Source organism: Clinocottus analis, unplaced genomic scaffold, assembly GCF_023055335.1.
Source record: "Clinocottus analis isolate CAN_PGR_092001 unplaced genomic scaffold, fCliAna1.0.p SCAF_13, whole genome shotgun sequence".
In the NCBI taxonomy this organism is placed as follows: Eukaryota; Metazoa; Chordata; class Actinopteri; order Perciformes; family Cottidae; genus Clinocottus; species Clinocottus analis.
Genome location: NW_027175854.1, coordinates 5,810,034 through 5,923,810, shown reverse-complemented (window position 1 = coordinate 5,923,810; position 113,777 = coordinate 5,810,034). Strand labels below are relative to the sequence as shown.

At 42.8% G+C, this 113,777-nt stretch overlaps 2 protein-coding genes across 5 annotated transcripts in view; both read right to left on the bottom strand.

Moving 5' to 3' along the window:
• Window positions 1–9,240, bottom strand: part of ulk1b (unc-51 like autophagy activating kinase 1) — a 20,543-nt gene extending 11,303 nt beyond the window's left edge. For 2 of the 3 annotated variants that reach the window (XM_068573882.1, XM_068573883.1), the window contains exons 1-8: window positions 8,559–9,240; window positions 7,692–7,784; window positions 7,258–7,299; window positions 4,909–4,941; window positions 3,707–3,743; window positions 2,188–2,361; window positions 946–1,019; window positions 616–717 (exon numbers count right to left, since the gene is read on the bottom strand). In XM_068573882.1, coding sequence (XP_068429983.1) covers window positions 616–717; window positions 946–1,019; window positions 2,188–2,361; window positions 3,707–3,743; window positions 4,909–4,941; window positions 7,258–7,299; window positions 7,692–7,784; window positions 8,559–8,648 — 645 coding nt within the window. In that variant the 5' untranslated portion in view covers window positions 8,649–9,240. Of the gene's footprint in view, window positions 1–615; window positions 718–945; window positions 1,020–2,187; window positions 2,362–3,706; window positions 3,744–4,908; window positions 4,942–5,674; window positions 5,783–7,257; window positions 7,300–7,691; window positions 7,785–8,558 lie in introns of those variants that run through there. The other variant, XM_068573884.1, reaches the window with a different exon arrangement.
• A 6,723-nt stretch (window positions 9,241–15,963) lies between these two features.
• On the bottom strand, window positions 15,964–79,329 carry mmp17a (matrix metallopeptidase 17a). 2 transcript variants are annotated; one of them, XM_068574794.1, is made up of 10 exons: window positions 78,894–79,329; window positions 43,683–43,815; window positions 42,536–42,671; window positions 32,169–32,455; window positions 26,808–26,984; window positions 26,251–26,353; window positions 24,498–24,580; window positions 23,759–23,911; window positions 23,306–23,563; window positions 15,964–17,860 (listed from the first exon to the last, which is right to left on the bottom strand). In XM_068574794.1, exons 1-10 carry the CDS (start codon window positions 78,999–79,001, stop codon window positions 17,535–17,537), a joined length of 1,764 nt encoding a protein of 587 aa, XP_068430895.1. In that variant the 5' UTR covers window positions 79,002–79,329; the 3' UTR covers window positions 15,964–17,534. The 2 variants fall into 2 exon arrangements, with proteins under 2 accessions (XP_068430895.1, XP_068430896.1); XM_068574795.1 differs by lacking the exon at window positions 15,964–17,860 and adding an exon at window positions 21,803–21,938.
• Between the last annotated feature and the right edge of the window lie 34,448 nt (window positions 79,330–113,777).

The window sequence follows — 113,777 nt, the reverse complement described above, 5'->3', positions numbered from 1 at the left end:
ATGAGGCAAAGAGTGAAGCTACTGTGGTAAGTTTCAGAAACGCCGCCCGGGCCAGATTCGATGAGGTAGTTTTGAAAGAAGTTATGTGTTTCATCTTTTTACAGCGTCATTCAAGTTAGCCGTGGGAAACTGTTTATCGTGATCTTCCTCATCTTTCACATGATCTGGAGAAAAGAGACAGTCTGTTTGAATACGTTCAACAAACAGACTAAAGTGATGTTTCCACACAAAAAAAAACATAATAACAGGATCATTCAGCAAAGTGTTGTGTAAATGCACTTCATTTTGTCACTATTTATTAAACTACTACATGTGTTTTCCATCTTTTCAATCCCATTATCTTGTGCAAAATGACAAACAAACTAATGTTGCATATAGTTCACACTCTTAACTTTGCCATCACCGATATTATGCAAAGATTCTTTTTGTTTTTTACTTTTCAGTTTTCTGTGCACATGTATTATTTCTTAAAAGCCAGCGATAACTGTAAATTGTTCGCTTATGTCTTCGGTCAATGGAGTTTCAATGCTGGCTCATCCCTAAATCACATTGCAGGCACGAGTGAAGCAGTTCATACTTCAAAAGTAAAACATGCATGTAAAGAAACGTGTTTACCTGAAAAGGAGCCTTTCCAATCAGGCACTGAAACACTATGGTTCCTATGCTCCACAAGTCGGCCTTGGCATCATAGCTTTGGGACATAATGACTTCAGGCGCCTGGTGAGGAAACAATAGAGTGAGATTGTGACACTTTGACGAACAATTAATGAGACCATGAAGTTAGCGTCGCCCACGCCGTAGTGAACATTAGAGACGGTGTTCAGCAAACACTGTCAAACTAAAAGAACTTGCTCCTCGCTTGGCTTTTTCCACGCGAGGCCAATACGAAGAGAAGCGTCAGAGGCAAGAGCCATCGTCAGGTGTGGGCGAACAAAGAACGCTTACCATGTACATCGGGGACCCACAGAGCGTCGCCGCCATCATGTTGCTCTGGAGGTACCTGGCAAAGCCAAAGTCCGCTGTGGACAGAAAGTGTGCAGAATGTTGACACTCAAACTGATGAAATCAGGAGAAAAAATAGGAAGGAACTCCCAGACGAAAACTGCAGATGGTTGCAGAAAAGACAAATCAATAGTGCTCGAAAGAATTACATTGTTTTGTCTCCTGCACGTTCCCAACTAAACAGCATCTATTTTGAAAACCTATAAATCTTAATAGCGGTAATGGTTGAGAGGCAGCTTCACTGTGATTACAGGTATGATTACAACGCAGTATTATTCCACTGGAGTTCACCCCCCCCAGGGAGTTATTGTTTGATAAAACAAATCAACACGCACCAACGTTATCCGAACAACAGCGCACATATACTTTATATTATATATATATATATATATAAACACACATATTAAAATACAAATAATCTCTGTGTAGCTCATTATATTACTCAGATGATTGGATACGAAAAACAAAAAAAACTATGATACCTCGAGCACACAGCCTTTTGAGTGAGTTAACATGTGTCAGTAATCCCTCGAGCAGCGCGGATGTGCTCGTGTGTCAGTACCTGCATCTGCGGAGGTGCAATGGGTGCGATCAGTCTGTTTGTTAGTGTGACTGTGACACTTTCCCCAGAGTGGTGAGGATAATAACATTCTGCAGTGGCTGGGAGCCTCACTCTTTCACTCCCCACAAGGCAATCAATTCTCTCCCGAGGAACGAGAATTAATAGGCTTAAGGATTAGCAGAGTTTCCAAACAGCTGAGCAACACAAACTGGCTCTCAGTGCTCGGTCGTGACACTTTCCAGAACAGTGATCACTTGTTGTTAAACCAACTTCATTGTTTACTGGCAAATGAGCCAAACTGGAGACCGACGAGATGCATACTCAATGTCTCTCTTACTCTCTTGGTATTTTTTTTTTTCCCCCCCAACAGTGTGAGGAAATGTGAAATTATGTGAATAATCTAATCAATTTACTCAAATCAGTTTAAACTTCATCCTTATTAGGTTATATTATCTAAAATAAAACTTGTTTTTGCTCTCTTTATTTCCGATTCTATCTCTGTAAAATGTTTCCCTGTATTAAACACCAAGTTCTGCCACATTTTAAAATCCCCTCCATATTACAAATCTGAAGAAGTTGACACGTGCACGTGCCTTCGCAGGCTCTCACACCATCGAACCTACCGATCTTGATGCAGGTGTTGGTGGAGTGCGACTTGCGTCCCGGTGGGTAGGAGAGCAGAATGTTCTGGGGCTTGAGGTCCCTGTGGATTATGCCTTTGCCCTGCAAGACCCTCATGGCCCCTGCAATCTGCTGCAGGAAAACCCGGATGGTGTCCTCACTCAGCGTGCCTTTGGCTGCAGAGAGACAGGGTTCATTTCGTTTAATATTGGACGTACAACGTGGTTTATTGATGAATTACTGATGTAGGAAACAATGGCGGGGGTATAATAGATTGGGACTGAATAACCCTCTGACATAGATGTTCTAATTTATGCATATCAGAGTTTTTTCAAAACAACATTTTGAAGTCAGATCATGTGACACAGAAAGATGATCTAATTTGACCTGGCAAAATCTGATAGATTTATTTTTCCTGTCCCACCCCCGTCTGCTCCCCGTCTCATTCTTCCCTCCAATCATTTCCCTCACCTCACGGTGGCACAACATGGTTCTATGCGAGAGTCCCTCCCCTGTCTTGGATTTCTCTCTGGGTCCACCTCCCTACCTTTTAAAGCCAGGAAAAGTGTGGTTCATCGCCCCCCCAAAGTGAGCAGTGAATCCATTTATTTGTTTTAACCAGGCAGAAAAGGACTACTACTGGAATAGGTCCTCTATTTACACTATGGGTACCTGGCAGACCAAGATAGCAGCTCGAGCTATAATTAGTCTGCAAACTGCTCGATGTCTTATGTCTCATGCTGCTCACGCTGACAGATCAAGACCCGCCTCCGACGAGTTGAGTGCACTTGCTGTTAAGAGCCCAGCAATTTATGAGATGGGCCGAACCTGAGCAGAATTCTAAACGTTACTTTAACGGCCAGTTTGTGAGCGTAGTACTGAGGTGATGTACTGTATGTATGTAATATGTGTCTCTAATACTCAACATGGCTTCGTTACACTGCATGTTGAACTCTATTTTAAGCCTTAGGGCCTCCAAAAGTTGCTGAAGCACCAAATCGGTCTTCAGGGCCGCAGAAAGGAAGGCAGCTTCCTGCGGGCAAATCGGAAACTTTGTGTTGTACCCTGAATGGCAGCTTTGTGGCGTAAATTTCACTGATAAGTTGTCCACTTTTATTTGCACTCGTTCAATGTTCTTGGGAGACTTTACAGAGTTGAACAATGATTCTTTCTCTTCTTCTAGTCACAGTCTTAACCGGCAGTTCCTTTCCGAAGACCATCATTCTTGGACTCACAGAACATTTACAAGATTTTATTAGAGTTTATTTTGTGATTTAAATGTCTCTATTGGTGGCTTTAGCAATTTAAATTGATAAAAAAAAATCATACTGTTGGAAATTTTTAGTGTTATGATTTATGATCTTGGCTTTTAGACCTAAAGAGAGGCGTTCAGGGACATGCAAGGACTCTCCCTTTCTTGTCACCAGGCAACAAACATGACATTTCAACATGAGTTCAATCATTGTTTGTTTTCTACTGAGAAGCATCTGGAGCTTTTAGGAGATGATTTGTCGCACTTACAGTGTAAATAGTCAGCTAGGTCGCCCCCATTGCAGTACTGGGATTAGAAAGAGAGGCAGGGAGAGGGAGGAAGAGGGGAGGGGGGTGAAAGAAGGAAGAAGGAGAGATGAAAAGGAATCACATTAGGACACAGGTAAAACAGAGGCTGATGTGTAACCATAGTGAATGAGTCTCTGATATCAACCTGTCTGAAGGGACTAGAAAGCAAAAGGAGATCAGAGCAATGATTAGCTGAAGAGTGATGTGTTTACAAATGTAAAACCATGCGCTCATCAATGTGAATGAATCCAGGAAGAGACAAGGCGTTCTTATGAAAGGTGGCTCTGAAAGGCTGCCTCACTCATTTCCTTTTCTAAGACACAGAGATAAGCATGAACAAATTAAGATGACACATATACATATATATATATATATATATATATATAGACACAACATATAACAAAATGTCACAAAGTGTGATGTTTCATTGCTGTTGTATTACTTTGTTGACCCCAGAAGACATTGGAAGCTTCAGGGGGTGCACATGTATAAATAAAAATAAATATATATACTATATATTTTTTTCTTTGTCATATTCTGACCATTTTTACATTTCCCTGCAGTTCCCAGTATTCATCGTGAATGTGAACACTGGACACATTTTCAGATCCGGTGCCTCTGGCGAGCAACGTCGCTTTGTTGAAGTTGTTTCCGAGCGAGCTTTTCTGCATGGATGGCAAATGTGTTCACGCGATATTGTGCGCATGTGTGCGACGCACATTAACAGAACAACCAGGCTGTAAAAAAAAAAAAAACAACTCAACACAAATAGCATTTGACATGCACTCTAAAAAAAAAAATACTGAAATGGCCAATTATGGTGTCTGGGGTTCCAGCGTGACAGACCCTGCCATGCCCTGCAGGAATAATAAATGAGTACGAAGCGCTTGTCATGTTGAACATTACCGAATATATTTAAAGCCTTCGTCCAGAGGTCAAAGTATATTAAGTGAAATCGGAAGATCCACTAACGGTGTACTACCTGTGGATCAAGAGAAAACAGTAGGAAGCCACTCGCAGCTTTTTTAACCAGTGGCCATGTGCCCCTCTTGATGCCTGAGGACACAGCTAATTATAGCACAGGCCTCGTCAGCGCTGCCTGCAAAGGCTGAGACAACAATACAGCGCTCAGCACACAGAGCCAAACATCACAGCAAGCTTACCTCCATTACCAGGTACACTGAGCTGGCAGTTTCCTAAAGAGGGAAGAGATAAGAGAGGGGGGGGGCAAGGGGAGGAGGGAGGGGGTTAAACAAACATATGTCAGTGACAGACAAAGAAGAGGAACAGGTGGCACTTGTGCACAGCCATTCTGTTTGAGCAAACTAAGTTAGGGATTGGAGAAATATACGATTGTCAAAAAAGGTTGCAAAGATATTGAGGGCTGACTGCGTATAGAAGAAAAAAAATAAATAATAGCTGTCTTGATGAAGAAAGATACAAGATAGAAGAAAAAAAGAGCAAATTAAGGCATTACTTCATGAAGTATTCTACATAAACACACTAATTTAGTCAAACTGGTTCTAACTCAAAATCCAGTGCAACTGCTGTGCTCTGCTCTGCTCTGTTAAGACCGAGCCAAAAACATTTAGTGAATCAGATGGCTGGCTCTGCTGTTAAACACATTTAACAACAGTGGGTGAAACTTGAGCTAGTGAGTCGAGAACTCACAAGCTCCCACTACAACGCCAACAAACAAGGAATAGAAATGAATTTACTAACTTGGGTGAGTTTTTTCTATTGCACATTTGGGGGCGATAAAACTTTTTGAACATAAATGTTTCCTCTGCTGTCTCGTCTTTTAGCCTCTCTGAACCCGTTCAGAGGCACAAGTTGTGAAAAATAAAACACAGTGCTGCCTGCTTTTTTGTAAAAAAAAAAAGCCTTCTTATCACATGGCAACAGATGACTGCGGACTTTCACTCTGACCTCATCTCGGTATCTTGTTGAATCTACCAGTCAGAGGCCAGGCTGGTTTCTATAGTTCCGCTGAGTCAGGCCTTTTGAAATTGGTTGTCTTTGGCTTCATTGAAGCTGGACGGCAACCAACCAGGCAGCCAGTCAGTCACAGAGACAACCATCTGGTTTCCACCGGCTGTCTCTCTGACAGAAGTGCGCTACTGCAGCACCAAACTTCAGCTTGATAGATGGCTTGGCGCCACATTGAAGGGCGATCTTCATCTCCTGCTGTGACGCGCTATAAAAACACTGAGACAACCAGGTCACTTTTGTCCCGGCAACTTTTCACTGTAATGTTAAATACAACATTACATTAGGTCGGCAATTAAGGAGTACTCACATTATTGCTGAATCTGCCAATACTAATAATATTCCGTGCAATAATTTGCACAAAAAAAAGCAGCAAATTTGCGACGCTGGAAGAAGAGAATATTTGTATTTTCACTCTTGCTTGAAATCTGTGTGACTGTCACACCGGTGTTTGCCTGCAATTCTCAGATAATGTCCAACGATTATTTGTGAACTCTCTTACTAATCTTTAAATCCTTTTGGATAAGACAAATCAATGAGGCGTGCACTATTTGTATAACCCAGAATGAATACGCAGTTGTCATGATGAGATTTTACATGGGGTGAAAAAATAAAAGGAACTGCATCCAAACTAAGCGCACAGGGATGCCACAGTCACCATCAGTCGATTAATGAGAGGCAGTAATGAAACAGGACGGAAGTCAACAAACGCTAACAACATTCCACGACACACGTCGCTGTGCAAAAATGTGCTCTCGTCAGATGGTGCGATAAGAATAATTGGAACGTGAGATGCTTTTTAACCAGATGGTGCGTTCTCAAAAGAAACACACAGCGAGTTAGGATGTGTATTTGTGTCGGGGGGGCAGTGGGTCGGGCCGTCTATATCCGTCTGGCAGGTGTTGCCACAGTGAGCTCCTGACTGGTTTGTCGGCTTCAGGCGAGATCATTGTCGCTTGATGTGGCACCGAGCTAAGAGGTTACAATACGAGCATCTGCACATGTATACATGCATACAGGAAACACCTCGTCGACACCCGCGGGGGAGGGGAGGTGTCAACATTTCTCTTGGAATGAGTAGAGATACAGACGCCATACAATTCACGCGAAGCCTCCTTCATCAAGGAGCTCCAGCAGGAACTGGAGGCAGAATGTTAATGTGAGAGAAGACGGCGCTCGCAAAAAGGCAGACGTGTTTTTAGCTGAAACATGGGAGAGCGGCGGAAAAGCGTGCCTGGACAAGATCAAACAGAAGTTGTTGTTGTTGTTTTTGACAAATTTTAGAACTTAGCAAAGCCTCATTTAACAAGTAGGGGAAAACAAGACTATTCAAGCTGCATGCGAACAAAGTAGGTCATCTGGAACACACGCACCCAGCCACCCATCTGCACCCATCTGCTCTATTTTGTGAGATGTACGGAGGTGTGATGATTATGTATGCACAGACGCACTGACGGTCGCTCAAATCAGCCCGATCACATGACCTGGACCCAGTTGCCAGTCGTGAAAGTGGGATTACATACCTGAAAGTCCAGCAATGCAACAATGTTCTCATGTTTCAGCTCCTGCAGACATGACAGAGGAAAATCAATATTTGGATGCTGTACGCTGAATTGTATGATGTTTGTCATTCTTTCACGGTGACATCCCCATGTTTAACGAGACGATCAATGTTACCATAATAACCAGTACTCGTATGTCACTCTGACATGTGGCACCTTTCCAGCTAAAGTTACTGAAGAGTTCACGACAGCCAAATGACCAAATAAACACTTGATAAGACTTTGACATATCAACGTGACACGTGATGGGAAAACAGCAGAGCAATTCAGGGGACAGAACGTTGAAATGAAAATAAATACGGTGTTTGTTTAATGCAGCACATTGAGTAACCTATTAACTGGAAACCAGTCAAGTACTCTTGGGGATAGAACACGTTTGAGAACTTCTGACTTACCTTGAGTATTTTAATCTCTTTCCCCAGCAGCGTCTGGGATTTGGCCAAGTTCTTCTTGTTGATGCACTTTACCGCTACCTCCCAGTCGTGCTTCTAGAAGGATATACATGCAAATTAAGTAAGTTGGTTAAATGTCCTAAATGTGTCTCTGCACAATTAAAAATCACAAACTCTATACAGGTGTAATACTTGGCTATTCAAGGGGTCACACTCATGGTCTACTCTACATGCATAGTAGACTATGAATCATGTTGGTTCCTTGTCCGATTTTCTGACTTTATAGCATATTTAAAATGTATTGTATTGCATTTACATTGTAAGATGTGTTTATAATGCCATTATCCTCTACAAAACTGTCCATTGACTAACAAAGCAACAAAGATGCCACAGGCCTACATTTACCCTTAGTATCCGTCTGCCTTAACAGGAGTGATGCTATTGGAGCTTTTAGTACAGGTATTGGGCATGTTACAACTTGTTCATTAATGATCTCACTATGGTTTCTCATGGAAACAGGTCTGCAAATTCAGATTTAACAGGATTATGGACTAAAAAAAATAAAATAAAAGGTCCCCACCAATTAACAATCCATGCATTAAGAAAAGGTCGCATAGGCCTACAGTACAACATGTTATCTATTAACTGTGTTGTTTTAATAAGGAACACACTAGTCGTGCTCCCAGGCCTCTTAAGGCCGTACTATGACAACAAATACGCCAGATGGCTAACAAACTGCGACTCACTTGCAACTAAACCATTCAAGCGAGCTGTCATCCGCATCGCTTTTGCGATAGCATTTTTATTTGTATGCATTTATATATTTTTTAAAGTAAAAAAAAGGGAATAGCAGACAAGGAAAGTGCTCACCTCTCGGTGTCTGCCTTTGAAGACGACAGCGAATGCGCCATGTCCTATCAGGTCCTTCCGACTGAACTCAAATTTGCCCACCGTCTCCATATTGTGCCAAACGTCGGGGTCGGATGCTACTTGGAGACGGACAGATGAGCAGGAGGCCTCGGGTCACCCTTCTCGGTCGCGATGGTTCCTTCCTCCTCTGTCAAGTCGGGGCAGCAGCGGCAGCAGCAGCGGCAGCAGCAGCAGCAGCAGGGACGTGCACCCCCTCTCTCACTGGCCGTGAGCTGCCTTCCTGACGACTGACTGTCTTCTTCTCTCATGTTCGCACGCACACGTTTTGGAGTTCAACTCCTAACGAAGCTCCACGGGGATTCCCATCGCGCACAACGCAGCCGACACGAAGTTAGCGAACTTAACAGACGAGGAGGCTCGAGCGAGTTGTTGTTGTTGCGGCTCTCTGACGTGCCACCTTAAAAAAAAAAAAAAAAAACAGCAGCAGCAGCTTGCTGCGTTGTGTTTGTATACAGGGGGGATCCTCGCTCCCGTCGGCTAACGCGCGCGCACGACGGACTTAAAACCAGGCAACAGCGTCCAGTGACCGGAAGCCGCTGTTAGTCGTTTCGTTTATATGTCTTGCAATTCTCGCTAGACTCGCCGAAAAGTCGTAGCATCGATGGTCCCAACAAAGCAGACGGCGTCCTACCCTCTGCAGCACAGCGCATGCGCAGGGCGACTACAGCTGGAGGATTTGACGTCACGTCCAGGGTCCTCGGTCTTCAAATGAAAGCGTTTTGACATCTGCGCTGGCTCCACTAGTGAAAACTGGTCTTGTCTCTTCATAGTAAATATTAAGTACGACATATATTCGGGAGAAACAAGATGGCAATGCCCTCAAGTGTGTCAAAAGTGTGTGAAAATATCATAAAGAAATGTAAGATAAAATATTCCTGTATTAGTCCCGCAGTAGGGAAGTTGACTGCGGTCAGGCCAGCCTCCACTTCGAAAAACACAGTCGGGCCAGACGGCACGTTTTTTTTTTGGGACTCGTTTGTACCGGGCATTACGGTAAGAACTGACTTCACAATAAGAGCACGCTTTCGGTGAAGACAATTTCAAAATAAAAACCATGTGAAAGGAAATCATCCCTAGTTATCAACTAATTCCACTTCATATTAATAGTAGACCACCTCAAGATGCCATTGATTACAAAGATGCCATTGATTACAAAATAAAAAATGTAAACAAGTAATATAAATAAACAGTAATAAGAATCCACAATAGGAATATTGTATATCCAGACAGAAGACAATGTATTTTTATTGCACCAGTTGAATCGATCGAAATGTTGCAGTGACGCTACAATTTCTACTGTTGGGCAAATGAGGAAACAAAACCTTTGTTTTTAAAAAGGTTTCAAGTATGTGGAATTTGCCCTCCAGAATTAATGGAATCAATGACTGCTTTTATAACAGGGGATGATTTACTCTGTATTCCCTGGATTAATGTTGTAATTGGTGACCGCCCAGTTTTTTTTAAATTTGACTCTCCACTAGGAGAAAAGGACTATCACCATCATAATGATTGTGATTATGATCTTCGTGATAATCATCAGTCATCATCACGGGCTGCCGAGGGGCCGTGTTCAGCACCAGGTGAACATTAGCTTAATTTGTCACCAATGTGTCAACTCGTAATTGTTGTGTAGAACACATAAGAGCAGAGAGGAAAGGGTTGGAAGAGCATTAAAAAAACTGGATAAAGTGAGTTATTAAAAAAATATTCTATTAGCCCACTAAAGATAAACCGGAAACACAATGGAAACTAAACAGAAATAGAAATTAATATTATCGGCAAATAAAATGTGGACCTGGCTTTGATGGTCATGAATGGAAAACTAGAATGAGAGCATGCATACTAATCTCATGTACAATAATAATAATAATTTGCATACAGACAAAAAAACAAAAAAACAGCAAGCGGCTCCAAACATCCAAATCCTTTCCTTATTTTGTTGCTGTTGATTACAAGAGAGGTGATTAGAGTGGAGACAGGCAAAGCCACCAACTGTCAAGCAGTGGAGGGTCAGGTTAAAAAGTGTTTATTTGATGGGAAGCACCACAGCTCAACCCCAAATTAAGACCTGATATTGTGGTGCTCTGGTTCTATTAATGAGACCTATTAAGTGAAACAACTGCTCCGTAATCGCAGAGTGTGACTGCTCGTCTTCATGTAACTGAAGCTACATGTGGCTGTGTGGCTGTGTATCAGGGCACAGTGATGCTGCAGTGACACACTAATTGAGATTGACCCCCCCGATCCTCTCTTCTTCTTGAATCTCCAGACTATTTCCAGCAGGTATATGAAGAAGTGTCTGATTGGGTATATTGGTGATTGCATACTGATTTGAATTAGGCTAATTGGGTATCTATATCTGTAATGCCGCTACAAACAGAATCAAAAGAAGATGGTAACACTTATGTTACAATATATTCAATCTGTTTAAGTGTCCAGCCCTATGGAAACTGCGTAATGACCATTTAATTTAGTATGAATTCCTCTGAGCAGGCAAGGAGGAGGAAGAGGAGGAGGAGGAGGAGGAGGCTGTGGGAGAGCCCCAAATTGAACGGGTCTCTCGGGTAAGGCTAAATCCAATAGATGGTATTTTTTTTTAAGTTTGGTAAAATGAGTGGATGCATAACTGACTAACACAGCCGCCTTCATTCTCATGTTTTGTCACGTCTTCCCCACAGTTAAGTGCAGTTGATAAATGTGTTCATATTACACATTACGATCAAAGCGAAAAAGACTGATATGAATTCCTGACACAAAATTCCAGCATGAGTTTCTCAGAGTTCATTCGAGCCGGTTAATCCTTCCAGGACGTAGTAGATAAGCGTTTAAAACTCTTTCTGTATATGTAAGTACCAGATGGGGGCGGTAGAGGACTGTAAAGACGTAAAGAGTGCTTATTGATTATGTTGACCATCCTTTTCACTGGACACAACCGGTTGGAAAATGTCATGGAAACAAGTCATTATGTCATTATATGATGTTTTACCGTTTATTTTACCTACGTCTTTGGATCATCATGTGTCCTTAGACATGAAAACAATCTATACAATATTCACTTGGGCAACATCGTGAAATCAGCGACGCCATCCCAAATGAAAGATTACCCTGAAAAGCATCGTCTGCAGTCGTCAATAAACAGCTTTCGAGAAGTCAAGTTGTTGTGGGAACGTTGCAAGCGCATTGTTAAATATATAATATTGAAAGGAAGAAGGAGGCTTTTTAGAAACGAGAGATCACCTTGTAACATCGACTCCAACCGGCAATCTGGTATCCGAGGGCCAGTGCATTCAAGCTGATATCAAGTGAGATGACAGCCAGTCAGTGTGTAACACTGCAGCAGTATTGTCCAACAATACTGCTGCATGCTATCATGAATTACTTATCATGGCTTTCCCCAAGCCAAGAATCCTGCTCCATTCAGAGGGCTGAGCGGGCCGACACAATGATGCTCTGCTGACAACATGCAGTTACAGTTGATGCTGGGATGAGTTCACATACAGAACAAATGCCAAGTGAGTTTCTCTTTTACTCTTCAGCATTTCACTGCGCCAGAAGCTTTTGGCTAAACGGGGCAAGTGCATTTTGCTGAAAGATGTTTGAAAATATATATATTTTAGATCTGTTCCATGTCTCACGCTGAGTGTTGCTTCTTCCTGTCCCGCGTTAAGTCGCTGCTGTTGACAGGTGATGCAAAGGCCTTCAACAGGTGTTCACTGTACAGTACGAATAGCCAGCAGCGTCCTGATATATGTGCACACTGTACACTGGATGCAAAAGTCTGGACAATTTAAATATAAATGGGATATCATGGCACACAATAAATTACACCTTGCCTTCAACCTCTCTTTGCATAATTAGAACGACAGTCACACACACTAACGCCCATGTGTCCACACTTTACACACTTTTTTCTCATACTCACACACACAAGAATCACGTCCATGCAAGGGCATAATGCCATATTTCATCAGGGCGCTCTGTGTTGTGCATTTTATCCATGTTTAACCATATTAATGATGACTCGAGGAGAGCTTCGCATATGGAAAGTACATAAGCTTACTGACGCATACAAAGTTGCAATGTTATCGTTTGCTTTATTAATTGTATTATTTCCCTCACAAAAGCCCAGACGACAATCTTTCACTATATGAATTCCACATAATTATTCATCTTTAATGTTGCACATTTTGCAGTACACCAATACATTGCCTATCTGGAATGACATGAATGAAGGGTGCAGTGTGTGTGTGTGTGTGTGTGTGTGTGTGTGTGCCTTTCCACTTAGCTAATATCAAGCGTTGTGGCACCGTGCCCTGCTCATCTGTTCAGCCTAACGTCGAGCCTCAGACCCCGCGGTGAAGAAGTTTCGCCGCTGAATGGTGGCCAACCTTTTCTTCACGCAGATGGATAGCTGCGAGTCTTGCCATGAAGGTCGGCGCTTTTTCAAACCCATCTCCGCTCTGCAATGAACTTCCGAGACTTGATCAGCATAATGGTTTTGTCTGCATGCTGCATTGCTATGCTCAAGCGTGTCATCCACGCCAATAGGTCATGCCAGATAATTAAACTGGGAAGCAGAGGGAAATCCAATACACTCCATTACAACTGAGGGCGCATGGGACACAGGGGAGACTTTGGTATTCATAGACTGCATATCAAGCTTTTCGAAAGCTTTAAGTAGCTTCCCCTGAAAACACAAGGCGGTGAAAGCATCGGTGTTGACTGACGGCGGGGTCACATTACAGACCAGCATCACTCTGATGAATGCTTGGACAACTGACGATTCTTCCCGATTGTATAGAAGTCTATGAGAAAATGACTCCACTTCTCACTTCATGTATTTCCTCAGTAAACATTGTAGACTTGAGTTAATTGGTGCAATCGGTCGTTTCAAGACTTTTTCAATACGGCATGATGTTCATTGAGTAAATGATGGTCCCGTTTAGAGTGAAATAGACCATAAGAGGCAGGGTATGCTTTAGAACGGGGCTACCTTGTGATTGACAGGTCGCTACCCCAGCGATGTTATACACTAGCAGAAGTTCGTGAAGCCTCAAGTCCCGATAGCAAATAGTAAACTCTAAGCTCACAAAGTTACATCCTTTCAGACATTTTATCAGATTTTGAGCCGACAGCTGTTATAATCTCAAACTGTGGCAACTCTCTCCATGCTTGCACACACCTCCAAAGTGTTGACATGCAAAGCGGCACATCTTTGTTTGTTTTGAAGGATTTAATGAGTCACGTTGGACTTGCGACCTGTTGGTTTATAAATGAAAACAGTGGGCTTTAGAAAGTCATACGTCGGTGTTTTATCTCTTTGGGATCAAAGGGCTCTGATTTAATTTACAGTCATCACCTGATAAAATGTTGGTTTATTTACCGGGGGAAGGCCAGACTGAAGGCCAGACTGAAGGCCAGACTGAAGGCCAGACTGGGAAGCTGATGGAGTCTCATCTCCATCAGCTGCCCAATATCTTTCTTCTTTCAAATTCTGTTTCTTTTAATCAAAAATAGAATATCTAGTTTACACACATTCTTTCTTTTTTATTTATGCTTTGAGCATCACAACGACCATATGACCACAGCGACCGGGTTCACCCTTCCTTCCTGCCGAATCAGCCCGCTTGGGTGGGCAAGTGTTTGAATGAAGGAGGTTTCTCTTTGGGGTTTGATCAAGCGTCAGGATGTGACAAGTTAGGATGCAAACGTGTTGACATAATCAGTTTAGTTTGTCTTTAGTTTGTTTATTATTGTGTCTGTATTTACATCTAAAACCTAAGCCTCAGCTGTATCAGTGGTTTCATTCCAGGTTCCACTCAGATGTTTATTGCATAACATGATTAAGTCTCATTTTTTATATTTCTTTTTAAATATACCACAAAAAAAAAATCCTAGAATATATTTTATATGTGTGTGTGCGTGCGTGTGTCAAAATGTGATCAGTTGGGACTTTGCTCTAGGCCCTAAAACCTGGAACAGTCACAGTTCATGGCATTCGTCAGCAAAATCTTAATTTTAAGTTTGCAAACCTGCCTGGCTGGAAATATTTCCCACAGTTGTCAGAGAGCAGCGCCAATACAGACCAAGACCGGCTGTGATGTGTTAATTAAATTCAGGGAACGTGGTGCGGCTGATAAAAAAATACAATGATTATTAAAAAAGGCCCAAACTTTAAATTCAACAATTGTATATATATATTAAAAAAAATACAATTTAATATACTTTCCCCACTTCCCAGATCAAACACCCATTAATAAACACCTGCATAGTGTTTTTTAAAAAAAAATTCCAACAATAGGGTTTGCAACGCGAGGACAAACTGCTGAAAAGTGACCCCGCCGCGCAGGATTCGCCCCCAGGGTGCAGGAGCTCTCCCGGTGGCCGCTGAGCCACACCAGTTAATTAACACCACTCGAGTGTGTCAAGAGGAGGGAAGAAAAATGGCTGCTCTTAGTGGTGTCACAGCTCGGCCTGCAAGGCGTGAGAAAAGGGAGATGCGGAGGGGGGGGGGATAACAATGGATTCATTTGAAAACCGCCATGGTAATAAATTACGAGAATTTGAACAAGTATATTGAAAGGCACAACAGGAGTAGAACCTATTACGGACGAAACACAAATGTGTCTGTGCATGTAATCTCAGGATGCGGACTGGAAAATGCAATTTTGAACAGAATAACAAACAATCAAGCCGGAGGGTCATTACAGCAGAAATAATGGTAGATGCTTTTTAAACTTAATTCTACCTCTAAAAACGGATTGATGCTCAGCTGCATGCATTCGGGTCGAAGTCATCCGTTGCCTCTTGGTGAAGCTAATTGCTTTAATTCTAAATTTGTGTACCTGATATGGGGTTCATTGTGGCATGCAATGTTGCCCAGCACTTATCTTAGTTGTTTAGCCCCTACAGCTCACTTTATCTAACCAAGCAGTATCTGAACTGCTGAATTTGTTTTTTAGTTCAGGTGACATTGCTTCTCTGAAATACTTCCCAGAAAAAGTGTGTGTAAGAAATCGTCTGCCAGCCAATGGGTCCATACAGCCACTCTGAGTGAGCGTGCGGTGCGATTGACATGTTGTGTTTTGCATTCCTGATGACCGTTAAGAGAGGAAACGTGCCGAACTTTAGAGAGATGGAGGACAGCTCCCAGTTGGTGTCTGCAAGCTGCCGCGTTGCCTTCATCCGTCTTCAAGACCGGCTCCTTTCCAGTGAGGCTAAAACAAAATTAAAATAATAATTACACACTCCTCAGCGCTCCAAAATAATCCGTCTCCGTGCAAAGTCATGTGACCACAGTCAGGGCAATGCATTCATTCATATACATTTTATTTTTCTACAAAAATATTTTACATTAGAAAACACACCTTGAAATATACACAGTCCACTCGGTGTCTGAAGTAACCGTGGGACGTCTCGACTCAAATATATCTGTGTCTTTATTGAAATTGTAGGTAAATATATCAGCAAGAAGAATAAATCCGGTTGCTATCTCGTGAGGTCTTATAACACCGTCACCAGAAGGAGCTGGGATTGATAAGAGGGTGTCGTCCAGCGGTGAGGGGAAGAAAAGAAGAAAAAGGCTGTGTGAACTCGAATCTGACCGAAGCAATGTGGAATCACAATCCGTCCACATTTATACCAAAAAGTACCACAAAAACCAACACAGCCTAATAATGGCGACGCGTATGGACTTTTGGAGATCCGCGAGCAGCAATTCCTCACAGAGCGTTGGGAGTACAGGTAAGAGGAACAAGCCGGGAGAATGGCGTGAAGCGACGCCGCGAAACATCGAGACGCGAACTTTGAGAATTGCAGGAAGACGTCCTACTTTTGTCTCTCTTCCCACAGCCCTCGTCTCTTCACATCGCTGTGGATGGTACTCACCGGTCTACCTGTTCACAGCCCGGGAAACCATTCATCTACCTGTCGGCATCCCAGCATGCCCTTTATTTGGCTTCCCGTCAACATCCCGTGGGGCCATTCATCTGTTAACCGAACTATCAATCTCCACTACATTTCTGGGGTACTTTTTCAGCCGTCTGCCGGCGTTTCAGTCACCCGTCTACAGTATCTACTGTACAGTATATCTCAGCTGACATTCTGGGCCCTGGTTTGAGTACTGCAGGCAGCATTTACTGTCAGTAAATACTCTCTCTAGGGATTGGGGGGGGGGCACACGCCGCGGCCCGCGTTGCAACCTCAACTGTAACAAAAGCCTGGTTGACCATTTCCTCCCCTTTTCCCGTCTCAATGCTAAGCTAAGTTGTGGCGTAACATTACTCTTGGCGAGAAAGAGAATACATCTATTCCATTTCTGCAAATGTTGAACTATTCCTTTAAAGGTTAAAACGTGCCTTGAAGTGAATACCCCTGTCATCACCATCTCAGGTTACCATTCAACTGTTGTCGACATCCCAGGATGCCATTTGGTATTGTTGTGAACTTGTTCGACATGAAAAAAGTTATTATTGTGGCTGCTGTTGGAATACTGCTGTATTTTATGTGAACATATTTCAGAACAGCCCCACTTAAGTACTCTTCCCGGCAAACGTGATACAGTTTAGCCATTCAAGAAGAAACAGAGAGATACAACTGATGGTTCTGTGTAACTCAGTTTGTGAAGCACGGCACTAGCATTGTGGACGCCCACCAGACACATACATACATACATACATCCTAGTATGATAATATGATAACTGTATGTACCACCCATACAGCAAGGCGCTTTAAATTACCATTAACTGGCATGTGAAATAAATAACAGCAAAATAATCGCAAAAAAAAAAACAACATATCAATTGATATTTATATGAACAAAATGTTCCAGTTTGTATCCAGTACGAGTGTCCACCGGCCGGCCACCAATAAGTCTCTGTCTTGCCCAGCTCGAGAACTCGGCCCCACGCTTTGGCATCATAGCGGCTCCGAGCGGAGGGCCAGCGAGAGCGTCCAGAGAGGCGGCAGCAGCCACAGGGCGGACGGGGAGGGCCGCGCTCCTAAAGGCGAGGCGGAGTCGGAGGTGCAGGAGCACACCTCGTACCCGTTCTCCGCGTGGTCCGGCTGACGGCGCACGTTGACTCTCGTCTCCGTGTTTTTGGGTTCTGCGCCCGGAGAGTCCGACTGCATCTCGGTGCACAGCAGCCAGTCTTTAGCGATGAGGCGGGGGTATCCGGCCTCCGCCTCCATGTCGCTGCTCGGCACTCGCCAGTAGTCCTTCCCCTTGAAGAAATAGGATGAGCCTTCAGAGAGAGAGAGAGAGAGAGAGAGAGAGAGAGAGAGAGAGAGAGAGAGAGAGAGAGAGAGAGAGAGAGAGAGAGAGAGAGAGAGAGAGAGAGAGAGAGAGAGAGAGAGAGAGAGAGAGAGAGAGAGAGAGAGAGAGAGAGAGAGAGAGAGAGAGAGAGAGAGAGAGAGAGAGAGAGAGAGAGAAAGGGTTGGTTTTAATGTACGCTTACAGCACATAGGTCAGAACAAGGATGCAAATTAGGTATTAAAAGACAGAAAACAATATGCATGTTCTTTTTCTGCATCCAATAACTTACATTTGCTTCCCCTTCAGCATTATTCTCATCCGTCTCTTTAAACCTGTGATTTATTTTTATGGCTTTTGTCTTTCCCTGACACTCATTCCACTCACTGATCACCATGAGTTGTCACCACATCTTTTCCATTTTCCTCTCCTCCTCTCCTCCATCGCACTGTTGTCTCTTCATCCTCGGCTTGTGGAAGCAGCCTAAAGGCAGATACATTCTTTGATGTGGCTCCAGGTCCCTGGCACAAAGACGTGTATTCGAATTTGCTTGTGTGTATGTATGTATATATCTATATCTATATATATACACAGAGTATATATATATATACACACATATACATGCATTTGTATGCGTCTTTCCACCTAATTGGGGTTGGTTTGAGAGTGTCGCCTCTTTTGCTTTGGGCCCGTTGCCACACGCATCAAAGAGCTTGGAGTAGGACCTCTGAAGCTGGCAGACGCAACACAGACCTCTGAACACCTGACAGGAAAACGAGCTTCCACCCATCAGCTGGGGAGTTCCTGCAGGGCAGAGATGTTGCTTGCTTCCATTGAGAGTAGCCTGAAATGAGGACTGTGTTCCTGCGGCTAATTAGTTGTTTTTGTACCAGTTTTGAACATCTACAGGTGCTTTATCAAAGCGTAATCTGAACAACCAACTGGTGGAGGCCTTCAATATTAAAACAATGCCAGTAAAAGTAAACGTTGCTAATCCACAAGGGAAGGCAAAAAGTCCTCAACATCTGACCTATTGTAATTGCTTAGGAACAGCAGGCAACCTTTTTCCAGCACCCGGGGACGAAGTCTAGACCCGGAGCCCTCGTCTCGTCAAAGGAAATGCCAAGACCGAGCTGATGTCATCATTTTAAGTGTCACTTTCTTAGCCAGAATTATCAAAAAGTACAATATTAGCTCTGAAATTTGCCAGTAATACTATATTATTAAAACAGAAGCCCTTAAACTTAGATATATACATATTTGAACCCTTTCAGTGTCAGGCTAAAAACTGAATTTTCCTCATTATTGCGTATATTTGCCTGTCAAATTCTTTTATTGCCACAACCTCTGTAGCTCGTGAACCTCAGTGAACTCTTTACGTCCTCAGTTACGAGGCACAATGTGCACACGCCGCTTAGGTTGGCGTGCCGTCGTGCAAATGGCAATTACAACCAAGCATGGGCGCTCTTTTTGCTCTTAAGGACCAAATATAATATGTTGAATGACGCCATGAACGATTGGTTCATGTGGCATTCTCCCTGCTGGCCGTCTTAGGGAAATGACGAGGGGTTGAACTGACTTCATGCCGAATGTATGCAATTTATCCTGATATATGATGTCACGTATTCATTCTCCAAGCAATGAAAAAGTCTTTAATGTGGATATGGCCTCCGGTTCCATTACCGTTAATGCAATTTCCTTGATAGTATAAAGCCTCCTATATTTTCCACAAGAACGCTCACACGGACGTGAGCTGATGTGGGATTGCAGAGAAGAAACTTGTGGATATTTTTTACTTCTCCTTGTGACAAACAGACATTTTCAAAGCTTAAACTTCTTAATTTCCTCCATCCATCCACGTATAAAATGTTTGGTGTGCACAAACAGATTTAAAACTTGAAACATGACCCCCCCCTCCTCCTCCTTCCATTAAGGGCCGTGCCTGATGGTGTGATGTCACTTCGGCTGGGATGCGTGAAGCATAAATCTTGTTTTAACAGCTGCCTTATTGATTAACTTCTTATTTTGTGACCCTTTAAGTCTCACACTATTATCCTCCACTTCCTCCTATGCTGCGTGCGATTAAATCAAGATACGAAACCGGCTCTCAACGTTCTACCTGTTTCGTCGTGGAGGCTAAATCTTAGACTTGAACTCATTAGCATTTCAAGCTCTAACTGTGGGCGAAACATAGAAACAATGAATTGGCTGCCGACCAAAACTGTGAATGTTATGTACACTATCAACAAAGGTCAGTTCATACAATATAGCCCCCAATTGTACATTTTGCTTATTATCTTTTATTTTATTACTATAATTGCAATTTATTTGCCAGCGCACACTGATAATCACTCATTATAATGGGTTAGGTCATTGTCATGCCACACATAATTACCCAGGGCCTGCTGCGAGCTCACACGTGTACGCTTGGCTTTTTATAGACGCCACCATGAACATTTCATAGCGGGTGAAAGACCAGAATATTTTACAGGCACAGATGCACATAGTCTATAAAGATTACTGACATAGCAGATTCAGGTGTGACATGCTCCAATAATGATCACATTACACCTCCTCCGACTATAAAGCTGCCCAGAGAACGGAGAGGAGTCAAAACGGGGTGGGGAGGGGAGGGAGAAGGTTTAAGAGGCAGGTGAGGGAGGGAGATAGGAAGGGAATAAAAACAGACACACACGCACGCACTAATTGAATCGTAGAGACAGAATATGCATTTGAGCTGATGCATTTAATTGGCACTCCAGTTGTTAATTGAAACCACCTTGAGCTTTTTTAGATTCATCGGCGCAATTTATATTGACGAGTTGGACATCATGACCTTATTTGTACACGCATAACATTTAAGGTAAGCATTTGTTCAGTGCCTGCTACTTTGAATGTTTCTATTATTATATTAGCATTCAGGAATATTCTGTACGTGTTTCTTGTACTCCATTAAACTAACTCCCTCAGCTTGTAAATTAGAAACATTCAACGAAGGCTGGTGAAACACGTGCAGCTCCGAGACCTGATATTAATATCCTGCTGATCGACTCAGTGTGCGTGACACGGATAAGACATCCATCTGAATCAGTAGCGGTACCTCAAATGAGACGCGTATTCTTCACGCCGCTGTCGGAACCCTGAAAGTGAACGACGAAGTGCAGCTACACGCTGATTGGTCAACGATCCTCATTGGCTGATACATGTTCGAAAGGTCGCGGCGCGTCGGCTTTCCCACAACGCAGTTACTTGCCGAGTCAGCGGTTGGACCATATGTCATAAAAAGGCATGAGCCAATTTGCGGCCGTTAGCAGGGAAAACTACTTGTGTCGTCCATCTGCCGCCGCCACTTCTTCTTTCCCCGACGCGCTTTCGAAATCTCACAATCATATTCTGGAACTGCTTTAATTATATTTGAACAGAAGGCAGCGCCCGTGCTGCCACAGTGAAACATTTCTCGTGTGCGAGCACTCAGCGACAACAAATGAGCCCGAGTCCTCTCGGAGAGACGGCGGCCTTTGCCGCGGTCCCCGAGAAGCACAATCAGCTCCAACACGGCAGCCACACATTAAAGTTGACCAAATAAAAATAAGCAGAGACTGATAAAACCCCTTTTATTCCCAGCGTAGCTGCACGAGGAGTGTCGAGCAATGCCAAAGCTGAGGACAGCGTGTCGAGGACAAAAGCGCCGATTTGAAATTCTGTCGTATGGTAATGCTCATCCTTCATGTTTGTGTGCACTTAAAACAAAAGGACTACATAATTGGATGCTTTGCATGATTAAAGTGGTTATGCACATTTACAGTGTTATCTGGAGCCGTTATTGATTGTGGAAGTGGTTTATGACTCACACAATGTATTTACACATGCAGCAGCTCTCCACAAACCCCTGAGAGAAAACTGGCTCGAGTGTTTTGGTTCTTACGACTTCACGGTTTGATTCACGATGTGCCGACAAGATGCCACAGAGCTTCGCAGAACTGATGTGAGAGTGCAGAGTCCGGCCATGTCCAGTCACTCAGAGCCACACCTTTGAGATCTCCGCAGCTCCAAATCTTGCAAACGCAACTCTGCATGTAAATGATAATTAGACACTAAATGAATAATACCTTTTGCTCAATCATCAATAGCTACACGATTCAAGAAGGACATTCAGCAGCGGAGGTCCAAATTAAAATAGCGGCGAACACATTTTGTCGACTCAAGACAGAAAAGTACAACTAAACTAGCACCTAACAAAATGCTTGCAGGGAGGTAACGGATGCTGAGGCAGAGTGCGAGGGCTGATTCAGTGAAGCTGTTCGCCAGAAGGCAGTCTGTCAAATGCAAGGCTGCCCACAAGGGGTAATACCGGCAGTTTCTTTCATTGCCTCCTTTCTTTGCTCTGGTTCAGGTCTTTTAGAAAAGAGGACCGCAAAAAAAACGTCAGACTGCTCAACTTAGGTTGACGCCAGAGGAACATCTCTCAGTTAGACTTCTTGCTCGGATTAGCGATCTTGTAATCCCACTTTAGTGTTGTTTTTTTTTCTCAAACTCACGGTGAAACTGAGCTCACGGTGGCAGCATGGATTAATAAGGTGGATATTGATTCAGCACCCGCCACGGCTCCCCACTCTGTCTGCAGTGTATAGGTCAAAGCTGTTGTTGGCGAGCCGGGTTGCCGGTTTTACAACCTCTTCCTAGTAGACCGACTCGGTGTCTGCTCGCGGAAAAGTTTGTTCTTTGGAAACTTTAGTCCCTTCAGGCAATTTTTTCAAATAACCACAGCTCGTTTTTTATGGATCACTGGTTACTTGCTATTGAGTATGTACACATCATATTGGCCAGGAGCTTACGACATATGGGTTTGTCTGTGGAGGCAAGTATGTGTGCGTGTGTGTGTGTTTGGGTGTGCAGTTTGTGTATTGCCTCCACTTCAACTAATACCTTGCCACAAGTAATATATATGTGTGTGTGTGTGTGTGTGTGTGTGTGTGTGTGTGTGTGTGTGTGTGTGTGTGTGTGTGTGTGTGTGTGTGTGTGTGTGTGTGTGTGTGTGTGTGTGTGTGTGTGCGCGCGCACACACACACACACACACACACACACACACACACTCAGGTAACCTAAGCTAATTGTTTGTTTGCTAACTCTTCAGAAGAGCTACCGCTGCAGGACTAAATAACGTCCACGTCTGCCAGATTCCTCACGCTGCAAGATTCCATACTTCTGGCAAGAACTGCATTATTGAGCATGTTTTTCGCATGAAATGTGTTGTTTCCAAATCCGATTTAAGATTACCCAAGTGATGAAATGTTTCCTGAACCTTTCACATCTCTTTTTAAAATATTTTTAGATTTAAAAGACAACTTGCCGGTCCTTCGAACTAACTGGCCAAGTAATTCAGCTGGAGAAAAAGGACAATTAAAGAAAAAGAGGGTTGATTTTTAAGGTCACTCACCATCAGACCACCTCATGCCGTCATCCAGTTGTGTCGGCAGCCCCTTCCAGAGCGTGCTGTCTTTGGGGTAGCCCTGGTCCATACGCCTCAGGTGGTCATCGTAGCGCCAGTAGTGGCTGTCCTTGAAGAAGTAGGTTTTGTCGTTGTGCAACCACACAAAGGCTGCATCCACTCCTTCCAAGGGCAGGCCAAAGTCACTGATTGGACGAGGGTAGCCCTCCTCCACGTTATTGTCTTTAAATACCCAGTACTTCAGACCTGAAGAGGGTGGACACAGAGGGCACAATTGAATGGTGAAATACCACCGTTATCGTTTGGAATACATCCACACGTTTACGAAAGAAACATTGACAAAGAAATGTTCCTGATATTGAGCCACAAAGTTATGCAAAGTTATCTCGTCAGTTCAACAAAGTTCACACAGACACATACAAGAGACACAATTATATTTGCCTTTGAAAAAGACTATTTTGTGATCCCCTGGCCTCTCATATACAGCATCCACACTGTCCAGATTGGTGGGGAGGCCCCTCCAGAAGCGGTGGATCTCAGCGGGACGCAGCGACACCAGGTGCTTCTCTCTCGTCAGTCGCCAAAAGTACTTTCCTGAGACGAACGGGAGCGGGTTAGAGCTTGATACCTCTCCACAATATCCAGGAGGAGTTTATTACAAACAACAAAAACATGTTCAGTTAGGACACCGTGCCGTGTCTGCAATAATCACATTACAGATTCCTGCTGGGCTTGTGTTCAGGGGGACGAGCATAATTAATTAGCAAGAAGCAGAACTTTGGCCGATACACATCACTTACTGTTTTGTTTTCCTCTTTTGTTTTGAGATGTTTAACATGTCATGGTTATTGAAAGTTTTCCTACTGCACTGAGCCAATAAGCCAGAAAGATCCATTGAAGCTTGTCAGATAAGTGTACATCTAAATTGCCTGGGCCTTAAAGGACCTTTAGCCTGCACAATCTGTGACGAGTGGGAGCCTGTGATACGGGCTCCGGGAGCCACACATGACTTGGCTTTCTATCGACCGCTGGAGCCACCATTCTTGCCCAGCCTCTGTCCCTTCTCTTTCACTTGATCTCCTCTCCATCCCTTTTCACTCTTCTCTCTCACTGTCGCTTTCTGTTTATCTATCTGTCCGTCAGTCTCTCGAGCTCAGTCTCCCTTTTTAGGCTCCAATACCTTTGAAAAAGAAGGCCTCCCCTCGTATTTGGGCCACGGCATCAAAATGACTGGTGCATCTGTCTGGGGCATCTCGTGCCAACCTAAGAGACAAAAGTTGGAAGAAAGAAAAGTGGAAGAAGAAAAAAAACGAGGAAGAAATGGCATTACTATTTTGAACTTTTGAAAATTGAGCGTTTGAGGCAACGTACATGCATAAATACATCTTCACTTAAAACGATCTAACTTATTGACAAGCATGCATGAATTAATAATTGATAATCACAGTCTGAATGGGCCTTCCTTTAATGAAACGGGTGTAAAAAAGGAAGAGTGAAATGCTCTAATGTCGACATGCTAAGGTTCCCCAGTGCATTTATCTTCTTAGCTAATAAGTGATTTTAAAAAATAAAACGACGTGGCCAGCCTGGCAATGATGAAGCCATTAAGCACCACAGGGCTGCCTCTGTCAGTGGGAGGCCAACAGCCCTCGCATTATCAACAAAGATCTCCATTCAGAGCTTTATTCACGCAGTACCGCTGCCTAGTGGTCAGCATTTGTGAATAATCCAACTTTTCCACGCATCAGTCCAGATGCAAGTGGTGAAAAATGAGTAATAAGAGCAGTGCAAGGCCAGTACCAGTGAGGGAAAGCGTTTTTTTTTTTGTTGGTTAATTTAGTTTGGAACAGCTGCTGCATGAGTGTGAGTGTATGCATGGAGGTCAGCAGGCACTGGGTGTTGTTGTCGTTTGAAGCACAGTTTGATCACTCCCTTAGCGAGCTGGCCTCTCTTGATCCTATTAATTCAAGAGACCATCAGAGTGCAGTTAACTTGCAACTTGCAAAGTAACCCGCCTCCGTTTCAGCTTCACAGTAATCAACATATCAATTGCTTTAGGTTAGTGTTATGTATACAAAATTACAAAGCTGTTGTTTTTTTTTAGCTTATTTATATATAGGAATGGTGTTTTTTCTACTTTCTGTACATTATCACAGTATTCAGACATACACAAGCCCAAGCAATATAGAGATAGGAGTAAAAAAAAAAAAAGAAGACAATTCCTGGTAGGGAGGAGAGATACTGTAGCACGACGGCCTGGCCGCTGATGGAAGGCATCATGTGAGATAGCAGACAAGAGACTCTTATACTGACTCCAAGTCATCACTCAAAATTCACTTACGGTTCGTGTGCTGTGCAGTGTGACAGACACGCCGCACTGCTGTGCATTTCGGGTGGTGTCTGTTGGTCGGCCCGAGCCTTTGGTTTGGAGTGAGATATCTTTAAAGCTACCGAACACGTTGTAATTGAATTCTGTCTCGACATTAACGCTCTCTCGCTTTACGACTCCTTCTGTTTTTGATGAACCCATCACCTTTGCAATAGTGCCACCTTCAAGTCAGGTTTTCAACTGGAACGTAAAAAAAAAGAAAAACGGTCCACAGAGGACGGTGGTAGTCTGGCTCGTTTGAGTTTCGTTGAACAAATCACAATTGCTTTGCGCAGCAAAATAGATAACACAGCACCACGTTAAGTATGTATATGACAGGCTTATACCCACAGTCTATATGTGGTGAGTGAGACTACACCTGTGGGCATATTAATCTGTACATATCCTCTAATAATATGCATGCTCCATCAAGTAATTACTACTCTACGTAATTATTATTATTATCTCTCTCGTCAACGGATGGATGGAGGCATGATTGACAACCAGAATAGGTTGTCAAACATCAGAGCTATTTAACCAGAGTAATTTGTGTTGCACTGCTTACAGGAGAGTGGATCGGTTTTCAGGAAGGTCCAGAAGGACCGGAGGTTCAGCCGTCTGGGACGGGTTGCTCGGTCTGTTTGTGTGGGACACCGAGTCTCTGACACCTGTGTGAGAAGGAAAGGATCAAACGAACACTCCAAATACAAGGCTCTTCATTGGCAGTGGGCTCTCGGAGTAATTAATCTCTCCAAATACGGGGCAAAAAACATTCTGCTCATTTTAATTTGTTGACTCAGTTCCTCCTCTTCCACATTAATATGCATTTGTTGTACTGCAATAATGTGCAATATACAATATGTGATGCGTATTCCAAGTTCCGTCTTGGTTGCATTGGGCAATATTTCGTGCATTTTATTCTCACCTGCATGGAAATTAGTCCCTCAACCGCACACTGCCACTCTGTCAGTCAACGGTGTGATAAGGTCATATCCCATAAAGAGGTCCAATTAGCTCAATCCGTGTTTTCATGAATCAATAACTTTGCTCCACAGAGTAATTGCTTATTTTCTCTCCGTCACACCCACACACACAGAGCAGCGGATGGATGATCCCACGTACCGTAGAGCTGCCAGACGCGGACCTTGTCTTCGTAGGGTAGGTCGTACTTCAGAGGGTCTCCTACAGGACCCTGGTAGTACGGTCTCATGATGGACTCTATGGCTGAGGTGTGGACCAGGCCGATGGCGTGACCAAACTCATGGACCGCCACCGCAAACAGATCCATCCCATGAGAGTCTGACGGAGACAGAGAGAGACCCTGAAATCATCATCGGGCTTCTTGACGTGGGGTTTTTTATATATTTTACGTCGATGAATGGGACCGCTTACCTCCTCAAAATAGATCACGAATGAGTCAACATTTTAAACTCAAGTCAAAACTGTTTGGTTTTTTTCAAAGAGGTTATCGGTTGCCTTCCATCTGTGGTTATGGCATCTTTAAGTTATCATTGTCTGCATTGTTATCTAAGTGTTTTCCTGTTCATCTATATGGAAATGTAAAAGCTGTGGAATTGGAATAAATCAGGAGGAAACACATTCTTCAATTCTGAATGGCCCCCCTGATCTTTTAAACTGGACTTATTTAGGTGCAGTCAATACAGACAAAGGAGCAGCAACAGAATGCTGCACACAGCATTTTGTTCTTCCTATAATTGTGCACTCAAAATCCTGGACTCCTCTTTGCTCGCTCTGGAGATTTCAAAATGAATCGACACCCTTTCGGGTCAAGGAGTGAAAACAACAGAGAGAAAAGCAAGATATGCACATATCGGCAAACAGCATGATAAAAGGATATCGCAAAACACGAGACCTTTACTTTAACCGCAACGATTTCAGCTTCACCTTTACGGATCGCCTTGCTGCTTGAGGTTTTTGACTCAACGCTCGTCTGCATGTTTATCCCTTTTACGAGTGCACTCCATAGGTTGAAAGTTAAGCGGCGTAACAGACAGCTCTGGTGGCTGTCAGTGCTGTTAGGCATGTGGCGTAGTGAGATAACTATGGTAATACTTACTGTCTGAGCCCTGGGCTGCCAATCAAAATCTGAGTGCGGAAAGACACCTAAAGAGGCTGCAGGCTATTAAAGCACATTTCCCTCGATGTTCCAACTCAAAAGGAAAAAAGGCAAAGCCTCCGAAAACGCCTTGTCTGGCTCCGCTAAGCAAGACAAAACCTGCGGTTTAGAGAGTTAGATTTGCACAAAAGCGCTAGCGTGTCAAGCCAAGCTAGCTTAGAGCTCCTTGGTGGCCAGGCAGAAGTCTCTGCATTCAGTTCACCTGAGGTTGGCTTCGACTTGGGAACATCTGAGTGCCGTGCTGTGTCAAAAGACAAAAAGGACAATTGGAGACATGCACTTGTGCTTACAACACCTGGGATACTCCAAAGCCAAATGCCAACTCTAATCTCCAGGAGCACCCGGCACAGAGAGAGGAGGTAGATGAAAGGACGGATCGAGGGGGAGAGAAGAGGGATTCAGAACAAAGTAGGTACCATGTCATCGTATTTACAGTCCATCTGAGGTTGACAGATAAAAAACCCTAATGCCTGCGGACAAAGTCAGAGCAGAGAGATTTGGGTGGATGAACGAGACTCATTGAGTTAGATATCCACGGCAGACACACAGAGAGAGAGAGAGAGAGAAAGAGAGGTTCAGAGTACACGGTCAGAAACAGAATTATTTAACCAACAGAACGGTTTTCAGGGTATCTTAAGATAGCGTATTAAAATGTTTTATTATTTTAATGCACAGTAGCTACAATACATTCAGAGGTACCTCTACCTCGCTTGTAGCGTGACGAATCCAGGATGCTACAAACGTAGCCTGCAGCATTCAACTAAAAGTTTAATAAGGCCGGTGTAGCATACGGTAGAGGGAACGAAGTGCGCGCACAACTAGCCGAGGGCTATCCTCTTCATTTGATGGTAATCCTTGTAGCACTGTGGCCGTTCATCACCTCGTGCCACTCAATCGTTCAATTTTTTCGACGTTTGCTTTACCCACGTTAAAGTCATAGCTCTGGAAATATGTTGCATTGCATTATTTGCAAGACGAGGCAAAGCCTAATAAAGTGAAGTTAAATGCAAAAACAGTCAGGGCAAAGTCAAATCGTGTGCCCTCTTTTGACTCAATATGAGAGATAGCAGCTTAAACAGTGAACATTTCAGAATTAATTAAACAATTAAGACAAACATTGATTCTAAGAGTTTAACATAGTGCAAATGGCCGAGGATAAACATTGAGCGCTTCTCAATTTAAATGGAATAATTGTTCAAGCAGAAGAACTGCTCTCGCGGTCAATTGTTTTTGAGAGACTGAAATTATTTCCCATGCCCCCTAAAAATCAATTTAGGTAATATTTGCAGCTACAGTTGGACCACATAATTAGTTCCTAAATGTTTTACCCTTAGAGGATGCTATAACCCATATACATCCGAGATTATTAAAAAGTACAGTTAGGAGGTTATGGTTCCTTGAAGTTACAATCTCTAAGAGCTCCATTTTGTCTTTTTGGCAGCATTCAGGGCAATAAGAGGTAACTGCAGGTGTGATTTTGGACTTCCTGACTGCCACTGGCAAATACTTGTTCATGGGTAAATGTCTAGACCCTCGCTCCATAACAGCTACAATAAAACCATGTAATGGCGGCCCAGTTTCCAAATGACCTCAATCATATTTCTGGCATTCCTGCTCCTTATGTACACTACCTGCCCAGCAGCAAGTAGCGCTCGGGCAAAGTTAGCCAAAAGGGAGCGTGGATGTTGGACTACAATTCATTAGGTGGTGAAAAAAATGACTTTGAAGGTATGCTAATGTAGCTCTGTGTTTGAAGCAACAGTTTCCTAAGTCCTTAGCTGTGCACTGCCCCCAAGTGGACATAAATCAGTTAATGCAGCTTTAATAAACAGGAAAGGACAACATAGAAGTATACTGTGATAGAAAGGGGTGAAGAACTACAACTCAGTCAGAACCATTCAGCACTTTGTGAGTAAAAGTTAACTTAATGCTGAAAAATGTTATATACTTTTATAGTATATTAGAAATAAATACTATTTTAAATGGTATACTTAGGAAGGATCGTGAGGTAAGTCCCTAACTCCTAAAGGTGCTTGAATAGACAGACTCAAAGACGATGACAAGATCACAAGGGAGAAGTCGTAATACTTTCAAGTAGGGCATCAATATCTTGCTTTTATAGCATACACAAAATGTCTCTATTGTACTATCAATATCTAACCCTGCATAAACCCTAATTTTGTTCTCAAAGAATCTTACAAAGTCAAAGGCAGCAGTACACAGTGGCAGCGTGTTTTTATTGGCATATATTGGCAATGAGAAACCGGAGGCTTAAGTGCCTTTACAGAGTGCAGGAGCAGGTGAGGAGGAGGCAGATGCCTGGTTTTACAAATGGAAAAAAAGTGTCGTGTTTTATTTGATTCACATTTTGCCTTTCAAGTGATTAAGGTAACCTTGAAAAGCAGAGAGATCGAACAAGGTACGTTCTCGCTCCCAGTGAAGGCCATCGTCCATCCGACAATTCCATCCAACAAGGTTATGATTGAGAACACAATTCTCCGACCAGAGGACATTCTTTGTTTCATTTCTCGGTTGCGTTTCCGAGTTGGTCGTCATCTTGGGCAATTTGAGGTGGAATTGAGAAACCATTGGGGCTCATGAAGACGCACCTCTGACCCCTTCCTGCGCTCCCATTCACCACCCCCGCAATCCATGCAGATTACTCAGCATCATGTCATCCCTTTCTGCCGCGGCCGCCGCGGCTGCTGTGAGGTCTAATTGGAGCAGATTGAGCCGCTGAAACATATGGCTCACAGCTTTGCAGGGCAAAAGCAAATGAACAGAAAGGAACACAAGTCCTGGTTGCATCATAGCCTCACCAGCTGGATGCGTCAGTGGCATCTACACCACAGCTACAAGCTTTAAGCTCCATCTCTGGGGGGGGGCAGGACAACACAGGGAGCTCATTCTCCCCTCGAGGAGCTCTTTTTTTTTTTTTTTCAGCCTGAGGTTTTCGTCATCACCACGAGGAGAATGTGCCATGAAGAACCGTGTGTTATTGGTCTAAAAATCAAGGGATTCTCATGGTATTACACACATAAGCAGATTTTTTTCTGATGAACTGAGAAGCTCCTGAGGTGCATGGGCTATTCATAAGTGATAACTTCAGCAGTGGTGGAAGAATCCAGTCCTTTATAAAGAAACAGTTTGACACTTTGTGAGATACCTTGATATGCAAAGAGTTAGATTAATAATGTACAAATAATGTACGTAAATTATGAAGCCGCAGCCAGAAGGAAGCTAACGCAGCTTCGCACGGGGTCCTCCACCCCATAAATCGCGTGTGACATTGTGTCTAAATTGCTTTTTTATTGATTGTCATTAGTGCCTTTTAGCTTTTTATTGCCCATAAATCAAAGGAAACAGTTTGTCGTCAGGTAACAATATAATAATCACTCATTTTCCTCCCAATCATCTGTTGGGAAATTCAAATCACTCTATTCTTGTGGAAACCCTGTGGCATAATTTGACAATCAAGTGGGATGGAAAAAAAAAATGTTTTAATAAACTTCCGATATTTTTTGGGATTGCTAAAAACAAGAATGCGTGACTACCAGAAGGTTGTTAGAGTAGATTGGTTATGGCAGTTGAGGAAAATTAAAAGCCACCTTTTATGCCTCCTAATAAGCTTGTGATACCAAACACCACTGCTTTAGTCACTTCTGCGAGTCCTGCGTCTGAACCATTGTATGTTATATTCATAGTTCAAACCAATTAAATATTAATTATAGAATCTGGAGCATGAACAAAGGGTAGAAGCACAGCTTGGCTGCAAAATGCAGTCAGCGCTCTAGTTCTGGATAGAGAAGTCTTGGTGAGCAAGGAAGTTCAAAACAGTTTTCGGCTTCTTTTTCATTTTTCTTTTCAGTTTCTTTGACACCGAATGTTCCAATCTCATTTCAGAGAACTTTCGGAGTCTCGAAGAACCACTTTGGTTTGGGTTTTCTGGAATATAACTCCATTTCTAATCTTCCCCATTGTCGATCCATCTTCTACCCTTCAGTCAGTCGCAGTGTGTTTTACCAATTAATACGACACGTGCGTATCTAAGCGGATAAGCACTTGACACTTAAGTTAAAAGACGACATTCAGATTAATCAGTGGTCTCTGTTGTGAACGCTGTGCAGAGCGCCGGCTATTATCCAACCAGCAGGACAATAAATAAATAAGATTTACAAAGAGAAAAACAAGATGTACATGAACTATCATGTTCAGGCATTAAGTAATATAAAAATAACTCTTTCAGATATAAACAGAGTATTTAGTCTCCTGTGCTGCTGGCATCGAATGGATGTTACACAACATATAGACACCGCTTAAAAATAGCAGATCGCAGCGTTCCTCACCTGGAGATCTGAAGGTCCAGGCCTCGTCATCATCAAAGTGTGTATCCCCCGCTGTGAACCTCTCTCCGGGGAAAAACGCGTGCGCCACCGTCCCCCCTGGCCCGTCAAAGGGATATCCATCGTTGTGGTCGGCCTTCGTGAAGTCAATCTGAATGTCTGCATCGCTGCCGGCCACTTCATGGAAGTTCAGCGGCGCGATGTCACTCCAGACCTTCAGGGCGTAGTACATCAGGGCCCGGACTGTGTCCCTGCCCAGGGAGGCCGAATCCTTGGGGAAGGTCCTCACTCTGAGAGAAGAGAGGGGAGGGGAGAGTGATCATGTTACATCAGAGAAGAAAGAAAGACGTAGGGAGTATCAGGTGCTAGAGTTTCACTCTCAGGTGTGTTGTGTTCACTTCCCCAGAAAAAGCAGTTTTCAGCAAATTCAACTTTTTGAAGGGACACTGTTTTACACTTGAGCAAAATTCACAAAAATATCATCCGTAGCTACCAAACATTTACAGAAGTACACCTAACATAACCTTTTCTTATCGAAAGTGTCCAATCTTTTTCAAGGAAAACACATGTGGAACATTTTTTTAGCTGAGCTTAAAAAAAATAAAAAAAAAACGTGTTGGTGTTAAATTTCTGCTGCTGCAGATCATTCCAGATTGTCATCGTTATTCTGATGAGGCATCAACCAGAGAAGAAAAGTGAAGCGTTGACAGTTAACAGCTGGCAACCGGACTGAACCACTTTTGTCAACATGCTCTATTTAGTCAGTGGACAAGCCGGCTTTCTTCTGAGGAAACACCTGCTGCAAGTTTCAGGTCAGCAGTGAACGTCCCTTGAAATGTGTGGCAAAAACAAACACCGCTTGATGTGACTTCCTGCTCTTCCAACGAGGTTAATGAATAAAAGGACACTTTGTCAACCCATCATTAAGCCTCTCTCAGAGGACCTTTATATGGTTTTCATAGCAAAAGTGTATTTTACTGATAACTCGGGACTCGAAACTACTTTCCAAGTCAAACAGCAGCCAGCGAGATCTCTTTAATATTTGTATCGCAACCAACTTCTGTCTTGTTTTATCTTCGTTTCAGCTCCGCTCTCATTCAAAGCTGTATTTATATTCATATTAAATAGTGCTTACTTTTGATCAACGCTTCGATGTTCGGCAATGTATCTTGTTCTCATATACAGATATACAGCCTCACCCTTCTCCGTGATTGATTTTCTTTTTAAAGAATATATATATATATATATATATATATATATATATATATATATATATATATATATATATATATATATATATATATATATATATATATTTTTTAAAGCTTCCTTGTACTCATCCCTTTTCTGCGTGAAAAGTCCTAAAACTAAATATGTACTTTCTTCAATTTCAAGAGAATACTTGGTTTGTCTCCTAAACCTTTTGTCCGAACTCACCAAAACATTTGCAGTTCATATGGGATTTGGAGACAGAGCAGATATGAATATTGATTATAGCCGCTTTATGTCCCCATTATATTATATTTCCAAGAAATGATTTATTTTTCCAGCCTACAACTCGTTCTTTTTTTTTTTTCTTCTTTTTGTAATCAGTGTAAAGGGCAGTACACACAACAGGAGTAGTGACAGTCAATACAGAGGCAGAAATATAGCGAAGAAAAAGTCACTCGAAACAAATACAAATATTTGCTATCACAAATATGCAAACTTCTTCTGTAGTGTATGGGTGTATGCATATTTGGCGAAGAGACAGAAGCCTAAGAAAGAAAAAAAAACAACTAATCAAACCCACAACAACATCAATAATAATAATAATAATAATCATAATAATAGCGAGGGCGCGTAGTGGGGAAATGATTTCAAAAATCGGAAAAAGTGTTGCGCAGAAGAAGCTCCGCAGAGCTTCGACGTGGCCGGCACCAAATCACAGGCAGACAAAGTTAACGAGCAGCCGGTGAACATAGCGGAGCATTTAGTCGTTGAGCAGACATATATTTCCCGCCGGAGCTTCTGGGAAACAGAGTAGGACTTGGAATTACATTTGCCAGGTGGACACCATTTGTCTCCGTGTCTACTGGCTGAATAAACAGGCAACCGGTTGTTGAAAGGTGACGATATGATGATATGCCAGTGCGGTCTTTATGGTGATGGCAGAAGTAAGTTCACAGACACCGTTTAGTCACAGTCGACAGTATCAACGCCGGAGTCTCAATAATATATCTGAATAGTCATGACTACTGCGATAAACAAGAACGCATTGAAGAAAGCCGCTCGGAATGTTCTTTCACGATTCAGTATATTATAAAAATGTCATGGAGATTAGCATAATCAGCCCCTAATTACAAACAGGGAACCCTCCGCTCGGCTCTCTTCTTTCCAGTCAAACCATTTCAAGGACATCGTGGTATTTCAGGGCGCATTAGCTGATGTTTTCTGCCGCTCCTCTCGCCGCGGCCGTCTGTTGTTCTGCCGTCACCGCGACGTCTTTAAACACGCCCGGCGATGCGAATGAGTCCATTAGTGCAGCTAATTAATGCATTAATTAGCAACTATGTCTATGTCAACATGTTGTCACAGAACACACGGGCGGTGTGAGCAACGGTAGCTCGGAGCAATGAGGTGGGAGTCGTTTGAAAAGTGGCTTTTACCTCATTAGGGTGAAAACGCATGCGGCCGGTTACCGCGACTTCTAATCAGATCGACTCGTCTGCGCGCCGACTTGTGACGTGCAGCGAGAATGATTTATTTTGTTCTTCTGTTGATTTGCTCACAAAGAGATGAATAAAAAAAAATAAAAAAAATGTGCTCACACAGACCACTTACTCCTGCTGCCTGAGTGTTTGACCCTCACTTGTAAATCACAGTCAGCCAAGGTCACCGCAAATGACTCACCCTCCACAGACAATCCACCTGCTTATTAGTCCTAATTCAGACGGACGAGGGCGGCCGGCTGTGCACGGCTCTGCGTTTGTGTTCGGGAGAATGTTGATGAGGCAGAGCGAGGAAAAAGGCAGAGTGCACGAGGGGAAAAGGGGGGAGGAGGGGGGGAGGGTGTCGTCACGACGTAAATATGTATGTGCATCCGCTACACGTGTATGTAATCAAGGATAAAGGTCCACCAAGGTCACAACATTCCTGCCCTGCATTTCAGATGAACGCTGGAGCTCTAGAGAAGTGGTTCTCAACCTCTTTCCTGTGAAATGATTTTTTTTTTTTTTTTTTTTTTTTTTTTTTACAGCCGAGGACCCCCTGACCAGTGCAAAGCATCTTTTGTTGAAATACACAGCGCTGTGCCAACTATCCATTTGAGAACCAGTGCTCTATGAACTGCTTGTGTGCACACAAGGAAGCTGTAGGTGCTTATAAGAATGAATAAATGACCTAGGTGTCATAGCCCCGTGGCGGCTCCTCTGTGTTTGGTTAATATAGAATAAATATATGTATACATAGAACGACAGGTGAACTGGGCAGATACTATCAAATCATCCTTTCTGTAACATGTGATGCGGTCATATACTGGATGACTCGAGTCGAAATGTCTTAAAAGTCTCACGGCAACATTTATCCAAAGCATGCTGTCAATCATGGCAGTGATGACATCACACCAGAGAGTCACTGCTAAGCTAAGAAAGCTAAGCTAATTGAACGGTGACTTCAAAGTCAGTTTGCAGACAGATGCAAGCGGTATCAATCCTCTCAACCAACTCCCAAACTGAATAGCTATACTTCCCAGTAAGTCAAACTGGTTGTCTTGAGTGGAAGTCATATTCAACAACTGGGGAAAAAAGTCAAACCTGACTTCTGCAGTCACAGGTCACATTATTGCACGGTTTTGAATAAACTGAATAAACTGATCAAAGCTGAAGGCTGCGTGATCATGGCGGGAATGTTTATTTTCTTCAGCTTTCATGGCCGTGACTGATGGGCGGTTCGAAAGTGATAAGCGCGCGAGCCAGCCGAGTTTGGAGACAAAAAGTGCAGATGTGAGACTTTTGGGCTGCGGCATAAAGCCGGAGTCATCACCGGCTCAGGGCTGTTTAGCAGCGGCACGTCGTCGTCGGAGAGTGCATCATTGACTCGCAAATAAATATCTGAGAACAGAGTGTACCGTCAGACGTTTCCACATCAATCAAATATAATACCTCCATAAAGAACTGCTTACATCAAAGCACACCCTGACACCACTGAGCAGGCAGTCCTGGGCCGACAGTGCATCTGTGGCCTTGGTGTCAGCTGATGAACAGAGAGAGGAGGAGGAGGAGGAGGAGGAGGCTGAAGGGGGAGTAAGCAAGCAAAAAGATGAACTGTGCAGGTCAATGTCACACTATTTAAGATGACGCTATCCTCATTCATGCATCAACAAAATAATCTGTCATTGAATTCAAACCTGAGTATTAATGATGTCCTTGGTCATCAAAACAACATAACTCTTCATATTTGTAATCTTGCCGACTGGTTTCTGTCTGCCGTTGGTGTCGTACACCACTGGTGTGGACCCATGGAACAGTTAGCTACTGGCTCCGGGTTTAGTTTCACATCCACGCACATAAAAAGTCGACGGTTTAAAAAAAAAGAAGAAAAAACGTGTAAACGGCATGCTAACAGCGCTAATCAGAATCTGGATAACAACATGCATTTTAACTTGAGATAAACTGCTCGACTTTGTTTAAAGCAGGGTCGGCTTTATTCTCAGGAATTGGATTTAGTGAAGAAGTCTCTTAATTCCCTTAGTCTAAAAAGCTAATCTTCAATTTATCGAGTTGTAAGAAAAGAATGGCTCTTAAATGGATTTTAACAAATAGACAAATGTGTCTAACTTATAATCAATAACAGTAGGGCAATGTCTTGCAATGCATTTCACATGTACTGCGTTATTGTCTGGCATAACTCTACCTACCCATATTTCCTTTCCAAAACCAAATAAATCATGCTGCTGATTTTCTTGCTGAAGTTCATGTAGGGGCAGGAGGAATGAGCCTCGCATGCATATATCATAATAAACAATAAAACCTTCCATTAGGCGGCGTTTATATTGCACTGGAATGAAAGTGAGATGAATTCCCCAACAGGGAAGATAACAAATGTGAGGCCATGAATATGAGCAAGTATAATTGCATGAGGTTAACCTACTAAACGTTCTAGACATCATGCAATTAAAAAAATAAATAAAAGAAGTTTCACATCGTACCTGACAGATGAATGTCTATGACGCAATCCTTGCAAGGTTCTTCGCCAAACAAAGTTATAAATATGTAATGAGGAGGGAAATTAGTTTGGATTAAACAAAAGCACATTAGAGTGTTGAGATAATATTTGGATACTGCTTCCATTCACCTGGAGAAAATCTAGAATTGCTCAGCGTCTGTTACAAAGCCTGTCGGCTGCAATCCAAGCGCCCTCTTGTGGCACATTGTGTAACTGTGCTATTCAGTCCACTATACTGCAGCCAAATGGTGCGAATCTTGCGACACACTGTCTGATTTTATGAAGGCCGGTTTACAAACGCCGAGAGATTCATCAGACGGCTCGCTAGCGCCGATGCTAGTTCAGCCAATTTGGACAATGTCGACAGCAACTCCATTTAACACGCGGGCCTCAGTGAACGGGAACTGCTGGGTTGCAACGCGCGGAACATCATGCGGTCAGTCGTGGAGCAGAGCAATGGACCCGCCTCCCAACAGAACCGAAAGTACAACACAATTTTAAGGTTTTAAATAAAGGTCTTAAATGATGCTCAATAGAAAAAAACACATTGTTCACACTCATACGTTTACTTTGTGTATGCATCTATGCATGTATCTTTGGATGTATTCTCTTTTTTATTCCGTTTCATCACAATTTATTATATATTTTTTAAAAAGCCTCCTCTGGACAGGTGTTGGAAATTAGCATTCACTACGTACACTCAACAGTGCATCGGGTTTTTTTTGTGTGCATAAATGTGTGCCAGGAATTCTAATGCCATTGTGATGCCCACATCAAATAAGTCAAGTCAAGGTATCTGTTTGCATTGTATATTTATTGATTAGACTGATGAAGCTTATGGACACTACAGTAACCAGTACGCACATTCATTTCACTTCCTGTAATAAACCATTTAAGTAATGTACATGTACATCTGCTTACTTGAACTCTCATGTGTTGGAACCTTTGCATTTGTTCTTGTTATAAACCACACATCCTTAAACTCACCACCTCTCAGCCCTTAATGGTGAGCGTCCTCAATGTTTTGAATGTCGCTTTAAGTTGAATGAAAGTGTTCACTAACACCTCCAGTCCGAAGTGAATATCTTTTCTATCGTGTAGGTAGGTGTTTTCCCTCCGTACTCATTTTTTAATGGCGTATTCAAGAAAAATTCAGTGGCTTGGAATTTCATCTGCTGCAGATAATATAAATGCTCTCTGCAATGTATCAACAATAAGGAACCTTGGAGCTGAAGAAAGGTACAGGATACAATAGAAGGCAGAGAGGTGTAGGTGCCTAAAAGTGCACAGTGGATGTTGAGTGTGATTTTCCAAGCACCAGAATATTACAGGTAATATCGCTCTAATAAAAAAGGAAAACAAGAGGAAAACAAGGAACAACATGTTCCACATTCAACCAAAAAAACCTGGATTAAAAAAGTGCTCTGTTGAAATTACATCAAACACCCCAGATGCTGCGGATCTGTATAGAAAATCAAGGCTTCACTGTGTTGCTTTATTGATAAACCACACCATAAGGCAACCTCTGAAAATGTGACTGAACCGCAAATTAACTGACAATCCACAAGTGTCTATAATAAAAAGCACTTTTCTATTTACCATCTGTTTCTCGGAAGGAGCTCCAGGCGTAAAATATACTAAAAAGACACGCGGTCTGTACTGTACATCTCCGTTCCCAGCAAAGCGCGGCTTCTCTGCACACACATGTGAGAGCTGAAAGCAGAAAGGTGGCTTCCCTGCAGGACTGAACAGACCGGCCGCCTTATTTCACAAAAGATGAGTGGGGCCGAGCTCGTCGTAGTTTTGGCAGGGAAGAGTAAGACAATAAAATATTCCAGTCGTAAAAACAGCAGGTCTACACAGCGGTGAGCGCGCCGGCTTCCCCCTGAAGCAGATGTTGACGATGCACAACAGCATCGGTTGCAGCGTGACGCTGGATTGCTGCCACTCGGTTCTTCCAGCTCGGGTGAGACCGCACGAGAGCCCCAGTGCCATCATCCCCCGACCCCAAAGAAGTGTCTGTATCGCTCACTCAAAGCCTCCGGTGGGTGGATGTAGGGGATTATTTCAACAAGGCAACGCCACGGGGACCAGGCCGCCATAATGCTATCAATAAGCCATAACTATCTTGCTCCGGGTGACAGGGGACTCATGCCTCTGAACTCTTCCCGCTTTGCAGTTTGGATTCGGTTGCTTGAGCAGGAGAAGCGGGGACAAAAAGCAGACGGATGCACGCTTTTGATGATTTGTTTCTCTCAGAATGGAGCTCAACTCCACATTACACAACTCATCTTCACACTACTGCCTCACCGTCTTCCCTTCAGTCCGAGCTCTACTTTATTTCCTGCCCTGCTTTTGCAGTGCAACTCCTGCAACCCCCTCACTCCTGCAACCCCCTCACTCCCGCGCGCCCCTCAGCTTTTCCACCGTTCTATTCCGCCGCATATCGACCTGCTTCTTCAATCCTCCAGTGCCCAGATGTCCTGCTTCGCCCTGCGCATCTCGCTTTATTTCGCTGTTCCATTTCCGATCCGTTAGCCTCCTCGGGTCATCATTCCTCTGCAGGTTGCTTTGACCTGTTCGACCCGTGTGCCTACTCTCCTCCACTCGGGCTGGAGTGGCTGAAGTAAAAGGCATTCCTCGGTGACTGCATGTTTGACTTCTACGTGTCCACTGAGCAGATTACCGCCACCTCTGATCTGCCCTCACGTGCGTCCTCAGCGCCGCGTGTACACTTGCAAATGAAATTGACTTTCATGATCAACAAAACCTGAGCATCACATATTCGGAAAGCATAGCCGGGGCATTGACAGCCTCCTGGTCTGTTCCATAAGTCAGGTAAACACACACACACACACACGCCAGCGCCTGGCAAAGCAACACCCCACTGAGCTGAGATGCCGTGCTGACCTGTCAGCAGTAAACACCCTGCCCCTCATCTAAACTAAGGCAATTCAACCACTTACGCTTGTGAGAAAAGACCCAACACTAGCATTCAGAGAGGAGGAGAGTGAAAATATAACCAGGATGACGGTACAGTCCTACTGCGTTTTGTATATCACACGATGTTATTATATTTTTAGGTGTGCGTACATTCTGCAGCTGTTAGTTCTCCCGATGTGTAATTATACCATTTAGAAGCTATATTTTTTCCAGTATAAATCACAAACCTCGCAACGCTAAAATGTGTCCGACGCCGGCTGAGCAGTCAATATTCAAAAACGAGCCGAGAGAGCTGTGCTCGGTGCCGGGAAACCAATGCAATGTTTTCAACTGGAGTCTACGGCCACGCAGGCAGCTCTGTGTACACCGTGCACAGCGGTGCCTTGAGCTACATGCTAACAAGAGCCAATAATACGCTATGCCGACGCGTAGCAGGTGCTCCGTCTTCGGTCAAAAACAATGAGCGAAACTATTTGGCCGGTCGCACCATTGAAGAAGTTGGTTCATGACTGACAGCACAGTGTTTGACTCATCTGCAAGGCTGTGGTCCAAAACACGGGAGAGGTCCCTCCCCCTGAACGGGCAAAGTGAGATTTGATCAAACGTCGTGACTGGTCGTCAGCTATCAGACACAAGTCCTGACCGAGAGGCACTGAACCGTCACGAGCACCTCTCACCAGCGGGGAGAGGGAGAGAATGAAGGAAGTCCAACGGGTGTGTGCGGGTGAGTTTGTACTGCGCGTGTTGTTGCACCCGTCTGTGCATCAATCAATCAAACTGGATTTGTGTAGCATATTTCATAGTGCGGTTCAAAGTGCTTTACAGATGAGTGGCCAGACAAAAATAAAGAGCGTACCGTGAAAACAGAAAAGACAGAAGCAGTTCAGCAAATTTAACTTTTGACCATTCGAGCACAATGCCATTAAAAGCGACAAGATTACATACACGCAATACGAGAATTAAAAGCTGTAATAACATTAATATTAGTAATAAAAGCGTGAAATCAAAACCAGATTAAAGAGAATGAAATTGTACAACTTAAATGCTAATCAATGTTTAGTTTTAGCTTAAATACAATAACAAATGAGAATTGTAATTTTTTAATTTAAGAAAAATGAAGATGTCTCCAGCGGCTCTCAGACCCGACGGCAGACGGCTCGAAGCACAGCAGCTCAAAGCTAACAGACGTGTGCAGGAGGACCTGAACGAGGCACCGGTTCATTCGCTGTCAGCATGTGAGACTCATATACTCCTCATACCAATATAAGGATTTGAATGCGTCCTCTCCTCCTGATCCTGGTCAGCACCGACCACACCAACGGTTCTTTTTCTGGCTTTGGTTATGTCCAAGGGAATTACATTTTCCACGCGCGTCTGTATCGACTGCGTTAATGAGCAGATTGTTGTCTATTTCCTCATGGGTGGGACACACATCCCACAGACTAGTCTGCACCAGCTTAGATCACCTCCTCGTCGAATGAGCCCTGACAGCCTGTGTGAATCAGCAAAGGTCAACCGAATGCTCCACTGTGTCGTCATCTGTCGTTACGCCACTAAGCTGTGTGTTGCCCTCACCGATGCTCAAGCTGCATTCAACCATCTGGACCAAATTATTATATCATGGGGCGGGATAGTTTGTCGAATTAATTTCATCTTTAGGAACCAAACCAATGACAGTTGAAGAAGAACTGCAAAGACCCGGAGATGCAATTACTGTCTGTGCACAAAAAAAAAAAAAAAAACATTCCATGCATTTCATACTCTTCCTCTGAGCCAAAAGTTATCCAGAAACCAACAGATTTCCGCCTTGAGGAAGAGTGGCCTAATCTAATCTCCCAAAGGCTGCACAGATGGACGAGGAAAAATAGTGAAAATGGGATGTTTCTGTGAGCTGGACTGGATTGTGTGAGGCTCGGATAACCTGGGATTCGGATTCAACACAGATTGAAGTATACTGACTTGTACACACACCTGTACTGAAACAAACACGTAAACAGTGTAGTATGTATTCGCGCAATATGGCACTTAAAACAAACAAAAAAAAGTGACTTATATCCTTAATTTAGTGTTTTATTCCCTCCTGCTTAGTAGGATGAATTGGGCACATTTCAATTGACTCTGTGATCTCATCTCAGTGAAGCATTCAACATCATTCTTGACATCGATTTATTGCCGCTTGACCTTATAGTATCGAGTAGATCGAGCATTTAATGTACCCTTACCTCCAGGAAAGATGCCTCTTACTCCATTTGTTCAGAGGGTTCAAGCCGCGTTTTCGGCGGCCCATTGACCCCTCCGCCTCAGAAACATCTGGCAGAGAACATCTGGGGGTCTTCATCAGACCCATCGTGGCTTGGTCTAAAGAGGGAGAGGACAGATAATTGGGATACTGACTAATGGAGGAACATCAATTACGCCGCGTATTAACACAACACCCTAAAGAGGGCTTTCTTACATCCCGATGGCTGGGAAACGCCTGATTACAGATTACGTTTGACATAAACAGTGGAAGACATCAAACGCTACGGCTCAACGACCGCTTGCAAATCAATGTTTCAGTAGCTGTAACTCACACTGTACGTGCTCATATGCATACACACGTGCAAGAGAGCCTGTTGAGGACATAAATCATATGTGCAACGTAGGATTTCCTCTCACATGCATATTCACGCTCCCGCTCTCACGCTGCAGTCGGGGCCATAAATTATACTCGCTCACGCACAGCCTCCGTCGTCCTAAAAACCCATTCCCACAGTACGAGGCTTTCTCCCCTCTACAGGTGTGTACGTGAGCTGGAGCAGTGGTGTGTGTGATGGAGAGAAATACATTGTTTGTAGAAGAGAATTGCAGTGCGGGTGTATGAGGCTGACAACATACTGTATATGCGAGAAATGATGTATAAGAGAGAATAGAAGATGGTATACTAATCAATACGCTGCTGTACATACACTATGATCATCAATCACAAAGCATGCGGTACTGTCACTCCACTGTGTGCATGCGTGTGTGTGACATCAAGTGAGATTTATCTTCACAAAGTGTTTCAAAAAGGGGGTGTGGGCATCTGTGGGCATCTTATGCAATCCAATACAAAAGAGCTGAAATACATTTTAGCCGTCTAATGTTCGATGGGTTGTTTTGTCAGAATGATCGACTCCAACTGCCAGTGTCTAAAGCCATATTCTGTCTGTGTGTTGCTTGGATGGCATTCCACTGAAGGGTGCACTTTATATTTTCTTCCCCAGGTACACTTCTAAAGTCACTCCCTCACACGGTAGTCAGGAAGTGACATGCACACGCCGTGCCTCCATCCATCCAAAGTGCCGACATAATCCTCCCGTTTCAGCGCCATCACACACGGCCACATACCCAAGACTCCGGTCTCCTTCAGCCCGCCGTACTTCTGCATGGCTTTGATGGCCTTCGTCAGCGCCTCCTTGGTCTGAAGCTGACCAGTCACTGGGTCAGGGGGCGGGAGGTAGCCAAACTTACTCAGCCAGTCCTGGAGGGGAAACAGTAGACAGAGTTCAAGAGTCACGGCAAGCATTTCAGGCACTCCAAGTATCCCAACGCCTCTGAGAGGGTCTGACACCTGTTCGTGTTTACTGTCTGCGGATAGTGCGGATATATATGTGCATACACACGTTTAGGTTATGTGAGAGTTTTTTGTTTGACCGGAAACATTTGTACACATCTAACTATAGTGCAATGAATCTTTCTGTGTGTGTGTGTTCCGCATATCTCGAGAAGCGCTCATCCGATCGAATCCACACATGACGGTTGTGTTGCTGGAGACTCGCGGGAGTGCAGCGGCGAAATCGGTGCAATTTAGGAAATGTGACACCTTCCATGTTAATGGCCTTTGGATAAACAAGCACCCAGCGCTCCGTGTCTCCGTGCAGCAGCGGGGGGGTGGGGAGCTGCAAGGCTCTGCAGTCCAGCATGACAGCGGTTCGTGGCGGGCAGACGGAAAGCATCTTATCGACCGCAGCTCACTTTTGCTGCATGAACCAGTTAACGAGCAGGTCAACAGGTGCAGCGCCACAACAACTTGAGTTGTGTATGTGGCTCAGTTCTATTTAGCGGTCCCTCTGAGATCCTTCATTTCATTATTTGCACCTGTGCTTTTTGCCATATTCATCACATAAAATACTCCCACGTATATTGAGTCCTGTTGGAATGCTTTTGCAAAATGCAAAACATATCATCATATGAACAGATATTAAGTTGCGTCAAAGGTTTTCACAACTTGGCTGATTGGTGATTAGGCTCTTTCCTTTGGTTGCCTAATATACTCTCTTTATTTTAGCAGAGGGCTAAGAATGTGTGTCTGAATAACGACTGAGGCAATAAACTTGATGTTTCCCGAGTTAGGTTTCAGTATTGACTTATAATATATTTAATGTGCACCACATAACTACTCCGTGTTTATATACAAAACCATCTTTTACTATGATGTCCTGATAAATGTCACCGACACGGACCTCTCTTAATAAAACCTTAAGCAACTATCGAGCTGCTTAAAACCCGGGTCCAAGGGCAGATGATCGACATACTGAATACTGAGAGACACACTATAAGTTTATTAGCACATAGCCAGCACAGCAGTTAAAATGTTAGAAACATAAGGAGAAAAAAAACATAAAATAAAATAACGATGGAACACAATGTGGTAGTAAACAGGGTGGATAAAAATAAATGGCTGATTCTGGAGTCTGAACAGCAACAAAAGCTCGGCTCGATTCAGTCGACACGTGTTTGTGGGGTCTGGTTCAAAGGAAATGGGATTGAGGGACAGGTTCTGCTGAGCTGTGGGTTCTAGCAAAGCACTTAATAAAGGTTCACAAGCCACACAACCCTCTTTTCAGTGCCAGCATGCTGAATGTTTTGGCACGATGTAAAGAAGAAGAAAAAAATTAAGATATCAGGCTATATTGATCCCTGTTGTAAAAAAACGTCCATGTGAGTCTCTTCCCGTCTTTAGGGCAAACGCAGCAGCACAGGGTCAGCTACAGAAAGCTCCCCCTGCAGCTGCTATACATTTCACCTCACAACCCTGCTGCTGCTGAACAATATATTGTACGATATTTATACATGATTTCCAGAAAAGAACAATACGGATGCAGCAGCTCGGGTCTGCACATCCAGAGAACCCACTATGTGTGTCACACAAATGCAAATGAACACATGATAGAATATACAACACTACCACACTAGGCTTGTATTGTATGCCTTGGGGGACCTTTTTGACTACAACTCCACAATGTTTGCCCACACGTTGGTGCTGAATCCACGAAGATAGCGTCAATCAAAAATGTTGTGTTTGACGCTTTTAAAGCTGCAAAAAGAAAGGCAAAATCAGACAGAGGCCCGGAAATGTTTTCCAACATTTATGGATATACCAAATGGGACAAGAGAAAGTAGTAGGTAATTATCATAAATCTTACAGCTTGAGTGGAGTGGCAGCATTTAAAAACAAAAAAAACAGGTAATATAATAGTATAATTAGACCGGGTGTAAATAGTATAAGCTCTTTTCTTAAAGACAACAGAGTGACATTTACAGTACACAGTATGTAGCATGCATTGCAACAATTAGCGCGTCAAGCTGCTGCATGTGTTCATTTTAAGATGGCGTGTTGGATGCCCAGAATCCTTGGAACCAATGTTTTCGGTTGTAAAATATATGACACAGACAGCCGCGTTCGATTACAAAAGAATAATTAGAAAAGAGGAAATGGAGAGCGAAAAGAGATGGGAAACATCTTGCTATCATGCAGACTGTGTGTGTGTGTGTGTCTGTGTGTGTGTGTGTGTGTGTGTGTGTGTGACGACATGACTGAAACCACCCCGTTTGAGTATTTCTCTCAAAATCTGCGATTAACTGCAGCGCGAGGGTGCCGACGCCTGTGGCTGAGACGGTCTTCTTTAATCATGCATTATTAAGATGAGCCGACACAGAAAACCATGGCCCCAAAATAATGTGTAACACTCAAGTTATTACCCATATTCTTGTATCCTCAAATGAGAGGCATGTTTATAAAAAAACATGCTCCGCCAGCTTTTTTTTCCCCTCCTTCCCCTGAACAATCAAATCGCTGCTCTGTACAGTCGTAATCTGTCGTGTTTCAGCCGCTCTGCTGTGCTCGGCACAAAAGTTTCCTCCGGTGTCTTGTCCAAGTGGAACGGAACCAGAAAAAAGCCGATACGACAAACGAGTAAACATCTGGCAAAACAACTTAAAAAGGAGTTGCTGGTGTCAGAAAAGAAAGCAGCGGTAAACAGAGGGATAATTGTCTTTGACACATTACCGCTTGGTACAAGAAATGTATAAAAAAAACAGCCCTCTCACTTCTAACCACTTCTTGTTTTTGCTAAACTAAGCAGTGTTTACTGCGTTCATATAACATTCTCTGTATAACAGAATATGTGCGTCATTGCGGGTCCCAATTTGATTCCAGATGCCACGTGGGTAGAACTAAGGCTGGATATGCTCGCCAGATCAGAGGTTGTGTCGATGAGCACTGTGCACATGATGCAGATCATGGGACGTGTCAGAGCAGGGCAAACGCAGGCGATCAAATGCATTACGGTCACGTTTCATTTAGTGTGCACAATACCAGGGTCCTGACTGATGCTATTAATTACGCCTGTGCTTACCCTGCAATGACATGTCTAAAGGGCGGCTGCGAAAAGAACCTATTGGTCGTAAACTAGAGAACTCTGCTGTTGGTCAAAAGTTAGAACAATAATCGGTATGATTCATCCTCAGGGAGGTCATGAATGTGCATTCTAAATTTAATGGCAATCCATTAAGACATTTCAGAAAAAAAAACCTTTATAAACTTGAATATGGAAAGGTCAAGAGTCCACCTAAAACAATACGGGATTCATCCTCTGGGCACCATGAATGTACCAGATTTCAAGGCAAGTATCTGCAGTGCAGCACCTCCTGAAAATTGTCTTTACATTCATCATTTTTGCACAAGTTTGGCCCCAATGCCAGCGTTACATGTTCGACCTTTATTTAACAAAAGCGGGAAAGTACCAGAGTGGAGGTCAAGACGTAAAAGAGGCTGGCACTGAATGTTAAAAAAAAAAAACTTTGTCATTGGACATAATCTGGAGTTTTTCCAGAATCATCAACATTCAAGGTTGTTTATAAGAATCAATTGTGTGTGTGTGTGTGTGTGTGTGTACACACACAGCGAGGTCGTCGTCCTACGCTGTCAAATTCCTAAACTCATCTGTCTAACTGTCAAGACTGCTTGCTGCTCAGAAAGGTGACTGTTCAGTGAGTGTGAGTGTCAGCATGTACGAGTGTGTGAGTCAGTGTGTGTGGAAGCAAAACAAAAAGTCAGAACTTAACCCCACAAAACACAGCAGAGAGAAAAAGGTGAGGGGGGGGGGATGGAAAAAAAGGGAAGGTGGTGAAATAAAAAGGCAGTCGGGGAGATGGAAGGAGACCTCTGATGATGAGGGCGTCTCGAGTCTTAAGATCTGCTCGTCCTCAAGGGAGCCTTCTGTTGTACAGCCTTGTAAACATCAAACCAAACCACTGACTGTGTGATTTCACACACGAAGAGAGAGAGAGAGAGTCATGCATGAGCTGCATGAAAAACATCTACCAAAAAAGAAAGTATTGAATAAAGAAAGAAGAAAACAAACGCACACACACACACACACACACACACACACACAGGGTTATAATGTGTGCACCTCCTGCTGTGTGTTTTCACCAACTTTTAGAGACTTGGATTGATAAGGGCAGTGTTGTTGGTGGAGTTTATATCACCAGATTGGTTTTATAGGTTTCTGTGAGCACGTAACTATTAATCTCCGATGTGGAAACATGTTTCCTAATTGTAAGCGGTTTTATATGAAATCCAAAAAGACCAACTTTTTTTAAACAGCCAATTTTCAAGCCAAAATGGAACTAAACACTCAAGGTTTTACACTAATGTAGACTTACCACAAAGAGGAAAAAGGACCAACGTGGAATTAATCGGAGGAGAAATGATTGAGAAAAGCGTTTCAATTCACAAGACAGTGGTTCTAAAGCCCGTTCTAAAGTTTGATCAACACAAAAAGTAATTTGGGTCTAGTTCTTGAGAGCTTAATGATGAAAATCCTGGCCCAAATGATGGGTATTGAGAATAGCGTTAAAGCTTTGTAAGCTATTGTGCAAGCACCAATTTAGACTGGCTTCTTTACGAGTACTGAAAAGAGTCCCGGGTAGCGGAGAGGGACCAGCCATCTTAAAAGAAATACTTCACCCACAAAGTAACCGTTTGAATACCAACTTATCACCCCGTGTTACCTTAAAGGCTTCAAGAAAACTTTATTTTTCTTGCATGAGAAAGTGGCAGCTTTTGCACTAACTGTATTTATTAAAATATATTTTTCATTATCAACCAATACATTAGTGATTTGGTACCCACACAGAAATAAAAAAAAAGGAAAAAAACACACATTCTACAGCATCATTCAGAAAGATCAAGTGGATTTATAAGGAGCACAAATCAGCATTGTTCTCTAATCGGAGTTGGCCGCCAAAATTGGCACATATTCATCATGATTTAATTGTGTATTTATCTCATCGACTGGGGTCATCTTCTCCGTCAATGTCTTCCCGCTGGCCGCACGGCTCAAAAATGCTGAGAACGTGAACCGCAAAGACAGTCTGCCTTTCTATTCCAGCCACAGCTGGATAAAAGGGGATTGAGTGAAGGCAGCCGTTGAGAGACGGAAACATAAAGCGGATCTTGTCAGCTGGTCCTCTTCATCGCTCGCAGGAGTCGGACGGACAAAAGGAAGATCGCAGACGGGAACGAGGACTGTGACTGAGTGTCGGGCGAGGTAGACATGGACGTAAAGACGGCAGACGCAGGGACACACCGTCCATGTCGTACTGGATACGACTCAACTGCCACCGGAGCGATCGCTATTAGGACGACAGTAATACGCCTGTGTTGAGAACACAACCAGCATCGTGCTCAGTGTTTATATATTTGCTGAGGGATTTCCATTCGGTTGGAAACGCACAGTGAGTGCAGAGTGCGTTCAAAGTGTGGTTGGGATTTGTGTCTGCCTCTTAATGAGACACTTTGATCTCCTCCAAGTTGTTCTCATTTTGAAATGAGGCAGCACACGGAGGAACCTCTGCAAAGATGAGTGAATGTGGAATACATAAACACGCGCACAACCATTCTTTTTTGTTAATCACATTGGAATATTAGTGTTTTAATAACCTGAAAATAATCTAATTTATTTTTCCCCGGTGTCACCGCATCTGTTCCTTTTTTGTCTCTTCACACAAATCACAATTATTAATATTACGAATCAAACCACTTCTCGGAGGTAGACTCTTACGCATACTACAAACTGATTAGTGAGAGAAGAAGTAAAAGAGAAGTAAGAAAGAAACACAGCAAACGGATAATGATAGTGTAACATAATTATGTTCCCCGTACCTCTGCATACTTCTTAAGTTTGAGTTTAAGTGACATAATTATATTCCCCAACACTCAGACTGCTTCACTAAGAACGGCACACTTTAATTATACACTACTTTTCACGAGGTGGATTTACAACACGGACACATACTGTACAAATATGCAGTATTAAAAACGTTCTATTACACTCAGGGCTCAAAGAGCCTTGGCACCTTTTTTGGGGTGCAAGATAATACAAAAAGTGAAGGATCACAAGAGGATCTCCAAGTTCCAGTGAGAAATAATTATTTTCTCCTTTATTTTGACATTACGCAACCAACGACAGGAGGCTGAGAGTAGTTTTGCTTAAAAGTGGAAAGCCATAAAAGGTTAGGAACCACTGCATTAGAGGAGACCGCCACTAAACTAATGCAGTCGTCTGTACAAGTGTCACGCGGTTAAGCATCCCATAATATGCAAGGCGAGGAGTGTCTTTTATCCAGAGTGTATATAACACAATCCAGAAGTCTTTGATAAAGCTCCAAAGCTCTCCGCTCCAGTAAACAACTAATCCAGTTTGCATTTCATTCACACTTCTATATAAAAAAGGGAGGTGAAAATCAATCCATACACGATTCTCAGTTTAGTCCTGCTATAATTAAATAGTTCTTACATACACATGTACACATTTTCAGCCTGTTATGCGCTCAGACAAATTGTCAACGGGTATTAAATCATCCAAGGTTCTGTTTGTTCCATTTCGTGCCACATTATCTGTGAAATAAAATGTGTTTGCTTTGAAATGTGTGAGGCCTGGTCGCTGTAATCGCATTGTACAGTGAGGACTTCAGGTACACGGCTACAAAAACATTTCTGGTTTGGTTTCATTTCTCCTTCGCTCCCTTCATTCTTTTTCTGCCGATATTCTAATTTTTGACTTCCATTTCTCTCCACGGACACACGGCCTTTGTCCCTGTCCGGTTGGGCAATGCGTCATATTACCACAGGCCGGGTCAGATGTCCTAATAGAGTGACACCATCGAAGAAAGAAACAATAGCGTGGACAGCGTGACAGAAAGACAAAGAAGTTGAGATGAAAATTGCCTAAAAACAGCAGTTTTTTTTATTTTTTACTCAACTCCCTCATCCTCCTGTTTCTTATTAAAGTCACTCCGACATCATGTAACACATCCTGTCAGGGGGGGGGGACGAACTCTCTTCCCCCTACAGGTCAAAGTTCACCCTGCCATCCCTTCGGTCTCTATATGAAGCTCAAATCAGTTTCATCCTCCTCGCTGCTCTGACAAAACCCTCCTCTGTTTGTCTCCGATGAGCAGCTGCGGAGTCCCTTCAACCTCGGCCTTATTGACGGGGAATGAGTCATCGAGGGACGTTTAACCCGGCGACCTCACTGTCTCTCCGAGCCCGATGAAGTAGCGGTGGCCGCTGCTCAGTGTTTACATTGTTCTGCAACGCCTCGGGGATGAAGGCAGACCTTTACTCCCCTGTCTGTTGAAAGGTTATGAAGCAGGGAAGTAGTAATACAAAGTAGCAGCACTTCACAGGAGACTCGCGACCAGACGGAGGGGAATGAAGGCGTTTTTTGGAGACGTATCAAACGACTGGCTCCTTCCAGCCTAATGAGAGATCTTTAGGAGCAGCTTCCAAGTGATCAGACGACTAATCGCCTGTACGCTCGGACGGGAGCATATTAAAAGAGGGATTTAACTTACTTCTGTCCCATTTTGGCTTCTTTTAAAAGTCCATACATTGATTCAGTGCGTCTGTGGGCAAAGCATTTGGAATTTTGAGCACTTTGTGTTATTTGTGTGGAATTTCGACTGTCGTTGGAAGCAATTAAAGGTGTCCTGTGAAGTTCTTCTTGTAAACAAACTACTTTACATTCATAACTTCCTTGATGTCTTCCATCCTTCCTCATGAAACATTTGCAAAGCTCATTCTTTAAGTAATTTAAATGATGTTGGAACATCAACCTTCTTCTGCCGCCTCCGTTTGCTGCGTTTCTGCGAGCGGTACTCTCATCAACCGCCGACTTGTTGAACGGCATCAAACCCACGGCAGGGTGGTTAGGGATGCAATAGGGATGGAACGACGAAAGGAATGGCCAAACTGGAGGAAGTCGGTTGCTGGATGAGGAGATACACCAGCAAAAGAAAAATATGTGGAAAGGTGCAGACAAAAAAGATGCAAGGAAAGCAAACATAATCCAAGACCGCTTAACAGATTCCTGATATATGCAGGAAGGTGGTGTAGCATGTATAACATATCCAAAGGGCATTCAGATTTAACGGTTTACAAGAAAGCAGCAGCTGCAATAGTAATCTAAAACAATCTCATCTTTACATATTCCTTCATATGTAAATAAGTGTCACACCAGTGTCGCCTCTGTCTACACAAACGCTCCCAATGAGCAAAACCCTCTCTGTGCATCACTCGAAGTATGAATAATACTTTTCATTCTTGTTTTTATATTTCACTTGACTCTAAAATGTATTATAGCAGTGAGATAAATGCAGGCCCAGATAGTGTACATTGTATTATATTATAAGCAAAATCGCACACACAAATATATGTACATTCAAACAAATACACAGTCGGCATAAAAAAAAAGGTTGAAAGACTGTTCTGAAAAGCATCAAAGCTTTAGGCTGCAAAAAGTCTATAAAGAATCCCTCCCCTTCTGTGTCACATCCATCAACCCAAAACCTCTGCGCTCAGCCGAGGAGATTTCACCGTAACACCCAGGGAGTGTGTGCAATAGCGGCGGCGATGCTATCACTCTCCGAAGCAGTTTGAGCGGCTTTCCATTTCATATCGCTGGCTTATTCGGAGGAATCGTATACTTATAAGCATTGAACTGGAATGATATAACAGGCGGCCAATGACAGCCTGTGTGTTTGACTGAGGAGCTCATCAGAACTGGAACCCCTCGGCAGAGTTTTAAAAGCAAACACCATTTCCTGAAGAAATGAAGGATTAACTCTCACCTGTAGACACGACTTTCACCTCCTCGGTAAAGGGGTACAAGCAATAGCAAAGGGGGGGGAGGGGCGGGGTAATAAAACAGGGATGGGCTGCAGAGCCTTATAAAACGTGTCTGATCACACCCAAAGAAAAACGAGAATTACGCCCGAGCCTCGATATCATTCGTTTTGCTGTGATGCGTTTCCACCTGTTAGCTAACGGGACGAGAGAGACTCTCTCTCGTCAAAGATAGATGAACTGGACTCTGCAGCCAGCCAGAGAGCCAGAGCACATGTGTGATTAAACAGCTTGCAGCTGACTGCAGTTCTCTTGCGAGCAACGATCAGCCCACTTTCCCCACATAGCACATGAGTTCAAAGCACAGAGGTTGTTTAAAAAAAATAAAAGGTTGAATCTGCAGCATGAGAGCGAGGGGATGTCTCCATCATCTACAGACATGACGCCCCGTTGCAAAGATTTTCCATTTGCAATTTCTTAACTCTTAATGTATGTCCAACAACAATCCACTTTGTATCATTACCTGCATTTGTTTTTGTCTTGTGTACGCATTGCTGTCATGCCACAGGAGTGCCTGACACTTTTTTCTTGTGAGAAAATTGAGACAATTTGCATAATATGGTTGAAATGTATGTCCATTTTCTTTGGGTTCTTGAAGATCCAAAAGCATGTCATGCAAGAGAGCCAGTAAAAACAATAGCTAGTGTGACTATTTTGACTGCCCGACACAACTAAGTAAATTAAATAATTAAAAAACACAACTATTTGAGTCTATTTGAGTAGGCGATTTGTTTGCCTCTATTGCTTGGTGCCACGCTAAATAATTTAATCCTACATTCTCCTAATTCTACTTATGAACAGAGTCCAGCATCTGTTTGTGTGCTTAGTTTTACAAACACAATACTATGATAGTAAAGCAGAGGATTTAATCCCAATCAATCTCCCGTTCCTCTTCTCAGAATGGAGCTTGTTTCACTACCTTGCTCAGTCTGGAAAAACAAAAAAGGTCAACAAGTCACACCGACCCTCGTGTTCAAGTGTACAGAAGAAGTGCAAGCAATGTTTTTTATTAAATAAACCAGCGGTCCCAAACCAGGTACCCGCATGTGGGTCCCTGGGTCCCGGGCAAGAAAGAATTAATGAAAAGAAAAAGGTTGGAAATGTTTTATTTTGGAAAATGACCGGATACATGTGCAACCTAAGCTGTAACATGTTACGTTACCCCAAAAATTAAACTTAAAAGTCAGTTTCAACTCAGTGTACTGGATTAAAAACAAGGCAGAGTATACTACAGTAAAGGCCGGTCCATTGCCCAAAAAAAAATTGGGGACCGGCGACCGCTGAATTAAACGACCTCACTATTCTCCACAGCCCCCCCGGTTCTTGTTGCTGCCTCGTGTTCAGCTGGTTAGAGTGTATGATAGCAGTGGTGCTGCGTGTGCTGTGCACCACACCGAAAACATATGTTGACCCCCAGGTCACCCTTAATCCGAGATGTTCCTACAGAATGTTTGTGTGCGTGCGTGCATGTGTGTTAGTGTGTGTGTTGCATTCACGCTTCCAAGCAGGGTGTCAGAATGGGTCAGAAGGACCAGCTGGGAGGAAAATTGGAGAGAGGAGCATCATTCCTCCTTTTCATCTAATGGTATGTGTGCTTTAGAGGGGACAGAGAGACACAAAGAGAATAACTGAGGATGGTTGGAGGGACAGTGCAGCGCAGTACTACTGACTGTTCACTTCTTGGAACTTCTGGATGAATATTATTGTGACGCTGCCATTGATTTTCTTTTTGCTGAGATTATTTATTTTCAAAGTCCCAACTGTGAAGCTGAAATGAATCAATATTTCTTTATTAACATTGGATCCAATATGTGTGTGTAATGGCTGTGGCTGTCAATCACAAGGAGATATACAGTAAAGGTTTAATTTATATTCATCATGTGGCCACAACATGACCCCCTGTGTCTGCTGGATGTGTAATATGTAGGTGATGATATTGTGGCTGTCTAATCTGCATATTGCAAAGTTTCTCAAAGGGTAAAAAATTCAAATAATAAATGCTGCCACTGCTGCTAACATTCACCATCTCCCTTTATTTCAATCACGTTGCACTTCATTTGCTATCTTTCCAGCTATGCCGTGTTGCTCTACCGATTGCCTCGACGTTGTGGCACGTCTAAAGTTTCAACGGAGAGACGCAAGAGGTTAAGTAGGAAGTGAGATAGGGAGGGACATAACATTTTTACCCCACCTTGCATCCATTTTCTTTGGGAATATACATCAGTTCAAGGCAGACGGTAAGCAAGATGGATGAGCTCTGTGCCTTTGTCGTGACCCAATGGGAGTGCAGTTGTATCTGCTTTAGAGAAACGGCTACAGAAGGATACCGAACAACAGGCTCCACAACCCAGTGGCCAGGGTTTCAACGGGATGATGAAAAGATAAAAAGAGTGAGACAACTAAAGAGAACCTATGTTCACTCTTATCAACTTGTTTTCCTTTTTTAGACGTGCTCGCTATATGGCATCAGGGATGTCCAACAACGGTTAGCCCACCACTTTGGACTGAAATCTCCTATCTACTTGATGGATAACAATGAAACAGTGTTCAGGCATTCTCGGTCCCCACAGAATAAATCTGTCTGATGTTGGAGATCGCCGCACTTTTCTTCAGGTTGACTTTAATAGTTCAAAGTGAAATATTGCTACAAGTATCAATTGTCATTTAATTTGGTACAGATATTCAAGATTTCGAAAGGATTCATTATAATGACTTTGGTGATCTTATCACTTTTTCCTCGAGCGCCATCAGGGGTCAAACTTTTCACTCGCACAGTGATGTATCTAAATCCCATGACTTTTCATCTGGTGGCCCAATGACATTTTTGCTTTTAATCTCAACAACTATCGAATGAGTTGCTGTGGATTTTGGTGCGCATCCATTGTCCCCAGAGGATGATCTGTGATTGGATTCCCCGACCTTTCATCTAGCTGCCATAATCTGGTGAAAACATTATGTTGTGCTTTGGTTTATGATCAAATCAGCAAGCTGATGTAAGCGGGTAACTCATATGCAGCTTCAGAGAGCCGCTGCCAAGACTGTAGACCTTTAGACTTGTTTGTCTAACTCATAGCTGCACAGACAGGGCCACAGATTCAAGTGCTCTCTAAGTAACTTTGCATCCGTCACATTCACTAAAATGTTTTGGGCAAACCTTGAAACCTCCACGAGCCGTCTGTACGCGTCTCACCGACACATGAATTCTACCAACAATTAAGTATTACCTGAATTCTGCTGGAAGTGCTTTGGAATTTTAAACATTTTTGAAAGAGTGGGTCACGTTATTTCTGTGCGCTGCACTCTGTCAATCTGTGTCACCCATCAACACGTAAATCTTATTGAGATGGAAGGAGAATTGTCAGAATCTGACATCTGTAATTGTGATGAGAGTGCTGCTGTGGATACACAAACTCTACATTAAATTAAAGTGGCAGCACAAAGTGTTAATGCCCGTCTAGACATGATCTGTCTTTTTTGCACCTTTCCATCATTCATCTACTCAAAAATAGCAAGTCTATCTCCGAATGTCTCTCAGGCCCATTTTAGAAATGTGTATGACTGATGTAACAGATTTAAATAGAATAAGAAATGTTTTTTTGACAGCAGACTTGGGGGCGGATGACAATAGAGTGGTTCATTTCACCTCACCAAACTTTCTACTGATTGTTCTTACTTTTGCTTTTGAGGACCAAAACACCTGCATGGGACCGAAATGTTTTGTATAGACCCGGTGAAGAATATTAACTTTTACAAAAACATTCTGGTAAATGCACTTTATATAACTGTGTCAAGTACATGCAGATCTTCTAAATTTTAGATTGTTATTTAAAGAAGTTGCTTCCCGAAGTGAAGATATTTTCCCCAAAAAATTCTGAAAAAAAACAAAGTCCAGTACTTCAAATAATAGAAGAAATAGTTGGATGTAAAATAGAAGCAAATTGAGGACAAGGCACTTTTAGCTCTGAAAGGTACAAACACAATGGAGTAATTATGGGCAATGTCAGACGGCAATGCTGGAAAGTATTGGAACTCCGGCCTGATTTAAAATCTTCATTTCACATAAATATTCATGTGCATGATAATAATCACACTTATCGAAGCTCTTGTGAAATGTAATACAGATTGGACTTCTTCCATTTTTGACTTGTGAGATCAAATTCAGCTAAAGGCCAATATGATTCATGCCAGTGCTCAAGCGACGTTCATCAACAGGATCTACGTGTCCTTTTGATTTTAATTCTCAAGACCCTAAAATGTTTTGAATGTCATTTCACACTGAAGAAAAACATAGTTTACCGTTTCTTTCAAGTGTTATTTCATCAAAAACACTCATTTCCTTTCAGTGCGATTTTAAAATAATGAACTTATTTTAAAAAAAACGTCACGTAAAGTGCAAAACAAGTGGGCATGCCAAATTACGCTCCGAGGCATCATCGTGGAGAGTGCATCTTGCAGTCCTCTTACGTACTACCTAACTACTTATGGATGTTACAGTTGTGTAATGCTATGAATTCAATCCAGGAGGCAACTGGAGTTCACACCCATCAATGCAATCTCTCCAAATGCGCACCATCCCTCATCCATCTCGAGTGAGTTGACCTTCTCTTTTCCTGTCTTGGCTGCGAGACTTGTACATGAAATTTTAAATCAAACCAATTCTTTATTCATCAGTTGCGAAGTTTCCAGCTGATGCAGCATTAACAGTGCGGGGATATTTTAATGCTTTGTGCTCATCTGGAGCTTTAATGCCACTTGCTTTCCGGATCCAATCTTCAGATGATGTGATTGCTGTGGCCGATTTCTTTTTATTATTTCCCAGGCATCCTGTAGCAGGAACAGTGGTCTAGTTTTTGTACCTTTCTGACAAACCAAGTGGCCAGATGTGTCGACATCTACATGCTATGGACATCTGCTGCTACTACTTTGGCTTACCGGGGCGTTAACTAAAGCTAATTGCAAATCGTTTGGCACGTTCTTAGAATTTCGGATCAAGTGTGGCGTTTTGCCTGACTGGTAAATGGAAAGTGCACTTGTACTTGAAAAGCGCCTTTCCAGTCCTGCAGATATTTTAAGCGCTTTTAACACTTCACATGTCATTCACCCATTCACACCCTGATGGCAGCGGCTACCGTGCAAGGTGCCATCTGCCAATCAGGACTAAATAATCATTCAAACCCAATTCATACACCACAGGTGCAGGCTGTGGGAGCAATCTGGGGTGTCAAGGACACGTTGACATGGCCTAGAGGAACCTGAGATTGAACCTTCTGATTAAAGGACGACCCACTGTAACCCTGAGCCACAGCCACCCCAGTTGAGCTGTGGGGGCGGTCTGTGCATTTACAGTTGTTATCATCTGTGTGTGGGTTTTTTCCGTGTTATGTAAAGGCAGACACCGCTTACCTACCTGCTGCTGTTCTCATCAGTAAAATGGGCATGAACACCAAACTTGTGTGTGTGTGTGTGTGTGTGTGTGTGTGTATATATATATATATATATATATATATATATATATATATATATATATATATATATATATATATATATATATATATATATATATAGCAATGTCTGCCATGTAGGCAGACTGAAAAACTATCAACCTTTCACTTTCTGAATTAAAGTCTCTGATAATGTGTTTGCTGAAAGAAAATATAGATCGGGTTTGGAGTGTGCTTTGCCACATCAAGCAAACATTACACTGGGGTCCATGTACAGAGCAAGCTCAGTGTGAGCAGAACACACAGACACACACACACACACAGAATTGGATATATTGCAGTCATTACCTAATAAATTATAGGTATTATAGATACGTATATGCTTTTATGTCTCTTTACAAGCGGACACTAGAGAGCAAATAATCACCAACACTACTGCGGGTATCTGCATCGTCCGTGCCCTCCAGTGAGTAAAATGGCAAATTGGGTAATTTTATATTTGCGTGTACCCTGGGCCATACTACATATTCATTGTTGGAATGGGAACGTGAGACTGAATATAATCTCCAATTTTGCTTTAAAAACAGAACTTCTGTGTGCTCCATTCTGGTGTGAAGTTGTAATTAATGGAATATAATCTTTACATACCAGTGTTTCAGTTGATCTAACAAGCCAGGCGAGAGAACACATTGGTTGAGGAGCCGTTGATGTGGTGGACATTGCTGTCTGTGACAAAACAGTACCATTTTCCAGAGAGGGGAAGCGGATGCTTTCGTAGGTGGAAAGGGTCAGTCGAGCCTTTTCTTGCTTATTTCTTGGCTCTACCTTTGTACAGATTCTCAGTTGAGAGCAGTTGGTTGCGGCTCAGCCCCTTTGCCTTATGTACAACAGTACGTGCTGTAGTTTGACCACGGTGCAAGTGCAGGTCGTGGCGCACGCCAGGGCTTCCACAGGCGGTGGAGGGGCCACACACGGGTGATAACAGATTGGCGGAGAGCTGGAAATGAGCCCACCACATTCACAGCTGTGTTGCTGATTTAGAGGGAAGGATGACGAGTCAACTCAAGTGTTAAGGCTCCTTTCAGATCGCCACATTGTCACAACGCCGAGGCCGGTAGGTTTGTGCCATAAGCAAACTTTAGCAGACATTACTCACAGTGCAATCGGTACTTCACAGGAGCGGTCCTGTGGCTCAGCAGAGCGGCCGCTGCTTCACGTAGCGTCGGAAAAAAAGACGCCACGGAGAATCTGTATGTTCATTTCCTCCAGCAGCAAAGGGGGCCGCCATTCTTTCTTCTTCTTTTCCGACTGATACGCCTCTTCACCAAACTCTGAGTTTTGTCATGTAATGCCCTTGGGATGGCACAGAAAATCAAGAGCGACCTGGCACATTCATAAGCCTGTATTTAATGAGTAAAAAGCACATGGCTCAGGCTTAAAACAAACAGAAAAACATTTTTGAATAAGCTGGAGAGCCAAAATACATTTGGCATCAAAATCACTCATATTTAGATGTTTATCTGTCACTTCATCAAGAAAATATATTAGGTTGGAAGACCGCGGTGAACCATATTTTACTATAATCTCAGCCCGACATGAATGACCCAACAATTTTTAAGTCATTTAGCAAGCAAAAACAACGCTATGCTCGCTTTCTGTGTGCCAATTTACACCATGTAGTCTGTACAAACTGCAATTTAAAACACATACTTGTGAATATGCTGCGCTAGAGGAAGTAACGTGGTGTGAAAGCACTACTGACGGCAGGTCTTGGGAGGTTAAAACAAAAACAGAACTTCCAACCAGGAACCCGGCGTTTGAGACTCCTGTTGGTGTTAAATTATTTTGAAGTTACGTTAGCGATGTTTGCGACGGGTGTTCTGTGCTTACGTTGTTTACATTTTACGTACTTATTTTAAACCCAATCATTGTATTTTTTGTGAGTAAACTGTGGCTAGTGACGTGAAAAGACCTTAACATGTGGTGCTATTTGTGCACCTTCTCATGACAACAGGCTGATTATTGTCACACTGCATTGGGGACTCGACTTACAATTATTTCAAATTACTGATCCACTAATTCAGGTCTCCTAATACTCGAGCCAGAGAAAGAAAAGCATGTTGGAAAGGGTACATGTTGTTCAATCACGACATGACCTCAACCATCAATCCATTATCTGAATGATCGCAGCGCCGCACAGCCAAGGAGTGACACGTAATGATATTAATCGGTTGAATTCAAAGCCACTATTCTGCAAGCAGATGGCACGCACCCCCGCCTGCTGAAGCACTCAATCACCTCATTAGACAAGTACTTCCATCTAATGTGCTTATAATGGAACACATGGCTGACTTGTTGCAAGGATACATTCTGCGGGATGTGCTTGCTTTTAACACCAGTCGTAGCCGAATCCCGACGTTTAATTACACATATCTAACTCTCGGATATAATTCAAATATAATTCAATTTGGTGAACCCTACGTGAAGCAACAAAGTGTGTGTGTGTGTGTGTGTGTGTGTGTGTGTGTGCGCATCTGAGAGGGAGAGTGCGACAGCGAGGATTAAAAATACGGCTGGTAAGTGAATCATTTAATCCCTGGCTTAGAGACAGCTGGTTCGACGGAGAGTTGAGACCCAACCACCGTCTGCCGACTGAGGGAGAGAAAATGAGAGCGAGATGGATAGTTAAAGAGAACGAGGGGGAGATTAAAATTGGTACCTCACCCCCTTAGATCTTCGACACTAAGTGACCCAGACATGCCTGGTTAATGGAGGCTGCTATTTGTTCAACCCTGTTAAATGTGGAGCAGTGAAGAGGGAAGGATGGCGGCATTGATGGAGAGTTGGTACTGGAGGGAAAGGCGGCGGTGCTGGAGGTAACTGACAGAGACACCGATGTAATGTAACTCGTATAATGATGGGAGCCCTGCACATAGGGCAGGGTGACCTAGCAGTTACAGAAGTTTAAAGTGACACAACGTTGCATGTACACTTGGAAATGTACAAGTCCTGTTTAACATTTGGCCAGTTTTAAACTCTGTGTAGTCACATGGGTGGCACGTCACTATAATACCAGTTCCAACTGTAAATGGTAAATTGACTGCTTACACGGCGTTTCAAATCTTTTATTTTAACCTTGCGCACACACACACACACACACACACACACAACGATGGTGGCGGAGCCCGACAGAAAAGACCCTCGCCTCCTCACTGAGAGCAATTTGAGGCTCAGCATCTTCCTCAAAGACTTTTCGACTCGCCACCTGAACCACAGCCGCCCCCCTGTAACCTGCTGTGGGAGTTTATATCTACCTTCCATTGATATTTCTGATGTCAATGGAACGTCAAGTTGTTCAGGGTAAGTTTGCAAAAGGTGTGCAGGATGTGAGCATGAGCCAGTCCGAGTTGTGACAAATATCAGAAAAGATTGTGAAAAGAATATGGGTCAGAATCCACTGAAGCAACAAAGAAAGAAAAAGCTCAGCCAGGCTGCTCATGGTGGTACCATAACCATTACCAGTCCAGCTCATGGACCGCCTTGTATTCCATTAAAAAAAAAGTGTTGATTCCAGGTGTAAATGCCTACCAAATGTGTACTTGAAACAACACTTTTATAAACCGCCATCCCACTGCAGGAGGGAGTCATAACACAAGGTTTCCATGAGGAAGTTATTTAAGTTTAGTTTGTTTTTATTGCGAAACCCGAGGTCTTTTTCCACTTTTACAATAAACATTTAATTACACAATAAAACTGCATTGTATTTAAAAAAAAAAAAAAAAAGAAAAAGATTTCCATGAATGCTATCGCTCCTTAACATCATTACATCTGTGTTAGTTTTTCAGACCCAGTAGGAAATGGCCCTTTTTATACATTCCTGTAAGGTTATTTAAAAGAACATGAGGCCTATTTGTGTGGGACTAGAATTACCTGGGGACCCTCTCGCCATTTTTTAATGATTGTGGAAATTGCCTGTGATCTTGATCCTGTGAGTTACGTCACTCCAAAAAGTTACATGCGAGTATCGCCGTGATACTACGAACATTTTTGACAGGAGGCTCATCTCATAGGCTCATTTCAGTATTCCAATATACTTATTGTCACTATAGGGCAGTATCAATAATAATATTGTTAACCATTAGTGCACAATGTACATTGCAATCCTCCATTAGCTATACACCCATTGGTTTATATGTCTGAGCTGCTGTGTGTGGGTTTATGAATTGTACTTGGTGGAGAACAGCAAAAAGGTGTCAGTCTTCGCTGTCAGAGTGTTGAGGACTTCTAAAGAATATTGGACAGAATTATCAAACCAAATGGCCTATTTCATATGAGCTCTGGAGGTGAGTCACACAGAGTGCACGCAGCAAAAAAAAATAAGCCAGCCTAGTTTTTAAGATAAACAAACTGATGGCTTTTGGAGCTAATTAGGACGTGCCCCCATAACTGGAGTTTATTTTAACAGGCAGAAGATTCAGTGGCTCCACTCGGGGATAAGAGAGCCCCCGAACCTTCTTTGAAGTCCTCTCTCTGTGGGAGGTAATGTGGCATGGCACCCAGCCAAAGCCCACAAACACAGGGATTAAATAACGCCTGCCCAGTGTCCCCTCTGTGGCACTCATCCCGTACGCCGCAATGAATAAGACGTATGCAAAGTCCCACACATGTATGGAGGCATTCAAATACGAGCAGATTAGACACACGCGGGCTTGAATGCATGACAGAGCTGCTCAACTGTCACATGAACAAACCTCATACTCGGAGCGTTTGTCCGAGAGGGTGCGTTTGTGAGCCGATTGCAGGATGCAAAAAAAATTCCATGTGCGACAGTCAAAATAAACCAAGTGACATATGTGGTTATTTTCTATTTAGTTTTATTTATAAGTTTATTGGCTCCTGTTGCATTCGTTTGAAGTTATAAGGGACGGTATTTCTGTCGGCCCCCAAGTTCAAACAAGCTGCAGGAATATATACCAGTATATATACGAGTGTATTTATGGATCTTGTATGCAATTTATAGGCCCGTGGGTTTCGCTATGGTGCCAGAACGTGACAACACACACTGAGCACTGGTGGCAACTGGCCTTAACACAGAGACACACGCACGCTATCCACAAGTCTTCCCATGCTGGATTTCCTTGCCCCTTAATGTCCATAAAATCTTTATACAAAATAGAAATGGCTGTTGGCAGGGACATGTTTTTAGTTACTGTGAGGAAGTTAAAATAGGAGCCAGGAAGTCCAGTTTGTTTTATCAGCAGCCAAGACACGCGACAGTGGAATGGAAGTTGAAATGGAGGAGTGATCTATAGGAGTTATCTTTACCATAAACCCCGCTTTTCACTGCACAAATCTAAATAACGTGGCAGCAGGCTGGAGGGAGATGGCCTGAACATTCCCTACTTGCTGTTTACTGTGCGTCACTTCTAGTAAATATCACAACATAAAAAACATGTGTTTTCTGTATAAACAAGAAGATAGCAAGTCTTTAAAGTGGTTATGCCTCCAGTCTTAATGTAGTGTGTGCTGTTAGGAGACTGTGTCTCCGTAGCCGAGTTTTCCGCCATCGTTACGGTTATTGTTGAATTATTCCTTGTTGACCTACCGTAAAATTGCATTTTCACTTTGTTAAAGTGACGTATGACTCACACCACGCAAACAGCCAAAGTAGTGCAAATTGCTCTGTTTTTTATCGTTTATTTTAAAACCCCACTTATTCAAAACGCCGCTGACTGTCATCAACTTTCTGGAGTCGCAGCCAGAAGAAAAGGAAGACGTACATAACAGACAATACAGTGGCGGAAACTGTGAAACACACGACTCACTCAGGTTAGGAACGGAAACTCTGTTCCAAATAAGAACTGAAAAAACGTCAAAAACTGCGTAGCTTTAAAAGCTAAACTTTTTTAAAAATCTGCCGATGGGTTCTTAAACGACCAAACATTGTTGTTCCTTCTTGCCTCAAGTGATACATGACATCAAAACGTCTTCAGACCTTCCCCCTGTAATAGGTAGAAATCCATGTTCTAGTGGTCTGAATACTTTGGATTAAAGATGAATTTGCAGAGACACCCGGAGCAATCCAGTAACACAAAATGTCAAAATATGTAAAAATGCAAGGATACTGGTGTCATGGGCGAACGCAAAGAAATTAGTCGTACGTATTATGGTGACAATGATAGCCTCACTTCTCACTCTCCAATGAAATTAATTGCCTTGCTGTCTGCAAAGTCAAACTTGGGACTTTGGTGCAAAAGCAGGTTCTCTTGAGGCAGGATTTAAATTTCGAGATTGTTACACAGTAGCAGCAACAATTTGCTGATCCGTAGCCAAAGCTTGCATGGTAAACATTAGACCTAGCAACGATGCTGCACGGTATTTGACTCAAAGTAATCCACCTGGAATTAGCATCTATTTGCTGAACGCATTGAACTGGCAAAAGCTGAAGCAGATTTGCATTTTTAGCTGCATGATCTTGAGGGTTTTCTTTTTTTTCCCCTTTTGCTTGAACCCTCTCTCAGGCTGCACTCAGAGATATTGCCTGAATGCAGCCCAACATTTTGTATGCGTGTATGTTGTCTGGGTTACCTTTTGCACGCTAGTGTGGCCCGACAACAACACAAAACACCTCCTTACCTGTCAAACTAACTTTTCATCCCTACAAGGCTTCAAAACCCACAGAAGCCGTTTCATTCTCCAGCATGCAAAAAACTCCCTCCTCTCTTTATCCAAAAAAAAGTCAAAGAAAAACTAGCTTTTTACTTAGAAACCCCCCCACAGCTGCGAAAAACACACAATACTTGGTGACGGGCAGTTTTTGTGACACCACTGAAGTGTTATCTGACAAAAGAGGGAGTACCAGAACAAAAGAAGAAGAGGTAGGGTGTGTGTGTGTGTGTGTGTCGAGAGGAGCTGTCTTGGACCTATAGCAATAAAGCTTGCAATGTGGATCAGCTGATTCCGCCACAGCCAGACGCTAAAACCTGCAGTAGTGAGCTCATAGCGCAACAAAGTCAAACTTCAAGGCTGAAGAATGGAAAGTTAAATTGAACAGAATGAGGTCCAGAGGGAGTTTGCTTGCTCTGCTATCTGACACTGCTGTAGCCTGGAAATGGGGTCAAAGTTCAAACTCTGGCAATACTTCTGGCCCCGGGAATGAAATGGGGTGCTGTGACATCATCACACCTCCGGATTGACACAGCCAGGTTCTCCATGTGTGTATATGCACATCCATGTGAAGGAGCCAATTTTTTTCCCCCGGCCTATCAGTTACTCTTCAATGCCTTCATTCCCGATGCATCTCTCCCTCCATGCGGGATGCCGGGAGGATAGCGGCGCTTATGTGGGTGTTTTCAACTCACCTCCTGTGGATAAAGCTGTGATGCTATATGGTAATACGATGTTTGGGTAGCACATTGCACAGCTGCAATGCTCAGTGTGAAACTTTATACCAGGAGAAATCTAGTCTGCAGTAGGAGATACAAACCAAGTGGAGAACATGATTGCAGATCAATAACTTTTCATATTCACAATGTCTGTAGAGGGTAAAAAAAAGCACTAAAAGTGCACAGCTGAAGAAAAAATAAAAACATGTATGTGTAAGTAAGAACACAGGGAATAAAAATGAAACAAACAGCAAAGGTAACACCAACAGATTTAACTCTGTGAAGCTCCTTTCAAGGTGAACTCAAAGTCCTGGCATTGGTTCAATCAGAAGAACGGGTGTGAATGGGTGCATGGCGTGTAGTGTAAATAGACTGAGTCGTTATAGGTCTAAAAAGGTGTTATACAAGTACAAGTCCACTTACCGAAGTCAAACATTGTAAACCATGTTTTAAAATGTCCTTAGTATGGTTTTGTAAATCTCTGACAGTAACAAAAGCATTCTGCATAATAAACTCAAACAAAATACCAGAAGGCACACACAAGATTAACTGCAATATAATGAAACTACATCGCATACAAATATCATGATACGCAGCACTTTAACAACCAATCATCTTGTAGGATCATCACTGCTGATTCCCTCCACAAGAAGCAAACCAAACATCTGTGAAAGGTTTCCAAGCTAGAACAATCAAAAAGTACCAAATCATCCCAAGCAAAGAAGACCAAAATGACCCCAATCAACCCATCAATCAATACCCACAGTACATTCATAAGAAGCATATACATACAGTACGTATAGAAGAAAAACAACTCTAACGGATCTGTTTCCTATTATCTCCTGATAAAAGACAAATCATCTTGACAATTGCACAGTGGATAAAACAAAGCAAAGATGGAGACTGTGTCTGTGTTCATGAGGCAAAGATAGGTAAAGCCAGCTAAGGGAGGGAGAACGGCCTACAGTCCTGAAATATAATGAATATGTTTTTATCATGCTGACAGAATCTGATAAGACCTCTGGGGAGAGACATAGAAGTATTTAACTGAGTTTGTGGGGCTACAGGATTTTTAGTTTACCTCAGCAGTATACTTCAAACAATAGAGCCGCTTTGAGCGAGCCCAGCTATGAAGAGGAGCTGGTTGGTTCTGAATCTGCAACAAAAAAAAAAAGTACCTTCATTCTAATTTTACATGCATTAAAAATGCATTACAAGTTGCAATGCTCTCCAACAACTCCACTTTAATATAAACAATAGCTTCTAGCATACACCGCAACACAAGGCACATAACTTGGAAAGCATTGGGCAATTAGTTGGCTGAGGGAAAACAAATCAACTTTTTGTTTGTTTTTTCGTAGTTTCTCTTTAAGAAATGCCCAATATTCATAGGTTCCAGTCTGTTAGATGAAAGCATTTGGAGCCTCTCTTTATCATCATTAAAGATCATTAAAGACTAAATCCCTCGTTTGGAGAAAATAAGTAAGACTTCACCTGAGGCTCTTGTAGTTGCAATGACCATCATTTTTTTTTTTCCGGACACATCAAAGTCTGTCTAATTGGATGAAAAATACATTTCGATGATGAAATAATAATGAGAATGTCGCATTGGTTTTAAAATGTGGTTTTGATCAGTTAGTTTGATCCAATCGCTACTAACCGCAGCTCCCTCATGCTGCGTTCAGAACCAACCGAAAAGACAACCATGAGCTGATATCTGCTGGTCCTGTGACTTCCACTGCAGACACTCTGCCACGGCGCACTGTGCCCTCACCAAGTGTTTCTCCAATTGTGTGCCCGCATGAATGTGTGTTAAAGCAAGATAGGCTGTCAGCTTTGTTCTGCATCTACAAGATTTAATAAATGGCGTCAAAATAATATCAATACACAGACACAGCCTTTGTTAAATGCTCAGACTTACTGCAAAAAGTCAAGGAAAGTCATTTGAAAAGACAGTTGACAGAAGTGCACGGTCTATTTCCGCATCATATGGGAATCTCTAGGTTACATTCGATCCGCGGTGCCGCAAATAAAATAAAAGCCAACGTGCCCGGGTTGCGAAAAAGGTTGCATGCGTGGGGAAGTCAGTATATTCTCCAACAGTGTGAATATTCAAATAGACAAAACAAATGTGCGCCGCTTTGACACTTGCTCCAGGGTTCTCTGCTTGGCATCAACAACTCCTCCAGCTCCAGGTGGAAATATGGATGTTACTTGTAATACTGAAATATTAGATCTTTGCATGACCCAGTTTGTATACCGTATGGCTCCCATCCAGCTCTTTTTTTTTTCCTCCCTTCAATTTGTAAAATCCAAAAATGTGTCCTTTCTGGATTGCTGGAAAATTGAAAATGACAGCTCAGACTCAGCCAGAGAAACGTCTGAGAGTTGGTTCTGGAGTTGGCTTTAATTTGAATTCAGTCAAAAACCCATCAGTGTGAGAAACAGGAGCAGTATGAAGAGTCTGAATAGTTTTGGTCCGACTATTTAAAATGTCGACAAAAAGGAAAAAACATTGACGTGTTCATTTATCTGAATAGTTTATATGATGAGCTCAATAAGACTATATTCATAACAGCTATGCACAGAGGGACGTCGTTTGTCAGTGAAGATAATAAAGAATGAAGTCTTTGGAAGCGCCGCTGAACACTTATAATTAACTCAAATGAACACGTCTTCCCCGCGGTATTAAAATACACGGACAGACTGAAGAGGATGGTCGGCTGCTGACCCGGCATACCCGCGGAGCTCCTTGAATTCAGATCGAGTCGTTTTCTGCACCGATGCACCAATCAATCAAAACAGAATCACAACAGAGAATATACCCGTTTTTCGTTTCCACTCTTGGAAATATGCAGCTGAGAGTGCTCCGATCTGAGGCCGGTCTGAGAACGATCCCATATAATGTGTAAACGGAAGCAGATTGTGCCAGCATATACAGCACACAGAGATCACTTCCGGTGCTATATTATCTCAGTGCAATATAGCATTTCATTGATTATTATGGTGGCCAGTTATCACACTGCGTACGTTTACTGATCTAAGGTATTAACAAAAACAGTGTAGACCCCCCCATATGGTGATACTTTCTTATTTTACAACTAGTACAACCTTATATAAATCGATCAAGATCAAACTGGAATCCACGTTGCCCGTGCAATGTGTTAATGCTGGGTTACCGGCTCCAGGTACCGTCTGTTCTTCAGGCATGATTCTGAACTTTGATGTCATTAATACAATATTTGCGTGGGGTTTACAATACATGGAGAAACAGTATAATCACTAAATAACTTGTTTCTTCTGTGGGGGGATTTGTAATTAGTTTAATTGACACTTAGGGAAAAGGATACTGAGAAGTAACTCTTTTTGTTTCTTTCCCATGGGCTGGACAGAGAGAAAAAAGCACTGCGAATACCTAATTAGGCAATGAATAATTGCTGAGTTAATGGCTACCTCAAGATACAATCTTGAACGTTACAGTCACTCTCCAAATTAATGGGGCTGTGTATTGTGCGGTGTCACAAAGTGATTCGACTCTAAGTAGCAATGTCAGATTTCTATGCGTTGATGCCCATTGCATTCAAGCATTTGTCATAATTCCAATAAAACACAGAATTTCTGCCAGATTGGATTGGTAGGCATGGCCTGCCTTTTTAAAATCTTTTTTTGGGAAGAGGTGGGGAAGGGTTGAGGGTAACTGAGCAAAACGTGGAGGGACAGATAGTCACCAAAATGAGAAAAACTGATCCACTTTAATAGAAAGGTCAGTTGTTGCTTACTTAGGGGCGAAAACCCATTCACTTTCATTCAACAGGCAGCAAGAAAAACACGGAAACTTGTCGCAGGTTTTTGGGAGTTCTAGCATTTAAGACATTTCAGTTTACAAACACTTCTTACAAATACTCAATGCGGTATTATTCAGTAATAAACCCGATGGGGAGTCAACGTAGGGCCAGCAGGCTGGCAATACACTGGTGGAAACTGTGAAACACCATTACTCACTCGGGTTAGGAACATTAACTCTGTTCCAATTAAGAACTGAACCGAAAAGGTCAAGAACAGGGTACCTAAAATAAAATATCTTAATGTAAATCTCCTCCGCTGATTGGTTCTTTAAACGACCACACATTGTCGCTCTCTTTTCTGGACTGGAAGACGCCGCCGAGAGTGATACAATGTGGGGGTTTTGTTGTTTATGCATGGAAAAATTAATAAAGCCTTGTTCCGACTGCCAGCTCAAATCCGTGTTGTGGCACATCCAGATTGTATCCAGATTGAAGTCTTAACTTAAAAATGCAATTTTTGCAAATCAAATCCCCAACCAACCCGACCGCTCAAATCAGATTTCAAAGATAGTTGCTCAGACCCCGTGCAGCTATGAGCAGAGCACTAACGAGGACGACAGAGGGGAACAACAGTCTGTAGACAGACAGGAACTTTCAATTTCACTCTGCCTCAGTGGCTTCCCTCTCCTAATGTATACGGGCGTCCTCAACTCAACCACTGCACTGCGACTTGTTAGCGCGGATTGTTCGATGGCGATGGCTTCCTGCGTCTCCAGCGTCGCCGTGCAGTAACCACGCAGATAAGGTTGCCGATGTCAGGAGACGCATATCCGAGAACGGGGGAGGGGTGGTGAGGAGGCCGTTTTGTCGGCTCGGCTTCTTCTCATTGCTGTCCTGGAAGCCAAGAAGAGGACAGCCATTGTCCCGTTTCCACCCAAGTTCTCGCCAAAGGCACCAAATCAGATTAGACTGTCGTGTCAATTGTTTTACAAACTGCCCGATGTTGTACTTACTGTAAAAAAAAAAAAAGAATTCCAAAGTACCCATCGGACAATGTCAGCAATTGCACGGAAGTGTATTTGCATGAATGTTTTCGGGGGTCAAGGAGCTCCAAAAGCGCCACATGTGGTGCGATAGCAACTTAAAGCCTGCGGGGGTTGCTGGCCAGCCAGCCGGCCACTCGCGCTCTCCCACCCCGCTGTGAGCTGGCTGGAGCAGTGGACTGATTGCAGCTGCAGCGTTCCTCGCCTGTCACATCCTCACAGACCGACTGTCACGCTCACAGACCGGTGACAGAGAGAGGCAGGCAGTGGCGACGGAGGCGCCGAGGGAAAGAGCAGCCTCTGACAGGGCAGAGAGACACTTGTTGAAAACAACGTGATCCTTTATTTATTATTATTATTATAATACATTATTTTATTTAAGTTCTCAGTCTCAAAAGATTGGTGACCCTGAGCCTAAACCGTAGGAAATAAAATTGTCAATATAAATTGCGTAATTGTTATGTTAAATAAATTAGTTTGGGGCGGGAGAATAAGCATGGGAACCGTTGGCCCCCTCGAAGAATCCAAATCACGAAACGGAATTAGAATTGTTAAAATCCAAACAATAGCCAGTCCGCCTCACCATTGTGTAATTAAAATGTCTTTCCGTCTTCTTATACATTTAACTTAGATAAACATACAAATGTGCCTTCATTTTGAGAGCCTACAGTACTGCAATTGATTTCAAAAGTGCACATGATGGGCTCACTAAGCAAGTGTTCATTTGTTCCAGCACAAACTGTCCTTCACTTCCATATAAAATAAACAAAAAGTCAGCAGTGTCCATCACTCCATGTGGCATTGGCAGCAATGAAAATCAGTATGTACTGTATCTTGATCCAGAGAAGCGACAGCCTTTTTTCATTTCATCCTCGCACGCATGCAAAGACACATGCATACTGCATTCACCACAATTCTGCCAGTTTCAGATGGCAAACTTCAGAGGAGCACTGTTGTTGCTTTAGGGTTTCCTCCAGTTCAGTTGGCGGGCTTCTAGATTATTTTAACTTTAACATGCAAGCAGCACAACTCCAGAAACCACCATAATTACAAGACTCGGTCAGTCCTTTGAATATCTTCGGCAAGACCTTGATCGGTTGTATGACTAGAAGGGGGCGGCACGGCTCAGTTAAAATAGGACGGCCACATGGAGTTGATTTGGGGTTTTCAACTTGGGGAGCCTGAGAGAGAGAGACAGCTTGCTTTTTGCCAACAATTACATTAAGTCATGAAACCAGTAAGAGCCAATGGGAGGGGGAATCACATGCAACTGAGGAAAACAGTGATACCAGCTCAACTGCTCACACAGTCCGGTCCATTACTTCTGTAAACTCACCGACTCTGACATTTGCCTGTGCCAAAACGCTTTTGTGCAAACAAAAGCAGAAATATGTGCACACATTATTGTTGATTTATAAAGTCATGCATATGTATGGTTCTGTGTCATAAATCTCCCGCGTTGGGAGACTTGGCGGACCTGCACAAGCCTGATTTCCTCTTTCTGTTAGCCATAGATGGATGTACAGGCCTTCAATCGCCTGTCTGCATATAAAATGCCTCTACCTGCTCCCCCACACTCTCAATGACACACAATTTCACAGAACTGAATTGGCTCAGTCGTCAATCAGCACCAGGGTAGCAATCCTTATAACTGCTGCTAGTTGTAACACCCATAGAGAAGGGCCTTGTTGGTATGGCAAACCTTAAAATGGGCTTTTCCTGTATGTGTCATATTTCGTTGAGGACAGCGCAACGGTGCGCAGGTGGGGCGTCGGCAGGTGGGTGGTTCATTCAAATGAGGCCGTAAAAAAGGAAATTATTTCACAGGGAAAATCAATTTTACGGATAAAACTTCTCAGAACCACATCTGTTTCTGGTGCCAGTCAGTCAATCCGGTGCCAATTAAGTGATTTCGTAGAGCAAAATATGCAAAGACAACATTTAAATCAAACTTTTGTTTCATGCAATCAAAGCAACAATGTTGTTAAATCAATACGCACAGGTCAGCTAAGTGGTTTGGGCAGTGTTTGACAGCCAGAGTTGCTTGACAACCTTCTTTTTTCACCTCATTAAAAACCGCCACAGCCATCTAAAGTCAGCAGGACAGTAATTTGCGATAAATCTGCAGCCTCCGATTGTGCCGCAGTGTCATTACACATGACCGTTCACTTTGATTTAATCACATGCAAACGACACCAGGCTGCTCCTAAATAACCCCACGTCTCGCAACTCTGTGTTCTGCCTGTTTATGTAGCAGACGCTGAATCAATTCTGTGTGTCGTATTTCTCACCTCCGAGGGTGGCATTTTAATCTATTGTTTTTCCGAGCAGATTGTGGCAGAAACTTTGCTGTGTCACATCAAGTAGGATTTGTTGAGGCCCTTTAAGATGCGAGATACATTGCCGAAAAAGCCCCCCCCCCCGATGTATGCCATCATGTAATCGCCAACACCAAAGTATTTTTATATGCATTCATTGCCCTTTTTAGCATATTGTGCTGCTGCACTCAGACGCCCACACTAACCTGCTCTGCTATGTTTCGCCTGCATGTTTAAAATGTGCCATTAATTCCTTAATCCATCTCACACACACACCTGTGAACTATCGTTAGATTTTGTACTGTATTAGGTCGATTGTCGGAACAGTATTGATTTTATTTCTAACAGCCTCAAATCAGAGTGCAATGCTGTACAAACAGAAACTGGCACACACAGACACACATTTGCTTTCTGACTCCTGATGGTTCTCCAGGGCCCAAACCCATGCGCTTAAAATGAAAGAGAGTACGTGGACTAAATTCTTACAAGTCTTTACAATTATCGTTTTACTCGCGAGTCAACCTAAAGATTCCCTAGCCCTTAATTCATGGTGTCAAAAATTTAGCTGGGAGTTCACGTGTTGCCATTATCTCAAAAGCGTAACGCATCAGTCCCAAGCCACCATGCTGCAGTGGCAGCCAATGAGCTGTCGGGTCTCGAGACTCTTGTGGACTGGAATTCGAGGAAATCCTCAACTCCTGGGTAACGCTGACAGTCTTCTGAGAAACTTGCACGTCTTGGAGAACTTTTTCCACTTAACAAGGCTGGGGTGACAGATCGGAGAGGAGCCGATTGAGGGACCGGCTTCCCTTTTTTCCTGAGAAGCCCAGAATGCGCCGTGTATTACACGCTGAACATTCGCTCTCTGTCAATCTTGGTGGAGAAATATACTGTCTGAAACACTCGAGTCCTCTCCCGCAAGACATTGTTCCTGAAATAATCTCCTCGCCCTCAATTTGAGTCCCAAGATGCATTTCTACAGACAGAAGGTCACACAGCTTGATGGAAGTGGGACAGCGGTGCTAAAAGTATCCTTGTGACCTGGGCTGAGAGCGTAATAACAGATTTACATGCAAACCAGCATCCACCACGTTTTTCTGGTGTGGCTAAATAGGCCAATGGGCTTGCGCTATCAAATCAATCACTCTCTCTTATTGATATAACATCCATGAATCAAAGACTAAATAGTTAATGTTCTTGGCTGAAACGTTCTCTTCCTTTTAGCACTCTTCAAATCCCTCCATCCCGCTGCCCCTGGACTGTCACTGGATCCCGGTATATTTTTGAGCCTCCATTTCTGGATCTCTGGCTATAATCGGAAGAACCATGATGCGCTGGTGTGAAGAATGCCTTCTTGGAGGAGCATGGTGGAAGGAAAAAGACAGATTAAAGGGACAGGATGTAATGCGGGAGGAATGTACACATATTTTAGGCAAAGACGGTACTAATGAGGGTAGCGGTGCTGTTGGCGGCCAGAGAAATGGAACTTGGAAATGGAATGATTTCCCTATTATACCCTTCAGAACAAAAGATGAATTATTAAAATGTACATTTTCCATCTAGAAATTCCTGAGCCACTGTCGGGTGGAGGATTAAGAGTACTTGAAGAGTGGGGATTCAAAAACAGAAGAGAGCAAGTGGATATTCGTATGTTTAAAGCGCTGGTTTTATTTTGGTCCTGAATGCTCATGCTCATTGTTATGCTTCTCTTAAGAACGCCAATGACCTAATTACTGAACGCACAATGGGTGTTAGTGAGCCGTATCGGCAGTCTTTTTTAGCAATCTTGCGATGTTTAACCATTCATAATAACCCAAAAGGATTGTACATTGCATCCGAATTTAATCAGAAAAGCCACTGCAAACTGAGTTTAGGGTTGGATCCTAGTGGGACTACTTTTAAACCCCCAGATATTCCTAAAAACTATTTTTGAAACGTTTTTTTTTGGATTGCTTTTTTAAGAACTTATCAATTTGATATTTTGCAGGGAGGCAGAGGGATTGGCGGCGACATGGGAGCCGAAAGAGGGAGGTGCCTGCCTACTGCTCCAGGGGAATTGATGCCAGATGGTGTTCTCATTGAAGAAATTAAACTGCAAAATGAGTGAGAAATGAGTGAGAAATGGGCTGGCGAGTCGTGGATGCCCTTCCAAGCGCACACACTCGCACAGTCTGAGGCCTGTGGATCGTTGGTCGTGGTTCTTAAAATGTATAAAATCCCACCGGTTGCTGGATTTACAGTTATTCAGGTAATTTATCAGCCTCTAATCTGTTCGGCTCACTCTCGCTTATCATAAAACGGAGTAGGCCTGAGTGTCCAGGTGAATGGCTCCTTTGGGTAGCGCGGCGGTTCGGTTTCAGTGAAGAAAATACTCCTCTCGAGGAACATAACACAATGAGCAGGAAACTTATTACAGTACGTTTTAGCTGTTATGACTCAGGTCCCTCAAGTGCTGAAATGGCAAGTCAGTTCCACGCTGCGATATATCAACCTGGATAGCAGCAATACTATGAAATAACTCTGATCCTTGCTGTGGTTTAGCTACTTACAGGAGTCCGTGTGCGGTCGTTATGAAGACGCTACATGATATTCACAGTCGACTATATGCCAAGTGATGGAGCATCGCTGCGATGAAATGTGATGGGGACTGGGCCGGATTTTAAAAAAGAGAGGATTGTTCTGAGGTTAGTTGGTAGTTTTTGGTGTTTTAAGCCCTGGGTGAACAGCAGTTATGATCTCTCACACACACACACACACACACACATATATCCAGAGTAGAGAAAGAATGATGTGTGCAATCATCTGATCACATCTGTACTCTACAGCCCTTCCAGTGGCGCAGAATGATGCTCTCTGTGTGTCCTCTGGCTCCCCGCTGCACCCCAGAGACAAGGAATCCGTCATTGGCCAAGTAATCATCATCATCGGAGCTGTCCGCGCTGATACTTTCTCTCTGTCTTTCCTGATGAACTAGGAGTTGTGGTTAGATTATGTTGTCTAGATAAATTGCCTCTGTGCCATCGGTGATCAAGCTCTGTCAATCTGTTTTTCCAATGAATATAGCAGAAAAACTTCATCCGTCACATGACTGAGGCAGGGTATGTCTAAATAGTATTGCCCTTCATCAGGTTTATCTTCTTCCGAGCCTTCACACGTGCCGTCCCCTCCGACAGTGCTTTTCAGCATAAGGTATGCTGCTACAAAGACATCCTGTTCCTGTGTCTTCTCTTGAGGTCAGAAGAAAGAGTCTGTGTTCCAAATATTTCTTGGGTCACCCGAAAAAGAAATTACCTGCCCTAAATCTGTAGGCACAGTACAAAGATCATTCCACTTGCTCACTCACAATTGGTGAAGCTGGATTCAAAGCCATGAACTGGAATGGCATTGTCATGTCTTCGTGGTTTCTCGGCGTAACCAGTTACTACATTTAGCCTTTCGGGGTGAACCTTAAAAAAGTATGACAAGTAATTTCTAAGACCGTCTCACATTATGTGTGTTGAGAAACATGCCGTGGTGCTGCATGTCTTCTTCCACCTCAAGAAATGACCAATGGTCACTGAAGCTGCTCTTCTTCTACAGACGCATCATGCAAGCCTCCAGGTTGTAATCGCGTGGTACTCGGTTTGACTATCACTTTAAAAATGCAATATGAGATTCTCAAATCTTACATTTAATTATTCTGTTCCTGCTTGACATCCAGAGTGAGACATTGTTTTGAAAAGGAGTTTCCTCAGCAGAAATATGTTGACAAAAGAGGCTCAACATCCAGGAAATGATGACTTTTACGGCATAAACTCTCGTGACCTCCGCCAAGAGTCATATTTATTGCCTCTAAGTCCATTGAACAATTTTGTGGACAATTTCAGGCTCGTATCCATCACTGGACTGGCAGTCTTGCTTTGCATTTACTGGCACGTGAAGCGGGACCGGGCATCCGAGACATCGCAGCAAGAGTAATGGCCCTCAGACTGCAGTACCACTTTGGAATGAGCGTAACACACAGCTGTATAGAAATGTAGGGAAGCTTCCACCTTGAGCGTTGTTTTCTCTGCCATGGCAAACGGTGGAAAATTAATGTGTTTGTTGTGTCAGAGTTTACCCATTTTTCTAGCAAATAAAACAACATGTGCAATATGTACTGTACAATACCACAATAAAAAACTGTTGTCTTCACTCAGAAGACAAAGTGTTTTCTTTCATAACTGTAGTTAGTAAAAAACACAGATCTCAGTGTCATTTTATCATGACATTTACACCAATAGAGTGTTGGGTTGTCTGCGAGAGTCAAACCAACTACAGACACACGACTTAACGATAATCCTCAAATGAACCCCTCAGATTGCTGCTCGACTGAACAGCTCAGAGTGAAAGAGATGCAAAGTTGTGCGTTTGTGCATGACCAAAAGACAGAAAGGAAATAGAGGCAACGTGACGAACACACAAAAGGAAGAAAGCATTTTTCTATCGTTAGAAAATGAATTGATTCCGACAATATTTTTTTTCTTTCTTTATCAATTCCCAAATGTTGCGATGAAGCTGGAAAATATGGCTTCTCAGAGTGACAGGCATGGAATTATGTTGCAACCGGGAAACAAAATTAGACAAGTCGAATGGTAGGAGGGCTATTCTAGTGATGTAATAGAGGGCTTTGGATGTTTGGGGCCAGAGCTACACAACAAGGAAGAAGTGTGTACAGGTTGTAATGAAAATCCTGCCAGGTGTGGCCAAACTGACCTTTTGGAAAACCAGGAGAAAATTGATTCAGAGCGAAAAATGCAACGGACCGTGTCCAGATGGCAAGGTTGTTGGCATCCACCGCAGCTATGAGAAACTGTGGGTAATGACAGTTTAACGGGCTTATTGTAGGTGTTTTCTCTTTCTAAGCAACATTTTAGGTTAATATAGCGTATGTACAAATGTATGCGGCCTAAATAAATGGAAACTTATTTCAGTGTTTTTGTTGTTGTCTTTGTAAAAAAAAGAATAACTTAATCCCCAAGTGTGTGTTTCAGAGAGAAGTTTGGATGCGCAGCAACACAAACTGGTGTTGCCCTCAGGAGTGAAAATTGTAGTAAAATGCAACTTCAGTGGAGAGGGGGGAAAAAAAAGTCAAGAAATACAACTTTTTGAAAAGGGTTTTTTCATAATCTCATATTTTATGTACAGCATGTCGAGATAATAAGAACAAGAAAACACTCACGGACACACTTAGGGTCCATTTGCAGATATCTTCCTCTCTAAACCTTGACTATACTGTGGGACAGTGATGATGATGATGATGATGATGTTGATGAATAGGGAATTTAGTCATTCACTATAAATTAAAGTACTCTTTACAACCAGTATAGCTTTCCTTATTGCTAAAGTAAAACATAGGCCTGAATGAAAACATGAAGATGATGTATCCATCTCACTGGTAGTAGTTGGGGTGATCCGTTAAACGTCATTTGGCCCCAAATCAATGGTGGATTCGCTTAGTTCGAATATTGCTCCACCAGACTCAGGTTTCGCTCAGCAATTGCCTCCTCGAGGTTTCAAGTCTTTTCTCTGGCATGACTGAGAAAAGCCCCCGATGAAATAATCTTTAATTTCTCATGGGTCCCCTCTGTCCCATTGAGCTCCAGTTATCTTAATAGCACCGGATACATGTCAGCGCATCGTGAAGGAGGTCGATATCCAACGTCAAGGCTCATCTCCTCACAGACAGCTATTTATTATAGACAATTTGGCTAACGCATCTTATTTATTTATTTTTTTAAATATAGGTAAATAAAGTTCCTATAGACATTGAGATGTTTCACCGCGCTCCGTGTGTGTGTGTGTGTGTGTGTGTGTGTGTGTGTGTGTGTGTGTCGACACTCTCGCCTCGTGCATTGAGCTGCAGAGCGACGTTAAAATTCTGAGCAAGTATTGGGAGAAGACAGCGCGTGCTCTTTTCTGGTGGCTCGCGAGTAGTGGGGGAGAAAAACCTGCTGCCACACGGCGCCACACTACGGTGGGTATGATAGAAAGAAAGAAAACACACGCACACAACATGCACTGGCGCTAGCAGGTAGAAGAACACACACACACTTTCCCCACAAGTAGATAAGACAAGACTGAGAAAACTTACCACCCCGGTGTCCAGCTGCTCGGTAGTCTGGGACGGAGCCGCTCCAGTCAGAGGTAAAAACCACAATATCTGCACCAGCAGCAGCATCTCCGGTGAAATATTCCTCATCCACTTGTGAATAACCACAGAAATCACGGTGCCCTATGACAGGCGGGTCCTGCGGGGCTCAGACAGCGACCCCGACAGCCGCATCCACGGGAGCGAAACACACACCGACGCGCCTGGAAAGGATGGCCGAGTAAAGTCTGCCTCACCGGAGAGCGAAAGACACACGAAACACATTCAAACCCGGCGCCCGGCGACACCATGGACCGTGAGAGCAGCTCGTGCCCCGGCGGAACTGCGCGCGCGTAACTTAACGCACAAGTGTGTCGGGAGCAGGAGGTGAGCAGCGTTTTCTTGTCTCTTAGCTCGAGTCCATCGGAGGTAATGTATAAATATATACATATACTATTTCCCCCTGGAGCGAGAGGCGCGAGCTCCCACTCTCTGTCGTAGCGTCTCGAGCTGCTGGAAAATGAAAGGCAGCTGCGTGCGGTTGTGTCGCGCGCAGCGGAGATTGATCTCAAGTCAGCCACAATAACCTTTTACACTTCCGGACAAAACACTCAAAATAAAATCCAGGCTGGGTGGACTTGAGACATTGAAAGTAATACGTGGCACGAGCGCACTTTGGGGCCCTTAATCAAAATATGTATTTCAGTTCAAAACATGCTTGATGGAAGTGATGTTAATAAAGTTGACGTATGCTGAATTCATTCATCAGAATAACTAATTGCATTTTACAGTCGTTGTCGGGTGTATGCCAAACATTTGGAAATTGCAGTTTTTGGTGCTCTTCACAGTTTCCTATCTCTGTACATTGTTATTTGGTTCTCAATATAAACAATTTAAAACACAAATCCGGGGCTGTTTAATAACTTGTTATAACGTGTATGTGATGCGTTAAACTAACTTTTAACATGTATACCACGTGATTAAATTAATTAGGTAATTAAAATATTAAAAGGATCTCATGGATTATCAACAGAGAGATTACTGGTCTCGCATATTGCTGGGTAGACCAGCCAACCCAAACCTGTTAGCTTATGCTTTTATTTTGAAGTTCAGTCTTCAAACTTCCAGTCGCTTACAGTGGGTTACTTTGGGATCTTTTCTTTCTGACTTTATTTACACAGCTGGGAGATCATTTGAATTGGGCTTGAGGGTGCCTCTTTAGTTAATGTCTTTGGCCTTTATTCATGAGTCATCAAAAATATAAATCTGGTCATGTTGTTGCAGTAGTCGTTGTGTTATGTAATATGATACTGGGAAATAGATGCATGAGTATACATCAGTGAAAATTAACTGTTCATATTGCTGACTAAAACTATTAGCATCATAACAATATTAATCGTTCTTTTGAGTTTTGGTCAGTAGTGTTTTCTTCCTTGGATCAGAACATGAAAGATTAAATACTTCATAAAATAAATGGATTAAAAGAAAGCCGGCTGTCAATTAAAGTCGAGAAAACTTGAACAACAAACAATTACGTTTGACTTTCTCAGTTTGAAACTTAGGAGCACAACGGGAGTTGTAATGACAGGCAAGATCTTTCAAATTCAATCCCCCCAAAATGGCAATTATCCACCCTCATGAGATGTCCTCAAGCCACACTCCGAAATCCTTATTAGTTCTAGCAGTGCTGACCTGTCGACGACCCTGCACCGCTACACTCAGACCTCCCTGTGGAAGGTGCACAGAAAACAAAACAATTCCCACTTTGAATTTTAAACAGTGAAACACTATTGTAAGCACTGTTGAGAATCGCCATTGACTGCCTCCACAACATCAAGGTGAATTATCCATTTAAAGCTTGAATCATAATGCAAACGCACGCACACGCCTCGATGCCCGCCTGCTTGCAGACAGCCACATGCAAGCATCCTAACTGCTCCGTGTCTACTTTGACTGACAGTCTCCTTAACCTGCAGTGCACTGCCTCTAATGATTCACAGCTCTTCTTTATTGTACTGCTGCCTCATGTCTCGAGTGCAAAGAAATGCATAATGAGGGCATGGACACAAACGCCCACATACACAAATTAAGCTTATCCAGTTGATCTACAGCTGGAAGTATTGCGTTTCCATTTTTAAATAGAATTCAATGTAATAATGAATGGTTATATCCTTGGGTCTAGAAATGCTGGGAAGCACCTAGTAAAGCATTGACACCCAATTAAATCCATATATCAGTAGATATAGCTCTCTTCTTAATGGAAGAAATAGCACTTGCCTCTGAAATGCAGAGCTGTTGCACCCCTCATTACACTTCCATATTCATCATATTGTCGAAAAACATAACAGAAAAGCAACTGCAGAGATATTCTCAATGGAAACATTGCAATGAAGAAAACACAGCCACTTAACGCACAATACAACTCAATCAGCCCACTCTTTGCTTCCCACGAGGAGAGAATAATGAATGTATTCATATCGTATGCTAAATATCAAAATGCACTCCGTTTACTAACCTGAGAACATTTCATGATCAATCATTTGATCAGTCAGTCAATCCACAAAAAGCTCTACACGCATTCAAACTTCCTTGGCTGGTTTCATTTCCTATTCAGATCTGTTACAGCAGTCGTTCATCACTGGTCCACAGGAGAGAAGGCATGAAAGATGTGTTTTCTGCTCAGCAGCATGGGGTTCTGCTGTCGTACCGCTGAAGGCTTAAAACTTCTCAAGTTTACCGCTTCCAGTCCCAGTTAGACTTGTCGTACAGCCACAATATTATGATAAATGTAGGAGCTGAACATTGTGTCTCATCCATCTATTTGCTGGAAACAAGAAGCTTTGGACAATCAGTTTCACATTAAGGTGGTCACCATTGGAACGCACACATTTTAATATTCACCATAGCATGTTGTGCCATGTTGGCTTCATTGGTGGGGATCAAGTCCTGAAGATGAAAAAGGAAATATTGTCAAATATCTTTCTGTGCCATTGAATTATGACGTGTAGTAGCAAAGAGGAGTGGCCTCAATGTCTTTGCGTGGCTTCGTGAGGTGTTGTTTAATTATGGAGACAATGTTTGCAGACGTTAATAATAACATTATTCATATTTAATGTATCTTGCATTCACACTGTCAGCACTACTTAATGAACTTTCCCATTAGTCAAGTTAACAGTGCAGTGTTAAAAACCAGCAACATTCATTAATCTTTTTGTCTTACTTTGTGTACACGTGTGTGTGTGTGTGTGTGTGTGTGTGTGTGTGTGTTCCACGTCCATTTGGGAAAAAACCTTGAATATATCTTTTATTAAAAGTTTACGTAATGTGTATTCTCTGAAACATTTTGCTTCATCCAAGTTGTAACCACGTTTTTTGTTGTCACTTTTATTAACTTTCCAATGCAAATGGTGTTTCTCATCAAATTAATCAGGACTATTGTTATTATTGGCATAAAATAAGTAATTCAGTAAAGGAGCATCAAAAACAGAGTCAGCTAATATTTAAAGCCGAGGTCAAAAGGAAAGTCCTGCAGTACCATGACCAACCACTGTGAGGAGTCACTGCCGCTAGAGGGCTTGGAACCAGCACGACGCATGACCACGACCACAATGAGTGTACCATTAGTTCTCTGGGCCTGGTGGATGGGAACTCGACTGCTGTACCACCTGTTCATCCAATATAGATGATAATTAACAAGGATTCAACATGAAAAATGGTTTGGATTGAAGATCTCAGATTTGGCTTTAGGATACGCAGACGGTTCCAAAGATTAGAGGCTCTCCCTGAATACTTTATCACCCTTTTGAGAAATGAGAGGAAACATTGTTGGCAGATCTTACAGGGAGAATACTGCTGTTAATGTAACAGTTTATTAGCTGTTAACACGCCTGATAAGCTGATAGTCGGTATCACAAGATGTACTAAAAGCACAGCTAGGTGGACGTTCGTAGGGATCAACGTGACTGCAAAACATCTTTGGCAGGTTTCCTGAAAGGTGTCTTCGCTTTAGACTGTCATTGGTCAGTGTTTTTGAACTTACAGCATGTCTTAAACTATACTTTGTGAAATCTCTATTGAATATACTAAGACTCCGTTTCATGTCATGAGCCCTGAAGCATCTCTTTACAGGTGATTGTGCAGCAGTTCACAAGGAGGTCCTGATGTGTTTGGCTTCAACATTGGGTCTTTTTCTTTCCCAGAAAGGTGTTGCATTTCTGTTTCTAATGATAACATAGCAGTAGTGTATGATTTGGCAGATAAATCTGCAACTGACTGACACTTTTCTTTTGCCGCCTTAAAATGGAACACATTTGTCTGTTGTCCCACCTAAGAAACAGGAAGTTAACATTCTGTATACAACTCATAATACAGCACAACATAATATAATCCACATGCATACAACATGATAGAGTTACTCAAGCATGTTATGAAAGGTCTTACCCTACAGGCCATATCAGTGACGCTTCACAATTGACTTGAAGCTCACTTCAGATCCCATGACGCAAAAGACCAAGTCACAAATGAGGGCCACAAGGGTCAAAGCAAATCAACAAAGAAAAATATAACCTTTTTGGTTTGTTTTTCATACATTCATCTTAATGGGAGACACAATTTATTAAATAGCTCCTTCTACACTGAATCTCAGAGACTAAGTCAACTCTTTTTAAATTTACTTTTTCAAAAGATTGTGTTTTTGTCACATTTCTGAGCAAATCCTACCACTTGTTTTACATTCACTGTGGTGCAGTAACACCAGAAAACGTATTCTCATACAAAAAGAGTCATCTTGAGTTGTTTAGAATGCAGTTTTTCCATTGTCCTCTACAAAGGGGGGAGAAAAAAAAACAAAATAAATCCTCCATCTATTATTCATCTCGACAAGAATACATGGAAACAGCCTGGAGAGGTCACTGGTCTATCCTGAGCTGAGATACATTTTGATAAATGATAATCCAGCATCTGTCACCCTAATAAAGTTTGAATGTGGAAAACGTCCACTCTGTAAAGGTGGATTTTACTTTTTACGCTTAGTTAAAGTGCTTCTGCATCAATGACAGCAACAGATAAGTGATGAATACACGGTGAAAGACCGGAGCATTATATTTTGATCGAGGCTATTGTTGCATCTTCTAAAAACCTGTTGTGTATTGTATGATTTACTGTCATCAGTATTTCATTTTGTCGACAGAAAAACCCACTGCGTACAGACAGAAAAGCCAGAGTTAAGCGGAGCCAGAGTGCTGTACTTCTCTTACGATAAGGGCCTCATTTTAAAAAGCCTCTTGAGAGCTGCGTTTGTTTTACATGTGTTTTAGAGATTAGAGCGTGTGTTTACAGTGTGCGTGTGTTCGCGGCAAAAGATTTTAGCCACATTGAACTGCAAATCCGGTCCATCCATTATCATCATAATAATAAAGCATTGTACTTATTGTAAGACTATCATCAAAGTTATCCATTTGAGTATTTATATATCCTTGTCCCCCTGCAAATATCAGAGTACATGAGTCCTGCACGAGGGTCATTTTTATCATCTCCACTGGTGGGATCAATGAAGTTTATGTTATATTTCATAAGGGCTAAAGCTGTCTGGTTTAGTCGTTAACCTAAAACAAAGACACTTTCATTAATGACGGCTCCCACTCAAAACATAAAAGACCTAAATTAAGCCAATGTCAAACTTTGAAGCCGTTGTAGTAGTTATTCTTTATTAAATTACATTTTTGTAGCTGAAATGACTTCAATAAATAGTCCTATAGTCTGACAGTCTGACATTTCAAGACATTACCTTATTCACTATTTTGCCCACAGTTAGATGAGGCGCTCATATTTAAATATGAAGACATAAATAGTTCAGAACACATTCTCGAATGAAACAGAAAGTTCTCACGACGTGTGTTTTTGGACAGATTAAACAAATGCATGTGTTACTTGGTGACGTTAGGTGAAATTTGTGATCGTTGGACACAACCAAGCTGGCAATTTCAACCTATTTCCAGTCTTCATGCAAAGCCACCTAGCTCCAGATTCATATTGAACAGATGGATGTGAGCATCTGCAAAAAAGTAAATAGCATATTTCCCAAACTTTCACACTCACTTCTATAAAAAAAAAAACAGATACATAGGCTACTGACACATGAAACTGCACGGCAAAGGAGAACTTCGATTCCACATTTCTGAGCTTGAACCCACAGCACGCGCTTCCCTGCTCGTCCTCTCAGACGGCGCCCGCTCCTGCCGCTGTTACGCCGGTCGAAGCAACGAAAAGAGCCCCAAACACCTGCTCCCACCTTGTTACAGTTGCTGCTCAAATAGAAAGCGTGCTCCGTGTTAAGAAGCTGCTCGTCGCATCGCTAGCACCGCGGCATGAGCCATCAGCGAGGGCCATCAATGATTTAGATCAACAGCCCCTCTCCTCGCTCCTTAACAGGATCCGCAGGTGTGCTGGCACTATCGTTCATCACTGAAACATTATCAATTCTCCTCCAGCTTCCCCACAGTGGCACTACAAGCAGCAGTCCTTCACGCTCGCTCTCTCTGCTTTCCTAACAATGTGTTAAGTGTTTGTCTTTTCATACATTATTCTCACTGCCTCGTCAAGCATTCTACGGAGAGAAGGGTAATTAATGAGCTGTGATTACGAGAATGCTTCTTTTTTTTTTTGAAACATTGGGCAACTGGCCTGGAGACATCAGGAGAGAAAAAGCATCGGACAAAGGTTACACACTGAGCATCTTAGATGGGTGTGTACTGTCGTTTTTTTTTTTCAGTTCTCTCCCGGCCTCCGTAGTCAAGCCCTAAGAGGCCTTAACAGGGTGGTCACAGAGCCAATGTTACAGTGTGCACATTATTCTGCTTTCATGACATGCATATTGATCACAGGACGCATTTCCATTTGTTGTTAGTAGAAAAAGTACGATTACATGCTTGATTAGATCTGTGCCTACGGCCCAGTTGCAGCGCAGTGTAATGAAATCTGACATCTTGGCTGAGAGAGGGCTGCTGCATGCTGTAAAAAAGATGAATGTCGGAGGTCCAACATCTACCATCTCCTTCATCTCTCTTCCCTGGAGTCTGAATGAGCGGCAGCAGGACTGGGATACTTAAAAAGAGGGAGGTCAGGAGGTTGTATAGATCTACACGCTGTGGATATGCATCTCTCATCTCCCCTGCTAATCAGAGTCTAGTGTCGTACCCGATTGGTTCTGGTGCCTCGAAAGATCTGTGAACGTGATTCCAGTGCCCACACAAATCAATGGCATAGTCATATCTAGCAACAAACTACGATTCTGAGATCAGGAGATTGCCCACAGAGTCTTGTAATGACCTTTAAGCGATGACTTCCCTTCACCTTTTAAAAATGTGTTGTTCTCCTCACAAACTAGGACATTTCTCAAAATATGATTGGGTGGTCCTTAATGCATGAAGTAGGACCACCCTGCTGCTTTATATGTCTATTGTTTTCCCAACCTTCCTCTTTCCGTTTTCCCAATCACCGTCTCCTAAATGCAACATTCCTCAGTCCACCTTCTGCAACATCGCAGCCGGGTTCAGCTTCTCTTTCCCACAGATGCTTTTCAGTATTACTCTGAAATGCACATAATGGGTGGTCTATTCAGCTCCCATTCTTCAATGTTAATAAGTGTCAGAACAGGGAGGGCTAGTCACAATGGCTTGCTTTCCCTCAGTTCGACGTTGCCGGGGCTCTGACAGATAACAAACAGCCGCACCATAGGGGATGCGGCAAAGCAATGCATCACGGAAGGAACGTTCTCGTCACCCTGCCCTCCGTCTGCTTCTCAATATTCCCCCTTTCATCTGCTCTTCACATATCCCCCTATTCCATCGCCCATGTCATTTGCATGCTTTGTACCTGTCAGCGTACACCGCTTGCCTTTGAAAGCCTGCAGTGTCTCACCTGCGAGACAATAAAAAACACCGGCAACTAGTGTTTAGCAAGTAGAGCAGTTCAAAGACAAGATCAATCCTCCCTTTTCTGCATACTCTCCGTATGTGAGGGAGCACCTAAGTGCTACGAGGTTACGTTCGACTCAACAACCAAAGGAGGTCTGCCCGACCTGAAAAGCACTCGTACTTAGATTTACAAGAATGAGTGTTGTGAATTTCTCTCGGTGACATTGGGAGGAGAGTAAACACTTCAAATAAGCTTGAAGGTAGAGGGAAACACACGTAGGTGGAAATATAACGAAACCCTGTGAGTCTATCGCTATTACTATTATTATTATACAGGTTCTCATTTTCTTACAGCCAAAGCCCACTTACAAGATAGAGGATACTGGACACGCTTAATGATGTAGTTTTGAGACAAAAAACACAGATATTGTGTTGGACAGACAGACATTCTGTACATTCAACATATTTTCAGATTCCAAGAGTTATTGATTTGGTAGATTTTAAAGTGATATGTGCACTATTATAGATTTAGAAAACGTAAATCGTATTAGTTGTATTTGTCTTTTTAAAAAAAACACACACACGTAATAGTACATGCAATTGTATATCATGATTATTACAACTTTACAGGCAGAGGGCAGAGACCACACTTTGAGAATCACTGCCCTAAAAGGCTTGCTTCTAATGTATCATGCTTCGTACATGAATCCCTCCACCAAAGTGCTTTCTCTCTTTCTATGGAACAGACAGAATTAGGCCATGGAAACACCCCAAGGAGTCTAATTAAAGGCTCTAATATTAGCAAGTAACAGTAAAAACTGTGAGGTTAATAGCTATTTAGTTATCCAGCTTAATTACCAGCCGGCAGCTTCCTGCTGAGCTCAGGTTTGCACAATGGCATGTGAAAAGACCCGATTCCATAAAATACATTGTCTCTTTTCCTGGCATAGAGTGCAAATCTGGTCAAATTTTAAAATGTAAGCCTCCAACTCGTTGAATACCTTCCTGAAATGGATTTTGTTTAGAGTGGATGGGAGACAATGGGAGGAAAGACAGTGACCCAATAAATGGAAGAAGAGGAAAGGAAAGAATAAGATAGAGATACTTTAGTTTTTTAAGAGTGCCTATAAGGCATTGGCCATTACTCACGTGGAGGAGTTTACGATGCCAAATGGTTTGGTATTGACAGCTTTGCAGGCCGCGTTAAAGGCTTGCCTTGTCCTCTGGCAGTTTAGCAAACGCTGATAAGGAGAAAGATGGCAGGGAGTTCTGACTTCACTCCATCTGCAGTCGGCCCCTTGCCGCTGGATGTCGGAGTGACATGCCTGAAGGATAATAGTACTGTTCTTTAATATGATGAAATGTGGGAAGAAAGTGTTGCAGTCACGACCCGCCAAGAACAGAACTGCATCTAAAACATTGATGATACAACTTTTTGACTAATGAATGAATTATTACTGGCAGTACTCCTGAATATTTATTAAAAAGGCAAACAATTAGCCGGCCCACATCCCGCCAATTAGTTTCTCCCTCTGTCTTTCTGATGTGAAATATATGATCTATCGTAACAGTTGGCTGAATAAAGATTAAAGGCATTTAGCAGAACCACAAATGTGTTTATCGTCTATCTTCAAGTTCTCAGAATCTAAAAACATTGCACAGTGAAATTGTGAACAGAGCTCATGAATATTACAAGAATAAATATTAAATGAATATAAAATATTAACATGCTCCTACCTGCAGATAAGTTTACTGTTTGAGAGCTGGCCATTGACTCACTATCATTGCTACTTATGATTGAAACATTAGATCACTGCAAACTTCTCAATAGAAAACGAAGGAAATCATTCTGCGCAATCATATTGTTCACAGATTAAACTGCAAGAGCAGTGGGGTTCAAAAAGGTTGTCAGAATTGGTTTAACAATTGTAATTCAGTCTGTCAATATGCTCTTAGACCCGGCCCTTAAATAAATGAAATCATCACCTTGTCCCTAATCATTTATTAATGAGAAAAAGTAACAGACATACTCATTGGAAATACACGGTCCCCATAACAGTGGATCCAGTAATTGATGCGTCAGATATTGTCAGTTCATAAATCAGTCAGTTCTGGTGTTAAAGATTCATCCCATGCACACACACACATAACCTGTCTTAACCTTTTCCCTGATTACTTATTCGTATGAACACAGTTCAGATAAATGGGCCCTGCTCTGGGCTTTCCGAAAAATATTCCATTTCCTCTTTTGATTTCTCCCTTAAATTAACATTAATGGAATCATCAGAGTGCAAATATACAGAGTGCAGCGTTTCTGTGCCGCTTGAGTGCTCACGGCTCCGCTCCTGGTCTTTGTCCAGTTTATCCATCTTCTTAGTGGTCACGGTGTTGTTGCGCTTCAAACAAGCAACGTAATTTGATTGGACTTTGCAATCTCTATTTTATTTTTTGACACTGGGAGCACTGACCGGCCATCCAGTCGGCTCATAAATAAATAATCTTATTCTCCATCCCATCATTGTATGCCCTTCCTCCCCCCCCCCCACTTATAAAGGCTGCTTGGTTATATGTGTGTGTGTGTGTGTGTGTGTGTGTGTCCAATAGATGTGAGTGTTTCTTTCAGGCTCCTCGTGGGAATAAATGAAAAACAAAGAAGTATATTTTTGGCAATTTCAGTCAATTTTAGCAAGAGAGAAATCATCCTGAAGTCTAAAAAGAACACTTTGTGGATTCACTAGTTCAATGGCGTCAACCACATCCACAGCTTCCTTTGAAAATATTCACATCCTTTCACCTTTTTTTTCTTCTTCCATATTTCGTCGCCATTGTCAGAGTGGGAACGGAGGTTTAGAAAGTCAGGATTCAGAGACTTGTCCCGGAGCTACGGCACTGTTGTTGTAGAAATAAAAGGCACCACACTAGGCCGAGTAGGTTCTCCCCTCTGTTCGAGGGCCTCTGGGTCCTCCATACTTCCACCATTAGAGACCGTGACGGTTCGCATGGTCTCGGACATTCCCCTGATGTAGAGCTCGGCACTCAAGACCGAAATAATGTCCCACATGCAAGTCCTAAAGTGCTTTACAAATCTCAATTCTGTTGTCATGTGCTATCAAGTGTTACTACTCTATCGCAATTTATTGACTGGCGCGGCGCCCGGCACTGATGCCCCGTTAGAGTGGTCGTTGGGGTCTTGATTTGTTCTCGGACCGGCGGTCTTCTTGTCTTGTCTGAGGCGGACAGTCTGCAGCAGCAAGCGTTCTGCTGGTTCCACAATGTTCACAGACTTGTGATCATTACAAGTCCGTTGGGTTTCGACAAGTTACGCTTTAGCAATTTCTTCATTAACTTTGTTTAAGATGAGCTCACCCTCAAGTCAGATATCTATAAAAACTGTTCTTGCGCATGTTTTTTCTTTAAAAATGGACTTTGACCTTATTTAGTTTCATTGTGGCCCCTGTAAATTATATACAATTGACTGAAAACAGCTTTTATGTGATGGATATCGTGGGCAGATTGGTGGAAAATAATTATTTTTGATGAACTCTGTAACAAATCAAATCGACTGAATGATAGAAAGTTTTGCAAGTCACTTTATATAAACACTTTAACGTAATGGCCTATTATTTGTTGTAAAGACAGCATTTATAAAAGCTTTATTTTCAAGAGGCTTCCATTATTACAGCACCTGACGGGAGATAGAGAGCACAGCCGACCCTGCAATACGCTGTGATGCTTTTAGAAAGATAAATGTCCCTTTCTGAATGGGCAGACCTTCAAAATGCGAGTCCTCCTTAGATTCCATAAAGCACAACACACAGGCAATATTTAAGCAGCGTCCCGATTACCAAGAAGTTGTTTTCCCCTTATGAATCTAAAAAATGTCCTCTGTGATTTCTTGTGAAGAAAGAATGTATTCCAGAAAGCAAAGCTTTTTCTCCAGACACTGATCATCGCCTTCAGACTCATAGCTATAAAATAAAAATCAAATACAAAATATTTCAATAAAAAGAAGTGTTTCACAAAATAATATTTATCAACAATATTTTGTGAAACACTTTGTTTACTGTTCCCCCCAAAAAGGTCAGCACATTCAATCCATCGTGAAAGTTGTTAAAACATTTACTAATTCTCACCACATATTATTGCCACAGGTGCGAACATAGAGCAGACTTTTTTGTGTGTGCCAACTAGGTTCTTGATTATGCAAATGTACAAAATTAGTCGATCAGATAAATACCACTGTCATGCCTGTAGTAAGTACATACTTCTAGACGGCATGGGAAAAATACTCATAGTGGCAGGAAATAGAGGGAAACAGAGATCCAGAGGTGAAGGCACATCTGTAGCTCTCCTCCTGCTTCTCGCCTTGACGCTATTGTTAAGCTCAGAAGTGAGACAAAAGTTATCCGTCTCCATCCGTCTGTTTCATCTCAACGACGATTAATCCAACAGAGCGAATCCTTCTCGTGTGCATCAATACCCTGACGCTCCGAAGCATTCCTTTACTGATTTTTAAATATACTTTAACCAGTGCTGACTCCTAAAGCGTCAAATATCGCAGCTTGGTTACTGCTCCTCTGCGTTCATTTGGCATGTGTACAGTATGCGACGCACAGGAGACCGATGTTTGTTCCCCATGTGAAACAAGAACCTGTGTACTTCCGTACGTGCAAACAACGATCTTTTCCTCAACTTAACCAAGTAGTTCCTGTTGAGTAAACCTAACCTTCCTGTGAAGACGGAGGTTTCAGACGGAACAGCTGGCATGCTACATTTACCTGATCCTAACCCCAACAAAGACAAACAAAGACTTTGTGTTTGCTCCCTCTTAACACATTCCCCAATCAGCTGATTTTAGAGTTCAAACACACTCAAACCGACGTGAGGTGAAGCCTCAGTAGCTCCCGTCTGATCCTGGTGACACTTTCTTTAACCGTTCGATTAAACACTGGAGGGCTCTTAGGTACGAGCTTGAAATAGATGTTCTTCTGTACATCACAAGGCAGCTAATACTATTTCAGTCGAGCATTACTCATGAAAGTAATATCTTCTGTCGATCCTAATCATATAAACTATCTGCATGAACGTAAGAAAGGATTAATTAAAGAATGAACGGGGATCCATAGACATTCCAATTTTTTCAATCTAACTGGATTATCATCATCTTCTTCAGGTCCATGAAACGTCCAAAGCTGCCCAGACTCTGATCCATGCTTACCCATAGACTCTGATGTGCCCTTCAGTGAGCACTAGAGGAGAGAGGCGAGGGAAGCCATTATCCTCCACAAGGAGATCCCACATCCATATTCCCTTCCTTCCTTTTGTCTCACTTTTTAATCTTCCTCTGCCGCCTACCTTATTTCGCTCTCTCTTTCGGTCTCTTTCTCCCATGAGCCTGTCCTCCTCTCGCTATTTCTCTTCATCTTTCTTTCTTTTTCTCTTCCTCTTGGGTCTCTTTACTGTCCCACACAGCTGTCTATCATTCTCTTGTCCCTTGTCATCCTGCCTCTCCCTCTTTGCTGTCACTGTTTCTGTCCCGTCTCCCTTCATCCATCCTTCCATGTTCATCCAATCTCTCAAATGAATGTGGTTAATGAGCCCAGCCTTTGTGCATCCGAGCAGAGCAAGCGCAATAAAGATGTACCAACTTGCTGACTAAAATACGCACCAAGGTACACCTTTGCTCTAACACATGTATGCTTATGCGCACGCATGTATGCACACTTTGAAAATTAAAAAACCTCCATGTGCTGAAGCACAATACCGGGAACATCACAACACATAAAAGGAACAAAGTACTTTGCTGAATGGTGCCACTGATGATATTGCCGGCATCCCATAGGGAAAAGAAAAAAGTCTTTGATTTATGTGTTCAGTGATTTGATTGGGTAACCCTTTCATGGCACTTCATTAATCAGTAGCTAGATACAAGTAAGTGGCGGGGCGGAGCGTAACAGAAAGGAATAGTGGGGGATTGGGGCTTTTCCCTTAATTGCCCCACTATCTCCGGTGTTGGAGGAGACAGAAGAGGCATCAAAGAGCATGTGTAATAAAGTCCATAGAAGCAAGCAGAGCATTTCTCAGCTGCTAGTGTGTCTTTTCCGTACCTCATTGTGTGTCCTAAAACTCAGCAGACAAATTATCAAGGGGGGAAATTAAAGTAAATTACTTTTGTTCTTGTAACAGGGGCCCAGTGATGTTGTTAAGTGATCAAACCATTAAAACATGTCTTGGGTTTCATTTAGCTATTCCCCTTTTTTGCATTTCCTAGAGCACACACTTCTACTACTAGAAGTAGTACTGAGATCCTATCCATGAAGATCACAATCTGAATTGGTGACAAGGCGGGACAATCCTGGCTGAGCCCCAGCACCCACTGAAAACCTGTCTGACTGCTGAGAATGTGGACACAAATCTGATTAAGGACCAAGTGGCTCATAGCAATGGCCCGGCACCCCACACTTCTCCCACAGCACCTCCCACAAGATGTTTTAAAAAAAGGAACTACCTTCCGAGCTCGGCCGCTTATAGGCACTGTGCAGTACCCCTGAACTACTGAAGACCTGGACTGTCAAAAAGTTAACTTCTAATGAATTCCTGTGTGGGGTCATGCACCTGAACTAAAGCGATGTGTTTTGAGTCAGCAGTCAGATGTGGTTGTAGAGTTGATGTTGCTGCACTCGTTTCTAGTGCCTTTGGCTTTGCTTCAGTGGGCACTGAGACTCTCTCTTTTGGCCCCCTGTTACCTGTCTGTTGCTTCAGAGGACCCAATGGACCAACCAAGCCTGAAGGGCCTCCTTCCTCATAATATCCACCAATGGGCAGGTTTCCAACACGACAGGCACGGATGACCTTCTGACCTAACTCCAAGCAACTGCTTCCTTAGTGGAAGTTTTAAACACGGCCCATTTGTGGATACCTTGTTCCACGCCTCCCTAGGGATCTATGACAAATTTCTCTGGAGGTGGGAGTTAAAGCCTTCTAGGATAGAAGGCACCACCTCATCCATCAGTTGACAGTTGTACTCCTCCGTCAGGTTTAAGCTGCACATCAGATGATCCCTAACCCACAAAAGGCAACCACCAAGCTTTAATCTTAGTCAAGTTAAAGCTACTATTGAGAACTTTTGAACACCAGATTCCCTTCAAAAACTTCTCATTATACCGCAGCAGGATCTGGCAGTCTGACCCGCTTGGTTTGCCTTCCTTTCCTCCAGCGGGGCCATGCAGCGTCTAGTCAGTGTTGCTTTTCCTCGCTATCACACCCCTCCAGATTTCTCCACCATTACCCAAATGAGGGTTGAAGTCCCTCAGCACAACAAAGAGGCGACCGTCACGGGGAAAAACACAAGTGTACCCTCTCCAAAAGTTTTGTTCCAGACTCAACGCAGTGCATAGGGACTAGCCCAACTGCACTGAATGCACTGCCCCTCCTGCTTTTGCTCCTGTTCGTTCCCCCAATCGACAGATGACGTTTAAAGTCCCTCGAGCCGCTCAGACTCCCGCTCCTGACAAAACGATAAGTTTGGGAATTCACTGAAAAATTCTGCACCACTTAAAAACAGAGTGGGGTTATATCAGGTGCACATCTCAGCGAAGAGCACACAGTTATCCTGTATGTGGTTGAGGAATAAAACCTGTTTATGTCAACAGATTAAAACCCGCCCTGCAAACCTCAAAGTGAACCCACTAAACATGAATTGGTGTGTTACAACTTTTTACACACGATCTGACCTGACCTGTGATCTTACAGTTACATTAATTAAAAAAAAAAACATATGTTAAAAAAATGTTTTGACAGTCTACCCTAAGCTTCAGAGCTATTGCTGTCTCTTCTGTGGACGCAGGGAAGATACTGGGGTTAATTTCCTCATGTGAGCTTCTACCTTATTAATTATGGTGTCACTGTAGGAAACCCCTTAGCTGTGCTCCAATAACATACTAAACACATGTACGACCTCTACTAATTTTAACCCAGAAAGTATTTTAAGGTCCTTCGAGGTTGTAAACTGTATACCTCTGCCCTCACCCAATACAAAGTGGATCGCTCACAACCAATTGCTTTCATCTTTTCATTCGATAAAGATTGTTGCCACACATTTTTCAAACACTTTACTCTCATAGCACATCATTTTATTTCCTATAATTTTGCAATAAGGTAATTAGTTTGTGGCACATAATCCTTCACGCCGTAGAAAGATTTCTTTCATTATTCATCTGAAAAATGAAGAAGAGCCAGTGATGTCCATAATGAGCCGACCAAATTACAGAAACTGCTGCCTTGTACTGCGGAAGACCTTCTTTCCGTTCACAACAGAATTATGCAGTGCATATTTACCATATAGACCTTCAATTGTCATCGTGGGTAGAGATCTGGAAACATTTGGTCCTCGTTAAGATCTACTCTGTCACTTTGTTCGATGGGTCAAGCATTAGCTTGTGACTAACTAATGACTGCCATTAATTCAAATGTATTCATCGTTAAATGAATGACTAATCCTTCAGAGTGGCGGCCGCATTCACTTTTTGCTTCATTCATGTTACACACTGATTATGTCATGCATGTTATTAACCCCCATAGCTAATCCCCTATGGTACTATTTCCTTTTTGTTGATAACCTCCTTTTTTCTGCAGGAGTAAATGAGATATCAGATTTTGTTAAGATGAGGACAGTGAGAATGACAACGGTGTTGTGTAAAATCTATCCAGCAGAGCTTAAGAGGATATCATCACGCATCGCTTTGTGTTTGTGTGCATGTGTTGGTTAGCTCATGAATACAAAATGAAACAAAAAAAAAACATTTCATACCATGTTCCTCTTTCCAAATTACAAAATGACTTAAAACAGAAGCAATATGTCTGTTCCCCTCCAAATGGAAATTCCATGAGCCAAGGTCCTCAGTGAGAATGTAACAAATTAGATTTACAAATTACAAATGGAGCACATTGGTCATTCTTCATTCACCAGATGTCTCCAAACATAAATGTGTTTCTGCTGAGGAACTTAACAATCAATTCCTCTCAGATTTGGAGGATCAGTGTGTGCCAGAAGATTATTATGTGACAAAACCAGACAGCGGCTCTGCAAACAGCTACATCTGTTAGTGTGATTCCCTCTCAGTCTGTGTAACATGACAGAGCTAAAGCCGTCCATACTGCCTGACTGAAAGTCAGACCACAACTAAAATTGTATCCTCGGTCTTTGGACGCCGTCTCTCTAATGAGTTTCGAAAAAAGCTGCGAACACATGTTTTTTGTTAATAATAGATGCGATGGGCCGGTGGCTCTACCACTATTCTGGCATGGCCATGGGTGGAATGGATCTGAGAAACAATAACAATGATGTATTTGTTGAGAACTAGAAGCTGAGAAGAAAAGCCAGCGTAGTCCCAGATGTCCAAAGAATCCACAGGTTGCAATATAAAGATGATGTTAGGTCTGCGGGGAGTGATGCTGCCACATAGAGTTACTAGAAGCTGTATATTGCATGTACACACGAACAACCTTTGATCCCTTAATCCCTTAATCCTGAGATGAGCTGTAGCTGGACAAGCACCTTGATGCATGTGACCTTTTTTTGTGTGACTGCATGTGTGACTTTATCTGAAAATAAGCAAGCACATGATTGCATCTGTGCTCTTCTGTCAGAAGGATCACCAGCCAGCAGGCTCTCAGAAAATGTGTCATCCTTTACCTTGTTCCATGGTGCTGGCTCTGCTGCTAGCACACAGACTCACGCTATTCCACTGATCTGGACCCTGTGATAAAGTGTCTTTTTGTGCACTGCGCACAGGAGTTATTTATCCAGCTGACGGTAACAATGGAAATCCCTCACCGGTGAGCAGTTGTTAAATTAAGCAATGTCGATGATGCACCTCTGGAGCAAAAGACATTTGTTTTGTAATAATTGACTGGTAAGGGACTTTGCTGTTCCTGTGCTTCACATATTCATGTTCAAATAGCAGAACAGCGGAGTGCTCACACAGTTAGGAGTTTAGAAAGGAGGACCTAACAATGTCTACTAACAATGTCGCGCTTCCGCCGCCTTTATCATCGCATGAGCACATGACAGGCAAAAGCATTAGCCTCTTGTTTTTGCAGAAGCGCCCTGAACGCCTGGAGTTAGAATAAAACTTTAAATTTGAGCATATTTCACTACTTTCATTGTCTTGTACCATTGTGTGTGCATTCTTTCAACATAAATACACTGTCACATACGGAATCAAGGCCATGTGTTAACTGGACCTGGAGTCGCATTGCCATCTGTCAACCCACGAGCATCAGTTACCCCAAGCAGCAACAAGATCCCCACACTCTGCTGCTCCTTGTTGCAACGTAACGAAATCACCACAAACGCCAACATGCGGCACCTTAAAATCAACGAATAGCAGCACATTTTCCTCAGCCCCATATGAATTATGCATGGCTTTTATTACATACTGTTAGCGGACGCATCCATCTGCAACTCAGCGCTCGGCTTGGTGGGGCTCGAGCTAAACTGAAATATGTGTTTCACTTGGATGGCAGTAAACACAGAACACTCGTTTCATTTTCTAAAATGCATCGACCTCTTGATCCCCATGAGCCCTTGTGATCAATCCATCAGGAGCCATTGAGGTTATTCAGCCCAAATTACAATTGATCTTTGAAAAGTTGACTGCTGGACACCAGGGAGTAAAGGACATCTTTTTTTTTCAGGCTCAAGGAGAGCTGCTTAAGTGAGTAATATAGGAGGGACTCTGTCAAGTGAGCACCTCCTCAATTAGAGTTAAGCTTAGACATCAATGGGATCAGAGGAGAGGATTTGACTGCTCTTCTCCCTTGCATCCATACTTGTGGGATGGTTTCGTGGCAAACAACTTGTGCATGCAGCCCCGTTTCACAGAGAAGATAAGAGCTATTGTCGTGGAGGCTATTCATTGGTCGTTTGCATCTGCAAGGACGTTTCAAGGGCTCCCCATGTAAAGATTCACTTATCTGTCTGCATTAAAACCAAGGTATTTATCTCCACCCTAGGCTGTGCACTTAAGATTATGAAACAACCATTTATAAATAGTTTGCTTGATTTAGGCACGTTTCTTTTTTTTTTAAAGCAAAACCGTTTCCTGATCCCATTAAACCGTCTTATAACTCAAGTTGAATTACAAAAATGTAAAACCAGTGCACCATGAATACAGGATTGAGAATTTGCTAATTGATTCATACAGAGACTTGCGATGCTTTCATTATCTTTTGATTACATTTCCATTCAGAATTGGAAAATGATTATACTCTCTTGCTCGCCAGCATCCACAACAGAAAGATTTGGGATTGTTCCAGGCAACATAATGCATCCCGTCCTTTGGATACAGATCTCTGGTTTGTATTAAACATTTTGTTTTTGTGTGACAAAACCTACTGGATGGATTGCCATGGGATTCTCGGAGAAAAAAACTCTTAGTTTTGTGAAGTCATGTACATGTTCAATCATTTACTGAGATGGTTGTGGAGCATGGAGTATGGAAGTCTGTGGCCAACAGCATAAGGGAGACACCAGCTTTTGAATGTTACGGCTCCTCGTGGGTCATTCGAGGGCTATGTCGACAAAGGGAAAGCAAGAGTGGGGATGTATAAAAACACGAGATGGGGGAAAAAGAGGCATGCAATGAGAATGTAGGATGGAGACATTAAAAATAAACTGTGACTGGAAGAGTTATGTGACATTTTAACCATCAGTTGTAAAACAATTATCTCCTTCATCCTGTCAGATTATGATACAAATCCAATGACTTGATAAGATGTCATGGAGGTATTATGTATTAATTTCTGCATTTCTAATACATCAGCTTCCCTTCCTATCTCGCTGTTACTGTCACACCATATTACGGAGGCGGCTCATCATCTCTGTAGCTCAGAGTCGATGAAGGATGCTTTCCTTTATCCTAAATAGCATTTTAAACGAGGCTTCTTACATTTAATCGTATTCTAAAATGGGCTGACCTCAGTTGACATATTCATCTTTTCAACACATTACTTCCTACATAACATAGCACATATGAACACAAATATTACATGTGGTGGTATTTTATTGCTATAACAGCTTTAAAAAAAAAAAAACTTCAATCGTGGCATCTCCAAATGTGCGTTTCCTTGTGTTATCACAAACTGAACTGTACAGTTGAATGTCCCATAACTTCCTCCACCGTCACTATGCTGATAGCACCTTCTTCTCCCTTTCATTTCCAACCACCGACTCTGATAGTGCACAGTTTGAATTGAAAGATTAAAGCTGCTGATATTCAATATTTTTTTGTTGCTGTTCGAGGAAATTATACTCCACAATTAATTCAACTTCTAAACCTCTTTGTGGCCAAAAAGATGTGTCCATAACTTCACTCCCTTTTTACATTCAAATATGAACATCACCTTTATTCACGTTTCCGCTATGCAACAGTGTACAGTGGTTAATTAACGCGTGAACAAGTTAATATTCATTTAGTTACGAGCACAGTTTGATTTACATGAGTCGAGTTCATGGAGAGTTCACGAGGTATGGTCACTGAAAAAGAAACACTAACAGGCGGCCATCGTACTTTGTGCACATCATTTTGCTAAACAGTGGCCATGCTACACACACTCACACTTTCCTCTCTGATACCGCTCCACCACTGTAGCTCCATGGCTCACAAGACAATTGTTGTGTGTAATGACCCGCTGTCCTGTTACTCCTGGCTGATCCCTTTCTACCATCCCTGGGGTGTTTCATTTTGCCGGGCTGATCGAGCCTGTGCAGTCATTTGGATCCACCAGACGAACCCCAGACAAAGAATCACACTACTTTAATCTGAGATGAATTGTCAAATTGGGTCTCTTCCAATCCGACAGTTTTACTGTCAAGGAAGTGTTCCAGTCGGTATAGATGTTATTCAATTCATAGTTCATTATAATTCATCTCCCATTTCTTTTGGGATAATTGATGCCAGTGTCATGGACATTTTGAACATTATTCCGCCCTCAAACCTGATGTTCCTAATTTGTGTTAAATTCACAGGGGACATTTGCTCTGCCAAAAAAAAAACCTGTATTATTTAATTCCTGACTGACTAATGACTTGAATGACATTCTCTCGTAGGATGTAGCACAGATGCCTTCCAAAAAGGTTTGATGGATTGCTCTTAGCTGTAATAATTCCTTATGGATCCTTGTCAGATGGGTGGGCATTTCAGAACATAATTGCCATGCAGCTGAGCTGCCGACGACACACCACAGACTCATAACCTATACATTTTAGTACATTTCTCTCCTTAGTGTGCAGATGATGAAGCCATTTTAAATCATGAGACAGTGGAATACATTTACGGACATTTGAATTATCTTATATGCTCACAATCATAGAACGATAAGACCAACAGGTTACATTACATAAGACACCTGAAGACGAAAGAATAACTGCTTCAGTGTACAAGGGAAGATGAGGAGTGACTGTGCTGCCTTGGATAGAGTGAAAAGGTCACATCTCTGTAGGTGACACAGGATGAATAACATTGCAATTCATCTCAGAGAAGAGAGAGGCGAGTGGCTGAATAGCTGAACGCTGATGTTTATGACTGCACCTCAGCTTGAGAATTTGGGAATGAGTGCGAGCACCAGAGGTCTAAACTAGACACAAGCAGCCAGAGCAGGGAGGATGCAGCAGGATCCTCAAGGGGCCTTTTGAGCCGAGGCTAGTGTTAGCGGTACATGCACACACCGTTGGAGTAGAGTTGGAAACTTTAGTTGTAAAAGTTTGCAGGTATACATGCAAAACACACTTGAGTAAAAGTACTTGGAGTATGTGAAATGGAACTAAAACCACTTGACCCTCAAGTAAATACATATTTTCTCGTGTAATATATTGATCCCACACTCGCATCAACGTAGGCGTAACCTCAGCCATAAAAAATAATAACACATGCTCTGAATAGACCCTTACCTCATTCGAACTCAGGAAGCGCGTAGGGGGAAACTTCATCAACCCAGTCCGACCCGCTGACCCCCAGACAGTCTGCACAGTGAGCTGATGGCCTTCAGCATGTTTAACAAGGAACATGAGCTGTTTCCTTTGGTCTGGCTCTCTAATTAAGCACTGACACGGCTGTTAAACTCTCAGTGGCCCTGCCTGCCAGAGACCACAGCTGGTTGCAGAGAGCCTTCTCTTGCTGAGGGACGTTGATTTTAAGCTCGCCTCACTCAGTCACTGACACTGCAGTACGGAGGATTTGTCAAGAAAAGTTATTACCACCGTAATATTTTAACAGTGAGCTACGGGGCGTATTCATACAATAACAATATGAAGGGAGCAGCAGGGGAAATGGTCAATACAGCTGTCATCCAATTGAAAAGGGAAAACAGAAATTTAGCAGAAAGCAGAGAGGGGCTAAGTGTCACGGCTCTGTTACTTCTCTGCGGCTACGCAGTTGGTCGGGGTTATGCTGTTATGGGCACACACATGGCTGGTTTGGCTAAAAGCCAGTTTAAATGCACGTTACTGCCATTAAGAGGAAACCCAGCAGAGCCCTCATGCCTGCCAGTCTAAATAAAGCTCCCATAGGTTGCGACCTCCCTCTTTGTTGAGTGTGGCGTGGCCGGCCTGTATCACAGCGAGCAGGAGAGCGCTGCTGCTCCGTCGGGAAAGAAGACAAGAAGCCGTGACGTAGGGAAGAGAAAATTACGCCTCGAGGAAGAGAAAGGGTTGATGTTTCGCTTTCATCATTTGACAGACGAAAGAAAGTCTGTGATGATACAATATGTAGGGCCAGAGGTCAATGGGAGACATGTGCACAAGGCACTCGTTGGCCCCTTCGAGCTCCCCGTAGAGTTGTAATGCCCCTGATTAACAACCATTCCTCACCCATCACTCCAACAAGTTTGAGCTGAATAGCACTCCCTGCGGAGGGAAGTAACCCCTCTCCTTTTATTAGGAGATATTAGATGTGACTGGGCTGTTCCACTGACTGGAAGCTCATTATCAAAAGAACTGCATCACCTCAGCCAGCGGTCCTTAACCACGTCTACTCGTGCGGCAGGCGGGGAGAGAAAATAGATAAGCAGTAGAAAGTCTTTGATAAAATGCAATGTTCAAGGGTATTCCAAAAAGAAAGGTAGTTAGGATGCAAAGAGAAACCAGAGATCAGATCAGTGAACATGAGTACAGCCTTTTAGGGGATTCACATCAGGCAAGACCAAAGGACAGTATGTGCACTGCAGGAATGACCTGCTCTCCCAAATTAACATTCTCACAGCAAATCCTCACACACGAGCAGACATGGACAGACAATTGCAAAACGGTCCCATCCAAAGCCTTCAGAGGAGAGAGACAATACCAACTCTCCGGCTACAGGCTTGGTGGCCCATGGTCAGGCATTCAGCCTCACTCATTAGAGGTCTTTTCCAATTAGTAAAGCTGTCTGCACATCCAGCGTCACGGTTTTTCAGAGTCCATTGTTTAGACGGCTCTGCCCACGTTCCAGAGTTTGGCGCCTGAGAGGATAAATGTGAAGGAGTTCATGTTTTAGGGGGAACAATGGCTACCCTGCACCGAGTGGGGTCTGGAGGCGCGGGGCTGTTTGTCTTTGAGAGCCGGCCAGGAGGCTAAAACACACACCAGAAGAGGATACGAGTGGGCTAAAAACAGGAACACGGCCGTTGCTGCAGCTGCTGCCGAGGTCCTTGCAGTCAGGCCAAAACCCATGTGTTCCCTCCTGCTGTGTTCTCCCATAGTGTGATTGTCTTTCTTGCATTGGGGAGGGAAAGAAACGATGAAGAAGGACAACAAAAAACCTCTACTAACCCCTGGAAAAAAAAAATAGGCTACACAGATAAATGTCATGGACCGTTAAAATAAAAACACACCGCAACTGTCCAGGGTCAAATTGAGATGGATCGGGATGCATCTTTCTTTCGAGTACAAAAGGAGTGAAGGCACATAGAGACAGAGAGTGGTGGGAGGAAACTGAGGAAAGATGGCAAAAGGTAGAAAAGGTGCTGAACTTGATGTTTCATTCATAATGAGACCTAAAAGAACATATGTGTAGGGCTATAAGTAATAGCTATCCAAGCTCTACACTTGTGTGTACAGAAAGCACAAGTTTGGTAAGTGGTTTTAACACCACCAGGGAAGACGTCTCCCAGCTGAGTCGCTCCACTAAGCGGAGTGGAACAATTGAAGCATGCACTTGAAGGCACTCAGTTGGCTGAAAACTAGAAAGAAGGTAACGGGAGGAAAAAAAACAAACAAGATAGAGCTCAACTCTGTCCATCGCTGCATTGCACGTCACTGATGCACCGTCAGCGGCAAAAAGCCAATCACGTTAGGTTCATGCTCAACATTCGATGGTAAAAACCATCCTAAAACAATATAAATGATCATGTGATCATATTATTTCAAAGAGAGTCAGTACTCGCAAGTCTGAAGCCATATGGTTCTCTGTTAGAAGACGCTGGATTGTGCCTCCGTGTGAGTCACTGGCCCCAAGCGGGGGAGTTCAAGTATCTCGGGGGTTTCGTTCACGAGTGAGGATGAAATGAAGCGAAGTGGTTCGGTGTGGCATCAGCAGTGATGCGAGTGTTGTACCGGACCATTGTGGTGAAGAGGGAGCTGACAGCAAAGCGCTCAATTGAACGATCCATCAACTTTCAGACCCTCGCCTATGGTCTTGAGCTTTTGCTAGTGAACAGAGGGGAGAGGGTGAGGCTGCGGCACTCGGATATCCGGAGGGTGCTCGGAGCAGAGCGACTGCTTCTTTGCGTCCAACGGGTTCAACCGAGGTGGTCCGGGCATCTGTTTAGGATGGGCGCATCCAACTGTCGGAGGCCCCGGGGTAGACCCAGAACACGCTGGAGGGATTATATCTCATCTGGCCTGTGAACGCCTCGGGGTTCCCCAGGAAGAGCTGGAGACATTCTGGGGACAGCGCTGTCTGGAACAGCTTGCTCAGCCCGCTGTCCCTGCTACCCGGTCCCAGATAAATGGAAAAGACAATCGCTGCATTCTTTCAAACTGACATAACATTGATTTTAACACTGTAGTATATTTACACAGAACTTTGATATTTCTGCAGGCAGCTGTGTCAACACCTTTTCAACAGGATGTGTTCGCTAGTATTTCTTTGTGGTAATTTGGCAAACTGTGGAGGAGTGGGAATAGAGCCGAGGTGTCTCTGAAAGAGGGCAGGTAAAGATGCCAAGCCACGGCAAGAGTGTAATGAGGGTGAGGCAGATGTCCTGGCCGCTTTTCAAACCCCTTTACTTTATACCGGCTGGGAGACACAGCAAACCTGGACATATAAAACAAGTCCTTGCACACACACACACACACACACACACACACACACACACACACACACACACACACACACACACACACACAAATGCTCCAATGCTAAATGACTCATTGGAGCATTTTGTGATCTGGTAGAGAGAGTAGTGGACTAAAACATCTGAAGTAAGGATGGGGATAGATCACCTTCAGGGTTGAAATACACCACATTGTGTATAATACACGGCATTTCTCCTTTGTTGACGATGATGATATATATGCAGTGACATCTGGACAAATTATTGCACATTTTCTGGACGTTAAGCTGATTAGGACTAATGAGATACAGTATAGGCCTAATGTAACACTAATGAGGGGTATATTCTCTTTATGTCTGTTTTTCTCCCATATCTGTATAATCTCTTAGCTTGTCTTTAGTGTCTAGTTCCTCATCCCCGCTCTTCCTCTTTTCTGTCTTTCTCTCTTTAGTTTTTTCCCTCCTGCCATTATATGTGACAAAAGAAAAGGAAATCAATGCCAAAACACAATGCCATGACTGTTTTTAGGTGAAATTAGGTGCCACTTTGCAGCGCAATCAAGAGTCCCTCCTGAAATCAGGGGGAAAATTGGTGCAGGTATGCAGCTTGCTCTCCGTCTAATGCTGTTGTGAATGATTGTTGTCTAAATGCACTGAACTGTGTGGTCTGGATAACAGATCAGGTTGGGGTTTGATGTACTGGGACGGGTGTTTAGTATCAGACTTTTTCTACCATGGGAAACATATTTTCTGTGGAGACTGAGGCACCTTTTAGAAGCCTGCAGCAAGGAACCGTGTCGGTCTGGAGAAACTGGAGGCTGACCTGTGATCAGTCCACATTGTCTGTCTGTTGGAAGAGGGACATTATCAGTGCATCTATTTGCCAAAATTGCAAAAAGAAATAGATGCTGTAACTATATTGATGTGAACATAAAGTGATGATATATTTTGCCTCACATGATTATGGTCCCTTCCATTCAAACCTTTATCCCATAATTTGTTGTATGGTAGTTAATTGTGACCCTCTCATATACAGTAATAATGTGTTACAACATACATGTCTTACCCGTGGTGGAAAGTAACAAAGTCTATTTACATTCTGAGGTACTTTTACTTTTCTTGAATATTTCCATTTTATGCCTATTGATGCTTTTACTCCGATAAAGTTCAGTGGAAGATATTGCACGTTTTACTCTTCTAAATTTATCTGACAGCTGTTGTTTAGTTATTAGGCCCATTGAAGTTTTCAGATTTAAAATCCCTTTTAGGATGAAATGCATTGTTAGAGATAAAACCAGTTCTTCTCCACCTTTTATCCGGTGTCTGTTTGGATTATTAGTTCCATTAGTTCCTTCTGTAGATTACAGAAAATTCAGATTTGTTTAGCAAAATTGTCCTAATTTTCTTTCTAACTCTCCATTAATCGTCTAACGAACCCTCAGATGTATCTCGGTACCTTTTGAGAGCCCCTGACCCTTAGGTTTGGAACCACTTGACTAACCTATCTCCACCCTGACCAGCTACAGTAAAAAAACTGTAGCTGTTTAGTATTTTTACACTTCTGTATTATTATTTACCAAAATTAATGCTTTAACAACGTTCTCAGCTGTTGTGCTTTACAAAAAGCAAACGGCATGTTGTTGTTTTTTTTAGACATTTCATATAATGTAAGCATATTGTGGAATGATTTGTTCATATCACAACATTTTTTACAGCAGTATTTTGACACACTTTCAATGAGGAACACAATAAGAAAAAAGAAAACTGAACCTTAAAAATGCTATCACTTAAAAGTGTGTGTATTTTTTACTCTATGCACGGGCCCCAAAATGCTGGCACAGTTCATAAAAGGAATTGAGGAACAGGGGTTCATTAGATGGTAATCACATTGCCAATTACAGTGCAGACAAAGATAGCACTGCCAAAAAACGGATGGTACTTTATAAGAAAATCCATACCGTAATTTCATTTAGCAAGAAAATAAGAAACTGGTCAAACCTCATACTTATTGAGCTCCCAAATAGCAGGTCACTATATATTCATCGACATCTTTGAATAACAGCAACTCTCTGCAGTGGAGAGAAGACTCCCCTTCATCTTTTCACTACTTGCATCATGCCCACCACTTCATGGTAAACACTAGTATTTTTTCTGACATTTGTGTCAGAGTCTTTCAGCTGCAAATGGTATACTTAGAGCCCTTTTTCAATATCTAGTTCCTTTGTTATGTGCGACAGATGGAGATTAAGTGTTGGTCAGCAGCACCGTGTATCTTTACATTGCCTCACATAGGGACAGCCTGGGCGCTGACTGAATAGGATACTTATTCACAGACTTAAATTAAACCACAAAAGGTCACACACCGGCTGAATAAAACGAATCCTGCGGTTTCTTGCTCGCCGTTGTCAATAAAATGTGGGCAAAGACAAGACGAAACGAATCTCCAGAGTTCCTCCTGCTCATCGACTCTGAACACTGTATCACCTCTCGGAAAGTCGGACCTCTGCCAAACCTATTGAAATGTAAATTTGGCGCAGAAAACAAAAAGCTGCTGACCGACTCGCCCCTTTACAAAATTCAGTTCACTAAAAGTCAGATTTTTCATTACTCTCTTTTTTTCTTTCAGACTCACACTGTGACCCCGAGTCTACTGGCTGCGTAACACTGACTCAGACTTTTACAAAGACTTGATGCTGCTCAGCTTGAGTATATGAAATACACAACATATGCTTCTGCGATAATGAAAGGATATTACATGTTTTACAATACATACATCATTGAACACTAACTACTCCCATAAAAGATAGATGACAAAACAATATCACAAAAAAAAAAAATCTATTCTACAGCTGTTCTGCAGGGAGTATATATATATATATATATGTATATATATATATATATATATATATATATATATATATATATATATATATATATATATATATATATATATATATGGAGAGAGAGAGAAAAGAGAGAGTATTATAACATTTTTAAGTAATCTCGTTCATGTTCACTTGTAGTTGTGTGCTCACAGCTACAAGCTTAATAAGTAGCAACAAGAGGTTCAGCAAGTGCCTTATGGACTTTTTTAATATGTTTGTTATTGTTTGAGGGCATAGCTAGAATACAGAACAATAAAATCAAAACAAAACAAAACATTTGGTGTAATAACAACGACTGCAGTCATAATCAAATTTAATACGAGGCAGTGTTTCTTTAATTTATAACGGTATATCTGCAGCACATGGTAAAAACAAAGGGATATACACAGCAAGATGTGGGACACAACACTTCCTTCGTCCTCATCGTGAAAGGAGGTCCAAAGGTCCCAGAACTCATTGAGCACACCGGCACTATCTTTATTATACAACCTCAGTCTCTGCAGACGTAATGTGTGCGTCATCGATCTTAACCACTAATATTACGTGAAAACAGAGTCCATTTTGCTCACTGGCTATGTGCTTTTTTGCAATCATCATTCCAGACCACAAAAAAAAAAACTTTTTCATCCCTACTGGCAGGAGATTAGGAATGTATTGCTCCAATGACGACTCTGAGCGGCTCAGGATCCCGCGGCCTCCGAGAAACAATGAAAGAAAACGCTTTTCCAATATGTGTAAAGTGCATCGCACGAGCAGAAAGGATGTGTTCAATTACTGATCGAAGAGTTATTGATTACAAACAGGTGAAGAAGCGTTCTGGAGTTCTTTGCCCTTGGTTTCAGGTTGTTGGGGGCAGAAGCAACCTAAAGTGCAGGGGCAGAAAAATACACTGCTGTCTTCTTCTTCCATCATTTATAATCACAGTATATATATTTTCCTCACTGGACGCCAGGATTGACCATCAGTCAATGTGATAAGACATTAAAGCACAGAAAACTCTTCACAGAAACATATAACATGATCTATCGTAAAGTACAAGGACACTCCAATAGATTTTAATCAGGGCTAGTGCTCTGTTGCATTAGATATAATACGTAATACCCTTTGTCACACATACCTTTATGGAAAGCACAATAACCCATAATTTAACGTAATACGTCATTCCCCGTCAGTACATCATAATTGGAGGAAGCAGCGTGGAGCTGGCCGATGACTCGCGGGAGGGAACGGCTCCAGTTTGCACTCGGCCCGCCGTGAGGACACACAAGAGACCTGTAATGAAAGCAGCTGCTAACTGTACAGCACCACTGGAGCCCAGATTAGATCACAGGATTCACAGAACACAATTCAGCTTTTCGTAATTACAGAGCGCAATCAAGTACATCAATGATGACAGTCCTCCAAATTCCCTATTCAAAGATAAGAATAGGTTTCGACTGAGATTCTTGGCACTCGCTCCTTTTTCCCCCCGCGTTGTGTCTATTTTCTGATTCTTTCATCCGAAAAAGAAGATCTGTTGACTCTCAGATCCCAGGGGCTATTACCTTGCTGTTGATGCAGCGAGGCAGGGATGTGATGTGACTAAATATAAATGGAGTGACGACAGGTGTGTTTGTGAGTGTTGTACTGTTTGCCACACTGCTGGTGTTGAAGTACATCATTTACACAAACATCTGCGTCTCTGCACATGATTGAGTGAATGATTGCTACCAAATGTTATTACATTTCTGACAAATACAGTGCAAAGTGATCGCACCCTCAAATCCTGCCGATGGGAGGCTCATTTGACAAACGCTCCGCTGGAATTCCTGATCAAAAAAAAAAGAAAACGTTATCATTGTTTTTACTACAACCCTCACGGACACAGGAATACTAATAATGGGCCTTTTACTTTTTGGTCGCGGAGTAAAGAAACAGCCAACCCTTTTATTGTGTATTAACGAGGCTAATGTGATGTACTTCAAAGTACAAACCACCCCAACAAGACACGCATGTATTCATACAACTCTGCAGTATTTCTTTATGTGATTGCACAATGTCCCGAATGATTCTCATGGCGTGAGCTTTTTTTCGTTTTCATCTCAAATGAGACATTCCCGGTGAAAACAGGCAACAGGTAGAAGACATGAACGGCTAAAACGCTGAGACAGGAGACAACACGGACACAGAAGTGGCGCAGAAGACTGGCTTCCACTTGACGGGGGAGGACTGAGTGGGCACAGGTGACTGCAAAGGGGAAAAAACTATTATAAAGTACTTTATCCAAAGCCGTGGTGTACATCACAATGTCAATAACAACTTACACCTTGAAGCCAGAACCCTACGCACACTGATGAAAAGCCCAGGGTGGCACATTGCAGGCGTGTGCAGTTTGTCTGCAGGTGTGCATGCTGGTTCATAATATCCCCCCCATGTTTTGGATTAGGAGTGATGTTTCTCTCGCTTTCCCTCCCTCTAAGAACTGCTGAGAGGGCGACGAAGAAACAGAGAGAACACACGAGAGAGTCGGTGAGTAAACAAACAAAAGCTGCGATAAGCTGAAAGTGGCAGGCGGAGCTTTACACCAAAGGTCAAGCAGTCAATGTCCAATCGTATTGGTGGCATGGGTGCCAAATTGAAAGGAAGGTGCTCCCTGCAAGCATACGACTCGATGATCAGAGTAACTTCTGAACACATGTCTGGTGAGGTTTTATGCCAAAATGACCTCAGCTCACTGCGGACGACACATTTAATGCTGAGCCAAAAAGAGTTGGCAAGAGAGCTGAGTCAGTGGTCAGGAAGAGTTTTTATAAACCTTTACGATGAGGAAACATTGACACCCTGCAGCAGGTCAACCCATATTAAATGAAATGGCCCTTTGAGCTCCACCTATCATAGTGGAATATGCAGGGCACCAGGGCTGAACGCACGGAGAGCATTAAGGACCGTAAACACATTACCTCGGTCTAATGGGGGGGAGGCAGATTGTCTCCTCGGTTCAGTGTGAGTGGGACGGATTTTAAGACTGCATTAAGTGTAGACTTGGGGCGCATTTGTCCCAAACAAAGACATAATGGTCTAATTAGGACCAGTGGCTACAAGGCAGATATGAATGTGAAAGAAGTCTCAGACGAGCATTCAGAGTTTAGGAAATAAAATGGAAAGACGGACACGAACACCGGGAATCTCTACATCCTAGACTCAGTTGGCCAGTGGGACCTCTGCCAGTTCACTATCCCCCTTCTGACGGCGTCTTAATTAGACCAATGTGTCTCTGTCTGGGTCCGTGGCCAAGGTGCCCTCACCCCGTGTGCAGTCCTTGGTCTAGTAGTTGGTGGTCAGACCACATCTGTCAAATCCACTTCAGCGCCCCTCACGACAGATTCCTTTACCACGCTCACGCCATACAGCCACATACTGGAAGTCACAAGGTCGCTCAACACCATGTCACAGTTCAGCCACTTGAGTTGACTCAGTCGACTCGGCAGTATGAGCGTCGGCTGAGGATTTAATCATCTTAATGTTCGGCTATGAAATCATAAATAGGGACTATTATTATTTTCCATAAACATCAATTGCATTTGGGAGTGGAACCCTTCCTATTCAACACAAACTTTGTTTATTCCCTTCCCAGAATCCCAGCATCTCCTCAGATGTCTCACTGAATTACGATGCTTTCAGGTCCCGTAAAACAAACAAATCACTCTCCGTGCCCTCGTGCTTCTCTCTAACTACTTGCCTGAGTCACTTTCCCTCTGCCCTGCAAGCTCTCCTGTTTCAATGTCTGACTCACTCCCACAAAGCCCACCCAACACACACACACACACACACAGACACACACAGGCACACGCAATCTATCTCTGCCAGTGTGAGTTAATGAAATTGCAAATGCCAGGCAGCAATTCGTCGAGAATCAATCAGTGCAGATGTGCTGAGCTTGATTTGATTACACATAAAATTGTGATTTAATGTTGGGTTGGGGCATTGTGGTTATTGTAGTCACAATAGACAGAGGTATGGACAGACAAGACGGAAGTGGCTATTCACATGACTTATTTGTCTTGTTTTTTTTGATGGACTATGATGCACTAATGGTTCTGGTAATCAGAATCTAGTGTCTACAGTGTTGTGAGTCGAAATGCTTTTGGAAGTGTGTTACTCTGACTCATTGGATGCAGACTTTGGGTAATGCAAGGGCACTGTTCCTGCATCCTGGGAGAAGCAACTTATGGGATTGATTTAAAGAGATGCATTTTTGCCTCCTTCATTACCTTCATGGTGATCTGTGGAGCCATATGTCTTTCTTTGGCGCAGACATAGCAATAGGTCTTGCTGTGTCATAGACCTTCTGATAAATAATGTAATATTCCCACATAACTTTCTTCCACTTCTCAAAATGTGCAATATTCCCATATAACCCTCCCCTTATCCCTCTTTTCACAATCCAGGAACAGCACTCAGGACTCGCCTATTTATTACTGTTATTTAACATGTGCCATCTCCTTTGTTAAAAAACTTTAAATTTGTATCTAAAAGTGTCACATTACCACCTTTATTTTACATATTACCCCATTATGTACAGATACTACCACCATATGTATGTATATGTTTTTACATTTTATTCTTTCTTATTATGGTGTGTTTTTATTTCCTAAACTGTTGACTCTGAGAGAGCCCTGCACAATAACTCCAGTGTGCCTGGGCTGTTGGTTGATGCACAAATTGCAAAAAAACAACCTTGAGCCGCGAAGCCATGTGACAGCAGTTAGTCTTCTCAAGATCTGAGAAAAGCAAATATGATTTTTATTTAGTTTTTCGTGTTGAAACAATTGTTTTAGGATTGTCTTTGGGTTGTGTATGTCTCCCATAAGGCTTCGAGTGGACTCAATGTTTCAGGATCAACTGGATTGCAGTATCACTTGGCTTCTTTTTGATGCAGTATCAAGGAAGTGATAATACCAGAGTAGGTATTCTGATGGTGGACAAGAAGGTGGAACATCTGCTGGTTTGAACACGTTACGATGTATTACACTGTGGCCATTTACCTCAGTGGGAAAACAATGTCTGTATTATCAAACATCATTAATAAAAAAAACTGAAATAATGTCGATTTTTGGCCGATATGGGGTCGGCACAACAAGCTGCACATCTGCACATCCAGCAGGCACCACTTGCATTCATCAGAAGTTGTGATGACGGCCACCTGATGAGTGTCAGTCCAACAATCACTCTCTTTCTAGCTGTGTTCCTCCAACATAAGAAGTTAGTTAGGTAATAACTTTGTCTTCCTGAGCTTTTTTGCTGAAGAATCCACTTTCAAATGATCTATTAGCCTCCAGTTAGCATGAGCTCAACCGCTAGCAGGCAGCTTACTGAAACAAATAGGCCGAGGCGTTGCGATCGATTCCTGCGTGTGAACTGTTGACCCGAGCGTCACGGTGTTTGATTCCTCGGCTTTTTAAGGACACCTACCACCTGGAAATGATCCACATGCAATTCTTATTTCCCCGGTTTCTTCTTATCCTCTCTGCACACTAATCAGAGGGGCAAACGGGACACGACTGTTCCCAAAGAGAAGGACAGAGGTTAGGATAACCTTGTTTACCCATTGCTTAGATATACTACTCTCGGTTTTTACTGCCTTTGCCAGTATCTGACAATTAACCCCACAAGAATGCCTTAACCTCGTTGGCTATTACCCCTGATTTATTGTGGCACTTACAGCAGAATAATCAGTGACCATTTGCCAACTAGGATGCTAAACAAATGAGCGAGTGTAAGATTTTGCTGAGGCAAACATGTTGATCGACGGCGTTGACGACCTTTCCCTCATCTCCTTGTGACATTTTAAATACAGACCAAATGAGCTGAATGTTACACAGACCTCACATGTGCTCAGAAGGACCACATAGGTTAGTAATGTTAGGATGTGTCCTCCCGCATAAACCTTTCTCACTCGACGCAGTCAGACTCTATTCTCAGTCGTAGGGCACAATTACTCGTTGAAAAAGACATCACTCGTCTGCCTTATCAAAGCCTCTGCAGCTGTACAGATAAAGGGCGAAAATAATAAAATAAGTGTCTTTTCACACACGCACGATTAGCCAGATAAACTACTTGCTGAATTTTTGACCCATTGCCTTCCAGAGTATCAAAGCAAGACAAATGCTGATAAGAATAAGGAATGCCAAACGTGTGTTTTATTAAATCATGGAGGGTTCCTCGTCTAACAGATGTGTGCAGTCGTACAGCATACATCAAATTTAAATACAGATCCAAGATACTTCCAATGGGCATTATTTCCACTGATGGCCGGGAATCCCAGGCAATTTGATGATATGATTTAATATAGCAGGTATTGTTGCAGTTGGAGTAAAGCTTGCAAAAAAAGAACACAATGCATACTGTCCATTTGTCTGTCTGCTTCCCAAAGCTGTACAGTTGAGACCTCAGAATGGTATCAGGTGATTAAATGTCTGCTATCAGTTGCCATCGGGAGCATATACTTAAGGTACTTAAGGTTCTTAATTGGCTCAGGAGGCTGTGATCCTCTATCGATAAACTGAATCACCGATGGGAAGTTCAAAATTGTTCGACAGCGACGTCTCATGGCCGTAGGATTTTGAACGGGAGCAAATGAGGAAGTCGGGGGATAAAAAGTATGAGTAGTGAGATGGGTCAGACAAATACGGGACCTTCTCCCAGAAGGCCATTGTTCGTGTTCTATTGTGTGATCAAAAGTCAACCGACTGATTTGCTGTATTAATATTAATAGCCGAGGCTTTTTGCTTTAAATAC

Excerpts from the sequence above, each read along its gene's own strand:
- mmp17a (XM_068574794.1), bottom strand. The coding sequence starts at position 79,001 with ATGAGGAATATTTCACCGGAGATGCTGCTGCTGGTGCAGATATTGTGG. Across the intron at positions 43,816-78,893 it reads AGCAGCTGGACACCGGGGTG|GACTGGCTGAGTAAGTTTGG; the intron begins GTAAGTTTTCTC and ends TTTCCCCTCCAG. Across the intron at positions 32,456-42,535 it reads AAGAGGCATCTTTCCTGGAG|AGTGAGGACCTTCCCCAAGG; the intron begins GTAAGGGTACAT and ends CTCTTCTCTCAG.